Here is a 139,920-nt window from a genome sequence, read left to right on the forward strand (position 1 = left end):
CCATATCCTCCCTCTATGTCACCAAAGACGTTTTTAAAAAAAGATTCTGTCTTCCTAGTCAAAATCAAAACATCATTTTGAAATTCACAAGGAGGACTGAACAAGAATCCAGAGTTATAAGGCAGTGAGGAAGGAAGTGGTGTGATGACTACAGTAGATAGTTGGCAAATACAGCAGTGAAGCCAAAACAGACATGAAGGATGAAACAGGCAAGTGAAAGTGATGGAGTGACAACTGAAAGAGGATGAAGATGGAACTGCGGAAGACAATGGAACAAAAGGACAAAGGTTATCAACTTTAGAGATATCATACTGTCAAAATAAATTTACCATCCATAGTATCCCTGTAGTGCAAATGCAGTGGTGGAAGATCTTTACTGCATGTTACTGCAGTAGCTGGTTTAGGTGCACTGTTAAAGCGTAACTCTCGCCAAAATGCAACCTAGGGTCTTTTTGTGAATGTAGCCGAGTCAAACTTTCGTTTAAAAGCATAATTAGGACGGAAGCGCCACTTTTAAGATTGACTGTATTTTCGTTTTCGGTCAAATGGCCTTTTGAATGGGAGTGCTAGGGGCACTACTATGATCACATCAAAATCGCTATTTTGCTCGAAAGTATCACCAGGGGCTCTACACATGAACTCGAGCATTGAGAACATTGTTTGTGTACCCAGAGTTTACTAAAAAGAAAGGTTTTGAACAACTCACTTTAGCAGTTGGTTTTTCCACTCGCCGCCATCTTGCCAGTCAAAAAGTGGCAACGTAACAGGGAGGAGAGTAAAGATGGAAAGCTCCTAAAGCTTAGTTCCATATAAATGCACGGATAATTCGTTGTTCTGTCGTTAGTGAAAAACAATATTAACCTTGTAGTTGAAAAAGGAGCCTCATATAACAATGAGATTTCCTCCTATGGAGTCTGTTCATTCACATTCATTGGCAAAATCACAAGATAAATCTGGGGGGTCCGGATGTGATTAATGAGGTAGGTAAAAAAAAAAAAAAATACAAAGTTCTGCTAGACAAATCCTTTTTCATTTTTTGGATTTGTATCTTATCTTATCTTTGAAATGAACTATTGGATAATTCTACTTCTTTGGATGTTAAACAGTTATTTAAATTAAACAACATGAAAGGTTTAGTTGGGAAATTGCTTTTTGAGTGAACCTGCGAATATCTCAAAGATCTGAAATATGACAAGGGGCCCAAAGCACAGTTAGGGGACACAAGTCAGAAAGTTCGAACCACTAGTTTATTCTGTGTGTTTATATTGTGTTTTATATAAGATACAATCTTAAACTAAAAGTAATTGTAGTGGACTAAAAAGTAGACACTCTCTTAAATGTAGTAAAGAAGTATAAAGTAATATTAACTAGAAATACTCAAGTATTGTACTTAAGTATTGTACTTGAACAGTATTTGAGTAGATAAGTACTTTCCACAACTAAGCAAATTAACTGCAAGTGATAGGCCTATACTCCGAGAAAAACTATAGGCCACTATAAAAGCAATGTATTATAAACAAAGTAACATTGTAGGTGGATATAACAATAAAAATACATTGCAGCAATATTACAGACAGAGGATGTTGAGAAACTGGAACAATATGACGTTAGTTTATTCATTTATAAATATTTAAAAATCTGATATTTATATAGGCCTATATACTTTGCAAGTAGGACAAAGTTTGAGTCACACACGGGGGTCCACCTCACACACACATTCTCTAGGAGTAGCATTTTCTTCCACACAATTTCATCATTCCAGACAGTGTCCCGGTGTTTTTACTAGCATCACATTTCTGCTGTGATTATGAAGCCTCTGTTCATTGTCTTTTTTATTACAGTTATTATTAATAAATCAAGCAAGCCGTGAAGCCCAGGCAGATAAGTTAGGGGGTACGGAGGAGGGGGCGGGCTGGAGGTGGTAATTGCTGGTGTAACAGTGTGTGCTTCCCCGCGGTGGCCTCGTAAGCGACCCGCTTTATTAGATCGGCCGGTATCGATCCTCGCTGCGCGGCGTTGACTAATCTCCAGGCGGGGAGAGAGAGAGAGCGCGGATCGATGAGCGTGGATTCAATCATGTCTGGAAACAGAGAAGGTAATTTATTGTAATCACGTGTGCTAAATGCAAAAAAAGTGAGAACAACGCGCCCGTGAGGTGCTCAAAGAGAACTGCAGCATCAAGGTGGAGGCTTTCAGTTAGTTTTCAGTTACATAAGCTGCACTCTTCAAATATGGATATTCAGTGAGACGCAGATCTGTCAATATGAGCCGGTTGGTTGACCTTCAGTTCATGCTGCTGCACACCGCAAAACCTGATTTTCTCACGTTGACAGAAAACCATTTCACATTATTTACTAATACATTTTGATAGAGGCTGTCTTTCTTGTTCTTATTGGATTTAGACATGGATTCATGAATAAGATACATTAAGAGCAAAATTTAAAGTCCAGTACGCTGCAGTCTGTATGCGAGACTCTTAAAATAGTAACATGACAATGGAAAAGATGACACAGATTGATGTTTTATTCAACAGCAGAGAGCAATTACTTTAGCCTGAAACTCACGTGTAAACAAATCACACACACACACACACACACACACACACACACACACACACACACACACACACACACACACACACACACACACACACACACACACACACACACACACACACACACACACACACACACACACACACTCTTAGCAATCTTATTCTGCTGATATTCCACAAACCTTTTTTTTTTTTTAAATGTCTATGTTTCATTTTCAGTTGTATATGTGTGTAGGGGTTGACCCAAGATCTGAAATCCGGGCTCCGTCAGCAACAGGTCACACGTTGAGAAGTGAGACTACATTAGGCACGGGAGTTTCGCTCCTCTTCTTCGTTCTCCAGGAGGTAGGCCGGCTTGTATCGCGTCACCCCCCTCTCATCCACCATCTGGAGGGAAGTGTTTCGACAGGTGTTGTCCATACTGCCCAGTGAAGTGTATCTGCAGGTCGACAGAGACGTTTAGGACCACGAATTCTGCACTTCAGCTGTGATGTTGTGAATAATGGATGATACAGAAAGTGTTAAAGATTGCATATATTCTTACCCTTTATCATAGAGAATACAGTAGGGCACATGTAACATCCTCAAGAACGACCAGATGTCATGATATGTCCAGTCCTGTGGAGTGTTGGATGACATCGCATTTAATTAGTTTGTGATCGTTTCATGATTAGCTCAATCACTCATCCTCTGTGGATCCCTTTGAGATGCACTCATGTGATGAAGGGTTACATAAATGACCGTACAATGAGACAACTGGTGTGCTTGCTGTCACAGTATAACCGTTAAGTCATTTCAAAAGGACTTTTTTAAATACATTAGCAAATCTATTATACAGCAAAACATCTATTTCTCAGTAAGCCTGAGCAGATGAAAGAGCAGAAACATCAGAGGTAGCTGCCTACAAAAGATGGACTTTATGATAAAAAGATCATAAAAACCTGCACAATGTATTTCAATCCAGCACAACAGACCAGCAATAACTTCTATTAAGTGAAGCTTCTGATGTTAAATCTTTGTGTCACCGAGGTTTTTATTCACTGGATTACTGGATAGCATTATATTGTACAAGTGTACCTTGTATTCGTGTGTGTGTGTGTGTGTGTGTGTGTGTGTGTGTGTGTGTGTGTGTGTGTGTGTGTGTGTGTGTGGCAAAATCTTCATATCATCATTTAAAGCCTCACAAATGCAATAATACGCAGGGTTGTTGAATTGCATTACACTGTGCAGGTGCTGTGATATTTTGTTCACACCCTGTAGATCTGCACCCTGAAACTTCAGTCAAGATGAAAAATAACATTAAGTGTAACAACGGGAAATTGCCTGGCTGGACTAGTGAAAACAGATTTGTATTACCAGTCAAAAAGCAGTTTTTCCTGCAGCACTATGTACAGTGTAACTTAAAGGAACATGCTGACTTATTGGGACTTTAGCTTACTCACCGTATCCCCCAGAGTTAGATAAGTCCATACATACCCTTCTCATCTCTGTGCGTGTCGTAACTCTGTCTGACGGCCCCACCGCTAACCTAGCTTTGCACAGATGCTGGAGGTAACCGGCTCCATCTAGCCTACTGCTCCCAATAAGTAAAAAAATAACTCCAACTCTGAGCGAACTCTCTGCTCCTCACCATGGGGCTTCTCAGGTGCTGCGAGCAAATCACTCCGCCCAGGTAGCACTGCTTCGCCTTCTGAGAATATAGGTCCCAGTTTGTATACGGTTAGAAGAGGGCTGTGTCTCATGTGACCTTGTTATTTGTACACGCTGTGACTATACAAATCACAACATGTAAATAGGAAATTGTTGGCGTTATTTTGTCACTTATTACCTCCAGGATCTGTGCTAAGCTAGGTTAGCAGTGGGTGCGTCAGACAGAGTTACGACACGCACGGAGATGAGAAGGGTATGTATGGACTTATCTAACTCTGGGGGATACGGTGAATAAGCTAAAGTCCCAATAAGTCGGCGTGTTCCTTTAAGAAATGTTGGGATACTAAAGGACTGCTTGGCTTTTGTTTTTATAATTAAAGTCTGCAGGTGTTTTTAAGATAGATAGATAAATAAATAAATAAATGTATAACAGTTACTTAAAAGGTACAGTTCACCCTAAAATCAAAAGTAAATAATTTCCCTCGTACCTGTAGTGTTATTTATCAATCTAGATTGTTTTGGTGCGAGTTGCCCAGTGTTGGAGATATCGGCCGTTGAGATGTCTGCCTTCTCTTGAATATGATGGAACTAGATGGCACTCAGCTTGTGGTGCTCAAAGAACTATTTTCTTTCTACCAAACTACTTTTTTTGGCGCTTTGAGCACCACAAGCTGAGTGCCATTTAGTTCCATTATATTCAAGAGAAGGCAGGCATCTCTATGGCCAATATCTCCAACACTGGGCAACTTCCACCAAAACATCTGAATTGATAAATAACAATACAGGTAAGATGAAAAATATTTATTTTAGGGTTAAGTAACGGCTAGACATGAAGGTTTACCTCAGCTGATTTGTATTTATTTATCTTAAAGACACCTGCAGACATTAATCATAAAAAATAAAACCAAGTCCTTTATTGTCCCCACATTTTTAAAGTTACACTGTACATAGTGCTGCAGGATTTACCTTGTGTCAATGTTAGTGGATGATCCTAGACCTTCTTACATAATACCTCTTACATTGTACCACCATACAATGAGAGAGAAAAATGAGACAGTATATCTATATGTAATTTGTCCTTTGTGTGTACGTCTCACTAGTAATGGGTTGACTCTCATGTAGTCTGGCCAGCCGGGGTCAGTGGGACACATGCCCGTGAGAGTGTGTGAGTAGGGGTCACTCCTCCTGGTGCCCATCAGGACAGCTTTCAGCTCCGGTCTCTTCTCCTGCACCTCGCTCAGCGCCTGCCGTATACTGCCCTCCACAGAGAATATCTCCAAGTCATATCTATGGGAGACAGATCACCAAATAATGAGTTGCTGAACTGTAACATAGAGGATTAGAACACTTGTTGTGATAAGAGAACCTTAATACACAACTATTTGGACTGGCAATAGCTGTTATCCTGTTAAGTAGAATATATAATAAATGCATAAATCTGCAAAAAAAAACAACAATCAGCTGTGTATGCAATAGGATAGACTGCTGGCTCACCTTTTTATCGTGTCTTGAAGGAATCTCTCCATTTCTGGGAATGGAGAGACAATTCGGATATACAGGGCTTTCACCTTGTCTTTACCATCTGGATATCGCCTAAGAGATGCAGGCGGAGGAAAAAAAGATAAATAAAATGGTACACAGATTAGATGTTTACCCTTGTCACTATCTCCCACTATCTGTCCAACACAGGTCAATAAAAGTCCAAATAGTGGTCTGTCGTGTCCAAGACCTTTCTCAGTCTAGTTACTGCTAAACTCATTTTCTTCATCACTTACTTCTTACAGTGATATGTAGTATCATTTTGTTTTTAATTTGACTCTCTTTCATCTCTTCTCTCTCTCAGGTCATTTGTTTTTCCTGATTAAAACACCCCTTCCCCTTAATGTTCTAATAGTCTCACCAGTCCTCTCCCCTCCTGTTACCGTTTCAGTGCTGCATAGTAGAGATGGAGCAACGCTGTGCAGTCTTTGCCTCCATTGAAGCCGATGCAGACTTCCTCTGTCGAATACTGATCCAGTGCAGCCTCTATCGTTTTCAGCGCAGACATAACTTTCTCACCCAACGCTGTGCCTGTGGGGAACGAAATCCACAGCAAGAGGACGTTTTACAGTGAATGCAGTCACATTTTGTTAGTTATAATATAAATGATCCCTCAATTATTATGTCAAATTCAGTTTAAATATCTGCTTTTCCTTTGTCTTATTTATCTTATTGATGCATGAGTATATCTCTGTTCAGTCTCATGCCAGTTATATTCTTTTTTTATAACTCACTATGGTTTTACAACAATAATTACTTTAATAATCTTTTTGCTTTCTTTATTGGTCCCAATGCTCTTGTAAAGTATACGAGTGCTATGCAATATTCACTTTCTATTAAGCTGACTTAGTTTAACTATCACTTTCCACCACCCTCTGCCATCTTTCTCCCCCTCACCGCTGTTGGCCAGTGTGTACACCTCAGAAGTGGCGATGGACACCGGGTCAGTGACTAAGGGCACCACGCTTCCCTTGGGCAGCTTGTCCAGCAGCAGTGCCCGGGCTTTGTTCACCTCCTCCTGGCTATCTGAGTCCAGTACCAGCCTGACTCTGTGATAGTTGCTCAACCAGTCAGGGTAGGAGCCAAGAGCCACTTTCCGGCCCCAATCAGCCTGCAGTTTGGTCAGCACAGGGGCGATCTCTGCTTCGTCTGCATCCACAAACACCTAACGCAAAGATCTTTGGTTATCAAAACACAGCATTCAGGTGGTTTTGTAAATGATAAGGTATGGTCATGGTGTTACCTCACGGGTGTGAAAAGTGGTTCTTGAACCAGCAAAGAGGTGCTCCAGCCCATTGAAGGCCCTCTCCATCAGAGACGGGATCCCAGGAAAGATATACACATTACGCACACTGACCTGGGAGAAGAAGGTGGACACATCATATACTGAACGAATATGTGGGCCAAACAATCTGCGTTTTATTAAACCTACAGGTTCATTGATTCTGTGTTTATTTCCTGTTTCAGGTACATCGACCAACACTTCTAATGACATGTATTTTAAAAGGTAGTTAACATCTTGAAACTAATCTTAGTACCTTTTTTTGTTATTACACAGTTTTAAAGCCTGTCAAACAGTCTAGCTTCTATTTAATGCCTGTAAACATATATTGATATTAAATATGATTGTGCCAATGTATTATCTTTAAGTGAGCTGCTGTACTTGAAAGACAAGTTGTCAATTGTTTTCGGTCTGACCTAATTTCAGTTGTTCATGGAAGGCATGGCCTCTAGTGAATCATACGTTCTCAATGTGTTATGGTCCAATCAATGTAATGTTTAGTATATTTGCCTCATAACTTAATTTCATCATTGGCACTAATTACTCATTATTATTCACTTCCAGCGAAGTACATGTTGTTTTGTGCATGTCTAATTGAAACTGTTCAGTGTAAATATAATTATAAAGTTACTTCAGATGTTAACCATACAGAGTACTATAGTCTTCATTCAGGAAAAAACATGTATTGTTTGAATTTCAGCTAACTGCTTTCAGGCGTGTACTCCTTAAACTGCTGTTTTTTGTAAATATTCAGTATCATTTTGCCCTTTGTGAGAAGCCTCTTCACTCCTGCAGTCTCTGCTAAGCAGTTGATGTTACAATCTGTCTTCTGAAATAACCCCAGAACAGGATAGAACCGGCGGAACATTATTCTGGCATCTTCCTGAAAGTTGTGTCAGCTAAACAAATGTTGTTTGCCCCCAAAAGCCTACTGGAAAGATAATACACAGAACAATAGATATTTGGGCCAACAATTTTAACAAAAAGTTGCAGGTCAGTCAGCAGGTGGAGGGTAATGATCCTTTACATCCAACATAGTCTCGCATTGCCAGACCCTCCTCCGCAGGCGAGTCCACATAACATTCCAGGATGGGAGAAAAACGTGCTCTGGTTTATTGCCATTTCTTTAAACCAATCACAATCGTCTTGGGCGGTGCTAAGGCCCGGACACAATGACGGTGCCTCTGCAAAATAGCCTCAGTAAGGAACTTGTTTTGGTGGAATATGTGCAACAGAAAACTCAGATTCAACAGATAGTCTAACTAGCTGTCTGGATTTACCCTGCAGAGATCTGAGGAGCAGTTAACCATAGTCCTCATGAATCGACCAGAGTTTAAAATGCCAACGCAAAGAAAGCGGAAAGTGACGGACATCTGGCGGAATTTACGGTGGCACCTGAACAATTCCGGAAGTGGAACGTCGTCGATATAAACTATATCCAACATGATACAGCATCAGCAACAATTGCAGCTTGATGAAAAAGATAAGCTAATCTCCCAACATTTTGCCTTCACTCACCAGTGGGTAGCGGAGCAGTTGTCCAGTCTGAGGGTCAGTTCCATAGTTGAGTTTGGCTGAGCGAGGCACCATGGCGAGCTTCATAGCAGCACGGTTTTTATCCAACACCCCGAAGAATTCCTCAACCAGTTGGGTGAGCTCAGGGTGGGGATATAACTCCTCTTGGAATGCCATGGCAACGCTCTCAAAGGTGACATCATCATGGGTGGGGCCTATGCCCCCTGCGGTGATGAGGTGTGTAAACTGAGGGGAAAGGAGGGCCACCTCTTTGGCAATGACCTCCTGTACATCTGGTATGACTGTTATGCGCTGCACAGACACTCCGAGCTTTCTTAGTGCTCGTGTCAGAAAGGCACTGTTTGTGTCCAGTGTGTGACCCTGGGAGACGAAAGACGAGAAGAGACACTTGATTAGTTTCAATCCAGTGTTTTTCACCCTCACTTGAACATTACATTCAAAGACTTAAAAATGACTCCAAGGTCTTGCTTGAGGAAATTCAATGACTCGCAGTGAGCATGTTTTGAGGCTGACACATGACATTGAACAAAATGAAAGCCTTCATGTTTAAATCATGATCATATCAACTTGTCAAGTCAAGAACTAGTGGTGATCTTGTCATTCTAAAACCAAGCACTGCTGTCACATCAATTAACCATCACAGGGTTTTCCTTGGGTTATACAGTACGAATCCTGGACTGCATAGGGGTCCAAATAGCTGAGGTTTACTGATGAACTGGGGTGTCATGTTAGAATGTATACAATTATACTTTCAAGTTCACAGATTTGTTAGAAAAAAGTGAGGGTTTATTTAGATGTTCTCAAATTCACAAACTTACAAGGATTCTCAGTGGGATACTGTCAATCACACAAATACAGCTTAGTCGTACAGACAAGTATTTAGCAACACTAAATCACCTTGAGTATCTCATCTCCAATGATGAGAATGGCTGCAGTGGGAGCATCCCTGTTGGCTGCACAGGACGGACTGGAGCCCTGGAGGTTTGTAGACATGGTTGCTTTGGAGAGCTGAGCCGCCAGTCTCCTCACTCGCACCAATGTTCTACTCAGTTTGGGAAAAGCAAGGCTAAAAGACAAAGGAATAATCCTCTTAAACACCAAGATCATCAACATCAAGGCTTTGCATGTACATTTTGGTCTCTGAACAAAGCCACAGGTCTCCCTGGGCAATAGCAAATATATCCTGACATACAGTAAAATGCAATCTATCTTAAATTTAATTTAAATTTATATACTTTTTGTTGCTTTTGTGATGACCCATTATGCTATGAGTAAATTTCGAATTTTCAATCTTACGTCAGCATGAAGAATCCATATGGAGTATACCAAAATGTTTCATTACAGTTCAGGCCTTCTTCTTCTTCATAACCTGTCTCCTACCAGGGAGTACCCTGGAAGAGACACACAAAGGAGCAGATTAGAGAAAGAAAGAAAGAAAGAAAGAAAGGGGAAAGTGTGCACAATTTGTGCATTTCAGCAGCACAGACAATGCAACAACTAAAAATGAGTTCTTATCAGGTGTTTCTTGACATAATGTCAACAGGCTGAAGAAATGATGAGTAAGATATTACACTTGGCTTATTACAAATAATTTATCTCTGGGGGGAAATATTCAAATCTATGGAATGAGTCTGTTGACTGTACTTTCAATAGTATGTAGTTGGACCACAGTGGCCACATATGCATTAATGACACTGATACACCTTCATACTGGATAACCAAGCTATAAACTGGTGACATTGCAAGTTTAGTCTGTCTACAAGTTATCTGAAGTACATGTGAAGGATTGACAAATAATGCTAAAACATGCCAATAGGAGTGAAGACAAATTCGCTGACATGGAAATGCAGTGAAGAGGACTTCAATATATGCAAGGAACTGAGAGGAGGTGGCTCAAGGATCAAAGGACAGCTGCCAGCGGTCAAACGTTAACGTACAGACAGTCTCGGTGCGGGACCATACCGGTGGTTATAACTATCTCTCTGTATGTTAACGTTTAGCCTTTACGTTGTTTGTATTATATGGATACGAGTCATAGGACTAATAGGAGATGCTTCTACAGTATCTTCATTTGACTGCACTGCGATAACACCAGTCAACTTACCCGACGAAATATGAACTGAACCTCATGCAAATGTATAAAGAACCTAACGTTACCACAAAATGTTGCTTAACATCAATCAAAGAGTCAGGTACTTATATGACAAATCTTAGCTAAGTATCCTTGCTAGGTTACTTGACCCAGAGTTGGAGAGGCACTAGCAACAAGCAAGCACTAGCATTCAAGTACACATTTATAGGAGCTTATGTTCTGTCTAAACTGCCGATTTCTCTCCACTACCACATTCTGTGAAGAATACAATATATTGTTTCTATAACTTGGTAACCAAAGTCATTAAAGTCCGAAGAAACTTACCCCTGAGGTGCTTATGACCTCGTTACGTATCCAACCGTTTGTGGCTACATGTCACTGAAAACATAAGTCGTTAGCTGTCCAATCACAATTAAGAAACGGTTTCCCGAGAGGTCCGAGAGCCAATCAGGTTTACGGAGGGCTGTCTTAAGCGGTCAGCCTTTTTATGTACCCGGAAGTAACTGAAAGATGGTCATGTTGTGCTAGAATCAGTATAGACGATGCGGAGGAGTATCGTTTGGCCAAAGTAACGTCTTGGTCGGCTTTCCTCGCCTCCTCGCTACCTCCTCCTCTGAGACTTGGCATCCGTTACCCGGATGCACTCATGCCTACCCCGAACGTTCGCGCTTAGCGTTCTCTGCGGTTGCCAAGCAGTGCGCAACTCTCCCACTCCGATACATGTGGCATGTCGGCCTGCCGCTGTTGCCGCTCTGCTCCCGCTGCAGCTTTTCGCCGTCTTTGTGCCCCACCCCCCCGAGATCGGTTGTACCGTTCTGGCCTTGGGCGGCCGCGTGCGCAATCGTTGCTGAAGGCGCCTGGCGTATGATGCTGGCTGTCTGGCACCGCAGCGTCTGGCTCCTGCTTTGATCCTCTTCCACCTGTGGCAGGGCACTGCTCTTTCCCGTCGGTCTTGCTTGCGCATATCTTGACTACCTCTCTGCCCGCCTCGGTTACCCTCTTCGTTTGGCAAGGGTATTCGGTCCTGTTTGCCTCAGGCTAGAGTCTGGCTGTAGGGGAGTTATCCGGTACCTTATAGTACTCTTTCGCTGTCCGCAACTTGTTTCCTCTTAGTAGTATGTTTCACTCTGCGTTTAGACCTTTTCATCTTCTTTCGGCCCTCCTTTTTTACACGTTTGATGGGGGGCTGCCCCCCGTACACGGCGTAGCATTCTGCCCGCTCTTCCCCAAAGCCACCGTTCACGGCAGCTCCCTCTAGATCTCCAGCAGTATCACCTCTCGGTGATAATCCTGCTTACGGTGGACCATCCTGTCTTGGCTCTCCGTGCAGATTATTTCGTTTAATTTTATTCTAAACACGTTTATTATTTTTTTTGTACGATACTTTTGCGTTACGGCTCGATGCGGGTTGTGTTCGGCGTGTGTATGAGGAGTTAGATTGGTGTTTTAGGTTTCTTTTTAGGGGAGAGTAATTCAGGATGGGCACTTCTGTGTGGTCGGGGTGTGTTGTCGGTACGCCTGTACTTGCTCCCGACGTATCCGGTCTCCTGTGTACACCCCGGATGGTATTTGTTCTGTTTTTTTATGCATCATAGTCCCCGTACACAAAATTCTGCCCGGGACTGATCTGAGATCAGTCTTATGTACCACAGGCCAGCCCTCCACTTGCTGTATGTCCCAGTATTACCGATTGGAGTATAGGATACTATTGTATTTGTTCTAGTGGCATGACATCAGCCTTCTCTTTCTTGCAGATGAAACAACCATATTATAGTCTGTTCCGCGGGTGCTACGGACCCCTCTCTGTATAATGCAATACAGTTCAACAACACCACAAAACAACCGCCTCCAAAATGATCATACAGTTAACTCAACATCTCGCTATAACAGTTAACTAAAACTGAACGAACCTTCATGAAGGTGGGATTTATTGCAGAACTGTTATATTGGACTGCATTAGTTTAATGGTTTATCTAATAACCTGGCAACTGAGTGCAGGATATACAGTAGGCTGTAGGCCTACTGCATAATATTTAACAATGTAAATTTCTATGGCAAAAAAACAATATGTACCATAGCCAATAATAAAGGAATTATACAAGGCTGTTATAGGGGATAAAAACTGGTTGATAATTAAGATGATGATAATACAGTGATTTTTCTTATTTTTCAAATACAGGCAACTGTAGTCTTGTGGTGACTAAGAACCACAACGAAACTTTGCATATGGTAGCCTATTTTAACTGTGCTTTTGGTTTGCTATGGGTTTTCTACTTTTACGCAGTGTTTACTGAATGAGCCAGGTGCAAAACAGGGCCGCACGCACGCACGCACGCGCACACACACACACGCACACGCACACACACGCACGCACACGCACACGCACACGCACACACACACACACACACACACACACACACACACACACACACACACACAATCCGCTGCCAGATGACGTTGCCATTTGTTCGCGGAAGTGGCTTATGTCGTGACCGTGGAGGGGGAGGCAGGGGGAGGAGGAAGGGAAGCAAAGGAAGCAAAGGGAGAGGAAAGGAGAAGTTTAGAAAAGTCTGTTATGAAGTTTCTGAACACTTTTAGGCGCTTGGTGGACAAAATCATCGGCTTTTTGTCCTGTTAGATGAAATTAAGCGGAAGTTTGTGCAGCAACAGCTTGGTGAGCAGGGGGAGCAACTCGAGAGAAAGGGAGGAATAGAGCTGGTAAGTTTCTCGTTAAAGTTGACCACACTTTTTTTGGGTCATGGTTTGTAGCTACTCTTGCTGTGTGCTGTGCGTCAGTGTGCCGCAATAATTGTACATATCAAAAGTTTGCGGAAATAGGTACTGTCCGGAGGGAAGCATTGTTCTGCCTTGTGTTTTTATATATATATATATATATATATATATATATATATATATATATAACAGTGTAGTGTAGCCTGTCGGGTTACTGTAAAAAATGCTGCGCCTGATCAGACTGGACTGGTCACACATTAGCATGTATGTTAATTGTGTTCGTCCTCGAGCTGTCAGACGACTTTCCAGGTGTTATTTGAGCTTAACGTCTCAGTAGCTGCCAATTGAGAAACATTGTAGAAACACAGCACAGTCACTGTGAAATAATTGTAACGTTATTTAGTTTAAAATGGGCAATGATGAGAAGTCAACTGAGTGGCCTCAAGCTTCAGTAGGCTAAATGAATAGAGAATAGCTCACTAAAATGCTCCTTAGCTATCTAGTATACACAACCATATTCCCTAAATGAGTCAGAGCTGAAATCATGCATTGATTAGTCAATAGACATCAATTAACTGTTTAATGCAACAAAAAAAAAAAAAAGCCAAACAATTGCTGGGTTCATCTTCTTTAATGTAGCTTTTCTGCTTTTCATTGTTTTATATGATAATCAACTGAAAGTATGGGCATCTTGGACTGTTGGTCACATAAAACAATTCATTTGAATAAGTCACCTTTGAAAAAATCAGATTTTTCACTTTTTATAGACAAAAAGATATATATATATATATATATATATATATATATATATATATATATATATATGAATAATACAAATAATTGTTAGTTGGATCCTTGAAACTAAAGTCTATGAAAACAGTCCTGGTAGTGTCAGAGTCGAGCTAAATCTCTTCATGTTGTTGTAATATGTCAGTGAAATAATCTATATGTGTATATCAGTACACACACACACACACACACACATACACACACACACACAAATTTGTATACAGTCATGCAGCGAAATTACAGCTTTGCTCTGCTATTTCTACTGTGTCAAGCATATCTACAGAGACCGATCAGCAAAACACACCTCAGATGTGTTGAAAGTTCACTGTAAATGAGTGAAGGACAGACAGAATATTATGGACACGGACTCAAGGGTATGGGGGATGATTGAGGCGACTGAAAGCAGTGGGCTCAGTGCTCTTATCATGGTCAGCCACACCACTCAGACCAGCCGCCCCCTGACATGAAATTATATGATGGAAGTTATCTCCGCTGATGAAATGGAGCAGAAGAGAAGTTCCAACAGCTGATCCGAAAAAATGGTTGATTCAGACACATGCCAGGAGCCAGACAAACAAGACACTTGCACCTACACACACATAGCCTACACAAGCAAAAAACAACACAAATGGGAAAGACAGTCTGAGACACAATATGTCAGTCAAACTGAAGCATCTTGGCCATCTCTATCACAACATTGACAGAATCCAAAATCCACTTGATTAAAATTGGATCTGTCCAATTCTGCTCAAACCGTATCAGTCACTGGTTAAAGCTTTCGTCCTGATTGACGGTACAGTGTGACACTTGTGATTGTTGCAGCTTCACTTTGACAGGTGTGTGCGCACATAGCCATACACTCACCCACAGACATACACAAGTCATTTTTTGTTAGCACTGAATGTTAGCACTGCTGATATTAGCCTTGAATTAGTCTTGTGATAGTTGGCTATTGACAAAAACAGAGAGGCAAGGTACTAAGCTGCTTAAAAGTTGTCAAGGCTGTTGACAGGACGTAATGTGTGTGTGTCTGTCCATGTGAGGATGTGTTTGTCTTTGTCTGATGTGTGTACTATATCTGTCTGTCTGCCGGTGTGGGGGTATGTTGAGTTGTGTGCGAGTGTGTTCTGGAAACAAACTGGAGGAGTTTGTTTTTGAGGTCGTAGCATGTGGTTGTCCGTCTCTACCTCTACACAATGGGACAGAGCCTCAGCTGCATTTCCTCTTGCACTGCTCGCCGGAGTGCAACATGCTCAATGCTTGGTACATTATGTGAACCACAATCTGATTTAAAGTCCTGCCATTTACAATATTAAAAATGAGAAGAGAGTGTAGCTTGGGTTATTTACAAAAAGAACTTAACTCTCATATTTTTGGATTGGCTGGCTCTGATTGAAAAATCATTAATAGTATGGATATGTTGTGTCATTTACTTTATCGTGGTCAATCTCTTTTTATGCAGAAGATTGCATTTTTTGAAGTCACCATCTTTTTGCAGATCAGGGCCCCTCCACCCATGTCTAGCCTTAGGTAACGTGTTGGGTGTGAGATTGAAGTTGTACCTCTACCAAGAAAGGTCAATTAGGGTTAATATCAGGTCTGGAGCATACCTGTTTTTAGCTGTGATCACTGTTTTATGCTCTAGATTGTTCCTTAGACCGAATTCAGAGAATAATAAATCACTGATAATATTACGATAACACTCAAGACACTGACATATTTAACTGCCCTGCAAATGCTGAGTGACATAACAATGCAAAGTAGGTAAAATTGGACATAAAACTATAAAAAAAATAATTTTTTTTTGAGCAGCTGAAAAGCAGGGACTTGTAAACCTGTTCAAGATCTACTTAAATCTAAAAAGGTGTAAGCAGTATGTATGACTTAGACTTAGACTTCTCTTCATTTATTGATCCTTTTGGGATGAAATTAGATATCCAGCAGCAGATTTTAGCAGCTTGCAAAACACTCTTTAAATAAAGAGGTATAAAAAAAATACAGTATAGAAAAAAATGCAGTATAAGAATAACAATAACAATAAACTTTTAGCTAAATATTTTTTACAAAAAGTAAACAAACAGTAAACAACAATAAACTACAGATAAATAAAGATAAATATATAGATATATAGGACTGTGTATGGTATTGTGTTATTATACAGTTAATAAATAAATGACATTTAGCATAAATTAGCAGTTAAGAGCAGTTAGAGTGTCCAGGTATGTATGTGAGTAGATTATTAATTTATTGCAGTGAATGAGTGAGTGGCTACCACTCCTTCCCTTCCTTCCTGTTCTGTTCTGTCCTCTTTACCCTATTTATTCTATTTCCTCCTCCCCCAGAGTGAGGAGTTGTAGAGTAAATTATGGAATAAATGAATGAAACCGCCTCCATTCAGTTTTCTTTGAGTTGCGTTAATGTTCACGTCAACCTGGTAAAGGAAAGCCTGGGTAAGTAGAATAGGACTGGGTTTTAACGTAAGACATTTTTTTATACTGTTGCCAATACAATACATGTCCCGTGGAATATGGAACAGATGCTTCTCCTTGATCCACTGTGGCTTGGATTGCACCTCATTTGTATGTTGTACTCATTTGACAAAAGTGTTATCCACATGAATACATATCATGTAAAATGTATACAAAACTGTACTTTCTTAGATACCTTACTTTAAGTAATGTAAACTCCAACACTCTTTTTTTGTTCACAAAACAAGTCAAACTTCCTAAACACAGCTGCCTGTAATGTTTTAGCACAACCAGCTATACAGAAGGAAGACACTGCTGAAATTAAATAGTATAAAATTGGCAAAGTTATGACCTAAATCAAGAAATACCTGATCATATGTAAACAAGACCTGACAAAGCATTCCCTGCTAGCCTTTGGCACTTGACAGTCTTAATACTCAGTGCTACGGATGTGGTTTTATGACAAATAAACCGTTGAAGCAAGGGGGAAGTTGTAAGTGGAGGGAGGCAGAGAGTAGTAGCAGGAAGGGAATGATGGAAGGAGATAGAGATGTGGGAGTGTGGTTAGAGGGGGTGGTGAAGGAGGCGGGGGTTGGTGCGACCCAAAATAGCCAGCTCACATGTTTGCTGTGTGCGTGGTGAGCTATGAAACCAGCAGATAGGCCTCCTGCTGAATGCCTGTCTAATCTAATGTTCACCCTCACCCCTAATTTTTGAAAATTTGATTGCCATTTTGCTGTCTGTCTGTACGGGTGTGTGTACACGTCTTTTCCTATCAGAAAGGCTCTCCTTTGTCAGTTACACACCCACCCTCCCGCTGTTCCTTCTGTGCTCATTGTCTTCATCATTGTCTTTCTTGTCTCCGTAATGTGAACTGATGTTAGACAGCATCTCCGGCTGGCAGCAGTCCTGTAGGGAAAAGGTCAGTGACGAGGCTTGTCTACTCATCTACGCTCATTTTTTTGCCTAGTGTATACACACACACACACACACACACACACACACACACACACACACACACACATACACAGACAGTATAAGAGCAGACAGCAGATATGGCCCTGCAGCGTGTGCATTAGATCCAAACAGAGCTCTGTCTCGGCCCGTCTCTGACTGTATCATCTTGCATATACTGACCAGCTGCAGCTTCCACAGTTATTGATCTACTGCATAGAAACAAAACGCACACTCGCTGACTCGCGTTGAGCATGCCGAGACACAGACATCCTACACATGCGGCCCTTTCAGTTAATTCCTTTCATTCCACAGTGTGTTTCAACATGCACACTGGATTACTGCCCCTCTTTTCTTCTCTTACTTTCTGTCACTTTCTCCCACTCAGTCTCGCTCTATCTCCGTCTTATGCCAATGTTGTGCGTCTGTGTGCCTAACCAACTGGGCCATTTATATGAAGAAGGTCCCATGACCCTCTCCACAGCTGATCCTGGGAGCAAAGCATGCTGGGAGTCAAGTAGCTGCAAGGGTGGCATTGGAGCGCGCTGTGATTGGCTCCTTCAGTTTTGTGTGTATGTGTGTACAGTATGCTGATGTGCAGTTTGGTGTTTTTAGGGTTACAGATTCACAGGCAGCCTGTGTTGGCCAATGGAATATATGGTAAGACATTCAAATGATACAAGCAACTAATCAAAAACACAGCTTGACACACTGGCAAAGGGGTTGCGTTTTCTCACCACAATATAATGTCAAAAAGAAGAAAAAAAACTCATCTAATATGTAAATCAGTAGTTATAATAGTATTTAGAGATTGATGAGAGGTTTGAAAGATAGATAAAAGTAAGCAAACTTTCTTGGAAGTAATCATTTGGCCCTCTTATCCTTAAGAGGGTTAAATATTGGAGTTTTAGTCAATGAAGTGTACAATTAGGGCTGCATGATTACAGCCACAATGTTCTAAATTAGGTTTTTAGATATTGTGAACCTGACTGCAGTTTTTAGAAGGGGTGTAATAATTCACAAAATTCAGTCTGATTCATTTTTTAAATATATCGTGAATTAAAGTCTTCTTGATTTTCAATTCATCATAATTCAACTTTATTAAATTGTTTTGGTAAGTTTAAGACTGAAATGAAAAAGTGGAGCTTTGTGTGACACATTTAGATTGGTTTCTTAGCAGCAGCAAAAACAGGAGTATTATTCAACAGATTCTGAACAAAACACAGTATGTAATAAACTATATACAGTATGATATATTATATTGTTGCACCCTTACATATGATATGAGAAAACAGAACTATTTTTACTACACCTTTGGCATCTTATATGATTTAAAAGTTTCCCCCTGCAGCAGTCTAAAAGAACTATTTTAATATAGCTATGCCAGTATTCTACAATCATGTGAAACTGGAAACTAAAGCCTTGGTGTAATCATGCATGAGTAATTGTACAGCCCTGTGTATGTAAATGTATTGTGGTTTGAGTGAGTTATTGTTAACTACACTCAGTTGCCAGTTTTATTTATTAGGTATACCCAGTTAAAGCTAATGCAGTCTAATACAACAGTCCTGCAATAAATCCTCCCTTCATTAAGGTTGTTATGTTCAGTTTTTGTTTGAACTGTTTTAAAGAGGTGTTGATTAAACATAATGGTCATTTGTGGAGGCTGCAGTTTGTGGTGCTGTTGAAATTTATTTGTAATTGAAATGTATATCCTTCATGTTGGTAGAATTGTTTGCAGGATTGTTGCAGTAGACGGCATTAGTTTAAGTTGGATGTAACGTAATAAACAACCGAGTGAGTATTTTTAATATGAATTCCAGATAGCACATACATGATTCACTTACTAAAATATATAAAGTTCTCAAAGAATACAAAATTATCTTTTTGTCAACCCTCAAGTCACATTGTGTCATGTGTTTCACTGGTTACAGGCATGTTGTAGGCTACGGGTGGAGGGGGCTGTCTACACCAATCACCACCACTCACTGTGTGGTGTATGGTGATGGATAACACTACTTCTTTGCAGTTCTCTGATTTTGATCCTTCACACTCGACTACATGATGGCGTAGTGTGGTCAAACGTAGTACTGCAGGCACTGAATTTCGGGGTTTTATTTGAGGACTGCTTGCTATACACTCTGCTGTGTACCTTTTCCACTCCAAGGGTGATTTCTTCTGCTTTCTGCAACACCACCTTGCCTTCTCATCAGATACGCTTGAATGTCTGGACCTGATCTGTGGGATCTCTGCTTTCTGTTTTCCTCTATAGAATTACTCAATTGTTATTGTGTTCCCCTGGTAATAACCTAGTCCTTTTCTCCTAGAGAGCTCTAGTAACATATGCTTATCATGTGAATGAAAATCTTTTTGTTTACGTTTTTTAATTTGTCCACTTTCATCAAGGTTATATAGAGTGACCTCATATCACACTCTGCACAGCCAATAGAGGGCAGGTGAACCCTCTTCCTCTGTCTGTCTCTATCCTCCCTCTCTCTCTTTTTTCTCTCCCGCTTTCTCAGGTTACCAAACATGAATGAGGGAGGAGACTTGAATAGCCAACATGGACAACCCCCCCCCCCCCCTCCCCCCTCCCCCCACACACACACAAACGCATGCACACACAAACACCCCCACCCCCCACCCCCCTCCCCTTCTTCGACATCTCCATCTCCCCTTGGAGTGTGTGCATTAATGTGCAGGGGCGCAGCGTCTTGCACATGTACACTGTTAAACGAGTAAGGCTGCAGAGAGGTGGGGGGAAGGGAAGGAAACGGGAAGGAGGTAGGATGGGAGAAAGGGAGGTGGGGAGGGCAGTGGCAGCAGCCGTGAGTGTGTGTGTGTGTGTGTGCAAGAGAGAGAGACTGTCAGAGAGAAAATGGGAGGCAGCATCACCCACCCAGACTGGGAGGAGGGGAGGGGAGAACAGACAGCGTGCCCGTCCCTCTAACAGACAGAGGTGAAAGGAAAGTGGGAATGAGAGACAGGCGTGAGGGGAGAAGAGGAGCACAATGAAGGAGTGCCATTGTCCATCCTGGCAGCACTGCCATTTCACCATCTGCTGAAAGAGAGAGAGAGAGAGAGGAGGGAAGTAAAGGAAAGAGGAGGCTCAGGCAGCCAAACGGAGGAGAGAATAGATGGAGAGGAGCTGCCGGCAGTGACTTTGTGAATTAATCGAGCGGAAGAGTGGATCAGAGGAGAAGCACGTTTTTCAGGGAGTGGACGGACGGAGAGCCAGAAAGAGGAAGGAGAGGACGGATGACCGGACAGTCTGAGGCTGTTTAAACATTAATGTGGTTCTCATGTGAATATGGAGCCCAGCTTTAGATGATTACCATGGATTATCAACTGTATGCTTTTTAAACCAAAAAAGGAACTATCTATGCTTTGCCATTCATTAAAAAACTCTTAGGGAAATTGATTAGACTTTTGTTTTTTGTAAATATAGACTCTCTTTGTGACTTCTGATTTTCTATTCTCTATGAGCATACTCTGCAGGATGTTATACAATCATTATCTTTGTTAGCTGCTGCACAAGATATTCAGGTTTTAATGCAAGTTTTCTAAACACCAGTGTTGTGGTTAGTGTAGTTGTTGTTTATACTGTTATTAGGAAAGTGATTTTTGCTCTCTTGAAATAATATCAGACAGTTTTAAATGCCCTAGTTGGAGTCAGTGCATGCAGCCGACATGGGATGTCAACATTGATTGGGTTTTATGGCTGGCGCGACGCCGGTCAAACTTTGATCATTTCCTGAAACCTATTGATCTTTCTAGGAGTCTTTAGTTTTTCCTCCTGTTGGCTGAAAACAAAGCTCTAATGTGGAGCTTTTGATGCAGCAACTAATTGCTGTCATGTGATTTGACAGTTTTGTCTCTTTGTCTGAAGATTTCTGCGGTTGTCAGGACTTCTCGGTATATATCCTCCGCAGGCATCTCTTTTAATGTCTGTTGCCATAGCAACGGGCAGTAACTGCAGACAGAACCAGATGTAAAATTCTTTTTCCTTGTTTGATCTTTTCAAACTGGTGCTGTTCTATTAGGTAATTGTTAATTTAGTTTAGTAGGTAATTTAGTAGATAAGCAGCAGTAGACTTGATAAGTCTATGGTTGTTTGCAGTTTTTAGACTTTCTTTCTTTGTCTTTGCGGAGCGCGGCAGTCTCCGAGAATCAGGGTTGTTTCAGGTCACCTGTCTCCCTCTCCCCATTCTGTTTTACTCTAGTGCGAGTCGGTGCAGCCCCACTTGTCCTGATCCCACCTTTATCAACTACCATCTTCATCAGTCAGGCTGATGTGCCATTATCAGGAATGACTGGATAAATGAGATAATCATACTAGTTTCACTTGTACATATCACTCTGCAGGTGGTCGGCCTCAAGGCCATTACTCACTGATCATTAGGTGTGCTATGTTTGTGACAGTCACCTGACCTACACTGTGTTCTGTGCACTAAAACATCCTCGGACAGGACGAGGGTTAACTTTGCTCAAAGAGCATTTCAGCACCCTGGTGTATGAGAACACACCTGGATTTTTCTCTGTTGTGCCCATTACTGTTGGATCTTTTGCCTTTTTCAGTGCTAATATCCTCAAGACTAATTTCCGGTTTTATTAGGGGTGTGACGGACTGTTTTGTCTGTTCTGCATGCTCTTTGATTGTCCAAATACTGGGTGTCTTTTGTGACTTTTCCAGCCATAATTCTTTACAGCTTTCTGGAGATCATCCCAGCCTGTCTGGCAGTGCGAGAGTGTGACTGGATCCTCCATGGTGCTTTTTAGCCAAGACCAGATGGATGACTAGCTAGAATTGCTAGACAATCCCTCTGTGGTGCTAGACTGGTGTAGGCGACTGTTCCTTTGCGTGCGTCCAGCACCCACTACAAGCTGGTTCGCTGTACTTCAGACACAGTTTTAAGTTTTGAAATGTTAGCGTGTGGAAAAATCAACCCTCTCACTTGGCATCATTGAAACATCAGTGCCAAATTTACAACGTTGTGTAAGTGGTCCATGCAAGGTCTGTGTAAACCTTGCTTTCCTTTGAGGGAGTAAAGGTCAAGGGATTGTAAATATGACTAGTGCGTAAACAGCACTGAGGTGCAGGCCAGCCAGCTTGCCTCAAAACTGTAGGTGTAGCCTTGCCTCCTACTGAGGTTAAACTGCTGCAGACGGTTTTGTTTGTGAGACTTTGGTACTCTGGGGAAGACTGTTAACTGTAAACAGACTGTTGTTTGCCTTTTAGGTTGGTCTATGCAGAATATGAGCTGTTATGGCGTGTCTTTACAATAGTTTGTAATTGATTTGAGAGCTAACCTGCTGCTTGAGAAGCCCTGCCTTAGATAAGAAAGAAAGTGGTTCCAGAATATAACACTTGGCTTGTTCATATCATATGGGGCTGTGTTAACGCTCATGTCTCAGGTAACTGACTATAATCTGGGCTTGTTATTTGAACCAGGCAGTAATAAAGTAACCGGGTGAGAGGAGAGGTGCATAGAGAGATTAGCAACAATAGAGTTGCGGTTTTAAATGAGCATTTCCAGCTGGGTGAGTGAGTTCACGTTCAACTTTGATGAGCCTCCAGCACCATTCAGGGAACCCTGGGTTGGGAGTTCAAACCCAACAAATCAGGTCTCATTACCATCACAACAAGCCCACCGGTAGTCGTCATCAGCCAATGACCTACATTCTCTAGTGTTACATCACCACCGTGCTAGTGCAGTGTCTGTCACTGTACCAGACAAACATCATCTCATACTCAACCTACCACTATCTAATGGTGCTCCAGAAAAAAAACACATCCTAACCAAGGTGGCCAGTTTTAGAAAACACACTTGAACCAAGCCAGCCTCACTTGTTTTAGCCATATCAGGAACTTCAGTCAGGGACAGGCTCAACTCTGCCGGCCCAGTCTTAAGTACTTACTTTTTTTCTTTCTACTGGTGTCTAACTAGGTGACCATGCTTAGCCTTTAGCCATCCCTAATCTTAAAGTTAGAGAGGCAGAAAGTTAGAGCTTACCATTAATATATTAGACTTGGGTACTGTTAAACAGGACAGCCTGGAGAACGGGCGAGCATACGAGGGAGGGGGTGAGGGGGAACGAGAGATCATCTGGAAGAGGAGAGAGGAAGTGGTGGCACGGGAGAGGGCGGAGGCGTTGGAGAGACAGAGATTGGCAGAGTACATTGTGTGGAGGAAGAGAGAGGGCTTCCAGGAGAAGAGAGGAGACGGAGAGAAGGGTGGAAAGAGTGCAGAGAAAGGGAACAAGGCTGTGCCAGAAGTAATTTGGAAGAGGAGAGAAGAAGAGGAAGAAGGAGACGCAGGGAGGGAGAGAGCGAGGGCCATTCAGAGGGGACAAGAACAACCATTTGGAGGAAGAGAGAGAGGGAATAAAAGAGGAATCCTATGAGAGATTTGAGAATATGATGCACTTGAAAGTAGGCGTTAAAGAAAGTGTGCTGCGTTGGATACTAGCCATACATCAGTAAGCCTCCTCTCTCTTTTTTAGCAGTTCTGGGCTTCATTGAGCTCTGCAGGTGCTCACTGTGGTATCGACCAATAGGAGCCGTGCATTGCGTGTGTTGCTGCCGTGTTCGTGCGTGCAGCCCCCTTGTGATCCCCTCGTTGGCTGCTAATAGGATTTTTATGGGTCTGTGTCAAGCAGGATAGAGCTACCAAGGGGAGCTGCTTCACACATGCACGCCTGTGTGCACGACAACACACACATACACAGATAATCTAAGAAGCATTGTGGGCAGGGAAGGTTTATACTGCCTCACACGCATGTAAACGCATCACGTACAAGAGCGCACCCGTCAGTGCAGTAAGACACATGCGAGGGGGCGTTGAGAGACAATCACTTGTGTTGATTCTCCATGGTGCTGCCGACAGCTGGATAGCTGGCGCTCACTGAGAGGCTATTAAGTTTGGACAAGATACTCACAGATATTGTTTTACATTATGGCAAAAACACCAAGATGAACACTTTGTGGAGAGCTAAGACTGTGTCATCATCAGTCCCTGGGAACACAATGAACATTCATGCGGATTCATAAGTGAACTGCTGACAACATGATCTGCACTGGTGCACTACAAACTAACTTTTTCATCTGCATTCTGCCGTTAACTGGGACACCCCACTTTTCCTCTGCGACTTTTCTCATTCTGCTTTCATTGAGGGTAAAGCCGGTTTTAAAACAGTTTGGTTTTGGCTGCCTGGTAATGAGTGGAGGACAGACAACCAGACAGATGGATGCCGCACTTACGCTGAGGGAGACAGACAGATGGCTGTGTGTCCTTTTAGAGAAAAACTTTGAATGCTGAGACAAAGAGACTTTGATTGAATCCCTAGAGCCTGTGTGGACTTGTGCGGATATAAAAACACTGCAGATTCATTATGGAGCTTGTCCCAAAAACCAAGTACACCCACTTTCGGAGTGAATCGCTGAGCTCAACTGATGAAACAAACTCCAATCCGTCATCGTTCCCTCCTTCCAGTCCTGCCACCCCGCTCACTCCCTCCCCTGGTTTACCTTCTTCTCTATCCTCCTCGTCTCTCACTCCCATCTTGGCCCCCTCTTCTCCCCGCCCAGCTGAGAACAGCCCCACCACCCTCTGCTCCTTCTTCCCCAGGATGGGATCCCTTCGCCTGGGTGTCTCTGCCACTCTTCTCCCAGGACTCAAGGCCTCGAGTAGGCCGCAGCAGCCACATGCCCCTGTTGAGTCCTTCGGGGATGACCGGAGCAGCTCTAGCTCCTCCCCTCCATTTCATCACCCAATTCCCCCTTTAACCGCTCCTTCTCCCCCTCCTCGACCTCCTCTGCAGGATATGAACCGGCTGGGAGGGGCGTCCAGGAGGGCACGGGTGGAAGGTGGGCAGCTTGGCGGAGATGAGTGGACGCGCCATGGCTCCTTTGTCAACAAGCCCACCCGCGGCTGGCTGCACTCCGACAATGTGGTCAGCACTGCCGGTGTTTCCTACAGTGTACGGGTACGTGACTGGCACACTCTCACTAACCCCTAACTAAAATACATAATTACACATCCCTTTTTCCAGACAGTTTCTTTGCATATATACGGTACACACCTTCATTTACATTTTTAGAAACTGAAACAGAAATAAGGAAACCGCTGTTGCTTTCTTCATCTGTTGTGTTCCATCTGTCCAATGGGACTGAGATACAGGAAATGTCTGATGCTAATGTGTTGTCTTCCTGTTTCCTGGGCAGTACATGGGTTGCGTGGAGGTGCTACAGTCAATGCGAGCGCTGGACTTTAACACCAGAACTCAGGTCACGAGGTGAGATTACACACTGCTCATCGGTTACTGGCTTCTGCCATTCAATTTCTTGTTTGTGCATCTGGGGGGCGAGATGGTAAAAGTGTGGTCAGACTTAGAGACATACCACTCACCTCTCATATACTTCTGTCCACCTTCTGCTCCTTTTTCCTTGCTTGCCTGTTTCTCTCTCTCTGTGTGTGTGTGTGTGTGTGTGTGTGTGTGTGTGTGTGTGTGTGTGTGCGTGTGTGCGTGCGTGCGTGCGCGCAGCCTTCACATCCCCTAAATTAGAATGTTCTGGAATCCTGGTGGTTTCCTTTTGGTTTCCGTAGTAATGTTTGTCTCCATGGCAAAGACGAGCACAGTATAGGGGGGATAAATTCAATCACCCGCTGCCAGATCTCATTTAATCCAAATAATTGTGATTCTGGGGAAAGGTGTGGGTGTAAATGACATGCTATTGCAACACTTGCATGTTGTTGATGTTTCAGGGAGGCAATCTCTGTGGTGTGCGAGGCTGTGCCCGGAGCCAAAGGAGCCCAGCGCAGGAGAAAGGTACGCAGCATGTACACTAGCACACACCCTTACAGAGCATTATTTATTTATGCGGCTTAAGTGGGTGGCAGTGGGAAGGGTTTGTTGGATAAGAGCTAGATTTAGCTTGATTGTCCACTCTGTGGTCAGTTGGCTATTTAGTCACACACTCTCCCTTACAAACACACACACACACACACACACACACACACACACACACACACACATAGATCTTGATTTAGGATGACTGTACACTTCTGCGGTTAGGGTGCTACTCGCAGGTAATTACCAATCACTCTCTGGTCTCCTTTTTTCCCGCCCTCTTGTCACAAGGGAGGCTGGAGAGGTTGAGTAGTAACTTGCCAGTGTCAGGCCAAAGAAGCACTACAGATAAGCAGACACAGCCAACAGTCTGCTGTGTAAAGACTGTGCCTGTGTACAGTGAAGACTGCGTGTGCCTGTGCACAGTATTCCTGTAAAACTAAAAGCATCCACCCAAACAGTCCATAAAACAGGTGGCTAAATCCAGCGGCCTGTTGCCGTAGTAGGATTTGACCAAGGAATGTCTGGCACACCAGACAAAATACAGTTAAAGGATGTAAACTAGAATAGATTAAACTAGTCTAGTCGCTCTGATTTGGCTGGACTGAGGTTAATGTGGCTGAGCATGTGCATCCTGCCCTGATGCTGTTTTTCTCACAGCGTGAGCCAAATATTCTGGAACAGATATGGACGAAAGCCATAAGAACAGGAGGAGGATTGGGATAAACGGGCTGGCACATTAATGCTGTCGTGGTCTGCGTGATGATCTTGGCCCAGCCTTCAGTATGTGAACTGTTCTGTCTACTCCACATTGGTCACAGTTGGCCTTGGAGACAGGATCACTTTCACAATTGCAGCTGTTCTTCCACTCCCACACACTCACAGGCATTTCCACACGTACACCCACAGGCTCATGCACAGTCAGGGAAGACTCAATGGGCTATTCGGAATTGTTGAAGTAAAAAAAATAAGTATTGTTGTTTGTGCACCTTGTTTGTTTGTTTCTTAATGGACCGCATCCCTGTCCTTCGCAGCCTTCCTCTCGCTGTATGACATCCATCCTGGGGAAGAGTAACCTGCAGTTTGCCGGCATGACAATCAACCTCACCATCTCGACCAGCAGCCTCAATCTGCTTGCCTCAGACTGCAAACAGGTTAGACTGAAAACAGCCCACTCTTGTAGCTGCTTTTGTGTGTATTTTTGCTCAAAAACTGTCTGTGCTGGGTAGATTTGTCCTTGATCGGCAGAGATTTGACTGTGAGTCAGAGATGCATCTGATTGTTAGAGCTCTGTTGTAGCCAGAGGTATATTTGGTATCCAGAGAACAGTTATCCTGTGCAGTTTACTGAAGCAGAGTAAACCTGAGGATGTCAGGGGTTTCATGTGGATTTAAGGATTATACAGATTATACTTACTTTTTGAAGATGAACTATAGAATGGCAATTTGTTGTAAATTTTCTTATCTTATCATCCCCATTTTAAACATGTTATATTATTTGTCTTTGGAAGTTTGCTTCAGTATGTATTGTAAACTGCATTGTTATTGTCGATCATATTATCTACTAATCTGATTACCTGCCCACAGTTAGTTGTATGATCATTTCATTTTGTTTTAAAAGATGCATGGACATTAATCCCACTGCTTTCACGCTTTAATTAATAAATTAATGATGTAATCAGATTTTAGTTAACTGAAATTTTACAGACCTAAATGATGTAAAAAATATATTTTAAATTGACTTTGACATCAAGGAAATATCTTAATAAACCACAACCTAACTCAAGGTATTATTTCTGTGATTTGATCATCAGCGCACTGTATGTCGTGACTTTTTGGAGATGCCCAGATAATCTAGAGCTTCTCCACTTTGTTTGCCTCATTTATTCTGGATGCAGGCCCGACCCTACCTGAACCTGCAAAATTTCTGTCCAAGCCCGACCCGAACAACGGCAGCAGTTTTGGGTCCGAGCCCGATTAAAAAAAAAAAAACACAAATTTCTACGACTTTCTTTATCCATGTGTGTAAGTTGATTAGATATCCAGAAGATGGCGGTCACACACAGCGTTACACAGCCCATACATTATTCATGACATTACACAGACTATAAGGTCTGCATTTAATAAAATAAATAAATAAAAACAGGAAATTTGAGTGAATCTGACCCGATTCAAGCACAGGGGACTTTTGAGAAATTACAGCCCTGCCCCAATCGGGTATGGGCAGAGAATCCATGCACTAGATGTGATCCTCGCCTATGAGTTAATAGCTGCTGAGCAATGTTTCTTTGGCGAGATGGTATACAGCAGTGTGGTGCACACACAATAACAAGTAGCATAAAGACACATGCCATGCACGTATCTCCATTTACAAATAAAGCCTTGGATGTAGACCACATATTGTGCACTGAGCATTAGCAGGTGTTAATGTTCTTATTGATCCAACATGAGCGGTTGTTGCAGACAAAAGGTGTTCCATCCATTGTCCCACTTAGTTTGTATCTCTGCTGCAGTTGATGTCGCTCAATGAAGGGAAAAAGCACTTTTCTCAGTAATGATTCCACATTTGTCTCTCCATCCACATGCTTTCATCTCACTTCCCACATACTTCATGTCACCCACGTGCTCTCCTTCTGTCTCTCTCTCTCTTCCCTCTACCCTCTCTCTGTTTCTTTCTTTTTCTCCACAGATAATCGCCAATCATCACATGCAGTCCATCTCCTTCGCCTCTGGAGGAGACCCAGTGAGTCACTCTCTCTCTCAGCTCAAATCTCACTCTGGTCTTTTTCCATCTTTCTTCAGCCTGCATATCCTTCCTTCCTGTCTTTTGTCATTGTCTATTCCTATGAATGCCACTCACTCCATTGCTGCCTCGCTGGCTTGCAGTCATTCTCTTCCCAGCTTGATCTTGTTACTTCCTGTCATTTCTCTTTCAGTTCAATGTATGTTTTTAACTTCTGTTACGACTTAAAGACTGCATCTTTTGCTTCATCTTTTTCTACTTCTTTTCAACATTTCTACCCTAAACCTGCCCTTCACTTGTTCCTCCTTTCAATTTTTTTCTCCCCTTCCCTTCCTCCCCTAACTGTCTTACCCTGTCTCTCTCAGGATACGGCTGAGTACGTAGCATATGTGGCCAAAGACCCAGTCAACCAGAGAGGTGAGCAGAAACAGCAAAATGACACATTCGCTCAGGCAGCATCTGACAAAAATAGACACTTTAAAACAAAACCATATTAAATTGATGTTGAACTTCGCCAGGCCCTTGGTTTGAGCAGAACTCTGACCATAATCTTTCCGTACATGAGCTGCAAATGTTCTCTCTATATTCAGTCTCATTGGCTGGTAACATAGGTTTTTAAATTGCACGTTCTGCAAATACTGCAAATAAATGCCAACAAGCCATTTTACTAAAATATAAATGAATCCTATTAAATAAATGATATGGCTCTATTCATTTTTTACTCTCCTTTGAATTTGACACGCCGCCCACTGGAGCTGAGACATTACAGAACCAGACATGTATAAAGTACTAGGGACCCATACTTGAGTAAAAGTACAAATGCTCTATCAAAAAAGTGACTTGAGTAGAAGTTGAAGTGCTCTTTAAGCACCACACTTAAGTAGAAGTACTAAAGTATTCAACATTTTTTGTACTTAAGTATTGCAAGTAGTTTATTTTAAAATGTACTCACGTACTGAAAGTAAAAGGACAAATATTGTGTTATGTAGTTATTAAAGAAAGCAGTGAAAAGTTTGAATATCATATGGTTTATATTATGTGAAATATTTAGCCAAGGCTGTAGCCAAAGGAATTAACAAATATTAAATATATAGGCTAATATTATAATAAAAATAACAAATACTGAAATAAAATGTACAATTATCACACTGTGCAAGTAAATGAACATCCTCTCCAGCACGGTAACGCTTAAAGCCCCAAAAAACGTATCACACACTAGCTAGTAACATGTGATGAACAGGAAAGTTAGCAAGCTAGCAAAACACAGATAAACTAACAGCTTCACATCACAGGGTAAATAAACGGTTAACATTCAGTACTCATTGCAGACTGAAACAACTCAGAAATAGCTTAATCTGCTACAACAATAGCTAAATAGAAAGAGTACAAACTTACATTGTCTCTGACTTCTGAACAGGCGACCATAATTAAAAGAAACACAAAGCGATTCATGCTTATGTGCTATATGGGGCTTGATTTTTCATGTAATGATGGTGAATGGAGGAAAAAACACGATTCTTGGTTTTGCACTAACATGAGCAAGTAAAAAAATGTATATATATTGAAAATCGGATTACATCATGTACATTAAGGTTCTAACAACATTCAACACCACCACTGTAACTATTGTCCATGTTCTCTATGCAATTCTTCAATTTAAGATAAAACTAGAGAGGGTAAAGTGACATGACATATGACATGCACTCTTTCTTTGTCAGTAATTACTGCCCATGTGTCCTTGAGCAAGGCACATGTACATGAATGTACTGTTTCTGAAAGTGCACATGCGTACACAATATTAAACTTTGTCTGCAGGTCGATATATTTGTCTAGCTGAGTTCATATTTCATTCCAATACATGTTGCTGCAGCTTCCTTATTAGTCATTTGTGCCTCCTCTCCTTCAGCATGTCATATCCTGGAGTGTTCAGAGGGTTTAGCCCAGGAAGTCATCAGCACCATCGGCCAGGCTTTTGAGTTGCGTTTCAAACAGTACCTAAAGAACCCCCCCAAACTGGTCACACCTCATGACAGGTAAATGTGAAAAATTTCACTAACATGAGCCCAACAGTTGAGCTTCTGTTTGTATTTTGTCACCCATATTCTGTTCCTGTGTCTGCTTTTGTATCACCCCTTTTCTTAGAATGGCCCCGTTTGACGGCTCTGCATGGGAGGAAGAAGATGATGAGTCTGCTCCACCTCCTGACGTCCCTTACTATAATAATTTCCCTGGAAAACAGCCTCCCCCTGGTGGACTGATTGACATGAGGACCCGCCCAGGTGCCACGCTGGTGAGAAAAGTGCACGTAAACACAACAGGGGGATGAAATACTCATAGGCATGTTTCAACACACCCAAACAGTACTCATACTGCAGTTAAGAGATGATACACTTGTAAGGAATGTAATAACTGTACAGTACTGTATGTGTCACAATTGCCTGGTTCTCAGCCTAGAAAATGAAAAGGCAATAGTAGTAATTGCTCAGTGTGTGGTAGACAAATCATCATAAACCTTTTGTAACCATTTTAATAGTAATATATTTGTATTTCTTGTTGCACAAAAGTATGCCCACATGTGGCTATGACTCATTATTTGTTTATATGCGTCTGTGTTTACAGCCTTATGGACAGCCAGGCCAGAATGACATTCACAAGCAGCCTCTGCCTCCTCTACCAGGTGAGTGTCTGTCTGTCTGTCTGTCTGTCTGTCTGTCTGTCTGTCTGTCTGATGAGAAAACGGGAAGATATGCCAAGGTCACTGATGTCTATTTGTTTTCTAGTGGGTGCTAAAGAAGGGGGACGGGAACTGTTTGATGACCCTTCATATGTCAATGTGGACAAACCCCGCCTCCCAGCTGCAGCTAATGGAAATGCTCACAGAGATGCTTTTGACATGAGTAAGTGCCTTACCCAGTCTATCTATGCTGTGTTGGGAATATCATTTGGACTGCTGTCTAAAAACACTGAAGTAGTGCAGGGAAACTAAATAACTGGAAAAGGTGATAATGATGATGATGATTTCTTGGAAATGACAAGATGTGTGGGTTGTTATCAAAATGACCAGAATTACTGGTAACACAAATCCAACCATGTGGAAAGAATAAGTGTTAATTATTGACCGAGGGGATGAGCAGAGTATTGTGTACTGTTCATTCCTTATGCCAGGCTAATTGAAGACTAGAGTTGCCCACAGAAGGCAGTGTCGCAGCAAGATAAGGGAATTAGAGTGCCTTTGTCTATTACAGGGGCATTTAATGTAACATGATTGGTTGACTGTAAAGCTTTTCACATTAAAGACACAGTCCACTATCAGTGTATAGCATGCAATTGTCAAATAATGTTCACATAGACAAGGCAATGCAGAAGATATTTTTTTTCCTATATACACGTGCATGTGACAGATAAATACAATAATACAACTGTGTATTTATTTTTTAAGAGCCATTTGATGATGCCCTGGGGGTCTCTGGGCACGGTGGCCCAAGCTCAGTGACAACAGCGCCCCCTCTGGTGCAGCAGTTGCAGTGCGAGACCTGGTTCCATGGTAGTTTAAGTCGAAGGGAAGCAGAGAGGCTGCTGACCCGCGATGGAGACTTCCTGGTGCGAGAGTCTGGGACCACGCCCGGACAGTACGTCCTCACGGGACAGCAGGGGGGTCAGGCCAAACACCTGCTACTAGTTGACCCAGAAGGAGTGGTGAGTCAGGGAGGATATTATAGGGGCAGGAGAGATTATAAAGGGGAGGGGGAAGCATGGATGGGCAAGGGCCATTTTGTAATTAGTGTTTTCCTAACACATGTTTGTGCATGTATTTTTACTTGCCTTTAATACTTTTTTTTTGTCTTTTAGGTCCGTACAAAAGACCATCGGTTTGAAAGTGTGAGTCACCTGATCAGTTACCACATGGACAACAGACTCCCCATCGTATCAGCTGGTAGCGAAGTGTGTCTGCAACAGCCAGTGGAGCACAGGGCCTGATGTTACACACACCAATGAGATACTCCACCAAATATACACACACTCCTGCAGCAATTCAACACAAGACAAACACAACATGTCATATGCTATAATACACACACCAACACTACACTTAACACACACATAGATGTACAATAATACATATGCACACACCATTGCAAAGAAAACCAAAAAAAAAAAAAAAAATCACCAGTTCCTCTGTAAAATCACTCACTTGCTGCTGTTGCAACATATTCCTGTCCTTTCTGAAAGCCAAACTGTGACCTGCAGTCTTCGACCCCCAACAACTATCAGGCGCATGATCCCTCCACAACGGAGAAGCACTGCTGCAATTTCTCAACAGCCTACTGTGAACCAGGGAGGAGCCCTTTGCTAATTTCAGACAAGGGCAGAAAACGAATGCAATTTTTTTTAAGAAGAAAAAAAATATCTCAACATCCGATCATGAAAAAAACAACAGAACACTTAATGGAATCTTGTACAAAAAAAATAGTGAAACTGAAACATGAAGAAAGGAGATAAATGGGACATCTAATGAGATTTTCAGTGCTTTTGAGCATGTATTGTCACATTCAGGGAAATGATTTCCCTCCTCAGACTGTTGCTGGAGCATATTAGGCAAAACACAAACAACTTGATGGTCATGGTTCTTTGTTTCAGAGACAGACCCAGGCTTGAACATAAACTGTCACTGGAGCACTTCAGCAGCAAACCTGACTTTGAAAACATTCTGCGTGGTGAATATGCATTAACGAGTTTGCTTCCAATCTAATCAGGAGAGCCACACTACCCCCAACCACTCCCCTTTTAAGGACCTTTGAACTTTGACCCCTGAAATGATACCTGGTGATGAAGAAAGCCTGTATGCAAAACTGGGGGACTGCTATGCCAATGACACTTTTTTTCTTTTCTTTTTTCGTCTGTTATTTGAGACGCATTACTTGTTGGACATTCTGAGTTGAGCAGGATCTAAACAGCTGCATCTCCCTAATCCTCCGTAAACACAGATACACCTTTACACAACACACGGTCTGCACCACCTGTCATGCCAAAGAACATGAACTTGGTCGCTAACAGCAGAGAAAGCCATGACACTTATCAACAGTTATCTGTCTTGTGTGCTTAACAGCATTGGGAGCAAAAATAAATAAAATTACGGTCATTGTGCCTGAATACATCATCAAAAAGGAGATTTTTAAAGTAAGTGGTGCGTTGATGTCACCCACAAACACGACTGTTGCTTTTCATTGACTTCTTAGTATGTGTTTGCATTGACAATCTATGGGTTACGTATATCTTTACATAGGATTCTGACTGAAAGCAAAGGAGATTAGTTAAAAAAGACCCCTTTAAACTTTGGTCAATGAGAAATGTTGAACAGTCTAAGCAATGAATTTCCCTCAGCAAAAACGATTATCGTGATGTTGCTTTATTTTGTAATCACTTGAGGGAATAATGTCCTCTAAAACAAACAAAAAAAAACGTTTTGGGAGTAACTGAACATAAGGACATAAATGTTTTTTGAGCATTGCTAATGTTAAGCCAGTGTGCTGTTTTCACAAACTCTTTGAGGATCTGGGGGGCAGAAGTTCACACTATTGTTTCTCCTTTCCTCTTCCTCCTCCCTCAGTTCATGATGATGTTGTTGTTGTTTTTTGTATCTTTTTAATTGTGCCTTGTTTCTTCAATGCAGTCATGTCACTTCAATGCAGTCACCTTATGTACTTAATTCAAATGTAGTGAACTACAGGAGAATTACACACAAGCCTCTCAGTTAAACAAAGACTGCAAATATGACACTCCAAAAAACACACACAAACGGATCCAGTGATGGCAATCTCCCTGATGCACATTCTTGCATTCAGCTTATAGTCACAGATACTTGATGTCACCATTGGGGGGGGGGGGGAAGCTATTTCCTGACCATCTGTAAATAACATCGACTTTTGACTGGTCAGCTTAGTATTGGATTGTTGTTTTCATAGTTGTAACTTTAATGACTTATTTGATAAGTAACGCATGCACCACAGCACTGAGGTAGCTCTTCCTAAAGCCAATTGAACTTGTCAAAGAGATTGAGGTCTAACTCTTGAAACATGAGGAGGAATCTTTCAACCTAAACCTTAACTGTCAACTAGTCCTCAGACCCTGAAGTGGGCTCACATGTAATTTAACATGCACACGCACATACCAGGGTGACAGCTGGGTCAGTCAGACACTCACACTCTGCCTGTTCAGGTGCTTTTAGGTCAGCGATAGGAAAACCAGAGCTTTAAGATCTGCCATTACTGCGTGTGTGTGTGTGCTGAAACAGACCCACCTGCCCCTCTGCTTCATTAGTGATCCGGTGCTGTGTTATCGTTCATCAAGGATGCCTTTGTTGCATGAAAATACTTTCAAAAAAATGTGTTGTTTGTCGTTGGTGATGGTGATAGTGTTGACGATGCTGTTGTACTTTTTAATTTGTAAAAGCCAAAGGTTACTTTCAAATAGTGTGCACAGATATTGATTTTATATGTTTCTGTTTTAATACTTTTTGTTTTGTTTTTAGGGAAACATTTCTGTTTACACCTGTATCTGAAAATATAGATTGCATATATAAATACATATATCATTCATCTCTCTTTGTGAGTTTGGCTTTTGATATGATGCGCGTGTGTTAATCTTGAGTGTTTATCACTTTGTTGGATAGGCTTTTCAAAAATCTTTTTCATTTTTCTATCAAAGTACACCAAAAACATTGATGGAAAATGAAACAACAAAGCACACACTGCCAGAAGGTATGATTGCCTTTCCCATACTGTCCTAAACAAAGAGTGGGGTGTGTATTGGAGCTACTGGAACTCTCTTGTTTGTGAACAGATGAGCCTGTAACAGTAGGGGGCTGATTCAGGGATTATTAGAGCCTAGGGAGAGACTGTGTGTGGGGTACTACAGAGGGGAACAGTGCACAGCAAAGGTAAACAAGGTCTTTAATCAATCAGCAGATGTTTAAAAGCAGGGAACAGTCGAGAAAAAGCAGGTTGTGAATGGAGGCAGCCTGCAGTTTGTACAGGAGGTTATAAGTAGAGGAGCTAACTGTGCCAGAAATACGGAGCAGACCTCAGCTGTTGCACTAGCCCAGTCTGATCAGATTTGTCAAGCCTCACCTCCTATTTCTTCTCAGCGGCCCTGTTGTTGCCTCGTTTTCCTCTACGGAGCTATGCATCCCCAGCGTCCTCTTCCCCAGGCCATGCCCTCCTCCTCTCTGGGACAGCACCTGAGGGACATGGCCATGGGTCTGGGAAGAGGCAAGAACTTCCTTGGAGGAAACTTTGCCTACGGTTTCATCCAGTCGTTTAAGGAGTGCCTCTACTTCCTCCTCTGCTGCTGGTGCATCAAAGAGATCCTGGACTGACAGAGAGTAAATCAAGTGGTCAAACATTGATTTTCCATTTTTCTCCGTTGGCTCTTATAGTGTAATTTAAACCAGCTTTTATTTCATTGGGAATGGAGTGTTTGATCAGCGGTGCTGGCAAAGCATTGGCAAGTATGAGTCTTGTCTCATATGACAACAAACTACCACTTGAGCACCTAGTAAACTCTGTCTAATTTATATAAAGCAATTTATGTTTTGTACTGTTTAAAGGAAGGTTCTCAATTTTAGAAAGCTGCAATTTCAATGAGGTATAGGTGTACTAAATCATACAATGATTTAATGTTTTAAAATATTTTTATCTCTGTTTTTCAGTATCTATAGGATGCTCTTCTTGGGTTCCAGAAAACACATTTGCACATTTCCAGAAGCTAGAAATGTTCACTGCAAGACTGGGTCAGTTTCCTTAATTCAACCCTGCTGGTCTGAGATCCTGATGACTGGCAGCCCTGATGTTCACTGTTCACAACACAAACTGGTGTGCAATGAATAAAGGAACTTAGGAATAGAAAACATAATACCTTTATGTCTGCATTTTTGTTCATTTTGTTTTGGTTAATCGTATATTGTACTGCTAAAAAATAAAGATATACAAATAATTTGGTTTAAGTGTCAAACTAAGCTTTTATGTGACTTTAATGAGGTAAGGCTTGTATTTTTTTTTATTTCACAACGTTTGCAGTGTAGCATATTTTTTTGGGTTATGACTTGTATTGAACAAAAACAGGATGCATTTTACAAGCTGTCTAAAATGGTAAAGCAGGATATTGTGACCAAAAATATCAACCTGGAAGCAACCCCAGCCCGTGGACTACCAGCATTAAATGCCGAGGACTGCTCTGGTGGTGTTATCGTATGTAAGATGTATGTTTTACATACTCAACATCACCTGCGTATGCCAATCAACTTGGAACCTTTCCCAGTCAAGAATAGTGACTCCGCATTGCCATTGGTCGAACTGGAGGGCGAGGGGCGGGACCAGAGCCAACGCTGCCTATGATTGGACGAAAGGCGCGTGGATCATCCAACTTCAGGAGGAACTTTTAAGTTTTAAGCTGGATGGGGAGACTTGTCTGCTGTACTGTATCTGTGACAGGCAATAGGGACTCAAGTAAAGCGACGCACCACGGTAAGAATGACCTGAATTTGGATGTAACTTGTGTTTTTATCAGAAAGTAACTACGTCTGTTGTAGTTTGTTTTTCCATTAACGGTAGCTAGGTCTCCAACGTCGTTTCACTCACTTTTTCCTGGTTGCTCGATTGGCTATTGTAACGGTCGAATGTTTTGTTTTGAAAGGCCAATGTTGACGCTGTTCGTGTCATGTGAACCCTTTAATACTTGACTTTACTCACACTGGTCTATAACTGGAGTTTAACTCGGTGAAGTTTTATTTTTCTTTGAGCCCATGACATTTCCTGTCACAGGCTTCACACTGCTTCACTCAGAGCAGTATAAATAACTAAGCTACATAACAATGTAGCTAATGAACTGCCTGCTTTGTTGATGATGATGATGATGCTACTGTGTGTGCACTGCTGTGAACATGTTGGGTATGGTGCTTTTGCTGACAGCCTAACATTGCTGTCCCGGCCTGTCCTGTAGTTTATTCTCTTGACCTTTTTTGGTAATTTTTCCCAGCTGAGACCAAGATAATAAGATTAGGCCTACATCTGTAATAATACATGTGGCTGTGTTTTGCTCAAGAACAAATAAAGTGCCTAATGCAAAGTGACACATAAATTAAATTGAAGGCAGATTATTGTTTGCTTGAAATGGTATTAATGAACTGAGATCAAGCAGGAAGTCAAGTAGGCCCTATCTTATATGAAGATATGATGTAACCCAGCCTCAAAAAGCTAGAGCGTTATAGGTTAAATTAGATATTACTCATAAAGATCAGAGATTAAGAACAGACTACAAGTCAAGGAAAATATTTCTTTTCTCTGTTAAAAGCCATCGGCTTTGTGGTGCAGTTGAAATAATCCTTTTAACACTGTCCTCAGAATACATTTCTGCCTCTGTTGTTGTTCCCCATGGCCATCTTCTGCATGCTCCCTCGTTCTGTCTCTCATCAATCTCATGGCAGCTATATTTAGCCGGAATCTATTTAAGCCATTCCACTATATGCCCCACAATGCTCCTAGGACCCTAGGCTAGATTCAGTAGCCTTCTCTTGGGAGGCACTCGATTAGGAGACCTAAATTGCAGAGCTGGGAGAGAATTGAATTTGGGGAGTGAAGTGTGTCATTACCCAGACAGTGTTTTGTTAATGTAAGTGGTTAGCTCTTTCTGCATTCACTGAAGAAAGCCAGACTATGCCTGATAATATGCATCTCATGTTATGTCCTCCTCTGCTGTTTGAGAGGACATGCTTTATACAGCAGTAATACCTGACACTAACCTGTATCTTACCAGGAGGAGAAATTGAAATGTCAGTCTGTTTCCATTTGAGTGATCTTGGTCTGGAGTTGTGTTGGCAGCATACACTTAGCAGAAGTACATGAAGGAAAAACAGTTTCCCCATGTCTGTCTTACTGTAGACTTTGTAATTCCTTAGCAATGTACACATAATAATAGATATAAATTTGGTGGTTTGTAGACATATATTACCAGACCAGTACCTTTTGAAATGGACAGACCCATTCTGCTGTCTGTATCTCCAGAATGGTGCCGGCCTTAGTTACTGGTATCTCTGCCAAAACATGTTCCAGCTAGTCAAAAGCCAGGGTGACCAAAAGGCCCACAACACACACAAACTACTAATGACGAACTGAATGATCCCAGGGAACTGGACTTCCTACACACACACACACACACACACACACACACACACACACACACACACACAGCACCATGTGTTACAGTAGCTCCTTTATTGGCAGAATGGGTGAGGCTGAATAGCAAAGGCATGTATTCAAATCCTGAGCATGGGTAAACAGAAGATGTAAATTTCTTTAAACTGCAGTACTCACACAGTCACCCTAACACTAGCCTCAGTAACAAGTGCATTGTTAACCATCTGGAAATTCTATTTCTAAATCACACAGCCAGCTTTGATGCAGAGCATATACAGATACAAAGGAGGATTCATTTAATTTGATTTCTTCTTAGTGAACTCCTATTAATCATCTAATCTAGAGATCTTTGACAGGATTTCCGGGACCTCTAGGTGGTCCTCAGAGTGACTGCAGGGGGGCTACCAAATTATTAATTAACATAAAATGTAACATTTTTTCCAAATTTAAAATGTCTTAACATCAATCCAACATATTATTAGCAAATATAAATTAGCCTGTTTGTGAAAAAACAAACAAAAAAAACACTGATGATATGCTAACTGGCCTATAGGTAAGGTAGTCACTAAGGTTGCCATCCACAGATCCACATTTATGTTTAACATTAAAACATGATTTATAAAATCATACAAGTAGTTATTATTTTAACAGCTTAGTATTCTGTGCAAAAAAAAGTATGCATAAAGGCTTTAGGCTGACCTACACGTTATTGTAGGCCCAGTTTAATATGCCACTTAATTTTATACAATATGTAGTAGGGGGCCTCTGCTCCGGCTCTCTCTCAGATAAGGAGTCCTTGGCTTTAAAAACGTTGAAGACCCCCTGATCTAATCTGTGTTGTATGGTCCTCTTGTGTTGCAGGAGACAGGCAAAGCCTCTAGGGGGCCATGTCTGGCGGCAGCAGTGCTAACAACAGCTGGACACTCCTCACTCCTGAGGTATCACCACTCTATAAAGACCATAGGAACATGTGGAGTTGCTGTTCATGACCTCATTGAAAATGCATTATTTAAAAAAAAAAAAAAAAAAAAAACTCTTTGTCCCAATTTATTTTATTTTGGGTCACCTGGATATGAACTAGGTTTCTGTAATAAGGCTGTCTTTGTTTCTTTTCTTTTTTTATGATTTTAATTATTATTCAGAAAGGCAAACTGGTTTAAGAGGCACTGGCCTGATGGCTAGTTACACACACACACACACACACACACACACACTGTCTTGTTCAGAGGCACCTTGGCAGTCTAGGTAGCCTGGATAGCTCCAGCAATAATATCTAAATGGTAAGAATGTCCGGGCTTCTGTTTCTTGTGACTGTTTGTTGTTTGTCCTAGGAGTCTGTCGCTGAAACCCTAAGGCCTTTGGCAGAGGGTACAGAGCACCATGAAGAAAGCCTCACATGTGCAGGTGTTTGTCACACATAATTTGAGGATTGTGAGATAATTCATGGCAAAAGGAAAAACATATTTCTAACACACAAACCTAATATAATTTTTATTTTTTAATTTGCTAGTTTTTACTTTTGCCCATTTGCCTTCTCAGATAATTAATCAAACAAAACAACCTGAAACGTGAGAATATGTTAAACTATTATCTTCCTGCTTGCCTCCTGTGTCTGTGTTTTTTGAGCCAGCTTCTGTGGAGAACCAGCCTGCAAACAGTGCAGAGTCTGCAGAGAGGCTCCCTGTGGATGGCCACCTGGTAAGACAGCAGTACACATCATTTTCTATAATGTTATATTTGTTACACAGCTTAGCTGAATATGTAGTTGGCCAACAAAGGCATTCTTTGTTAGTCTTTTATTTTGTAACTATAACATCCTTTGTATACTCATTTCTGATTTGCCTGAGGATATGCATTTAAACTGTTTATACTATAGCCACCAGGAGTGCTTGATTCTGATTGGCCAGTGGGTGTGTAGCCACATTATTACCTTTCTACATAAGAATTTGTACCTAGAACATGATTAATTCCAGCTTTTACCAGGCTACAGGTTCTTGATGAAGTTATCAAATAATGTTCAATACAAAGTTTCTATTTAAAGAATTTATAAACCAGTTAACACATTTGATTTTAGTAATTAAAGGCATGTGCACAAATGCAGAAAGTCACAAACCTTTCACTTATACCTTTCCTTATATATTTTTAAATTAAAGGAATAGTTTGACATTTTGAAAAATTCTGAAACTTAGAGTTAGATGAGAAAATCAATACCATTCTCAGTCCATGAAGTATAAGGCTGCAGCCAACAGCCTATGGCTTAGTTGGAAGGCAACAATATCCTCCTTGACTATTATGGACTATTTCTTGGCTGCGACCAGTAACTCTGGCAGCTGTAACTGCATTACACAAGATATAAAGAGAGATATAACATTGTATTACCTCTGGATAGAGCCAGGCTAACTCCCTTACCTCCCTTCCCCCCTGTTTCCAGTCTTTGTGCTAAACTAAGCGCACTGGCTGTAGGTTTATATTTACCGTACAGTAGGGGTGTGCAAAAAAATCGATTCACATTCAAATCAAGCTCTACCGATTAAAAATCGATTAATTCACATCATCGATTTTTAATTGTATGTCTACTGCAATCACATGGGAAAAGTAACTATATTTACATACTGTGAATCGTTTTTTTAATCAAGAATTGTTTTTGAGCCTGAAAATCGATATTGAATCGAATCGTGACATTTTCTGAATTGTGCACCCATAATGTACAGATACAGAAGTGGTGTAGAACTTCTCATCTAACTCTCTGCCCAAAATTTCAAACTTTTGCTTTTGTATTAGACTCATTGCTTGTGTTTAAACCAAACACGCTAAAAGGGAGCTCTAAAACCTTTGACCGACTGTGTACCTTAAGGAATTTTAATGACCTGATTATTTTACCCAGGTACCGGAAGAAAAAACAGCAGAGCCAGGTGGAGACACAAGCACAGAGCAACACACCTCTGTGGCCACCGCTGTCATTGATGTCCCTGCTGCCTCCTCTTTGCAAGTCTCCGGCAGCTTCGACCCTGACAGTGATGCACTCAGCCAGTCAGAGGGCCTACCTGAAGCCCCGGCACAGTCCAGCCATGACCCAGATTCATTTTCTGACTCCTACACCCACATAACCCCCTCCCCTGATGAGCCCCAAACTTCACTGCTGAGCACAGAGACTCTGGGAGAGGTGGAGTTTACACAGGAAGAGGACAGGCTCGCACAGCAAGGAACACTGCATACGCTGAATGGGCAGGAGCTACAACATGAAGCGGAGGAGTCTGACCTGTTTCTGAGGAGGACTGATTTAGGGAAACAGGCAGGTATGAACAACAAGTCATTTAATTATGACATTAATAGTATAATAACCTCAGAATCAGTCTTTATTATGTTTATGTCATTAGATCATCACCTGGTATGCCTGTATCCTTTCATTTTATTTTTCGGAGACTAAGCTGTGTATACTATTTGTGTTTAAAGTGTACTTGGTGGACCAGCTGGTTATGGAATTGTTCAGAATCTGGGCCAGGCGCTTGTCTGGAGAGGCTGTGGTTGGTACGAGGCAGGGAGCATGATGTGACAGAGAAACTTTTAGTTGCATGACACCGTGCAGAAGTAAATTGGCTTCAGAGGGACTGGGACCTCGAAAGTTTTTTTGCAGTGTGGTGTTTTTGGCTTTTTCTCTCTCGCTACAGCATTAAAAATGAGTCTTCTTTTGCTCTGTTGTGCATTTCTTTCACACACTTTTTGTTTACCAACTGGAGTTCAGTGTCAGTGAGTTCTTCACACTTTTATAGTTCCACTGGTCTTTTACAATCAATTGTGATGTATATAGTTTGGAAACTTTGGTGCCAAAAGTTCCAAAATGAAGCATTTGAATCATTTTCCAGATGATCAGTCAAGATGTAGGCCTTATTTATGCAGTTTGAAGGAAAATAAGGCACGCATTGGAGGAAATTAACCAGCATGCCATGCATAGCAGAGCCAGTAAAGAAGCAAGTCTCAACTCCCATGAGGAGTATACTGCAGCATCAGATGGTTTACAGTGCCATATATCTGCTGTGCTATCTAACATCAACTTTGTGAGTGCAAGAGCACATTAGTGCCTAATAATGTGCAACAGCTTTATAATAACAAATATGGCAGACAGTAAAAAGGCTCTAATGGATACCTACTTATTACATTATTAGCTGTTTTAAACAACATACCTTAGGGGGTACCCGTAGAATAGATTCAACTTGGAAATTGCAATGTAATACTTTAACAACAGCTTTTCATACTCTTCCCTTCCTTGCTCCAGACTCCCCTGTGGATTCAGAGGTGGGTGAGGAGAGGACTGAGAAGACGGGAGAGGAGGCAGAGCCAGAGGTGAGGAGAAGGAGGTCCCTCTTAGCGGCTCTGGAGCGGATCGGAAGGACAGAGGAGGAAGAGGAAGGAGAGGAAGAGTTTCAGCTGCCACAGCGGGAGGAAGACAGCGGGTTCTCTGTGAACAAGTGCATCCTGGGTGCTGTCATTCTGTTAGGGCTTGGCACCATCTTTTTCTCAGGTAGGCATCTGCATATGACCAGTTGGGAAGGTAAACATCCCATTTTGTTTTGCCTGTGTTAATACATTTTTAAATGAATTGTTGATGATGAAGGTGTTAAACTTAGGTTGTTTAGAAGAAAATTATGAATTAATAGTAGCAAACTAGACAAAGGGTGCTCTGAGACTGTGGTGTATTATACATGCAGGTGTCTTCATGGACCTGGATGAGGGTAGGTTATGTGTGTACATTGTACATGCGTAGGAATGTGCTTTCTTGCCCACAGCATATATTTGTGTGTTTGAATGTGCAAGCAGGAATGTGCACTGTTTTGCATGACCCCTTTTTAAAAGCACTACACGCTTTTAAACAAGGCTTATTTGCTGTTGTTAAATGAACATTTTTTACTACATCACCACAATGTAAACCAATACTTTTGAGTGTGACCACCATATCTTTTCTAGTGTTACGCCCGATTTATAGGTTTTTATAAAATGTTCATAGCATGATCAAAAAGTTTAAAAGTTGCAAAATTGGAGATTCAAGGTTTCCATAAATAAATATATTACATAACCTTTCATTTTAGATATTATACAGTGTATAAATGCCCTTACTCAGCTAAGGAGTACACATTTAATTATAAAAGCTTGTTTGGGTATGTGCCATTTTTTTCCCTGCATATGCAAAGCTTTTGCTTCTGTTCTTTGACAGTGTATTTATTTACATTAACATTAAGCTCTGCATAATACATTTACAGAGAGTGACTATGGTACAATGGAGCTGAAAGATGCAGAGGTACCAGGAAAACAGGTCAGTCTGATGTCAGTTTGTCACTTCTTTTTTGTCCTTCTATTCTCTCTTAGTGTTCTTTCTAACTGTTAATCATTATAAATAAAATGTTTGCTCCAAGCTTAGAGTACAATGAGTACCACCACATTCATTTTTAGTGTAATATGTTCACCAGGAGACCACCCACAATCCTGGCAGCTTTACTGCTATTGTCTACCAACTGGGCTACTCTGGACTGTTGTTCTTTCCCACCTCATCAACACTTACTGTTCTCTCACTTTTTGACTACTCTGTCTGACAATAGTAATTCTGAAAAGCCATCTAAAATCTTGCCATTGGGTTGTACTCTGTGTACAATTTGTTGACAGGAGTGGCTTAATCCAGAGGTTCCTCCACCCCCAGTAGATGCTGACGGTACAGAGCTTCTAAATAAGTTAGCCGAAGGGAACCAGCAGATTTCTGTACTACAAGCCCAACTTCAGGTGTGTGTGTGTGTGTGTGTGTGTGTGTGTGTGTGTGTGTGTGTGTGTGTGTGTGTGTGTGTGTGTGTGTGTGTGTGTGTGTGTGTGTGTGTGTCACTGAGTTTGCAGTATTCTCACAGGACCCTCTTTTCCTGTTCTTTTTTTCTTTCTTCAAACAGGCACAGAAAGAAGAGCTAAAAGTAGCCAAGGGACAGGCAGCAGAGGGAGCAAAGGAGCGGCTGCGTTGGGAAGAGGTGGAGAAGGAAAACAGTAGGTTGAAGAAAGAGATGGCATCTCTCCCTGTCCTTCAGAAAGAGAACGAGAGGATGAAGAGAGAGCTGGAGTCTGTCCTGGCCCTACAGAGAGAACTAGAAACACTGAGATCCACTGTGACTGAATTAAAACTCCCCTCAGGTACAAAGGGACAGAGGGAGGAGGTAGGGAGGGAACATGGAGAAGATGTAGAAGGATGATAGTTATTAGACAGCTAGGGAAAGTGCAGTATGATTCTTCCTTTTTCTTCTTTGCTGTTATTCTCACTGGAATGCTCACTTCTCATCTTTGTAGTGTAGTTGTAATGACTTCTTGTGTTTCCTTCAGCAGCCAGTGAAGCAGCTCAAGCACCTGTGACGCCCACCACATCGCCCTCCAGTGGCCAGCCAGAGGACAGCACGCAGGGCACAGCCGGATCTGCAGAGAGACGGCCTAAGAAGACATTGGATGACCAGAGGGAGAAGAAGAAAGATGTGAAGAAGGATAAAATTGACATGGGCGAGAAAAAGGAGTGGAAAGAGAGAGATAAATCTGAATGGAAGGAAGGAGAGAAAAAGGAGCGTGAAGATGGAGTTAAAATGGAATTGAAAAAGGGAAAACATGAGCAAGGAAAGTTTGACAAGGAGAAAGATAAGGAAGGCAAACAAAAGAGGCACGGTGATGAGACAAAACAATGGAAGGAGAAAGACTGGAAGAAAGAAAAGGCCACCAGGGGTGATGAAGGAAAGCCTTGGAAGGACAGGGAAGGGAAGAAAGAGTGGATAGAGAAGAGTGAGAGAAAGGAGGAGAAAGACTGGAAAAAGGCAAAACATGAGAAAGTGAAGGCGGATAAACAATGGAGGGGTAAGGAGAAGGATTGGAAGGTAGGAAAAGACCATGGAGAGAAGCACAAGGGCAAGGAGGAATGGAAAGGAGAGAAGGAATGGAAGAAGGGGAAAGATGGCTACAAGGAAAGTGGCAAAGAGGAATGGGAGGAAAATGATTGGAAAGAGAAGGGAGAGAAGAAAGAGTGGAAGAAAGAAGATAGTGACTGGAAGAGTAAAAATGGCAAAGGTCATACTAAGGAAGGGAAAGGAAAGGGTGAAAGGAAACAGTGGGAAGAGAGAAAAAATCATGGTAAAGAAAGGAAGGGGAAGGATGAGAGGAAACAGTGGAACGAGAACGAGCGGAAGAGAAACAATGTTAAAGATGGAAAGGAGTGGAAGAAGAAGGATGAGAGGAAACAGTGGGAAAAGAAAGAAGAACCGTGGAAGAGAGGAGGAGAGAAAGACGGAAAACACAACGGTGATTGGAAAAAGGACGGATCAAGCTCCGAGAAACGCAAAGAGGAGCACAAATATAACGGTAATCACGGCCACAAGGCAGAGCACCTGTGGGGAGATGGGAAGCCTCCTCACACACACCGCCAACCCTCCGTGGGACAGCCCGAGTACTGGGTCCAGCAGAGAGACCGCCTCCAGCACAACCCCAAACCACCACAGCCATGTGACTCCCTGGAGACCTGTGCTCAGGCTGAGGGGCTGCTCCCTGTCCCCTTCCCCGAGTTTGAGGCCATCCTCCTGACTTACCTAGCCAAGGCACAGGAGGCGGGAGTGGATCATTCCAAAAGAGAAGAGCTCAGAAAGCTAGCCGCCGAATTCTTCAAGGATGGACTCTTTGTCCACAACCAGACGAGCTTTCAAGAGTTCGTCGAAGATTTGGGAGATATTTTGGAAGACATGGTGGAAGGAGATGACGACGCGGAGGAAGAGGACAGCGCCATAGAGGAAGAAATGGAGGGGTTTGAAATAGAAGTCATGAAAAAGTTTTCAGTGCCGGAAGTTGTAGAGAAAAAGGAGAGATCCAAAGGTGACCGGAGGAAGGAGAGCGGACGAGGACGTGGCTGATGCAGTCATAGAATTGATGGATCTGACAAAAGTATTCAAAAAGGGAACATTTTATATTGGACCACAAACGCTTACAAGTATACATTTATCATCCTGTCACCCTTTTTACAGGATCTTATTTCACACCTTACATCTGTTGTCCAGAAAGTTCAACTTATGATTTAATTTCACTGTTCTGGGTTGTTTTTGTATTTTACCTATGCACATGCACACACATTAGTTCTTAATAATGGAGAAAGTGCTTGCATCTACGTATGTTTTTTGTGATGGAATTAAGAGAGAAGAAGATACAGAGACTAGTGATGTATAATGCACACATTGCATAGCCTTTGTGTGCTCTTTATTCTAGTGTTCAATCCATAGAAAACCCCACATCTATTTTATTTGGGATTGAGCACCTGCAGCTAATGTTGAACATCCGTTGGTGTGAAGGTCATTCCTGCACACAGTGCTACTTTCTCCCTTTATATAGGGGAGATTACACCTGTTGGATTGATTTTGGTGTTACTCTGCTTTGACTCTCATGCAGGAACAGATACTGTATAGTCTTATTTACACACTGCACCTCTTCCTCTGCAAATCACACTGTGCACTGATGAAGTCTACCTATTCACTGATCCTACACTGTAACCGCAGAATGCCATCTTTATGTATTCATTGCTTTAACCTGGCCTTAAATGTCAGATTATCTTTAAATCATTAGTTTTTAGAAATAGTGGCATGAACTGCTGAAAAAAAAGTTTAGTTAATATTTTATGTGAAATTAGAGAAGTCTGAATTTATTTTGTTTTGGATGTTTGTACTTGTTGCATTAAATGTGTAAAAGTACTATGTTGAAATGCAGAAATCTATAATTACCTTATTTTACAGAGGTTGGCATAATATAGATACAAATATAATTGGTTGGCACATAAGATATCAACATGTTGAGCATGTATGTTTCTTTGCAGGTACAGAACTCATGTTGTGCACTAAAATTTCCTTAATTATTGTTTTATCATGAATGGAACATTTGTTTCTGTCGATTAGGTCGATCATAGCACTGAGGTCATGGCACGTAGTTTCCACAAAAAAAAACATGTTTTCCTTGCTATCTGTTTACAAATCTGTTTATCTACTAACTTATTAAATGTTGCTGGTTCAAGGGCCTACAGCCACATGGAGATTATAGGGTGTTGATGCAGAACAGCGTACTGCGTGGGCTTTGTTGCAGCATAGAGAACTTTGTATGTTAGGATGTTCGTATTTGGCCCTGTTACTGTCACAAGAGCAGGATAATAAATTTGGTACGTCCCTGTGTTGAAATAACTTGCTAGTGTCTTCTTTTGATTCACTCATTAAATGTTTATCTTCAAAGAATGCCACCTACAAACATCTACTCATTTTATTAGACACCGTTATTTCAAGCCTCCATCTGAATTTGATCCTGTTTGACTCACACATCCTGATGATTCTGCAAGGTAAGAAACAAGTTGAGATCTTTTGTTTTTTGTTGATAATAATACATTCATGGTTGTTTGAACAGTTGTCCTACCAATTTCTGTTGAAAGTCAGTGGAATCTGTAAGAAGCTGTACTTGCTGACAGATCAATACATGAGTGATGTTTTACTGTGTGCGCCACTGCAGATGAATCAACTCCTTTCTTCTTGCATTGTCTTTGCCAGACTGATGTTAACTTCTCCTCTGGGATACTTTTTCTGCTGTTTCTTCCTTTTATCTTTCCCTGTATCTGGATGGGTGGAGCACCTTGGCTGATGGTAGCAGAAAGGAAAGAGGAGAGGGTGAGATTGACTGATGACTTCACGTCTTTTAGTAACGGAGTGTTTTGTCAGTCGATCTTTGTGCCTGTTTGAGATTAGAAAATACTGGCCTGGTTAAATTTTGAAACTTTTTACATAAATACTGTATATCAGTAAAGATATGTTGTAGATGGGTAACTAAGGGAAATAACAGTGATTCTTTGTATGTGAGAAGTATTGATAATTAGTCCTTCACCACAAAGTGGGGTGCCATTTCTCCTCATAATGTTTTGAGACTGCTGTACTGTAGCTTCAGCAGTAATGTCACACACACAAAAACACATGCAATTTATACTGCTGCCTCTGTGGAAAAGCAATATTGAATGCAGGTTTACATTCCCTAACGCACTACTACTTAATAAAGTCTGTGAAAGGAGAAACTGTAAATCAACCCTGTAGCGCTGCTATATACGTGTATGACTTTAAGGACCTCTCAAGTTTTTCCCACACTTTATTTATTTAGTTGCATGAAATATTTAAAGCAGAACATGGATCTACTCTGAGTGCCAAATGATGGATGAGTGGGTACAGCAGGCAATCAAGGAATTCAAGAAGTATGGATTACGTTTTGAAATATAGACCAACAAATTCTAAGACACAAATACATTAATCATAAGACAAGTATCAGCATCACCCCACGGAAAACCCTGATGCTTTTATACCACTAGGTGATTTCTCATTGCTTTCCAGAAGTCATTTATTTTGTGGTAGTAGCTGCGCTCTGCTTTCTCAATGATGGCCAAGGGAATGTAAGGAGAAGAACTGAAGACTGCTGTTTCGTGTGTGTGAGTGTGTATGTGTGTGTTGCAGCTGTATATGTATATGATAATAAAGCCATTGTGCCTGTTAGCACTAACTGCCTTCCTAAAGTGCGAATTGTGCACATCCTGTCAGAGCTTTGGCTTAAATGATCAGGTCTTCTGAGGTAAAAACCCAAGTGCCTCATTCTCAGAAGGTTTTGCAACACAGACTGTGTAATTATATTTGATTTACTGCTTTCTTTTTGCTCTCTGCAGCTTTTTGCCCACAGTTTACCACTCATACAAAGCAAAGAAAAAATGTGAGACTGTTGTCTATGGCATGAACTGAGCGAAACTTTAAACTATTTGTAATATTTTTAACCCGTCCTAACTATGTTAGTCTGGGGTTTCCTGGATGATTCATCCAGGAAACCATATCCTGCCAGATACTGGTTACACACTGACATTGTATCTGAACATGCAATCACGTCATGGAAAAAGGTCAGTGGTGTTTAGGAAACATGGTTTACATTTTTACTGGTTGCAATGATTATTGTTCAGAAAACACAAGCTGTAAATATATAGCGAGAAATGAGTGAATGATAGATCTTCTTTACCAGGAGAGGTCGGCTAGAAAAAGACCAGGAAGACTTGTGTCCTCACGACTTACCCACACACATACCTGAGCTGGTGAGTCTCTCTGATTTGTGTTGCCAGTTTCTCTTCTATCCAAACTTGAACTTAATCTGTATCATATAATAACCATGTTTTGGAATGTATTATTAAATATGATCAACAGCAATTCTCATTTTTACTTTTCCTCAAAATATTGTCTGAAGTCCAAACCCTGTCTGCCTCTTGAAGTGTGATGGAGTCTGCCATAGGTGTGCTTGTGACCCAGTTCAAGGCATATGCTGGCAGCGATGGTTCCTCTGACACATTGAGCAGAGATGAGTTCCACAGACTGGTTACATCAGAGATCCATAACTTTATCAAGGTAAAGGACTGTAAGTTTAACGAACAACAATACTGCAGTAATGCACCAGTGTAGCATAGTCCGTATTTGTGTGATTTACCTATTGGTGTAATACATAACAGCAGGTGGAGGGTTTCACGCCAATATCTATTGCATACACTGAAATATTTAGCCAATTTTTGTTTGTTTGTCTGTACACTGCAAGCACCATTGTTACTCTAATTGAGTTACCTTTTTGTATAGTTTACTTGTTCACTTTTGAATATATTCTAGGGCAGTCAAAATAAAAAATTTCGATTAATTAATCTGAGAAAAAATAAAGCGTTAAAAAAAATAACGCAGATTAATCCATTCCATATTGACGTTTGACCCAGAGCCGTTCTAGCCACCATTGGACTGTAAAATGAAGGAGGTGGAACATTTACTTATACAAATCTTCTTCCTGAATAGGGTTGGGTACCGAAATCTGGTGCCACTGATATGTCTGCGCTTCTCTCTGATGCTCTGAAACAGACGATACAGACAACACAAACACCGCTGCACGTGACGCTAGTTAACACTATACTCAACAGCAGCTAACGTTAGCCTACCGCTAGCTAGTTAACACTTTACTCAACAGCAGCTAACGTTAGCTTACCGCTAGCTAGTAGCTGGATTAAAAACGGTTAAAATGCTGACAGCTAACGCTAAACGGTGTAAAGTTTGTCTGTATTTCACTGTTGAGGATTCAACACCGGGGTGCAACCAAGGGGGTAAGCTTCTCCTCGGACCGCGAACCTCCTATGGTGCCATTTTGATGCTACAAAGCGATCACCCCCCGTTAGCATCCCATTGACTGCCATTCATTTTGACGTCACTTTGACAGAGAATAACTTTACATCTGAAGCGTTTAAATACTCTATTTGTCCATTGTTTATTTCTAAAGAAACATGACAATGTAGAAAAGGCTCCATTACCTTGTATCTCACGTTATGGCTCCATAGCAGACGTTTTTGTAAAAATAGGTTAACGATTGTGTCATAACCACGCGACTTACTGTTGCATAGTAGAGGAATTACCGTATAGTACAGGAGAAGCGCGCAGGCAGTTTCGTCTCACATTAGCTGTTTAAGTGTAATTACTAATGTTAGTGATCAATAATTAGCCTGTGCCTATGTTATCTCCTTACATATACCTACGCTCTCCGTCTCTGCAAGATTGGGAATGATTGAGATTTCTCTTGGCACAGCTACCAGAAGACTTACAACTTTCAGACACGTTGCTCACGGCACATTTACGTCGTCTCTCTCAGTTGGAGGCTGCGCAGTAACGCTCAGCGCTCACCGGAAAAGTGCTTCTAACGGCCTTCACTTGCCTCCGTCCAGAGACACGGGATCTGTTGGTCCATTCTTATATACAGTCTATGGGTGCAACAATCTGCAGCTGCCGATGTCGGAAAAACACAGACGGTGCGTTCAATGAAACTGGTAATTTACAGCCTCGTGGTGCATTCGTAGTTATTGTTAAATGTCCTTTTCCCATCTGGTGATTGTTTTTGTCGTTCAACAGCAATTTACTAATGAAATAAGTTATTGTTATAGTTATTACATTATTATTAAATCATTTAATTTTGACCATATGGCCTTAGCAATAAACAAGTTCCTGTTGTTTAGTACCTTTCTTTTTTTTCTTTTTTTTTAACTTTATTAAAAAGTATCGGTTCAGGCACCGTTAATTATGTATGCGATTAATTAATCACAGAGTATGTAATTAATTCGATAAAAGAATTTTATCGATTGACAGCCCTAATATATTCTAAAACTTTTCTTATTTTCAACAAATTCCATGAATAAAACAAAAGCAACAATACATTGATTGTAGTGTTTCCTGCATATCCAAAGCCTGATGCAGCTTATTCCTCTGTGCCATAGAGCTCCATTGGTGTTTAATTAAAAACACATCAGCCAGCCACACACCAAATGCGTATTAATCTGCGCCTGAAAATAATCCCCAACAAATGCACTATTTACTGCTTTTTGAGCAACATTTGCTAAAAGCCACAGTGCCGAGCTGTTTAGGGAGTCAATTAGCCTGTTTTAAGAGTATAAGTATGCCTTCAGGGTTAACAATCCGTATCTTTAGAAGGAACAAATGGGTTTGTGGCTGAGTCACAGAAGGACATCCATTGTTTTTTTTTTGTTTTTTTTTTTACTTTTCATGGGATTAGTTGACACAAAAACATAGAATATCGCCAGCCCTATCTGTAGATGATTGTACTCAGCTACTTGTTTGAAAGACAAGAGCCACCTACAGATGGCCGATACAAAACAATTAGGAACATAAGTTTCCTTTACACCTCTTTGTTTGCTGGGCAAAAAAAGCTTCCTCATAAGGGCAGATTCATATTGAAAGGATTATCATCTGAATGCCACATTGGCGCTTTTTGATGTGACCATATAATTAACTGTTAGTCATACTTGTGTTCAGAAGGCTGCTTTTGTTCTTCCACGCAGGCAGTTTTAATGCATGTGGTCTTACTGTACTTCTGAGTCTTAATAATACTTTAAAAGAATATTTTAGAATATTTTACTCTTTCCACTCCTTCCGTGGATCCTTCCGTGATCTAGAGCAGTTCTATGTCATGTTAGGACAGAATACAACTCTACATCTGATGTGCGCCCGTTCCACAAAAACAAAGAGTTTGTCATAAAGAGTTGCCACCCTTCAGAGACTTAAATGTTTCTCTTTAACTTTAGAGAGTAGTCTAGTTGTGGTTGTGTTGTTATGTTCAACCAGAGCACAATGGCAGAAAGTACTAGTTCCTGAGGCCCAACACAAAATACAGGGGTGCCTTTTCCAAGTGTGGAAAATTCCATGTGTTTCTCCTTGCATTAACAGCTGAAGCAACCACTTTTGCCACTAGATGGTGACAGAGCCATAGATCCTTCTGCCAAACAACCTCTGCTGAGGTTGCATTCATTTTTTAATTGGTGTCCGTGCCAGTGGTGTCAGCTTTTTAGTTTTTAATGTATCTTCCTGTTTTCCTGCAGAATGCTGCCGACCCCGCTGCCACTGATCAACTCATGAGCTCATTGGACAAGAACAATGATGGAGAGCTCAACTTCCTGGAGTTCTGGCAGCTAATTGGGCATCTTGCAAGCCAATAGAGTGTCCTCAGTGACTCTGTTACAGTTTCATGTGTCACCGACTTGTCTGTGTGCCATACAGTTTGAAATAAATGGGAAAACAGCCAAATGGAAAACACCCTAAAGTTTGCTGCTCAGTCAATTTCAACTGCACATCGCCGTGTTTTTACCAGTAGTCTGCGTTTCTTCTAACACTGTCCTCTCACCAGCAACTGCCAAACTGGCACAGACTCTGTCACAGAATATTATTTCAGCAATATTAGAACCAGTACTAGCTTTTTTCCCAGCATACACACAAACACATGCTCACAGCTGCTTGTGCTTACAGGTCTATGAGGGAGTTTATCATCTCCCTCCTGGAAACAAACAGAGGTGTGGTGTTGGCAGAGCAGGATATTCTGTTTAAAGCTGGAATTAAAATGTCAACAAAAGTGTGTGTTTCTTGCTGCTCGGGCCTTCATATGACAGTTTGTTCAAAGGTTTCCTTTCTACTGAACACTATCTTTCTATTATTTGCACCAGTGAGTAACGTTTCAGGGTGTGGCCTGAGTACATCTGTTGGGAAAGCTTTGAACACACGCGCACCTAGACATGGGCGCGTGCTTGTTCCTACATGTTGAGATAAAGTGTGCCAGAAAAAAATGCAGATGAATGAGCAAGTATAAAAGAGACATATTAAACTGAAGATGTTTATTAAACTACATGAGAAATACTTTCTTAAAGAACGGAAATGTTTGTTACAAATTGTTGGTGAAAAGCTACTGTGGTACTCAAGCTGCGCCTCTTTCCACATTCCTTCTCTCCCAGGCACACGCCCTATGAGAAAGAAAAAAAGTTGGCTGGAGTGAGAAGTTAAATCACGGAAAAGATATGTGTTGCTGGTTACTCTAACGCAGGACTGAAGAGGAGGATCTTGAGAAAGAAGGAGCGCAGTTTCCGAAATAGTTTCTTGCCTTTTGTTGTCCTGTCCTAACGGTGAGTCTGCTTTATTCTGCTGACTATACTTTTGTGCTGTGTCGCTCTGTAGTTTATTGTGCTGTTTTCTTGGCAAACTGATTAGTTTATCTTATTTCCTCTGCTCTGCTCTGGTCATAAAGTTTGCATAATTAGGGAGCGTCTCTATTGCCAATAGCTTGGTGACCACATGGGATCAGGTTTTCTTGGTAATCTAACCCCAATCCCTTTACACTTCCAGAGAAACCGGAGTCTTGACGTTCACCTTTACTTATTTATTTGATGTGTGTCAGTCCTGCCTCTGGCTGCTTTACAATTTGTCAGGATTAGTTAGGGCTAAATGTAAATTTGGGACGCGGGCAAGCCCCTGACATCTCCGTTACGCACAGCGCTGACTAGTTTTGGCAAATGCGCCGAGGCCGTGTTCGCCCCGTTCAACAGTCATAGGTCTACTGTTGATCAGTGTACCGACGGTCAGATTTGGCTCTTATCAGTCTGAATTATTAACGTTATGATAAGACTCCGGTAGCGAGACTCAAATGGCGTCGGCCTGGTGTAGCTGATGACGCGCAGGAGAAATAGCTACCTGGGCGATGACAGGTAACGTGCTGATGGAGGAAGTGAGTCAGTCACACTTAGCGCAAACAACACGAGCAGGGTGGAGTTGATCACTCCCTGGAATTTATCAATGCTTATTAGCTCGTGAAATTTCAGGTGGCAACGCAGAATAATGGCCTTGGTGCTCTGTGGTCAGCCTGGTCCAAACGTACACTCAGATATGAACGTTACACCAACAATTTCTGGTAGCCCTGCTTTAGGTAGGAGGTGGTGAGGGGACTGGTTGGGTTGGGTGGCCCTACCTGACTAAGCTCTAAACTGGTTTGTACTTGTTAAGTCTTAAAGCCAGTTGCAACACTGACTGAACTCTCACCAAAGTCTGCATGTCCATTATGTTTTATTTGATTTATCTGGGAGGTACTGTGTCCACACACAATGATACATACTGTACATGTTACAGGCCCGCAGCCAGCCTAGTGAAAGAGGTGGGGAATCTTTTTATTTTTAAAGTGGACCTTTTTGCAGTTTTTCCCTATTTTTTTATTTAATTATGAGGTTCAATTACTTCATCTTTCAAACCACGAAGACCCCCCCCCCTGTCTATGGGCCTGTGTTAACCCATTTAAAACATGGAGACTACACAGTAAAATATGGTATAAGACATATTTTTGAATATGTATTTATTCTTTAAAACCAGGTAAGTCCTAGTGGGGTTGGAAGACCTGGCCAAGACTACAGCATAAAAAGTTGCAGACTAAACATAACAAAAGATATTCATCCTTGCTTTTTACTTGACAATTACTACATAGTAAAATATTTATAAAAAGAAGGGGAAAATATCCCTCTTTCATTAACCTGGTTAAAATCCATAGACGTATGCAACTGGACGGTGGGTCACAAGTAGACATTGCTTTATTTGAAATGTCTCAAGCCAAAAGGGTCGGTTCACTGAACTACCATGTGTGTCGGGCAAAATTCCAGTAAAAATGCCACCAAAAGAACCAGTAATGCAAATAAAACAATGCACTGGGCCTCACACAAACATTCATTACACTTGAGTCTTGGTAATCTCCAGGCTCTGAATCTGAATGGAGTACATGTGTTGAGAGGCTGCATTTGTACTCAGCACACACTCCTAGTCAGGCCACCTCTTGCTTTTATCTGCCAAACCCCACTACATGTTCCTTTCTACCCATTTGTAATTCAGTGGCCCCGATGTCTCCAGTTGTGACCGAAGCAAACTTGGTTTCATGTTCATCTCATTACACGTGGAAGTGACATTAATGGATAGTGGCCTGTCAGGCATTTTGATATATGGGCTGTACAGATACAAACACACACAACACTGGCGGTCTGCCTGCTCCTGTGCTGCTGTTGGTCTTGTAAAGGGTGTTTGACAATTATAGTAACCTATTAAATAATTATGAATAGCATGCTGATGACAGATGCACACTTGTATGTAGGAAAGAGTTGTGTGTGTGTGTGTGTGTGTGTGTGTGTGTGTGTGTGTGTGTGTGTGTGTGTGTGTGTGTGTGTGTGTGTGTTAGCATGGTAGGGAGACATGAAACAGAATCCAGGGTATGAGTGCCTGCTCTCACTCACCCATTAATTAGGTTAATGCAGACAAAGTCCTAATTGGTGTTGTCCTTCTTTAGATGTGTGTGCATGTGCGTGCGTGTGTGTGTGTGTGTGTGTGTGTGTGTGTGTGTGTGTGTGTGTGCATGTGCGTGTGCGTGTGTTTCTATCTTTCTGTATGTCTATCTCTATGTCTTTTTATGTAGGCCAGTGTGGTGGCATGGTGTGAGCATTGAGGTGTGACATATGTGTCAGATAGGAGATTTGCCAGCTTCTACAGTTACTCTAACAACATCACCACAGGCACCCATCCTGTGGGCACCGCTGCCTCCTGGTAGTTTCTGATAGACATTGGAAATCCTGCAGCAAGGCCTGGCACCGCACTGCTGCGATAATTATCAAGTCTACTCAAGTATCTGCAGCATTTTTTCAGGCCCTTTTATTGTCTGAGAGCAGTTGCCTTGAAAATGTTGTTTGTTGAGACAACAGAAAGCTAAATGAGAGCAGAAACGTCGAGAGATGGCTCTACTGGCTGAATTATGTCTCGATACATTAGGTTGCACATGTGCTGGCCTTAACACTGTCTATAGGTTTAACGTTATGTCCCGCTTTCATATGATAAAATAAAATAGTAATTTTCATTGTCTACTGTTTTTACAGTTATTATTGACAACATCACCACCACCACGCTACATACCAATAATATACAGTATGTAATAAATACTCATTGTCATAGTGTACTGTTTTTGCAGTTTTATATACAAGAAATCAACGTACTTTTGTACCAACAGGAAATTATGCTATATGTGCAATGATGGATGGTAAAACTGTAGCTGTGTCTCACAATTTAATATTACATAGTAATTGCACACAGCATACAAACAAATAAAACAGTATACGGATACATTCTCATAATATACTGTTTTTGCAGTTAGTATTCAGAAAATCAACATTAACCACAATTGCAGCTGTTCACGATCAGCTCCTCTGTTTGACTTTGCAGTGCATTGTGGGAGAATAGTGTACGTCGACAGCAAACTCAGATTTAAGTTCTTTTGATTATACTTCATTTTGTCACTTTTCCACTTCACAAGGCAGAAAGCAGAAAGATTTACTACTTATTTACTTTTGTTTTTTTAAGATCTTCCTGGAGCTCTCTTATGATCAGCCAGCATGCACAATACAAGGACCCTGAAACTGAAGCAGTTAAATGGAACTCAACCATCATTCATTATTATTTGCACCTGTGCTTTTTTACTGTGACCAAAATGTCTTCTGTGAAAAGTAAATAATGTTCATCAACAGCACACTAAGAACTTAAGTTAAGTGCACTTACAGTATATACAAACTGACTTTTTGTCACTTTTCCACTGTGTACACCTTCATCAAAATGTGTGTAGAATTAGCTTGTAACATGTAATTTGGACAAAATTTGTGAGGTCCAACTAGCAAAAAGCAGTGAGTTGGAAAGAGCCAAAACCTAATGTTTTAGGCAAATTTAATCTATTGGTGCGGTTGGATGTTTCTTTAGTTCTTGATACAGTATGCAGTGTAACGGTGTGAGGGAAGGTGTGCTGCAGCAGACGGGCAGCAGGCAGTAATCTGAACCTGTGGCCTCCCGCTGGCTTCTGAGGATCAGATGTCCACCATCAGAGATCATAGCTCCCATTGTGTTTACCTCAGAGACTCCCCTCCTCTTCAACCTTCCATCACTCCCTATCTCTCTCGCTCTGTTTACTTTGGAGAACCTCCAGGCTCTGCCCCTCCCCTCTCACCTCTCTTCTTCTATGCTGACATCACTTGTGTGTCTCACCTTTCTCACATGTTTATGTTCAGGGGACATATGCAAACATTTCAGCATGCACAAGGATTCCAAGGTTATAATGTACTCTCAGTAACTGATATGCCTTTTATCCACCCAAGACCCAATGTAAATATATCTTTATATTAATATAATTCATGGGAACTGTACCCAACGGCATCATGTCTGAGTGTCTAAGATATGGCCATATCTCCCCTTGCCACTTCCAACACTCAATGCTCCACTTCTTCTCTCTCTCTCTCTTTAGATATGGAGTCAGCCATTAAGACGGTGGTGACCACATTTCTTAATTCTTCCAGTGGGAAGGAGAACCTAAGCGGGGGTGGCTTCCAGAAACTGGTAAAGAATAAGCTTGGCGGCCTCATGCAGGTAAGGAACTAGAGAACCATTCACTGTTGTCTATCACTCTTTGCTGTACGCAAATATTCCATCAGTATATAAGATGTAATGTTTTTTTATTCATAAGGAGCTACCATATGCTGTCTACCCCTTTGTGTTCAGGATGCAGACCGCGCCTCTGCCGTTAAGGAGATGCAGCAGGGATTGGATGTGAACAACGATGGAAAGGTCAGCTTCCAGGAATACCTCACTCTGATTGGCTACCTGGCCAACTCCCTTAGTGAGAGCAAGACTGGATCCAGTGCAAATGCATCATAGATGCTGGTGTAGCTGGTGGATTGGCTAATTAACAGCCTTTTTTGTTTTGCGTGTTTTAAGTATCTTTTCTCATTTCCAAATGTTCTAGACATGACATTTTTTTTCACATCAATCCATAATCATTTTCATTCAATTAATCAGCCAGTTGTATAATGCTCTTAATGTCTGTCCAGATCAGCCTTTTTTTCAGTCACACCATATTGATCTCCACTGTCAAGGACACATTGAAGGACTCTAAACTGGGAGTGTCTTTTTCTTATGCCAATTCTACAAAAGATACTTACTGTATTTTCAAAATAAAAGCTTTATGTAATAAAACTATATTGTGTATAGTTTTTAATTGGCGTTCCAGCTTTCTTAAGTTGCATTAAAGTGTCTAATTGCTGTCGTTGCCCATTATCTTCCACAATAAACAAAAATTCTGCTGAGAAACCCAGGGAAATAGCCTACTGTATGCGTACAGTGGTTTCCCTGATATGGTTTGTCATTGTCCCACAGGCACCACTGCAATGATACCTGCTCCTTCCATAGCTACATGCAACACTTGCTAAATATAGTTGTGACATCCCTGAGTAGTCAAACTCAGCAGCCCTTACATGCATCAACTATTGCAACCAGATCCTGTTACACAGTATACGCTTCCTACTGTGCACCATCCTCCACTCTGCAACACTATACATATACGCATATGGTCCATACAAACGTGCACACACTGCTGCGCTACCCCACTCACTGACACAACATACTGCAACAAAGACACACAAACCAGATTATGCACTTACCAGGACGGTAGATCAAACGTGTTTTATGACATCTTGCCGTGCTTGTTTGATTAATTTATTTATATTTATAGCATTAATGTTGATGTTGTTTGCTTTCACAAGTATGATCTTCGAGATCCTTCAAGTATACATGATCATATGTGTTTCTATCATTTATTTTTACTCTTTATTTAATTTTTCATGTCCTTTCGCTCTCACTGTGTCCATTATACTGCTGGCATGTGCTGCATTTTGGAGCTTGAGGTGTAAATGCGTTTGTGAAAGTGCACATGTGTGTGTGCCCTTGCATAAGCATGTTTGCCTTTGTGTGTGTTTTGCAAAGTCTTTGTATGGGGATTTCTCTGCATGGCTGCCAGGTGTGATGGCTCCATTCATCGGTGCTACACTAATCCTTCGGATACTGTATCAGGCATGACCCCCCTCCCTTTCCTCCAGTAAACATCCTACCTCTACACACACCCCAACACTCTGCTGCTTTAAACCAGACACAATTGAAGAGTTATCAAGTTGTTGTTGATGTTGTTCTTGGTACTGTATTTATTTTAGCACTCCCTCTAAGTCTGTTCTTTGTTTTGACATGAAGTACAAAATGGTAGCATAACAGGGTAGCAGGATAATCCAATGTCACAATGGCGAGCTGTAACATAGTCAGTGATACATCATTGTCATGCCACAACAACTCGTCGTGCTCAAGGAATGCTGTTAGTCTGGTGTTAAGCTCATCAAAGTATGCAAACTACTACCATGTCACAAATTCACTATTTACACTTGGTATCTAAACTTCCATGCAGACTGATATCTAAGATTAAAAAGCCAACATTTACAGTAAAGTTTACAACAACAGCATTTGTGGTGTGGCTTGTGGTCACATTATGGGTAGGCCTACTTAAATTTACCTAATGCTTTAGTCACAGTACCATTAGTGTTTTTTGTCAATATGTCATCTCTGACAGAGCAGGTGGATCTTTTGTGTATCCTTTTAGGTGATAGCAGGTGTCTGATGCGTAAACAGAGGAGGAGAGGAGCAACAGGTGGAAGGAGGGAGAGGGGAGGAAGGATAAGTGGGATGGGTGGAGTGAGGGATGTATTTAAGACGTCCTCCTCATCCTCCTCATCAGTCGCTCCTGCCTTCTCTCTCTGCACCTGACCTGCAGGCCATCAATCGTCCTCCACTCAGGTAAAGAATTATATTGAGGACAGACTTCAACTCTGAAAGCTGTTCCTCCCTGTTTCTCTCTGAGGTTGTTTCTGACTATTTGTACTTTGAAAAGTAAGTTTTTAGCAGCTAATGCATGATGCTGTCTGTAGGTGGAATACCTGTTGAAAGTACTTGTGAAAATCAACGACAGTAAGAGCTTTCTGATAATTTACTGATAATGAAATTATGAAACCCTATTTTATCTTCTGCAGAAGATGCCAAAAAACGTCTTTCTGATAATTTCTTTATGCCACTGATTCATGAGAATTTGGAACATTGTGTCCACGAAGAGAGACAGATGTAAAATGTGATTGACAGTGAGGGAAAAGTCTTCACAGTTCAGAGGTGATGTAGGTTCAAGAAAGGCAAAGACTTACACCTGTCTCCGGTGTTTTCTGCCATCCGGTGGAGCTAAGTAAAAGCCAGATCAGGTTGCCTCTGCGTGTCCTGGTTACATCTCCTCCACTGGTTCGGCTGTTTTACCAGCTTAGAGTTTCACTCTTATCAGCTAGCTCACATTTCTGGCTGCTCTCTATGTCCTGACTCTTAGAGATCCTCTCGCTGGGGCAAGGCAATAAACAGATTGAGGATCAGTTTAATCTGTAGCAGAATCTTATCTGGACAACTGGCAGGGAGGAAACACTCCTGATGAGGAAACAGTTAGAGCAAACTTGACTCTAGGGCTAGACAGGGTATCTGATTCTGCCAAATATATCTCTCCTGTCACTAGATAGAGAGATGTCATTGAAGATCAAATTTGATCTTTTTAGAGAAAGAGTGTGTTTGCATGCATTTAAGTGTGTGACAGAGCAACCAAGAGAGGCTTTAAGGCTCCATGCTCCAGAGAGTTTGCAGGCAGGAGTACTGATATGGACTGCTCTTGCTTTCTCCTCCTCTCACCCTTCTCCTTATTCTTTCTTTTTCCAGAATGTCTTTACCCAACTCAGAGAACGCCTCCACCCTGGAGAACGCCATGCAGCTCATGATCCAGACCTTCCATAAGTACTCTGGAAACGAGGGAGACAAATATACACTGAGCAGGGCTGAGCTCAAAGAGATGCTAACCACTGAGCTCGGCAACTACTTGGGGGTAAGGAGACACTTAGGGATGCAGAGATGCACAGCTTCATGCGTATAAATTAGACCCAGCCTACATTTCTGTTTTCTATCCTCACACATGCAGAATGCCCAGGATAAGGAGGCAGTTGATAAGGTCATGGGAGACCTGGATTCCAACAACGACGGGGAGGTAGATTTCACTGAGTTCATCATACTGGTCGGAGCTCTTACTGTGGCCTGTAACGACTTCTTCCTGGAGTACAACGACAAGCCAGAGAAGAAAAAGTGAACATACCCTCTGCACAAAGATGTCTCTGCAGACCCATACTGTCCAGGGAGGGAACAGTTCAGACAGGAGAGAAGGACATCCTGTCATGGGCTTCACATTCACAAATACACACACACACACTCACACACACATCTAGTCACCTGAGCGGTAAATGTTGGGTGTTTGTGAATTTGTCTGCAATGTTCAAATAATCTATTACTAGCTGTATGTATTGTAATGTGAAATTCTGGAGAGTTTAAGTCAGTTTCAACACCTGTGCTATGCTAGGTTGCTTTTTTCTTTTCATGTATTTTGTAACACATTCAAGCAAATTAATTTCTCCCTGGAAAGAATAAATGTGACCTATACTTAAACAATACCATGTCTGTTGTACTTTATTACATGAAGATGAGAAAGTACACATGATGGGCACCAGGTGGCAGCAAGTGGCCCTCAATCGAATCCAGCAGAGGATTATTGCATTACTTTTAATTTGCTTTGCAAACGCTGGCACAGCACTTTATTCCAGCAGTGGATGGATGTAGATTGGAGATAGATTTATAAAACATAGCTAAAAGATATATTTGTCATATTAATTAACTATATACAGTATAAGAGGTTGTAGTTAAGTCTTCCATATGAGTGACCTCTGTTGTTGAGTTAATATGGTGTATATGAACAGGTACCGACTATACCTACATTCCTGTTTTTACAGCAGAATAATAATAACGAAGTGACCTTGGCCGGGCCCTACACCCATGATTGTTTAAAAGCCCTGTTTCCTAGAAGAAGAAAACAGCACTGCGGAGTGTGAAGGTATGTGTGTGTGTTTGTGAGTAGGCCTATATAAAAAGGAAGTTGCCAGCCTCAACATTAGAAAGCCAGGAAACGTTCCTTTCTTTCATTCTATCCTGTGGTGTAAGATTAATGGGAAGTTTGGGTAATACAGTAATTGACCATAGGTTGCGTGTGTGTGTGTGTGTGTGTGTGTGTGTGTGTGTGTGTGTGTGTGTGTGTGTGTGTGTGTGTGTGCGTGAGAGTAAAAACATGCCACACAGACGCATACTTTGATTAATCTGAACCTACAACCTTTATTGGACTGGTTAACGTGTGCTCAGGAGCAGATTTGAGAGTCGGGAAGGAGAAGGGTGAAAGATGGGGGGAGCATGATTAGAGAGGAAGTGAGAAGAAAGGAAGGATAAGGGAAAGGTCAAAGAGAGAGAAAAAGAGTGGACAGCAGCACTTTGTCTGTGTGGAGCCCTGTAACTACAGTTTTCACAGGTCTCTGATAGGCTTTTCACACTTGTCCGAGATCTGTTGGGGAACCCCCCCCCTTGGGTAATCCCAACCTCGAGAGACAGCTCCCAGTCCAGAACTGACCTGAGCTGAGACTTGATCTGTGACGAGGCCACATGACTGTGAAAAGCTGGGGAAACTCACAGCGAATGACAGTTTATAGTGGCTTTCCTATGGAGTAACAACACTAACAGTCTTTTGTCTCAGTCTAGCCTGCTTTATTCCTCCTCACTATCTGGATTGTGCTTGCTGTGGTCAGATTATCATGTTTTTATTCAGTCTGCAACATCATTATAAAGTCAATAATATTTGCACTATTACCTGTCTTTTCTTCTGTTTTTGCATCTGTGACTAATTGCCTGGTGTGACTGCTTCCGCGTTGGCCCTCTTGTCATTTCTCTCTTGTTTACTGAAAATTCACCCACCACTCCCTGTGTGCCTTTTGCTTCTAGCTTAGTTGTCAGGGAACCTGGGAAGATTGTTGACAAATCAGCCAGTCCATGATGAAAAGGAAAACTGCTGTGATAAATGAGAATGTATGAGAATGGACATGATCATTATTTAATCTGAACAAAATGTCAGAAATGTGTTTGTCCATGGAAGACCAGATAAAGGAGACAGAACTGGAGAGAGGTTGCCAGAGATTAATGGAAGGGAGGGGGAGACACACATGTATGCTCTTCTTAATATCGTATCTGACAGATGTGATAATGCATTGGGGTGTGGGGCGCACATTCCATACATACATACACACACACACACACACACACACACACACACACACACACACACACACACACACACATATATGTATGCTTTGAACATTACATACTGAAATATGAAATTACATATTAATACACATAATATCTTAATTTCCATGATAAAATTCCCTTCCCATCATCAATATAATTTGATTTACATGTTACTTTTTCTAATACTGATCTTTGCTACATCTCAACTGAGCTCTAGATACTCCATCTTGGGGAAATCATGTTCTACTGTCCATCATATAGGAGGTCCTATCCACCATCTTGGCTCAGATTCCTCAGTTTCTCTGGAGCTGAACTCCTCTCACTGCAGCTGTGCCCTCTGGCACAGCAGGCTGCTGCTGTCTATTTAATGTGCACAACTCTCGAAGTAAAACCCTGTCCATGCATCTATTACTTTATCCCTTTTATCGAATAATGCAACCCGTTTTTTTCTTCCCGCTCCGTGTATTTTCCTTCACAATTTGTTGCTTGTACACATATTGCGTTAGTGTGCGCGTCACAGGCTGTGTAGTACAGTTTATATCACATTCTTGTTTAATCTATACAATCATACAACATACCATAGCCTCTCTATCAGGAACAGACCCTCGCATGAGCTAACACATAGAGAAATCTTAATAATATATTCCTAATGCTATACTGTGGTAAGCTGCTATGCTATGATAAAACGTACTAAATCAGTTCACTGGCATAGTGGATTTCTGAAAAAATAAAATAAATGTATAAGAACCTTGATATGAACCTCCCTTCCCTTTCTGATTAGCTCCCTCTGACATCAGTCAATATTAAGAATGAGTAATGTCATAGTTGAAGGCGGGCATGTCATGTGTCAATTAGGCAGTCAGCGTCGATAGTGCGGAGCGGAAGTGTTCATAGGCTGGCGTAAGGTTCAACAAGGAATCAAAGCATCCTCGCTCCCTGACTGGCTGAAGAGGAGAGCAGGGAGGGACCTTTCCACCAGAAAGGGGAGGTCAGTCCATTAAACATCTGGACAAAAAACTGCAGGTACTGTAAGAGTATGATGGTGTTTACTTTTTTCTTCATTCAAGAAAAACAGTTGTTCGTTGCAAAAAACGTTACTATAAAGGTAATGGGCGAGATTGCTGTTCAGTTCCAGTTCTGGTTTCCAGTTCAGTAGACACAATAAAACCCAGACCTGCTCCCCCACCTCCGGCTCTTGTCCTGCTGTGCTGATTGGTCGGGGGAGCTGTCAGGTCAGCGTGTTCTCGGCCTGGCAATGGTCAGCCTGGTGAGCTGGTGATGGTCTTGACTGTGTAATTCTGGAAAAGCGGCTGCATGAACATGCCTAATGTGCCGGACACACACACAAACACAAAGATCCACAGGAAGAGGCGGTCGATCACCATGGCAACGTACTTCCAGTCCTCGCTCACCTGTGGACGGGGAGGGACAAAAGGGGTTTAAGATGGGGTGAAGAGACAGATTAGAGTGAGCAGAATCCCACCTCTCATTCTCATTCTCTAACTACCCCCTTGCCTTTGCCTATGCTGAGGGTTAATGGAGGTGAAGGGTTAATGTGAGCAGAGACTCGTTTTGCCACACAGCTCTGATGAGGTCTAACACGAGTCAAGGAGATGGAGAAGGACGTGAGAGACGAGAGAGAGTGATGGAGGGCAGAGAGACAGAGGGGTGTGCTGACACACTGTAACCCCTGCGATGATGACTGGGGGAGGAGGAGGGGGAGGGGAAGGGCTGACGCACCATGCACTGTGCCAGGAGACGGAGGATTTTAAAGCGGTTGGCATGGCAACGGGGTGATAACTATATCGATGATGGACAGAGTTACTGAGGATTGTTAATTCCTGTGTCTTTTTCTTTCATTCCAGGAGAGAAGGCTGGTCTGGCGATAAAAAATGCCACCCTCACTCCACTTTCTTGTTCCCTCTTTTCCAGTGCTTCTCCATTTGTACTCCTTCTCTATGCACACGTCATGCCGCTGCTATAATTACATGTCTGTGTTGAATATTCAGAGAGCTATGATTGCGTCACCAGATCTGTCTCCTTTGCTTATGCTCTGGTGTAATCCCCCATGCGTTTCAAATGGCAGAACTGAGCAGGACTCATGTGCCGCTCTATCGTCACTATAACTTGATATGGCACTGAAAGGACAGATCTGTGCTGTTCATGATGCTTTTTATGGTTAGTAACATGTGCACATAACATAAAATCATTTACACTATGATTTTATTCACACGGAGACAAGATAGTAATTCATTTTAATATGGAGGAGAGCCCAAGCGACACACCGGCAGGCTGGTATAAATCTGTTTATCCAAATATATAAATATTGAAGTGTGTGTTGGCAGGAAATTGCAAAGCATTAAACTGCAGCAATAACGGATTTATTGGCATCAGCATCACTTTGTGTTTTTGTGTTTAACGTAAAGAATCTAGTTAAACAATATAATTTGAATGTTTTACTTTTTTATTTGTTTTTACCACTTAGGCGCAGAGCAAAAAGCTGTAAACAAACATTGACATTATCACATTATAAGGTTGATATAATGAACAGTGGCCTATTTACACATCTAGCAGTCATGTGGCAACATTAGCACTTGTGTCTCTGCCTACCTAAGTCCAATATTTACTCTCAACTTTGTTTTGGTTTCTACCAAATCAGAAATATCTGTCTCTTTTTCTGCTAAATGCTCCAATGTGTTGACCAGCTAGTTGCTAACTGTGTCTGTCTGTTGTTTGGTGCTGGAAAGACAGCATACAGGTTAATCAGCATTTAAAAAAAAATGTATTTTGTTGCTGAAAATAGCTGCCTAGTGTCTCTGTAAACGACGATGATGAGAATGGCGAGAGTGAACCAAAACAGTAAAGCTGGAGAGTCCGGTGATAATTCCTTATGAGTTTGTGACTATGACCATTACACATAGTCACTTGATCTGTTCTTAATATAAAGATATTCACTAGAGCAGCTTTAAATACTTAAATTTAAATGTATATCTGCTGTTACTATCATCTCTGACTATACAGTTTATTGTTAAGCTGTATGTATAGTACTGTCTCTATACTCTTTATCACAAAATGCTTATTTATCTTTTATTTATCTTCGTTTATGTAAGAAAATAAATAACTGTTGATATATTGTTATCTAATTTTGTTTATTATTCTCAATATTACTATCACCCTAAAAAAAAAATCCAGTACTGGCCGAGCTCTGGTAAGGAACAACAGAGACTATTACTGTAATGGTGTAAATGGTCACATACAGATATTATAATACTCACACTTTGATCATCATCTTCACTCTTCATGTGGTTAGCGATGAAGCGTACTCCTTCCACAGCCTCCTCAAAGCCCGGACAGGCTTGAGCCAGCAGGGCCTGAGTCAGAGCAGGACCTCCTGCTGCTTGCTTCCCCCGCGGCAGGTTTCCAGAGCCCCCTTCCCGGCCCTCCCTCACCCTGTTTAGACCATCCATGGATCCCCCTCCTGCACCTCCCAGATCCCCTCCAAACTGTTTAACAGACGCCCGGTTCACATAGCAGGTACAAGGGTCATTGTCTTCCTTGCTGAACACCCCTGTGGAGGTTCCCCCTCCATTCCCGCCAGCGCTGCCCAGCCCGAGCCCCACCATCAAGGCCCCTGCTTCCCCGCTGCGCCCACCCTCCTTCTGCTCCTGGGCCCTCCTTCTTTGGCGCAGGCGCTGGCGCTCGCAGCTGTTCCTTGGCTGGCGCATGAAGAGCAAGGCAGGAAGCTTGTTGAGGAACACTAGTTTAACCCAAGGGGGCATGGTGTGTGTAGTGGGCGAGCGGTGGTGTACATTCAGCACACACACACTGGTGACGATAGAGAAAGTGACCAGGACCATGGTGAACATCAGGTACTTCCCCACGAGAGGGACGTCTAGTGAAGTGGGTGGGACGATCTTGGAGATCAGCAGCAGGAACACAGTGAGAGCCAGCAGCACGGAAATGCAGAGCGTCATCTTCTCTCCACAGTCAGAGGGCAGGTAGAAGACCAGGATTGCCAGCGAGGTGATGAGCACACACGGGATGATAAGGTTGATGGTGTAAAAAAGAGGCTTCCTGCGAATGATAAAGTCGTACGTGATGTCCACGTAGGTGGGGTCAGCTGGGTTCTCGTTTCGTCTGCCTGGCAGGGCGATGATGTCCCACTCACCGCTGGGCGTGAAGTCGTCCATGCTGGCCACGTCAGCGCGGAGCACCAGATCGATCTCGGTGCGGTCGTAGGTCCAGGAGCGGAAGCGCAGCGTGCAGTTCTGCTGGTCAAAGGGGAAGTGCTTGACTTCGATCTTACAGGCTGACTTGTAGATGGCTGGGGGCAACCAGAAGATACTGCCGTCGTAGGAGACCACCGCGTTAGAGTAGAATGACACCTCGTACACCCCATCAGCACTGAGTGTGAGAGAGATGAAAAGGGAGATGAAAGACAAAAAGAAGGTGTCAGACATAAACAGAAACCTTTGTGTGATTCATTAGTTTAAATAATAATAATTTTATAAACATAAAGTATAATGAGATGTTTCCCCTGAGTCTCATGAACTGTGGAACATGACGCATGTCATTATGCAATATGGCTTAATTAAAGAGCTCTATGACACACACAAACACACACACATGGATGTGGAGGTTGCAGGGCTGTAAGGCGTCTCAGGACAGCAGGGTCACACACAAACCTGCTTCTACAAACACAAGGAACAGGATGAGCATGCAGTCTAGACAGGAAACAGCTCACAGGTCAGACTGGGTCGAGTTAAACAGCTCAAATTAGAAACTTCGGTCAGAAGTCAGCTGACAACATTAAACTGTACATTGAATTTCCATTCAACGTAAGCTTTGAAGTAAGTAAGTATGTAATTCATTAATGATGGTTGATGCTGTGAGATGAGACATAATGAAAGATCGTAATTCATCATTTTTGACTGATTACACAATTGACCCACCTGCCGAAGTACACCTTCAGAAACAGCAACTTTCCTGCAGATTTAGTTACAAAATCTAATTCCAAATTAGCAGCTCTATAGTACTGCTGTTTCCAGGAGTTTGAATGGGAGGATAGTGTGTCGACCTAGGGTTCGTGGGATTAGCGGGATCATTTTAGTGTTGCGGGGCAGGGATCTTTTAATCTTTAGTAAAGTAAGGACTGAGGCCAGGAAAGAGGAGAAGGCCAGACAGATCACTGTACTCTGATGAGCTGATTTACATACTGTAGGCTGACACTCAGTTTCCATTACATTGAGACAAGTGGTCTCAGACATGCAAGCTAATTGTAATTAACTGAAGTTTCTGTTTCTTGAAGAGTGTGTTTGTGTTATATAATGCACTACACTTAATAGCATTGAACATAAAATTGGATTATTTTACATATGTGATTTTGCATACATTTGCCATATAGTTGATTTTAACATACCCTCAAGTCTGGGTTAACAATTGGAAATATGGGAAATTACCGCAATGTATTGTAACATCGGAGTACTAGTTGGTTTCTGTAGCAAGGTGCATTCACAATGCACAAAGGGTAGGGCTGTGGATGGGGGTCAATAGCGGCTCAACAGCAAACCTTTGCCCCTGGGGCTCCCTTATAAATTAATCCAGGCCTAAAAATGACTTTCTAAATTAAAATGCAAATACATAAATATATCTCAAGCATCTGTGCATGCAGATAAATAGATAAACATCACATTTTACAACAATCCAAAAAGAAAGAAGAGTTTGGATGTGTGTAAATATGTGCAAGTGCTTCTTTTCGGTTAACTGTATGCATCTGTTGTACATTATCTATCTGGGTATGTTGTGCAGATGACTCCATCTTTGAAGTGTTCTGTACTGTAAAGTAATGTAGCATGAGTGATGTGAACAGATTACAGTGGACATATTCAGTCATATGTGGCAGGCCTGCATGTATGTATTACACAGTGAAACCTCCGGCATTTAATTGATGTTCTTATCCAAAGTGACTTACAGTACAATGGTGGCAGCTGGATCAAATCATCAGTTCGATTTAAGAACTGTATGTGCTTTTGTTGTGCATATTTATGAGCGTGCATGCATCCATGAGCCTTCATGTGTCTTCAGATGTGAGGGTGGGAGGGTGAGTGAGTGACTCACTTGTTGTAGAGCACCACGTCAGGCAGCCATATGTGTTTTGAGGGTAGCCTGACCTTCAACATCCCATCAAACTCCTCAGGGACCCAAGTCAGACGATAGTCCTGCCACTCCTGTGGGCCAATAAAAACAAAATGCTTAATCACTCGTGCGCCAGTACAGCAGCAAGAAGATGTCTTGAGAGGAGCAGAGAGGAGGTCTGTCTGTCTGTCTGTCTGTCTATCTGTCTGTGATCATAATGACACATCACAAGCCTGGGGAACATCCTGTGCTGTATGTCCCTCTACGCTTACATCATACTTTTAACTATAAGCCAAAGAGAGAGAGAGAGTGAAGCGCTCATGCCAACCCTGACCCCTGTCTTTTAAACACCCAGCCACAGACCAATCAGCATGATTAGTGTGTGTGTGTGTGTGTGTGTGTGTGTGTGTGTGTGTGTGTGTGTGTGTGTGTGTGTGCTTGCTTCAGCAAACATCTTGGTAACCTTGTGTAAAAGACAGCATTATCTTGTTCTGTATGCTGTGGGTCAGTCATTGACACTGCCACACTGAAGCCTCCGTGACCTGCAACAGCAGTTCTGTCTGGCTCTTCTATGTTATGGCCATGTTGGAGCTGTAATGCTCATGCTAGGTCATCTGTAGTAACTGTGATGCATTGTGGTCATTACAGTTTGTCTTGGCTCAGGACAGCTGTCCTTGGCTCCCCTGCTTACCGATAGCAAAGGATCCATAAAGCATTGTTGGCCATTCTACGCTCCGTTACATGTCATAAATCCTAACTTGCTCAGGTGCAAGTGTAATTGCATGTGTCAACATAAGATAGAAAAATGCATGAAGCTATAAACAATCTAATTTAAAAAGTGCAGCATCCACAACGCTGACATTATACACAAAAGGCTGTTTGAGAAAAGTTTCACTTAGATCTAAATTTACGTCCAAATTAAGTTGGACGTAAATTTGTAATTTGTTCTGACACCTGCCTTCCACTCAAAAACAAGCATTTGTATACCGTGTGTGTGTGTGTGTGTGTGTGTGTGTGTGTGTGTGTGTGTGTGTGAGTGTGTAAATGTGTACACCCACATGTTTTACCATGTTATAGGCCTCAGCTGTAAGCATGCAAATAGCCAGTCATGTAGAAGAGGGTCACAGCTCAGTCCGGGTCACATTACTCACAGTGTGAGGTCTCATCCAAAACCCACAGACTGACAAAAAGAAATAGGGGTTCAGCATGTGTGCAAAGGGCTTCTGGTATGATTAGCTATCTGTGATTTGGGTATAACAAAATAATCTGTGTTTCCTGCTCATAAATTTCAACTCTCTTCAACTCATTTTTCACCTGTCAGATTTGGGGTTTTGGAAGATGTGCATTGTTTGATGTCTCTCTCACTTTCTGACAGTTCACCAGTCATGTCAGTTCTCAGGGCTGCTGCTCCACATGAGTGGAGGCCGGATTAGACTCTGCATGGCCACAACTAGTGAAACATATAGAACACAGGGATGCATCTGTCCCCTCCAATAACTGGACCACTGCTCATGTACTATGGTCTACTGGTTTAATAATACGGTGGCCCATGATTATATAATTTATACAGCATGTATACTGTAATGTATTGTAGAGTGATCATTATTCCGTGTCTGCATTTGTCACTACCATCCACGTCGCTTGTCGTACCTTCCACTTACCTGGCAGTTAAACCATCCAAAATCAAATAATTAATTCCTTTTTTCTACATTTTAATAATTATTCTGTCTTCATTTATTTTTCTCTGTGTGGCAGATTGTTTACTATGTTAAGGCAATAAGATTAGGAGAAGAGTGGGAAGTCTCACCTGTGTTAGCCAGACATTGGTGGTCATAACCTGCTCTCTTTCATGCTGCAGAAAAAGAAGACATATACATTATAAACTATGATTAAAGGGCTACCTCAATGATTAATTACAGCACTTCCATCAAGCTGAAGGACCTGTGTGACAGATTTCCTTCTAAAGAAAATGGCATGACATTGATGCAACAAGCCCAGATATCCTGAATTGTAGTCCAATTGAAGCTTGCAATATGCATCTTGAAAGCGTCTTTCATTGCTCAATAAATGCCAATGGATTTCAAACTTTACATCCCCAGTTATATAGTTATCTGCAAAACAAAATCCAAATCTTAAAGCCCAAGCTGAAATAACTTTGACAACAACATAGGGGTTCATTTCTAAGACTTTTTAAAAGCTCCTCCAGAACCACAGAAGGCTTTATACAACTGTAAAGTACTCAACATAATGAGTAAACTGATCTATATGTGTAAAACCAGTGGAGTGGCCCTTTAACTTACACAAAGCTAAACTAATATATGTCAGTGTAGCATTTTTAGATCATCGTCTTGACATTTACTCAAGTAAATACAATTCTGAGTTACTTGTACTTTACTCAAGTATTAAAATGTTATGCTACTTTAAAAAGTTACTTTGCAGATGACAATTTTAAAAACCTAAAATTAGTATATACACAGTGTATTGTTATACATGAAATGAAAACCACTCAAGAGTAAATAAAATGAGAACAATTAGCTAACAACATTCAAATGTGGCTTACATGTTACTGCATACATAATAATATAATAATAATAATAATATAATAATAATAATTCAATAGTTTCAATATATTAATTGAACACTTACAGAGTAAGTACTGTAACTTTAAGTGCATCTTCAGATAATACTTGCAAGTACGATTTCGAATGTAGGGCTTTATCTTGTAATAGAGTAGTTTCACTTTTCCTTAAGTACAAGATCTTAATACTTCCACTAAATGTTGGTCTGTCTTTAAAAAAAATCTCAACATGAGTTCCATGAAACAGATCAGGCCTTGGCCCAAGGATTAAATGATTATCAGATTGGCTTGAGATTACCTGGGATTTACATCATTAGACAACTTCATTTTCAGCTTTAACCATGGGAACTGAATACAGATCATTTTTGCAGAGTCAATAGATCAGGAGGAACAGCATTAGTCAGCATTAGTGCAGTTTTTGCACCTTGTGTGATTAATGCCATCTTTTAGAGTCCTTTTTTTTAATGTGTAATCAAAATAAAATGATGCGTAACATATTGGATTGTCCTCATGCTGTGAACGATGCACACAGATTCAAACACACAAGCCCAGACACGTGCACACTCACCACGCTGATGAGCTGGGCCAACGAAACCATCAGCTGCACGGTAACCAGCTCGGAGCCATTCGTCGCAGGACGGATCAGTTTGTTGTAGTGGGCAGGGTTCAAGAGATGCTCCACCAACCGCTCCTCTGTGTCTGCCCCGAGGCCGCCTGTAATGGGAACACATTATCATTATCATCATCTGCCTCTACCATGAGAAGAATATGGTGCAGCCATCTGTGTCTCTCTTAGATTTCTTTTATCATATAGTGTAATCATACAAGGGCAGGGAATCAGTGGTTTCTCTGTTTGGCCACTGCCCTCACTGCCAGCATTGACAGCTGGCTATCCATGTGTATCGAGAATGCAAAGCCTTTGAACTATGGCATTACTCATCACCGCTGACTGGAGCACGTCAGCACAGCTCGATGCACACTTCTTACAAGATCTGACATCATAATAATGTGTCAGCCAGTCTGAATGTCTCTATTGCTATCCTTTCTGTCTATATCACTCTATTTGTGCCTCTGCTCTGTCTCTATCTATTCTCCTCTGCTGTTTTGCACTTCTCTCCAACTGCCAGTCTTTTGTAGCTTTGGGTTATTTTCACTCCATCTCTCACGTCTCTTCCTGTCTTTCCCCATCTGTCCCTCCCTCTCTCTCTCTCTCTCACCTGTCCGCCATCCCTCCATCTGTAGCAGACTGCAGTCATATCTGTGTGAGTGGTCAAGTTTAGGTAGGGCTGTCACAATAGCACACACAGGAGGGGAGGTGTTGTACTGAGAGACACGATACATGGAGAAAAACAACTGTTCTGCACTTCCTCTTGGCTTCCTCTCTCTCCCGCTTCTCACTCCCTGCCACTCTGGCATCTGCTCACTTCTGCTGTACCCTATATATTCCCTCTCAAAATTCCCTCACACGTTCCTCCTGGAGATAAACACAGGCTGCTTACTGTGTGGTATTAACGTTGTCATATCTGAACCTGCTATTTTAGAGACTATTAACATTGCAGGATATTGTAAACAAACACGTAAAAGCTAGTGTGGGTTAAATTAACACAGATTTTTTTTATTTTTTATTTAAGGATACATGTGATGAACCCTTTCATTTTCAAGAGGGGTCTTTGCACTAAACAAAGATTATTAAAAAAAAAAAAATATATATATATATATATAAATTGGAAAAGAGAACAATCAAAAATAATATATGATTAAATACAAAGACCCAAACAGTCCTCTTTATTACATTCTTTTACATAAATCATCTGCATAAAACTAAAAACTAATCATTGACTGAAATTTGGTTAATAAAGCAGAAGTCAATTGACAGAAAATAAATATTTTATCAAAAACAAATGCAAAACTATTCCTAGCTCCAACTTCTTAAATGTGAGGACTTGCTGCCTTTTTTACATTATTGTAAATGAAATATATTTTATTTAATGAGGTTTGGTCTGTTGATTGGACAAAACAAGATATTTGAAGACATCATCTCTGGCTTCAAGAAATGTGATGATAAGCTGTGATGAGCATTTCATGGACCAAATGATTAATCGGTTAGTAAAACAATCACCCAATTAAGCAATGATAAAAAAAATAGTTAGTTGCAGCTCTATCAATTGTATTGAGATATTAAATACTGTATATAAGATACAAACGACAAAGATTAAAAAAAAAAAAAAAAGATTCATACATGAAGGGAAATACAATTTTAAAAAACGGGACGGAGATAAACACAATAAATGTTGGGATTAGTTCTACTAATAGAACTAATGATGTAAAAATATGGAAATGTAAATTAAAAACCTAGAGAAATGAACTAGGCCTAAATGTACTGAACTGATTTCCTGTTTTTCATCATTTCCCTCTGAATGTGTTTCTGAGCTCCTCTGACACTTAGTCCTCCCCCTGTATTTCCCCCCTGATCTCCACCTTCCGCCCCGTAGCACTGCTGTGTTCACTGAGCAGGAATGATAGCCTCTGTCTCTGGATCAATGAGGACTCTATTTATGCCCCTTAAACTAAACACGCAATTCATCGCTCCCCCTCCCTTTTTTTTTAATCTCCTGCTCTTTCCTGCGTCCCGTCTCTTCCGTCTCATCTTCTTTTACCGTCTTTCCATCATTTGAGCCAGCCCGTATTTTCTCCTCACTCCCCTGACTGTCTCCCTCGCTCTAATCCTTCCTGTTATCTCCATCTCCCCGTCGCTGACAGCCACTGTCCATTTATTGCCCCTTCTCTTGCTAATCCACCATCATCAATACACATCCTGTCAGCACTTGTGTGTATACATGTAACATTCTGGTTGTTTATTGTGCACAGGCGCCTGTGTTTTTTTTTTTTTGTATGTGTGTGTGTGTGTGTGTGTGTGTGTGTGTGTGTGTGTTTTGTGTGTGCACATATTCATGAGGGAAATAAACACTACTGTCTGTGCCTGAACCATATGAGTAATGTATATTATTCTCAGAAGCCCAAGGCAATAACACAGTCGTATAAGACAGAAAGCTAATACAGTTCACTTAAACAATGATGAAGCAGAAAAGGCCTACATTTCCATCAGCCATACTCATGATGGTAGATTCTTGCTCAAACTAACTAGATGCCATGTTAAATGTCTTGCTAAATTTTTCCGAATGACAGTTTGTGAGAAGGATTATATTTGCTTTATTTTTCTCACATTATATCAAACATCCTGAAGCATCTGGGCACTTAAATGGATGAAAAATAAGATTTTAATGTAATGTCTTTGCTCAAAAGACCAAAGCACCTAAAACAAACCTTATACCAGGTAAGAGCTGATTCCCCTCATCTTTGATTATATTGTTTGAGTAGGAGTAATTATGTGGGTTTACGGAAAAGCTCCTCAGTCAACGTCCACTTACTTTACAAGAATCCGAAACAAGCTCGATGGTGTTTTAAGCCCCCAACGTCTCCTTCCAGGCAGCGCTGTGACTGTTGACTTCAAGGCACCTAACCAACCTTAACCCTAACCATAACCATTGCCTAATCCTAGTGCCTTCCAGGCAGCGCTGCCTGGAAGGAGACATTGGGGGCTTAAAACACCGATAAACCCGAAACAAAGTCCAAGGCTAAATTGATTCAGTTTATTGGATGCAAAATAAGTGTACACAATTGCAATTCAAACATCATCTCTGTCAACTTTGGCCTGTTTCTTTCTTTGACATTAGGATTATATAACTTTCAACAGGCCAAGGAACAAGTCTGAAAACAGCTACATTTAATAATAATTAATAATTTATACTCTTTATAAAGTGTAAAATTACAATTTACACTCTGTTGTTATTACACACTACACACAGGCCTGAAATACACACACACACACACACACGCACACAAACACACACACACACACACACACACACATGCTCAGGTCCTTTTACATGCACTAATGGAGAGATGTCAGAGTGAGTGGGCTGCGACTGCTGAACAGGCGCCCTGAGCGGTTCGGTGCCTTGGCACCTTGGCAGTGCCCAGGAGGGGAACTGGCACCTCTCCAGCTACCAGTCCACCTCTGTATTTCGGTCCGTGCAGGAACTTGAACCAGCGACCCTCCAGTTCCCAACCCAACTCCCTACGGACTGAGCTACTGCCACACCCCCTACATATATATATATATATATATATATATATATATATATATATATATATATATATATATATATATATATATATATATATATATATATATATATATATTATATTTTCTGTCAGGATCTTAACATTGTGACATAGGCTGTTAAAATGTTTCAACAGTTTCAATATTTCCACATCAACTCACGCACTTACTAGAATAAAAAAGTGTGTATGAAGCAAATCTGACTTGAGATGCGGATTAAAAAGAAGAATGTGCAGTTTTCTCTTACATATCCACTCTCTGAGTCTTCATATTTTCTGCTTTTTTTCACTAAAATATTTGCATGCATGGGCTCAGAATGAAAGTATAGACTAATATTTTACAACACTGAGACAAATTAGAGACCAAAACAGAGAGATTTTCTGGTTTATTCTTATCTCAAGAACAAGTGATGAAAATATCCACACACACTCCAGGCTGATCACCGCACAAATATGTTCCTCCTCATCCTCAGCACCCAATGCTTCAAAACAAAAACTGAACTCTCTCTTCACACGACATGCTGTCATGCTAAAGGCCGAGCTGAGTGGTTGTAATGTTGCTGGTAGCTCAGGTTGTATTCTGGTTGTTCCAGTGCAAATATTGCAAACTTAATGTGACACTATGAATATTTCAGCAGGGCTCACCCATTAGACCCTGGAGCAAGGGAAGTTACACACCACCATGCACATGCATGCAAACACACACACACACACACACACACACACACACACACACACACACACACACACACACACACGTGTGACATCACAGGAAGAGACGAGATGGTAGCCATGTTCAGTGTTCGATTGCTTCATTACTAAATCCGTTTCTTTTTCCTTCTTTTAAACAGCCATTGATCTTAGTGTGCTGATTAACCTCACAGTGTGTCGGTCTTACGCGTGATTCTTGGAAAATCGTTGTAACTTGTTTGATCATATAAAACCATCAATCGTTACATTTAACAGCACATGTTGCAGTTTATAAAGCTACATAGGGGCCATTGTTTACACATGCTGTAAAGACAAATGTGGAGAAAATGAGGGCAAAGCGAGAGCTAAATTGAATTATCCCGCTTAGACTATTACAGCGATGATGATCTCTATTTATAAGCTCGCTCAAATGAGAAAAGGTTGGAGGGAAAGTAGGGTCGCTTTCTGCTCTGCGCTCTGCCAAAGTAGATTTTTGGCTGCATGCTGAAATATTCTTAAATCAATAATGGAGAGGTCCATTGATCTACTGGCAACACCCAATTGGCACCGTAGTACCCATGAATGAGAGATTAATATTGATCCTCCATCCAGCCGCAATATCACAGCACTCCAAAAACAAAGCCATCCCACTGTGGACTAACTGAGGGCAGAAGAAGCTTTATTGTCCCTGAATTCGACAATCTCCACAGTCAAGAAAAGTGTGGCCAGTTTAGTTTGTGCATTTTCCATTACTAATAATGATGAATGGTCAAACTTTCTGTATGCATTTACTACACTTCTGTACTTAATTCTGTTCTTATGAACAATACCATAATACTAATAATACTTATACTAACTTAATCACAAAGCCCTTATATAAAATCAGATTGTAGGTTGTTTTTGCAGAAAATAAATACACAGATGCATAAAAAGATGCACACAAATGAATATGATATGTTAGTGATAGATACACAACAGACACAAGATTAAAACTTGACAAGTTCTATACATCGACACATAAAAAAAGAGTTTAAGAGTGTGTTGTAAGATGTGAGTTAAAAGAAGCATTTGCAGATTCCTCCAGCACAGACCTTAGGCTAAAAGCCTGATGGTACAAAGGTACATGGTTCAAGCAAAAATCCACAACATTCACTGGTTCCAGCTTTATAAATGTGCTACTTCTGTCTTTTTTACATAATTGTAAATTGAATAACTTTGGGTTTTGGACCGTTGGCCACACAAAAAAAAAGACCATGTGGTCTGGGAAATTGTGATAAAGCATTCTTATGACATTTTATATAAATCAACCAATTGATCGATTAATCGAGAGAGTAATCGGTTGATTAATCATTAATGAAAACAATGTTATGCAGAGAAAAAAAATCAGTTAAAGAGACAGCAGTCTGTGGATCACTGCAGTAACTGCTTTGTTTCATATCTTAGATATCTTTGTAGTGTGAACGTTTTAGCAATAATGTATCATCAAAGTTTATTGTTACAAATTGGCCTCCCAAAACTCCACAGAGACTTTTATCAGGCCCGTTATTACAAATACATACAGTGGGGCCAAGCATTGATCCAAATATAGAAACACATCTACCTATAGCTTGAACCTACAAAGCTCTTTTTCTGATTCTAGTCAACATCTCAAAGTTTCCAATGATGATTTCTATTTAATGTTATATACCAGTCAAATATCTTTTTTTATATATTGTGGAATATCAAAGGTATAGTCAAACATTGTGGAAAGTGTTGAAGTGGTTTTAGACTATTAAAGAATCTACAGTTGAAAAGCACAGAAGCTATGAAATCCTCACAGTGGGGATATGCAGTATGGTTTGTACTATTTACAGCCCAAGGAGCTCAGCTGTTTGATGAAAGACGGTATGGCTTTCCAACTATTGTGGTGCATATTTCAGAGATTGCATGTTATGTTATTATACATCTTATCACTAGAGGAGGGTTTGTGTTATCTTGAATACACTTCTACACACCTGCATCTGAGCAACATAAGCACAACCTTGCCTCAATGTGAATCAAACTTTTTTTTTTTAAACACACTTGCATTAAAACGATTAAAAATCTCAACTTTCCAAATGTCTCTTATCTGCCACTTCTTCTCCACTGCTTAATGTTCTATTAAACCTCTGTTCTCTTCCTCTTCTTCCCCCTAATCTCCAGGGCCACATACTGCTGTGTGCTGCTACTACATTCACACACACACACACACACACACACACACACACACACACACACACACACACACACAATATCTTGCACAAACACACACGATCTTGCACAAATCCCACATGAGAGCATACGGTTTTACACACAGGATCACACACATTCTCACAATACAAATAGAGGCCTGTGTTGTGTGACTGTTGTGCATTTGTTATCACAGATGGAGCCCCCTATCCACTGATCAGATGCTGTTGCTGCTGTGTGTTGGGATTCAGTCCAAAAAGATAAAGACAGAGGAAATGAGAGAGCAAGATGAAGACAGAAGGTGAACGAGAGAGAGAGAGAGAGAGAGAGAGAGAGAGAGAGAGAGAGAGAGAGAGAGAGAGAGAGACAATAGGAAGGTGCTTGTAATGTGCAGGTTGAGATGCTGCAGAGATCAGTGGGCTGGAACAGTGCAGCAGAAAAGTGATGACAGGCTAAACTGACTGAGCAGAACTTTCTAGACTGTAGCGCTGCCAAGAAAAATGGTTAGTTGATATTCACTAAGTGCATTCATAAAGCAGAGGACAAAGATTATGGCGCGTGCAAACACTCACCCAGTCATACATGCAAAGAGGATGACTTGGCTGCGCGTCAAACACATCTGTTTTATAAGATGCCGCTGATAAAAGTGTTGCTGTAAAACAAATCCGAGCACACTAGACGTCCTTGGGTGATGAGACTGACGTACTCCGTGCTACATATCCAGTAACCCACGCATCAGGTCAACTCAGCACCACAGACCTGTTTATTATGCATGGCCTGCAGGGGAAATGACAAGAGACATCCTCCTCACACAACAGGACGGCCACATCGCGGCAGCGTCTGAGACAGGTGGTGAAATGTCCTTGAGCGCCCTAGCACAGCCACTGAATGTGAGACTCCTGTTGTGCTTGTCTGTGCATGTTAAAGTCTTATTTAAGAAAGTATTGTATGTCTGGAGGTGTACAGTTATGATTTTTCTCCCTCTAATTCCACACCAATGTAAACAAACCGACGCATACGAATAACTTAGTCAGAGTCGGAGCATGTGTTGTCCTTTATAAGTGCGTGTTTTACAATTATGTGTTTTTTGTAGGGAATCTCTAAAATGTGTTTATGTCCAGGTGTGCGCACGACCATGTGCTTGTTTCTTTAAACGTGTGATTGCATGTGGATTGAGTTTATAGTCTCTGAGGATGATGCTAATCAGCTTTTCTCCCTTAAGGGGAGATGAGTCATTAGTACTCCACTGTTTTTGAAGCTCCTTAAGTAATATTTCATGTTGGTAGCATTTTTCTAGTGCACAAATCTCTTGTTTAAACTCAGGGAATGATCAACAAAACGGAGTGCTCGAGGAACCGAATATTGTGCAGCAAGTTTAGAGCGGCTTCATAAACAGGACATATTCTTGTTACATTTTATATTCTATTAGTTGGTTCTTAGTTAGTTATATTTGTAGTTTTCATTGAGGTTTTATTTTTTACATTATTCTATTTTGTTTAATTTGTACAGTACTGCAAAGAGACCTAATTTTACTCCTGTACACTTTATATTTTTTATGAATGTTACATAAACATTAACTAACCCTACTTTTAAAATATGACTTAAGTTTTCTGTGCCCATGTTAGTGCTTGTTCCTTGCACGTAACCTGAAGATGGTTGAAATTGTATTACTTATATTTGTATGTATATCTATCTCTCTTATATCTGTAAAACACTTTATCAGTGTGTTTTTGAAGAGTGCAATATAATTCAAACGTTGTTATTATGACGAAAAACCAAAGTATTACAAACATTACAGCGGCAGCCGTAATTCAACAAATCAGCTGATGTGTTTTCCGCTCTGCTTCGAGCAATCCCTCCCTGAGGAGAAGTTAACACCAAATTGCCTTATTTACGGAGATAAAATATGTCCAAACACCCTAATGGCTTTCCACTTAACACATACCTAATTTGGTACGACTGCACTGCAACAAACCGCGTCGTAAATAAGACCTAGCCTAGCCTATGCATGTCCTACATGAAGACAAAAAGACCATTTATCTGTGTAGGATGTTAAAGTGTTCCTGTGCTGCTGAATGACACATCATTTGTCCTTTGATGACAGGATGCAGAAGTTGCTCAACGTGTCTCTCATTAACCTGCCCACTCAATGCAAGACCTCAGTGTTAATGGGAGAGAGAGAAGGGAGGGGAGTAAGTGGGTGATAACATAATTCCCCCCCCCCATGTATATATAGAGAGGAAAGCATAACTGATGCCACAATAGCCCAGGTTTTTTGGGGGGTTTTTTAGGTTAATGTTTTGTAGTTTGCCTGCTCATTCACAAATAGGCTATGTCTGCTGTGTGCACTTCATGCAACTAATTAATGCACAGCCTACTAGCAGCAAAAACAACGTGTGGGCAACATTTTAATGCCTTAAAATGTCTGCAAAATGTGTCATATTCTTCCAAATAAATAGGCTCACTAATAAGTCCATAACATTATTGTGATAGCAATACTAACAATACTAACCACATAGTGTTACTTTATAAAGTAAGGCCTCTAAACGCACTATATTGAGTTTAAAAGATACCCTAAATTAAAAAAAAAAATCGTTTAGGTTGTAAACGGATAATCATGTTAGCTATATTGTATTTGCTAGTGTTTCTACACTATGTGTGCGCATGTGATATATGGAGTGGGCAATATTTCTCCACTACATCATTCCGTCGCGCTCGCTGCTGTTATGAGAAAAATGGTGACACAGCAATGGAAGAGTCATTTTCTCCACGTCTGCTTCTCTTTAACATCTAACCACTCCTTTTGCTTCCACACTCACACCCACATTACTTTGAAGAAACCTATTCAGATCCTATGATTTCACGAACGCGTGATGGTTTTGGCCCTACAAAGGTGACAATGCACACAAAAGCGCATCGATGGAGCCATTAGACGGACACGTTACTCACCTCCCGCAATGGCGAGGAGAGCCAGCAGCAGCAGCGGCGGCCAGCCGCCCATCATCATACGTGCGTCCGAGTGCGCTCCGAGCCCGAAAGGTGTTCACCGCGATGGAGAGGCCACCCCAAGCACACCCGCAGTATTACTCCCCTGCCCCTCGCGATCCAAAGCTCCTTTCACTCTCTGCCTGGCATGGTGAGGTCAGGTCTCTTCGTCGGTCCGCACTTTTTTGCCCGAAAAGGGGAGAATAGAAATACCTCGGCGGGGCCAGGTAAGCTGTGCGCTGGGTCGTGCGGTGCTGGCTGTCCGTGCTGAACACCGCTCAGCGATGCGACGCGCTGGAGAGGCGCGGGCGGGGCGGGGGGCGCGCAGATGAGCAGGGGGAGGAGGCGGGAGGGGCGGATGTGGCATACCTCAGAGGCTCCACAGATCAGCTAGCGATGTCAGTGTCTTCCCCGCACAAAGTCACACATCATCACATATAATATTCAGTGCTACGTACAGTGTCTATGGTGCTCAATAGCGACCTTATCAAACGAAATGGCATATCTCAACTCTATCTGCTTATTAACATCAGGCCAAATATTTAGGCAGCAATGGTGTTGATTATCTTCTAATTTTAAATGTATTTATTTTTCTATCAAGCAGCCATAAGGAAATATATGATACGTCATCTGCATCAAGGCCTTTTTGCTCCACATGCAAAACAGTTTACTGAGAAAATAAAATCATTTAGTGTAACACAATCAAGATATGGACATGTAAACCTGTAAATATAGATCTGTGTTGAGGTGTGACTGGTCCAAAATTAGCACCATCTACTAGCCAAATGCTGGTAAAATATGCAAGTCGCTGCAAGATTTGCTTCAATAACCAGCCAAAAAACAATGGTAATGCTTTTACTAGCCATTTGGCTGGTGGAAAAAAAGTTAATTTTGGACCCTGGGTGTGAGGCTCTCTGCTCTTGTTTCTGACACACCTCACATCTGTGCCCATTAAAGTAACCTCACACCACCCTTTTTCCAGGACTTCCTGAGCCTAATTTAGTTATTATTCTGTGAATAATCTTCATCCTCTAGAAGCTTGAGGGGTATGTCTTGCCTTCTCCTATGTGACCTCTTCTTCTTTCTTTTCCCTTCCTGTCACTTATCTTTTATTAAATGTCCTTCTTTGTTTCTTCCCCTCTAGGCCACCAAAGTGACCTCTAATCCCCAATCACAAAGTCAAACATGCAGAATTCAAAAAGGCTGATAGGGAGGGAAGAAAGACTGGGCAGGTAGAGGGAAGGAGTTAAGAAGGAAGGTTTGCCAGGTAGACATAAATTGTGATGAACATAGAGAAGCTTGCAACTCTGTTCTGGATATTGCAACATGCTTTCTATATGGTCAGGATGAGAGTCTGATGCCTGATGATAACAAAAATATAACAACTGATTTGAATGATGAGGGGAGGAGGGAATGCAGCAAATTGAGAGGGGTATCAAAAGAGCGTGGGAGGCAGGGAGGGATGGATGGGGGAAGAGTAAACTAAGTAAATAGGAGTGCAGGATGGAGGGAGGAGGCGGTTGCCGTGGTGACTAAGAGAAACCAGAAAGCTCCAGGAGAAAACGACCTGTTTCTCCTTCATTTTGTCTATTTTCATCACCGACACACACAAAGAACAAACATGTGCAGCTGACACACACACACACACACACACACACACACACACACACACACACACACACACACACACACACTGCATACGCACACAAATGTAAATATGCATGCACACATGCAGGAAAACTCTTCTCATGCTAGCTTCATACACTCTGCCTCTCTCTGTGCAGTCCTCTGCAGTGAATGAGCTGACCTGACAGTGCTCCTCCTCTGCACTGAGTGCTGTGAGTCTCTCTAAATAATTTAAAAGCTGGGACCCCCACAAGTGCTTGTCTTCCCCTAACACCCCCTCACGCTCTCCCCATCTCTTTCCTCGTTCCTCTGTCCCTTCCTCTCTTGCTGTCATTCTGTATTCTGGTGCTGAAATTACTTCCTGCGGTTCTGTCATATATAGGCAACACTTTGATTAACAATGTAGAAATCTGATCTATGAATCACAGACTGATTCATAGTGTAACATGAAGACAAGTTTAAGAAATTATTACTTTCACATTAAATTACATTTCCATGAGCATAGTACTTAAGTACAATTGTAAGGTACTTGTACTGCATGTGACTTTATACTTCTTTAATACATTTCAAAGGCAAATATTGTACATTTTACTCAACTACATTTAAACTAGACAGTTGTAGTTAATTTTTTGCATGATCATCTTGATTTACTGCTATAGATTGAGCAATCCAATGGTAAAAAAAGTAGGCCTAATTAAAATTAGCTTAACCTCAATTAGATGCAATATCAAAATGCATAACAAAGCACACAGATAACAATGTCATTTTGCTGCAAAATGAGTACTTTAACTTTAGATACTGTTCTGTAAGTACATTTGCTGATAATACTTCTGTAATTATTCCTATGTAACATTTTGAAGGTAGCACTTTCATTTGTATTTTTATATTTTGGTATTTCAACTATTAAGTAAAGGATCTGAATACTTCTTTCACCACTAATGCTATGTATCTTCAAATTGTCCATTTTTGTGAGCTATGAAAAAAGGCTCTATGTGACGATGCAGTTTTCAGATACTCCAGTGAGTTAAATGGTTTATTTAGCTTAAGAAGTAAGATACATTTCTCATCCAACAAAGAAACACATAATCCTTAAGTTTATCTAAAAAATTAAAAAACACTTAAAGAAGAGATAGATGGTTTTCACTGAACGGTGATGATATGTAAGACCAAGAAAACTTAAAGAAGCATTTAAGATTGTAGGCTAGATGTTTACCGAACGCAACATTCGCAAAAACAGACTGACAAGTTCTGCAAAAATCATGTGTCCAGCACCCCGGGCCTTGTTGTTTGTTTTGACCTACTTTGTGATTTAATTAAGAACATGGAGGACTAACCACAACAGATCACACGGATGGAAGGAAGGGTGAAAGTTAGCGGTGTCTGCTGTTGTGTAACATTGCCATTTGTGACACACTGGGTATAGCAAGATGGCAGCTATTATAAGAGATGGCTCTTCAACCGGAAAGCCTGGGTTCAATATTTGTTCTGGAGTCGACCCTGTGACCCTTTGAGGATGTGTCTTATGATCAATAAAGTGCTACAAAATCAGTTTTGTGAGCTGACAGTGAGAGGAGTGTGTTACTTTTGACCTATTCATTTCAGTACATGTTGCTCTCCATTCACAAACTAAGCAGGGTATTCTGTGGGGGAGCTACATTGCTACTATGGCACTATGGCCACGGTTATTCATAGCTCTTATATTGCAGCCTGTCTCTCCTCCCTCTTTCTCTTCCACTCTCCTCCCTCTCCTCCCTCTCCTCGTTCCCTGTAGAGAAGGCCCTACCTTACTCTAACTAATCACCATGGCAACCTGGTAATCCCTGAACAGAAAAATTTTGAGTCCCTCTCTCTCTATCGCTCTCACGCACACACACACACACACCCACACACACACACACACACACACACATACACACACACACACACACACACACACACACACACACACACACACACACACACACATAACAGGAATGCATGCACACACACATTAATGCACACATGGGTGCACACATGGGCACATTCACACTTGCACACACACACACACACACACACACACATACACACACACACACACTCATGCAGACCAATACACTGGTGTTTACTGGTTAGACATATCTTACTGCAAACACACGCTTCCATGCATTATTTTGAGGATAAGGCTTCACTGTGTTTTGTGAGAAGCTTCATGTGTGTGTTGGCAAGGATTTAAATACACCACCTTTTGGGTTGTGTGAGTAAACGCCATTTGTGTGTACACTATTTATGTATTTGTATTGTATGTGTAGCTTATGTATGTGTGCATGTTTTTTGGCTACAAGTAGGTGAGGGTGTGCGCATGCATGAGGTTGCATGTGTGTAACTGTAATTGATTTCACACTCAGGTCAATGGTTTTACAGCTACAAGAGAAAAGCACACAGATTCACTCTGGTTAGCTTCTCATCTCCGTTTCAGTGCTTTTTCCCTCTTGAACTCTGCTTTGACTTTGCTGCCGGCATGTCTATTAATAACACTGTTTGTCTGCAGTTAATATGAATTTTATTTTATTTACTGAATAAAAGTCTTACAACAATAATATACAGCCCACAATATTGTGCGGTTGATGTAAAAAAAATCAGACAATGAAACAACAATCACTTACATACATCATTTATGCCGTTATACATTTTAGGGTACAGTTTTCAGTTTCATTCACAATAAAGTGAGATAGCTTTTAAATCACAACCTCATTTAGATTACAGTGAAGGCACGTGCATGGACATATTTATTGTGCACACTTACACACACTCAAACAATTTTGCTGACTGAGTACTGTAATGTTATAAGACCCCCTCCCACTACACTAGTTTTAATCATCTCATCAATAAAGCTCTTTCTCTTGACAGACAGAGTGGTCGGCAAATGAGCCTGATTTTCAGGACAGATCAATAGGCTGATTGACATGTCAGATGGATGAACGAATATATTGTATTATATTGTATTGTATTGTATTGACCTCACAGACCAAGCCTAAATTGGCATTACTCTTATTTATGATGTCAGCACATCTGCGTAAGGGGAGATTACAAACCTCTCCACTAACTTCAAATATCCAATTGCTTACAAGTTATAAGTACAGGGCTTCATATGCATTGTTTCCTGTATTATAGAAATGATATGGTCTGGCCAATGGACAAAACATTGGGGCAAATACACTAGGCTGTGGAAGAAGGGCTGGTTTCCTGAAATTATAAATACATTCAGTGGGGGTTTTAGATTGGAAACAATTACCACTATAACAATGTGATCAATGGTTATTGTAATGTTTTACTTTGACCACTAGGTGGCGCATGGATGAGACACAAACATATAAATGTATTAAGGTAGTACAAAGGATGATCCAAAGCAGCATATCTTCGAGTATGTGTGTGTACACATGTATTGACAAGATAATGTGTGTGGCTGTGTGCATGTCTCTGCGCATGTGCATTAATGTCCCAGTGTATTTGATCATCCTTTACTACGCATGTTCAGTGTGGCCTGGGCACAGGATGCTGCAGGGTCATGTGCTCTGCTCCAGTGAAAGGCAGTCTGTGTGTGCAGTAGTGATGGACCAGCTCAGGGATGCTGGAGAAGACGCAACTACTCTGATCCAGTGTGAAGCCCAAACCCTTAACGTTCTTTGTCTGGGCCACAATGATGTGCACACAACTCTGACTGGTCCTAATGGAACAAGACACACAAAAATAAAGATATACTGTCAGAAAAGATAAGCTTGCAAGTAAAAGACACATGGCAACAGTTACCGTTAAGAGTTATAAGATGCTGAACAATGCCATAGCAAAAAAGAAATTTGCTCTCTTATCTGTCTCTCCCAAAATGAAGCTGTGCATTTTCCAAGTTCAGTGGATGTGTAAATGGGGTTAATTATGTGGACTCTCAAATGAATGAGCAGCGTACAACAAATGTGCACTCAGGCGCATGCACACACACGCACACATACACACATAATTGCACCACAGGATTTCAGCCTTTATCCTAGACTAGAGAACCTGTTCCTGGCATGCTTATTGCTAGTGTCAGCTCTACAGTACAAATGACACACATTCATGCATTAACGTCTTAGAGGTTGCCACTGTAATGCCAGTTACTGCCAAACTCAGGGTCAATCACTGTTGAAGGCAAAGTCAGTGTGCACCAAGACCTAAATATATTTTGTACAGTTTTAAATACACTTTATAGCACAAGATAAATGTGCCATGCATGCCAATTTTTAAACAGGGCTGAAAGACACGTGTGGCATTATAAAATAAAATATTAAAATCAGAAAAACATATTTGTTTTTCAAGGACAATGTGCCACTGTCACTGTTGTAACTCAGCTGGAGAAAAATTAAGATTGTGATGAGGCAAAAGTGGATAAAAAATAATGCTATGAATAAATATGTAGATGCTGCATAATATAGCATGCCTGTACCGTGTTCAACAAACATTTAAATACACACATCTTCAAACTCACTTCAGAGCAATAGAGTACTTGCTGGTTCCTGATTCGCTGTCCCTCACCAGGAAGCTGGCTTCCCTGCAGCGCTGCAGCTGAGCCTCAGCCTGTTGCCGACTCACACTGCCATGGTACCAGCTTGGATGGGCAAGGAAAGGAGGGGGAGGGGGAGACACAGAGGGATAGAGACAGCAGATCACTGACATATAGCGCAGCAACATATGGAGATAAGTCAGATGTCAAGATAATGATAGGTGATGATGGTGAGAGAGAGGAAAAAAAGAGAAAGAGACTGACAGGAGGAACGAAACACACAGACACCAACAGAGATTTACAGTCTCCATAAATCAGACCGACATATATGGTGGACTGAATGAGTTAAAGATGCCAAAGTTGAACTTGAGAGGGCAAAGAGATAAATGAAATGGACAAACAAAACGTTTGTGGCTGTGCAGTGTCGAGAGAGGCCTATTAGGACACAAGGTGGTGCTGACAGTGGCTACAGGCTAGAGCCATATATAAACAACTGTATGTGGCCTTGATGCTTGGAGGCAAACACACTGACATTCAGCCACAACATGAGAGGAACAAATGCTAACATGCTCTGAGCATGTTCCCCACATGTTCCATCTGAAAAAAAGGCCATGCTTCTTACAGTTGAAAATGAGTCTCTCATCTATTCAAGTCTCACCTTGAGGGTGCACCTCCCTCCAGCAATTATGTTCAGCACATTAATATGAGGGTGTGCTCAAGTGCTGCTGCTGCTGGCTTATCCTCTCAATGCCAAATTTCACTTAAAGATTCCTCAAGTGCCAAGTGTAAAATATTTATATTGAGAACTGGTAGCCTCTGCTGTTTGGCATTGTGACATTGACTGCTTTAAAACTTTTACTAAGAGAAATCTCAGTTAAATCTGAGGAGGGCACTGTTCTTCCAGAGTTTCTCACAAACACAGATGGTAAGGTAAAGGCCAAAGGAAAAAAAAGAAAAGATTGCTTGTTATTTACTGTCCCAACAAATGCAAGCAGAGCAACACAGAAAGTAGACAGGAAGTGCCATTTACTCTGCATAGTTAGATGGGAAATGTGGAGTTAATTTAGATAAGAACTATTAATACATAGTACATACACATAAAGGCAAACAAATGTCTCAACCCTCATTTCATTTGTTGTTGTTTAATTCCTTCAATCCACTAATCCTGTTCAAGGTTGAACATGCAGTGAGTGAGGGGCAGATCAAGTCTATCAGACGACTATAATATAAACAGATTTAGACTCTTTAGATCTATGGGTATTTTCCAATTCACCTGACCTGGGGGAGCAGACCAGAGCACAAACTGTATACAGAGTCACATTGCCTCTCTCCTCAGGTTTAAATGTATTTATCCTCCTTTTATGCTTATAAAATATAACACTTTGTTTTAGTCAGTGGGGTCTTTTGAACATGTACACTGATGCCATATATTTAATATATTCAAATATTTGCTATGTCATTATTTGTGATTGCTACAACTGTTTTTCCAACTATTTGCTTCTTGACAATGCAATGTAGTTTGAGTTGCTTATTGACCAAGATGTCAGCATGATGTAATAAATTATGTGCATACCTTAGTTTGTCATGTTGCACAGGTCTGATGATGACTGGATAGGGTCGAAATGTTGCCTTGTTCAGTCCAATAAAGTTTATGCGCTACAATACAGTGTGTAAATGATTTCTTATTTTTCCCTTATTAACATTTATAAATATCATATGCAACGTTTCCCTCCTCCTTACTATGGATAAGTGTGCCTTCTCCCTCCTTACCTCTGCTTCTCCAGGGGCGGGCTGGGGTCCACTTTGGCTGCCTCCCCCTCCAGTGGGGCACTGGGGGAGGTAGGAGACGGAGGGGAAAGTTTGTTTGGACTAGAAGAGGGTGAGAGTTTGAGGGTGGGGAAAGAGGGAGATGGGGGCGTGAGAGGGGAGAGTTTCAGAATAGGAGAGGAGGGAAAGGAGGGAGAAGAGGAGGAGGACGGAGAAGATGGTACAAGTATTTTGTGGTTCCAGTTCTTCTGCCTCAGGGTGTGCTGTTGCTGCTGCTGCTGTTGTTGCTGCTGTTGCTGCTGTTGTTGCTGCTGCTGCTGCTGGCGGGCAGAGGTTGAACTGTTCTCTTTCGTGGGAGAACAATCCACTGCCTCAAACTGAGCTAAAGGAAGCAGGAGAGACAATATCAACCTTTCATAATAAAGTTCTATTAAAGAATGCCAGAGCTACCAAAGTAAACACATCTCTGGAAATTGATTCAGCGTGATTGTTTTGTTTCCTCTCTAAAGCAAACACAAAATTGTTGTGGCATTACTGTACAAATAAAACTCATGGCATCCTTCCTCCACACCCTAAACCCCCACCCTTCCCATCATCCCTCTCTCTTTTTCTGTACCTGACAGTGCTCTAACAATGTCCTCCTTTCTCCACTCCCAGGGCAGTTCGTACTCTCCAGCGGGACGGACGTCAGACTCTGGCCGTGTGACAGGGATCCACACCCCCCCACTGTCGCCTTCCAGCCCGCCCTCATACGGTGTGTCATAGATGTTTGGGGGAGTGGGTTTTCCCTCTTGTCCCTTCCCCTCTCTCTTGCCGCGGTCCAGCAGAACACACACTTTCAGTAGGTCTTTGGAGCCGCGTCTACGGACCTCTGCAGCACAATGGTCATGCAATTTGTTAATGGTTTTAAGATGAAGGATTTTCTCTTACTGTATGCCATAATAGACAAAGCATCTGTCAGCTGCTCTTTTTAAAATGTATTCTTTTTTTCTTTTAGAAATGTTTTGAGCCCAAATTGGCTCCTCTGTTATGATACTTTTTTTTTAATAACCATATACTTGACAAAGAGCCGATTTGGCCTCAAAACATCATAAAGAAGAACTTTTAAATGGAGCAGGGGACAGGGTTCTTAAGGAGGTATAATTCAATTTTCTTTTTGGTTGTTTATTCAGCACAACGGTTGTCTGTTGTCTGTTGACTCAGCACTTGGACAAGATTATGTATGTGTATTTTTACACAGATCATAGACAAAGCAGTCATCGGCACAACGTTGTGTCACTGTTTTAGTAGATGAGCTGCTTTCTGCTCACAGTTTTGGAGTCTCGCCTTCTGTTTAAATTACTACACATCAACCAATATCAAACAAATTCAAATACATAATATGGCAAAATGACTTTTCAATCTGCTTATAAAATATCCAGCTACATTCACAATACAATATACTCATTCTGTTAAAAACGAACATGCATTGAGATAGTTAGATCAACAATGTAATAGCGAGTTCTCCCCTTCTAGTGTAACCTTAGATAAGGTTTGCCTTGAAGTTATACACTGAGCTGCCAGTCTATTATGTACACCTAGCAAAAACTAATGCAGTCTAATACAACCATCCTGCAATATATCCTGCCTTTATGAAGGTTATAAGGTTTAGTTTTTGTAGAAACAGTTCAAGAGACGTGGTGATTCAACTTAATGATCATTTAGGAGACTGTAGCTTGTGGTGCTGTTGGTCTGCCTTTGGTTATACTGAGAGGTGTCTCCAATAATTTGTCTACCCTTATTGATATAAGTGGGATGGACAAAATATTAAGGACGCCTCTCAATATAGCACAACAATGCAACAATTCAACAGCAGCAGACAGCGTTCAAAATGACCATAAAGATGAATTAACATCTCTCTAAAACAGTATAAATTCAAATGGAACATTTGCATTAGCTTTGGTTATGCACCTAATAAACTGGCAACTGAATGTATTTTACAATGGAAAAAAAAGATGACCTTAATTGCTTTTCACCTAAATTAGCCTGTAGTCAGGCATGCACTTTCTGCAAGCTTCCCAGTATTTATTTGCACGTTTTTGTTCCATATCCACAGAGATGAGTGATATTTGATGTAAATGTATATGTATGGGAAACCTTACAACAGAAAAGGAAGGATCTTATAACAGACACTATGCAAAAGATAAGTATGATTAAAATACAATTCCTTAAAGCACATTTGTATTACTTTATTACACTGTTAAGTGTGTCCATCAACTCAAACTAAGTGGTGTGCTTATTTGAAATTTGTATGGTTTTTTTTTTGTTTTTTTTTTAGATTTCAGTAATAGTGAAACATAATGCATTGTATCCTTACTAGTTTCAAACAAAGTTTTTAGGCTTACATTTGTGTTAATTGGGCTGGATTAACCCACAAATCTGTTTGTCATGACATGTTAAATTTTAGGGGAATTTTACTTGTTGTGTTTCTTTACCGACTGACAGGTAGCCTGTGTGTCTGCACTATTGTGTGACCAAACAATGGAGCTACAGGAAGAAAAGGTCAACACAGCTGCTGATTTGCTGGCTGACCAGGCCACTTCCTGGCTGCTGGGAAGTGATTGGGCGAGACCACAGGGGGGGGGGGACCTGTAGGTTCTGGGGAGGGGCGAGGGTCTTTTTATTCTTTTTACACGTAAGGGACCATAAAGTATTGTGTGTATGTGTGTGTCTATGTGTGTGTGTGTGTGGGGGGGGGGGGGGCACTGAGGCCAACTTCCTATCAAGAGAATGGGGCAAAGGAAACAGAGGTAGGAGACAGGAAGTTGGAAGAGGAAGCTGCACCCATTATCCCTGCACAACACTGTTCCTACGGCAACCGCCAGCGGGGAAGGGAAGTCAGCAGAGAGACTGAGGGTCTAGTTTGGCCCAAAGTCCCTTTAAAATGGCCCTTTAGCAGGAATGTGACTGTGAGTGCAGAGAAATTAAGCTGAGTATTCCTTGGCTTGGATAAAATGTACATAGCTTATTAAATATGACATACAAAGATAGCTACAGTAAGATGTAAATAAATGTAGTTATGTTTTCTGTAGACAAACTGCAGTCTAGATAATGCCACTTTGGCCTTTCCATAATGTAACTGTAATTGCTGAGATAGATGGTGAGTTTAAACTCACCTGTGATGATGACCTGGGCATCATATGGCTCCATGTACCCATCATTCACTCCTGCTCTCTCAGCCTCCCTTTGCTCCTTGGTTTTCTCTGCATCAAAAGGATCTGCGTAGTCCTCCAGGATAATGAGCTGTGAACAGGAAAAGACATGTCAGAAGAAACAATGCTGAGCTGCTCTAAGTATACAGGTGGTACATTTACCTGGAGACGACAGAGCAGGCAGGGGGAGAGGGATCTGATAGTGTGGTGTGTGGTATGACAAGTGATAGAGGAACAAGCAGAAAGAGTGCAAAGAGGTCAGCACATTATGTTTGCCTGTTTGATGTGACACAATGTAGTGGAACTGCATTGTATTCTTTTGAGAGCGATGGAAACTGAATACATATTTATGCACTGAGGTGGGGAGGGAAAACACAAAGGGAAGCAGTGACCTCAAGCCCACAATGAAATTAGTTTTGCACTGTACAGTAGCCTATATTGACATTTAATCTGCATGCAGCTGTAACCTTCTGCAGACTGGGTTTGTTTGATTTTAAATAGCAGATGATATGTGAAGATCAAAAATGGTCGCATGGGGTTTGCATTAGCTGTGATTCAATCGGTAAGCCTATAAGTTACTCACCGTTGTTTTAATGTCAGACCTTCCCTTTTCGTTCTCGGGCTGCTTCTGTTCACTTATCCCGTTGAGTCTGGGGGTCTTGTCTTGTTTGTCCACTTTGATCATCCTGCTGATGTACGCTTGCGCCAAACTAGAGGTCCTGACCTGGCGGATCTCATCTGATGTCCCAGTCTCGAACTTGGAGTTCTTGCGACCTTTTCCAGTTGTGAGACTATCCCAGACTGTCCCAGCAGAACCAGCGTTGTTACGACCCAATTCTGTAGCCGAATTTTTCCTATTTCTCCCTGCCAATAGCCCCCCCACTCCCCCATCTTTGCGCTGATTTCCTTTCAGACTGTCACGAGAAAACGAGGGTTTGGGTCGAGTTTGCGGACCAGATTCAGAGGCCGAGCGAACCCTTTCATTTCCAGTCTTCAGGTTGATGGGGAAATCTCTGAACCATCTTGCCATGGCTGTGAAGGTATAACAATTCTCACAGATTTAAAAGTTGACAAACCTGTTGTATTTTACGTTCTTGCATTAGCTGCCACACTATAACACAATTTTAACCGTGCGCAAAAGCTCCAACTTTACGCACAAATATTTTATGCACGCCTCGATTAAAGTAGGCTAACTGTGGTCTGAAATGACTAGAATCTCCTAATCATCAAATTCAGGCCGTTCACTTAGTGGTGTTCAACTTATTTCTAGCGTCTAAAACTCCCTGACAACTTCTCGTGCGTCTTGGATGTCATTGGCTGGTGGCTCTTGGTTCTGTCACCCTGCACCTGCAGTAACAACTATCCCTGCAGTTTGAAAAGTAGCTTCTGTAGAGCGTAAATTCGAAAGAACTCGAAGTTTTTCTTTGAACCCAGTAAAGATCCCATTCCCGGAGAGTGAGATGATGCGTCTAGTCTTTCGAGGTGATGAGATGGAGAGGAAAGTTGTGTGCGCAGACTGGGATGCCACTGAGGTTTGGGGAGGGGCTGTGTGTACGGGGCGGGGAAGGAGTTTTACTGTAATAACTTCAATGGATACACAACTGAAATCTACAAACTTGATCAGTAGTTGGCCCAATCACAATAGACGTGCGGCAACAAGCATTACCAACACGTTAAAATGAATGTTAATACAAGTGACTGATCACTAAGTAGCCTGCTGAAGAGTTACCCTTTGCACATATTTTGTGATTTGTAATGGAATAAAACTCTCCACATAAATGAATCTTAATATGAGTACTTTTTAAATAAGCTATGGTAGATATGTGAACTGTTTTTTTATTACATAGCCTATAATTTATTTAACCAGGAAAACGTCATTGAGATAAAAAAAAAAAATCTCTTTTTCAAAATTGTGTCCTGGCCAAGATGGGTAGCAATAATAATGGATTACAGACAACAAAATCGGAATTAGAAATTAACTTATACAATCAGACATTTCCAAGACAAATCAACCCAACAACTGCTTACTTGAACAAAATATTTGTAAAGTAACAGTAGAACATTGCATGTACTCTTTCAACTGCATTTCCATATTATAGAGGGTCATTCACTTGCAGCAGGTTAGAGCTTTTTGCCAAGGGCTCTGATGCTGCTGAGCCACCAGCTGGTAGATAGTTGCGCCATCTACTGGTAAATTGGAGAGAAACAAACACATGGAGGCACCAGTCTGTCTTCACCTTCGTCTATCACTGATCCTGAAAAATGTTTGTTTATCTGGGACATACCAGTAGTTTTTTGTTTATTGCATCTAAAGCAACAACACGGGTTTTCGTTTTAAAGTGAAAAGGTCAAAAAGTGGTCCAGCACAATGAATGACTGACGTAGATATTTCACCAATAGCAAACGTAGCCAATATCTATGACCCCGCCTTCGGCAGGTCACTGGTCCAATCACAGCGCTCCCTCCGGAGAAGCTGGGCGGGACGGTTACATCCCTGACAAAGGTAACAGGTTGCAGTCGCCGCATAATGAACTTGTTGCTGTGTTAATTTGCGTAGCTAGGAGTTGGTTTTTCACACACTTTTCTTTGTGGACTTTGATGGAAAACATTTGAATTGTCATCGACACAAGGAAAGTGAAGTGTAAAAGAGGAGCAAAGGAATAACTTTAGAAAAAGAGGTAACTTTACGCTTGTTGTTGGACTTGTCATAGCCAGACAGCTAAACCAGACAGACACGACCTGTCAGACAGTTAACGTTATGCTCCTTGTGGGATGTTTTTCGTTTGCTATGTGGCGCTAATTACTTCGTTTAAGTTAGTTCTGTAATCATGTTTTACAGTATTGTATCACTGAGTTTTTTTCTGTTAGCCAGTTTAACGTTAGCTTGGTAGCTAACGTTAGTTTGATGGTAACCTTAGGGCTCCAAGCTAACGTTACTTCAGAATAACTTGCCTGTTAATGTTATATGAAATACATGATGTGAGGGATGTCTGCAAATGTTTCTGTTCAATGTATAAGTACTCCCAGGGTGACTACACCTTTCTGAAAGTAAAATGTAAGACTTAAAATACTAAACTAAATATGGTGTAATGCCAAAGGAATTCATACTTAAAGGTTTCACTCCAAAGCAGGTCTAGCCTATAGTTACCTCCTACCAGGAGGATTTATTATAGATAACGTTCGTGTTTAAGACACAAGAGGCTACATGTAACCACATTTCAAATCCATCTAGGCCTTGACTATATGCAATATAATAATAAAATAGCTTGACATGTAAATTATTCTCTGTAATCTACAGAGAATATACAGGGATGCTCTTTAAGATTGAGCTTGAGTCAGATGAAACTGATGATGCAAGCAGGAGTGTGGGGAAAGGCTCATGATTTTGCCACGAAATTAAATAATTATCGCATTTGACTTGCTAAGCCACAGGTCATGTTGACACAGTTTAATTTTACGTGGTAATAAAGTTTAACCTGGTAGCAATTCTTAAATCTGGTCAGAGTTATAACGGTTCGTAAAAGGTTACAGGTACAAATATTCTAGTCTGCAGATAAAATCCCAAATCCCATAAATCAATAACACACACACACACACACACACACACACACACACACACACACACAACTCTATCTCTCTCTCTCTCCTCTCCCTCCCTCCCTCCCTCCCTCTCTCTCTCTCTCTCTTTTTCTCTCTCTCAGCCTGTGTAAGTGGAAAGGACAGAGAGAAACAAGTGTCTGGAATGTGGGGTAAGGGAGGGGCGTATTTATGTGCTCCTAATATGGTGTCATTTGTGTACTATTTGGTAACACTGAAGTATCTCTTTGTTATGCCAATGAACTTATTTGGATTTGAAAAGAGGAATAAATGGCTGTTTGTTTGAGCGTGAAAGGCGAGCAGTGGCAAGTTTGGAGAGAGGTTGACCGCTTGAGAGAGGAAGAGGGCCTGGTTTTATGTCAAGAATGTAATGGAGAAGGAGAATACCCTGAGGACTGAGTGGCTGCCTGTCCTTAAAGGACACAGGAGGCATGAGCTACTGTCCATCGCTCTTACTTACACCTTCATGTTTCTATTTTTTAGGTTATGTCTGTAAAACGTAATGATTTACCTGAAAGAAAAGGGACAAACTACTGTTTTACAGCTTTCCCGTGTTGGCTTAATAGTATGCTGTATATATATATATAGTGTTTAAACAGTCAGTTAATTGATTAGTCAGTCGACTACAATGCTTTGACAACAATTTTGGTGATCGATTTAATTATTTACAGTAATTTATCAAGTAAAGAATTAATTATTCTTAAATGTGTGTATTTGCTGCTTTTCTCTATTATATCATTGACAAATGATCATTATTCACTATGAAACCAGTAGTTTGACATAAAAACCTTAACTCTAGGCCCATCTACTCTTTTACTGTCGCTTTTAACCTCATCTCACTCATGTCTCATGTCAGCTTGGACAATTGTAATGAACGATTTACACTATTTTATAGACTAAACTATTAATCAATTTATTGAAAAAATAATCAACAGGCTAATGATAGACAATAATCAGCCATTGTCCATGTCCAAATTGTCAATACATTCTACATACTAAAAGCACAGAAGCACATACAAAAGTTAAGACTTAAATAACCTTGATCCATTGCTGCTCTCTCCAGCTGAATCCATTTTAGGCCAGATATGATCTGATCACATTAACCATGCTGACACTTTCATGACTCCACACATTGCTGTTGTTTCATTTCTCTCCACACTCGCTCTAATCTCCTAATTGTATTTTCCATTCCATCTCAGATCTTAACAGGGAAGCAGCTCCAATTCAATTAACTGTGCAGAATTAAATTTGAGGCCAGAGGCAGAGAGTCCGTCAGCATAACTGCAGGGTAACGTGACTGGCAGAGTCAAGAGAAAGGAGGCAAGAAAGCCTCAAAAAGCTTGTTGGTATACACATCGTATTAATAGAACGGGTGTGGTTTAGAGACCATAATTGCTTGAGTGCCTGTAGCTTAGTAAAAGAATACTAGGGCCGAAACTGACAGTTTTTGAAATTATCAATAAATCTTCCCATTATTTACTTGATTATTTGTTTGATCTAATAAATGCCCGAACATAACGAAAAATCTCATGTATCACATAAGGGGGAAACAATTTCTTACTATCACATAAGATTAAAAAAGCAGCACATTTGCACAATTAAGAAGCTGGAACTAAAGAACAATCATTTAATTTCTAATTGATTAATCGACTATCGTTTCATATCTAAAGGATACAGAGTCACACAGTGTTTCTTTCAAATAGGAAAAGCAAGAACATTGGGTGTGACTGACACCCAATGATTTCCTTAATTAATTTCCTTAGTTAATTTCACAGCACAGGCACTGTATAACCAAACAAATTATAGAATAACTTCTTTAATATCCTACTTTCAATATGGAAAAGGATGCTTATTTTAGAGAGGTGTGGAAAGAAATTAGCTTTGGGGAGAAACCTAAAAGTGGGAGTGTATAGGGACAAAAAATGTCTGTGTTAAAACCAACTTGTAATCACATAAACAATGTAAGAGAGGGACTGAAAGACCATAGGGATCATTTTGGCATTCTCAGAATTGCTGCCCTCATTTTCCGCCCCACATCAGCCGGACAATAGGATGGGTTCCCCCTCACCCCTGTCTCTCTTGGAGCTGGGACTGCGTTCCTCCTCACTGACATACAGACATGAAACTGATCAAGAGATGCAGATGAACAGATGGTAAAAGAGAAAGATATTGTAATTACCTTACATTCACTTATCTGTAACTCAGTTTGGCACACTTAGACTCTACAGATCACCATGGTTCAGATTCACATGAATTCAGTGGACATTGCCCGCATATGGCACATTTGTCCGTGCATGACATGCTTCACCTTGCTGTGATGACTGGCTGATGCTCGACTGCACAAATGTGTTGTGACACGGTGCTTCCTCTGTGGTTCCCAAAGGGTGGGGAACAAAATGGACTTACTGCACGTCTGATGAGCAGGTCTGTCTGCGGACGATGCTTATTGCTTAAGCACCACAAGCAAACAGATACCTTCCAAGGTCAATCCTGTCGCGTTGCTTAGCTCACTGCCAGCCCAGACACTTTCCATCACCTATTCCTGCTCCAAAGTTGTTTTACGTATTAGTTTTTGCTTTCACAGCAGGCACATATAAGATAATCATCCGTCTGGGCTCACTTTGCTGACTGTATCTCATTCTTTGCTTGGTCTGTGCTGCGTCATACAGCTTGCAAAATCTGTATGGAAATATGAAAATGTGTGTGTAGGCGTTCAATATATGTAATATGTATGGGTGCATGTGTCAGAGTTAGCTATTTGGTGGTTACTTTTTGAGTCAGTCCTTTGTGTGTATGAGGGGGAGGGTTGTGCACAGGCCAGCTTGACTTTGGATTTTATCACACAAGGCACTGATAAGAGAAGAAAAGCTGAGTGTTTTTTTTCTCTCTCACTTCACCATCCCTGTTTCACTCTCCCAGCCCACTTTCTGTCTCTCACCTTGGAAAGCTGTGGAGAGGAAGGAAAATGTGCAGAGGTCAGGGAGGGAGTGTTGTAATAGGTTTGGTGTGAGTTTAATGAACCATACCCATGTACGTAATAGACATGTGGATGAGATCTCACAATGTGACCTAACACAAAGCATGGTCAGTCTGTCAATGTAATATCAGGAATCTTCAGTTCAGTACTTTTGTTGCCAGTGACGAATAAGGCTGACAGTGACTTATCACTAACCCTTGACATAGGTGTGATCAGTTGAAATAGTCTAGAAATAGTTTCAGAATTACTCATCAAGGGCTATCAAAGGGAGGCTTAGGGAGTCAAGAAAAACATAAAAGTGGAGAAATTACAGTGTGAAAGAATGAAAAGGTCCTTACTAGTTGCCCTCTCTCTATTCAAGCTGTCAATGTTTTGAAGAGGGAAATAGGTTTAGTATCTGGCTGGGAAAAGCTTTGTTGGTCCTTACAAGGGGAAAGTGATATGTGGGTGTGTGCTTTCAGGTTAATGACTAATGGAGTGCACTGAGAACAAAGTCCACACAAGCAGTCAAGAGCCAGAAACTATGTGTTACTGCCGATAAATCTGTGTCCCTGTGTGTTAGACAAGACGCTTTGACAACGTTTTGAAATTCCAGGGTTGTATCTTAATGAGTGTCTAGGTATTCTTCCTGAATTTCCTAACTTGAGGGAAGTTTTAAACTGGCTTTTGATTGCATTGTAGCGGTCTTTTTTTTTTCTCTCTGCGACCCTCAACCTGCCATTGTGAGTACAACCCGAACCGATACTGGATTTATTAGGCCAATACTGAAATCAATATTTGTAAATTAAAAAAAATCTGATAACGATATAAATTGGCCAATAGTAAGACTTAAAATAAAACTGTACCGATCCCCTAGATTTATATTTTTAAAGAATTGTGACCAAGATACTAAGCAGGACATTTTCAGTGGACAAAGTAAACTTGTCAGTGCTGTCTGGTGGATAAACTGTGTAATAGTGACACTGTTAAATCATCTCAAACCTTGTTTGACATTTCTGTACTGCAAGATTGTGTTCCTTATAGGCTGGTATGCTTGCTCTTGGGGGAATTACTAGAATTGTTGGGACTTTATAAATTATAGAGTGTGGTCTAGACCTACTCTATCTGTAAAGTGTCTCGAGATAACTCTTGTTATGATTTGATACTATAAATAAAATTGAATTGAATTGAATTGGTATATACACCGATATATCTGCAATAAACTGGACGATTTATTTTTAAATTGTGAGCTTTTCAGTTTTAATCAGGTTTCTGAACACCTGCGGTACACATACCTCAGCCAAATCCTAAACACACAAAAAACTTTTTTTTGGGCTCAATGACCGGTGCAGAAATTACTTTCTTAATTATACTTATAATTGTTTTCATGTTGAAGTGTGCAGAACACTGAACCTTAAATTGTGTGTATGTGTAGGGCGGAAAAAGTCGATGCGGACAAAAGCATCTGCCAAACAAATGTACTGTAGTGTAATGTAATATACAATAATGCATAAAGAGCAAACATTTGGGGTATGAAAATACTAGACCAAAGCAACTATTTAGCCTGTTGGTTGAATGCAGAAAACTAGCCAAAAGCTCTGTTTTTTATGTGATCATCCTTCTTCTTCTGCTGTGTTAACAGCATGAGCACACCATCTTCAGGTCGGATGACCCCAGTGGACTATGGTGTCCAGATCCGCTTCATCAATGAACTCAACGACACTGGCGGGGGGCAGCCAGGGCCCCAGCCCAAGACCAAGTCCCAGACCACCTCCAAGTACGGTGTGGCGGTCAGGGTGCAAGGTATTGCTGGCCAGCCATACGTCGTCCTGAAGGACGGAGAGAAAGGAGACTCGTATGGTGTCCAGCTCAGGACATCCTCTGGTTACAATAGCCTTCCCCGGAGGAGAGAGAAGGCAGAGCCCGGAACACAAGGGGCAGATGTAGATGGCGGGCAGGGAGGGGCACTACGCCGGGCCCAGTCCCATGGATCGCTGCTGGATAGGGACGGAGAGGGAGGGCCAGGCGATGAGGATTTTCAGCTGTCTAGGCCACCAGGGGATGGAAAGTCTGGTAGTTATGGGAATCTGGATGGAGGAATTGGGGTAAGTAGGGAGAGAGAGCAGGTTCGGCATATCGGTGGTAGAGAGGGTGGCGTGGAAAGGAATATGTGGGATGGTTCGTACAAAGCAGGGCTCAACCGGTCAATGGGGTCAGTGAGAAGCAGTGAGTCCTACCCTGACCCTCCCCAACAAACAACTCAGAGACATACTCCTGTCAACAGACTCATAAACAGGTTTGATGCTGGTAACACTGGTGGCCAACAGAGAGGACTCCCTCCTGAACAACAAGATCCCAGAGCTACAGCTCCTCTCCTCACCCCCAACCCCTACACCTCACCTCCGTCCTCAACTCACAGCAGCCTGGGACGCAGCCAGGCCGCTGTCACCAAATTTCCCGCACACTCCACTAACCAGTGGACTTCCCCAGGGAGATATGCCGCTGCAGAGACACCACACGCCAGTCTGACTGAGGCACAAGTAAGAATACAATGTTTTTTGGCTGGGCATCACAGCTGATTTCTAGTGAGCCACAAACGCCACATAGCATGCAACATTGCAAGAGTAGTTTTCTGATCTATGTCTTAAGGTGACTCCTGACCTTTTGCTGGACCAGGGTCAGAGTGCAGAGACGACCATTGAGGAGGAGCAGATCATGCAGACTATACACAACATCCTGAGACAAGGGTATGAACCTACATGTTATCTTGGCAAAATACGTACAGGCTTTATTCACTTGACATAATGCAATGGTAATAAATAATTACATATGCACGTGTTATACATTGGGCCATTGTCACCTTTACTCAGGACCAACGAAAGTGATGTTGTCATCAAGCACAAAGCCAAGGTCATCTTTCAGAAGGTTCAGAATCTAAAGGTTTGTCCTGTTTGAGAATATGTCATTCTGTCTGGGTTCTTGCACTAGTTTGTAAATTGGATAAAGAACTATTTTGAGCAAACTGTTAACATGTATGTCCACATATATTTGTTTCTTCAACAGCCCAAAGAGAGACCTCAGGAAGAGTGGATGAGAGAAAAGTGGGAGCTTGAAAGTAGGATTGCTGAACTACAAACTGCCCTGCAGGCAGAAAGAAGGGTAAGTAAAGTAGAAATAAAGATGCAAGGGCATTTATATTGATAACTGCACCAATAGGTACGAGATTATTAATAGTGCTGAATTGTTTCTCTATACTTTGCTCTGGTGGATAAGACACAATTTACACAAAGACAAGACATGTAGAGAATGTATGCAAGAGTTTGTGGTTGTTACTGTAGTTTCAGGGCCTTGGATGACCCACCAAGCCTCCCTAAATTCACTTGGCTGATTGGAACTGGCTGCCACCAGAGGATGTTAACATTCAGAGAGTAACCTGCCACTTTGAATCAGCTCTGATTACACGGTGCACATCCAGTGCCACACATAAACACTCATCCAAGTCTCTTCGAAATGAGAGCACCAACTATCAAGTGAAAAAAAAGCTGTTGGTTGAGAGTACTGTCCTCAGAGTTTTTATGTCTTTAACTAATCTTACCAGGAGGGCTGGGGGTTCATTGAAGTGTGCTTCAGATTAATCCCCACATTAATCCTTAAAGCCCTCTGGCCTGGTCAAAGGTGCACACACACAATAATCTAACTTCAATAATGACTCATTATATGTTGGCTTAAGGAAGGTGGACAGGTCTTAATCTCTAATAGCTCCTAAGAACTTAATCCCTTGTGCATATTGATCAGTGGGCAAATGCAAGCCAGCTTTAACATTTCCTAAAGCCAATTGTTAATGCCACCAGAGCTACCTTATGTCTTATGTTTCACTGCACTCATTTATTCATCATGTCTGCTTGTGCGTAGAACTCTGTTAGCAATTCTGATCCTGCTCTGAAAGCTGAGCTGGAGTCCTGTCTGGATGAAAATCTGCAGCTCCGGGAGATGCTGGACCGGAAGAAGAAAGAATTAAATGAAACACAATCAGAGTGAGGACACGGCAGCATACAACACACACACACACACACACACACACACACACACACACACACACACACACACACACACACACAGGAAAAGCAGAAAGGGGCATGGTACCATTGTCTGTGGGTCTTGGATGGAGAGGGGTGCATGACAAGCCCACTTTGTTTTCAGCACCCACTCCTCACAATTTCATTAACAAACAGTTACTGTAACTTATTCACAAGACAATCAAGTATGTGATTTGAATTCAAAGAATCTTTCAGAAGTGCGTATGTCCTCTTTTCCTCGCAGGCTGACTCAGCTGCGTATGGACAGGGAGAACGCAGAGGCTCGGGTCAGAGGAATGGAGGACCAGGTGGCTGAGCTTCAGGATGAACTGAGAAGAGAGAATGGCAACAAGACGGTAACACACAAACCCACACAGATGCACAGGGAGAAACTATCTCACCCCCTATTGGATTTAAAAAAAAATAAAAAATAGGCTGAGGCTAAAAAAATCAAGACTAAATTGCTACTCAAGTCACAATTTGTATCATGTAGCAACATATTTACAGGTTGATAAATTGAAAAATCTTTTGCAATCAAAAGCTAGATTAACTTTAATTCCTGCTAAGAAGCATAAGGGTTTGTGTAAACAAACACATGAGCAATACTGAGACTGAGGGCGTTTTCACATCTACCTCATTTGGTCCAGACTTTTGGACTTTTCAGTTTGATCCGAACCAAAATTACAGGTGTGAAACCTCCCCCGGACCACGGTCCGGATCAAAAGACCACATTTTGGTCCGATAAAAAGAGGTGGTCTCGGTCCGGACCAAACTGAACCATGGTCCGGTTCGTTTATAGTGTGAAAGCATTTTTTGGATGGTTCAGACTTTCGGACCAAATACAGGAAGCTCTGGCAGGCTCTCCTTGTGTTACAAGACCGGGGAGCTCCTTTAAGGAATAGCTCGGTGCTTAGTGTGTAGGCTACATGAGAGAGTGAGTGACAGTGAATGCACTCAGAGCAGCTGTTGGCTATCGGAGCAGAAAATACATCAGCAGTTTATTTGTTAAGTGGTAGTAAACGTTCAGTGTAGGTTTCCGTTTGTCTCTGAATAAATGCTTCAGAAAGAAAGTTCCAGTGTCTTGCTTCTTAACATCACAACAAAACAAAAAGAGCCGCAGCAGTAGGGGAGAGCAGCAGTCAGCTGAAAAAACTCTGACACAGAGAGAGGATACGAGAGGACGGGGAAGCCCGTCTACAAACCAATCAATTATACGTATCTGGAGACGCAGCTCACATATGTGATGACGGCAGGACGTAGTTTTGTCACGTTTAGATCTTTAGTGCACTTGCATAACTGCAGTGTGAAACCAAAACTTACCGGATCAAATGTATACAATGTAACAAAAACATGAACCTTGGTCCGGACTTTCAGGTGTTGGGCAAGTTACTTTTAAAAAGTAATTAGTTACAGTTACTAGTTACTTCTTCCAAAAAGTAACTAAATTAGTTATTCAGTTACAAATTATGAAAGTTACTAGTTACTTCAGAAAGTAACTATTGCGTTACTTTTAAGTACATTTTTAAATGCTTAAATGTGACCCCACCTCCACCCCTCTTTAATGGAACTTAAAATACATGTTCATGTTCAATTATTTACTTATTTAATGCGGGTGAATTTTGCAATTGGCGGGTAACACTGTCAATCTACCTCAGAAGTGAGTGATTCAGACGCGTGACTATCGGTAAACAGGGTACACAGTAGCTTACGGGCCTGGTCCAATCAGGGGCCCGCATCACTGGAAGACATTGATTGACAGCCGGAGCCCCCTATCGCATTTTCATTACTCGCGAAAATCCCAGCAGTCCCACGTGCAGCCACTGACCAAGCGGGAGTGAGAACGGGTTGATCATTTCCTAGTTTCTGATATGAAGACGAGATGTGTGTGTGACTCGAACATCTCACATTTACCAACAAAACATACAGTGAAAGACCGTGCAAAACATTTCAGACCGTCCTGCCAACCTGTATACATTTTAACATCAATGTACGCTGTAACGTTTCACTCTAAAGTCAGCTGCTGCTGTTTCAATCTGTCGGCTGTCTGCAGCGAGCGCGGCTGCTCCGTTTTCCCCGCGACTGAAGCGCACACACAAACACACGCACAGACACACACACAAACGCACACGGTGGATGCAGGAAAAAGCGCAGATGAGACGTACATGATGACCTAAATTGAGGACAGCTAAACTCGTTATTATAAGTGCAATGATAAGTTAAAGTCCAATAAGTACTTTATCAAACCGTATGAATGTGTGTCCCAGGCCAGGATAGGAAATTAACTAACAATGTAAAGATCAACAAGCCACTGACAATGACAGATATGTTCATATTTGATTCATTCAATAAATTATTATTTTGTGTCTTAAATCCACCAGCCTTTTTCATATTTTACCAACATTTGCAGCATCCTGAGCCTTTTTGGTAAGGTTCCTAATCTCAGCCCAGAGTAATTAATTAATAGTAATAAGTATTATTCTCCCCAAAACAAGTTTCCTTTTTATTTATTTTTTTATTTTTAAGAACTATACAAAACAATTCGTGTGTTATGGTGCGCATTCACCAGTGTTTTGTTGTTGTTGTGGTGCGTGTAGGCTACTCCTGATTTTGTCAGTCATCTCATCTCATATATGCAGTGGCGAGCCAACACCGGGCCCCTATGCAGGATTATCAAGGTGGGCCCCCCTACTGCAGCACGTGATGACGCCGCAGTGTCCACGAGTAGGCTACCATCAATAGGACAGGATAGAATCATAGAGACACAGCAATTCCTGTTTTTCACCTTTATGACGCAAAAAAAAAAAAACTGGCTGGTAAAAAGTCCCTGTGGCTGGTGGTCAAAAAAGTTAACTTCATGCCCTGATTATTTACGATAAATCTGAATATTATAAGGAAATGGACACTTGATACAATACATTATTAACAGAAACAATGTACACAAATCTAAACTATTTTAATGTTGCTGTGGGACAAAGTGAGACTAACCTCCAATCAAATGCCATGTATGTAGATATTATGTTTATATAGTGGATCGATACAAATAACACAACACCTCAACAGGCCACAACTGGGCAAAATTAAATTATGCTTGTTAAGCACTATACCAAAAATAAATAACAAATATATACACTCTTTGTAGTGCAAATAACGTAAGTGGCCTGATGTTTATATTTGTGTGTGTGTGTGTGTGTGTGTGTGTGTGTGTGTGTGTGTGTGTGTGTGTGTGTGTGTGTGTGTGTGTGTGTGTGGGGAGTAGGTGATAGAGCGAGGGAGAAGTGAGAGAGTGACGGCGATTAGCTTTCGAGCGAGTAGCGACTCTAGAGTCATGTAGTAAGAGAAACAAAGTGTCTCCCCTGTTCTTTCTGACCACGGTGGAAAATCTGTAGCAGGAATAGTTAACCATCTCCTTGATTTCATAACGCCACACCTGTCTCTCTCTCGTTGACTGACTCGCTTGTGTTGTTTGTTGTGTGTCTGACTATGCGTGCTTTCGAACACTCGCCCAACTCTACCTCTGATTGGCCTACAATGACATTTTACTCAACCTCAGCCAATCGTCAGCATTTATGCGCTTGCGTCGTGCACTGCCCACTAACCAAGGAACAACAGTAAAAAAAAAGTCTTTGCTCGGCTCAGACTCAGAGATCTAGTAGGTCTGATGAAAAAAAAAAACAGCTTCAAATATAGTAACGCGCCGCATTTTTTGGCAGTAACGGTAACAGCGTTATTAAGATGGGAAGAGTAATCAATTAGATTACTCGTTACAGAAAAAAAGTTACGCCGTTAGTAACGCCGTTATTCCCATCACTGGAAAACGCCCTGAGAGATCAAAAGAGTATCAAGTTAATATCGTGCATTCCTTGTCTGCAGGACCTGATGTCTTGTCAGGCACAGCTGATGGAGGTGTGCCAGCTGAAACAGAAGCTGGAGGAGACACTGAGACAGAGAGAACGGGAGCTAACAGCTCTCAAAGGAGCTCTGAAGGAAGAGGTGGCCACACATGACAAAGAGATCGAGGTGCTCCGAGAGCAGTACAGCGCTGACATGGAGAAGCTCCGCAGTAGCATGGAGCAGGTGTCTCAGGTGTGTAGTAGCCAGCTCATCATCACTTTCATTTGCCATGAAAATGTGTTGAAGTTGGAGATAAAAATTGGGCAAACCAGTCCCTCAACAACAGACCCTATCAGCAAAACTCTGAGAAACCACTTCAACTTGTTTGTAAGTTTTTGTGACAATCTTTTAATATTGTCTTATAATAGATTTTCTTATTGAGAATGATTTACAAGAGTCATCTTGTGGAGAAGAAGCTGCATGCACCAGTGCATTGAGCATGCTTAGCGTAGGTGCACTATCTAGCATCAAGAAACATTTTAAACTTGATCTCTTTAATTAAAACAAAGTGGAGTGGTCTATCTATCTACATAGGTATTCATGTCTATGAAATAAATGGTAGGTATATAAACAAACGTGCCTTTAATTCTTCTGTCTTCTTTTTTTAGTCTCACGCAGGGATCGAGACAGAGCGCTTGCGTGTGAATGCGTCAGTTCGCTCCCTGCAGCAGCAGTTGGAAGACTGTAGAGACGAGAGCAGCCACTGGATGGAGCAGTTTCACGCCACCAGAGACGAACTTCGAACAACCAAACAAGAGTGAGTTTATTCTAACACATCATTGTTCACAAAGGGTATTCATTATTACCTACCTGCATTTGGGCTTTCCGATGCTCTCTTGGACATAGATTTTGTCACTGTCTTTTCATGGTTTCTCTGTGCACCTGCTGTACTACTAATGTGTGTCCATCTCATGTCATCTGGTCAATGTTTCTCCCCCTCTCTGTCAGAGAGCCACCCAGCAGTCCTGAAACACCGTGAGAGTCACTAATTGAACAGTATTTGTGTTTAGATGTGCAGACCTGTAGATGTGCCTAGCTGTGCTAACAACTGTCTGGCTGTAGTTCCAAGGCCATCCACACTTACAGCCCTAATTCACGACTGTGTACATGATCCAAGTTTAAATATGTACCATGAAGCGTCAAGTACCATAGGTTTCAATGGGAATATGGACCATATTTAGTACTGTGGTTGAGCAGTGGTGCTGAACACCAGTAACAATCTGGACATTTTTACATTTGGCTGTTTACGTCTTCATTGTGTCTATACAGCGTAACGCTGCATAAACTGTTGGGGTGGTGTGGATGATCTTACATTTTTGTTTAGCAAAAAAACATTTTCTAGACTTGTTTTCTGTGAATATGTCTGACTGTTGTGGTAACAGGGAATGCTGATTTATTTCCTGTTTGAAGATTATATACTGTAATGAGTTATTTGCTTGTTGAGTACATCAAAGTAAATTAAATTCACATACCATTATTCACCTATACAATCTAACTGCTGCGGATCACATAATCAAGCAGTACTTACAATATGTTTATATGGTACAACTTGTTCAGATCAGCTGTATTTGATCTACATTTTTTAGACTCCTGCAAACCCGTCTGGAAAAAGAGGAGTCTGAGGAGGAGCTAAAGGAGCTCCAGGAGAAAGTAAGCACCATGAAACAACAGATACCAGACCCTGGCCACACACAGACTCTCCAGCAGGTGAACATGCACTCAGCTTCACATGATCTCTGACGCCTGTGTCTTTGACAGAAATGAAGCAGTTCAACCATCATTTGCCCATATTTCTGTTCAGGAACTTCAGCGGTGCAGTACTGAGCTCCAGAAGGCCAAGTCTGAGGTGGAAAAGCAGATGGCAATGTGTGACAAGAAGGTCATGGAGGTCATCTCCATCAAGAAATCTCACCAGGACCAGGAGGCAGAACTCAAGTATGAGATTGACAGGCTGAAGGACCAATTACAGAGGGCCAGAGAGGATGTTGCCAAGGCACAGGAGAAAAACAAACGGGTTGGTTAAATCTTACTGAGGTTACAAGAAAATAAATAAAATGAATCACCTGGCTAGCACAACTAATTTGGGTGTCTAGTTGGTTAGAAATTCTCATCTTTAATCTCCATCATCTCTTGTATTTTTTTGTCAATATCATTCCCTCGCCTTCCTGCCAATAGCTCCCAGACCCAGCCATCATCTCAGCTCTGGAGGAGAAGCTTGGAGAGACACAGGATGAAGCTAACCAGCTCAAAGAGAAACTCTCATTAGCTGAGGAGGAAGTGGAGGCCAGTAAAACACGCCTCAGTAGCGCTCAGATGGACGTTAAATCGCTCCAAGATGCCCAGCAGGAGCAGGAGGAGGCCAACACACGTCTCAAAGAGAAACTCTCACGGTTAGAGGTAGGTCACATCCTCTCACACACTACAGTGTGGCATAGACCATTAGTGTGTTAGATACCCTGACAGCAGCAGACGTATTTAACGGGACATCCTCTGTGGTTTCCTCAGGCTCAGCTGCAGGTCAACGCCACAGAGAGCTCCGAGGCAGAGATCGCCCTCCACACTGAGGTGAGAAGGTTGAGATCTGAGCTCGATGAGGCCAAGAGAAAAGCCTCCAGACTGAGCCAGGAGCAACGTGAACTTATCCTGCGGGTGGAGGATACGGAGAAAGACAAGGAGACACTCAAACAGACCTTCAACCAGCTGGAGGAGACCAAACAACAGCAGGAAAGAGCTCTGGAGAAACTCAACAAAGAGGTAATAAGGCGAGATTCATCGAAATAAATGGACATTCCTATTTAAATCAACGTAGCAGGATGGTCCGAGAGGTAGGTATTTTTGTGTGTACCGTTGCCATTTGCTATTTCTATGGGGATATCCTTTTTTTATACCTTTGCAAACAAATGAAAGCTTCTTCAACATGGATCATCCAACTGCTCATTAGAGGATTCACAGATAAAGAATTCACCCTCTTTGTTTTTTCTCCTTGTCAGTATGAGTCTCTGACCATGGCCTCAAGAGAGGAGGCGCAGACTCTCCGAGTTCAGCTGGAGGAACAGAGAGAGAGGGCACGCAAGGAAATGCAGGAGGCGCAACGTCACGGAAACGACGCTCAGGGTGAACTCGAAAAAAGCCATATAAATCTAAGGAGACTGGAGGAAGAGGTGTGTGTTTGTGTTGGGAGTGTTTGTGTGCAATGCTCACTCGCTTGCTTGGCCGGGTCGTTTTTATTATGAATGTCTGGTCTGAATGTTTTCAGTAGTTTTGACACATAATATTCATGGTGCATGATTGGCTGATTGTTATTCATGTGTCTGTGTGATATAAACATGCAAAACCACATATTTATTTCTTGATGAAAATTCAGTCTGGCATTGCTGTTTCTAATATTATTATAAATCTAACTAGATGTCACGACAGAAGAAGGAGCTCCTGCTTGTATGTGAGGAGAGAGACAACCACCAGCTGGATAAAGAGCTTCTGACCAACAGACTGCGCCACCTTGAGGGAGAGATAGAGGCCAACAAAAACGGCCACAATGAGAAAACCAGGGAAATTCGCATCCTGGAGGTAAGATACAGTACGTGCATCTGCTCGCCTCAAAGGTTTGGGAGAATAAACCATGACAATAATAATAATGCTATAAAAATTATTTGTTCAAGTGCAATACTGTCAGGAGTGCAATAGAGGGTCTGTGCAATATGTGGCCATGTTTAATGTTGGCAACTGACTAGTAGTAATATGTTTTTTATTTTTTTATATTTATTAAATGTGATCTTGTATTTATTATTTGCTGCCATTGCACCAGCTATATTTATTGATCGACAGTTTTCTATTTACTGGCCGGTATCTTTTAATCTGATTGTAGATTACTATTTAGTGTTTGTAATGTATGCAGCTTCATTGTGCCCAAAATGAATTTCCCCCCCGGGGACAATAAAGTGTATTGTATTGTACTACATGGCTCTCTGCTGGTAATAGTTCCGCTCTGCATACAATGTCAGTATACTGTAGCTGTCTGTGCACATTTCTGGACATGTTTCTGCACATTTCTATTTGTAAATAGAAAAAACAAAAACAAATATGGGTAATAGATACATGTTATCAGGAAGTACAACAGATCAAGAGTATTTATACGCTTACATTTCCAAACTCTGCACCATCAAATCTCTCATTGGGGCTAATCCAGTGCACACTGTCTCTTTTCTGAGCATCTAATAAAGTTGATCTCATCTTGTCTCTGTCAGGACAAGCTGAAGCGCGTGGAGTTGGAGCTGGAGGAGGAGAGAAGCAGCGTGGAGATGCTGACCGACCGCGTGGCCAGGAGCAGAGACCAGATCGATCAGCTCCGCTCTGAGCTCATGCAGGAGCGATCCTCCAAACAGGACCTGGAGCTGGACAAGAACGCCATGGAGAGACATGTATGTAACACGTACACAACATCTCGCTTTGCTGACGTTTGTGATCATCAGTTACTGAAATCCTCAATCTGCTCAACACATACCCACCCTGACCCCATTCAAGTATATTTTGGGTATGTTGACCTGCTGTTTGTCCATGTCTGTCCCTGCAGCTGAAGGAGCTGAGGAGTCGTGTGGCCGATATGGAGGGCCAGTCTCGCTCCTCAGCAGGAGTCTCCCAGCTGGAGAACAAGATCCAGGAGCTGGAAGAACGCCTACGGACTGAGGAAAGGTACAGTGCAACAGACGGAAAACATGCTGCAGTCCAGTAGATCTTCATTCTGGATCACTTTTTTTTACAACTGACAACTGAATATCTCAAATGTTTTAACAGCTGGCTACAGAGCATCTTCATGAGAGCAATGAGGTGGCAAATGTCTTGCTTAAGGGCATTTTGGCAATAGGCAAAATGGGGAGAATATTACTCATTAACATGCTCACACGTCTTGTGCTATGTTCTTCTCTTATATATCTAAAGGGAGAAGAACTCTGTGTTTGCGTCTCAACGACGTCTGGAGAGGAAACTAAAAGATCTCAACATGACGCTGGATGAGGAGAAACAAACACACACTGAACAGAGAGACCAGGTAAACCCATTCACCTCCTGAATGTGTGTCAATATTTGAATTTACTCTTGAGACATGGGAATACATAAATAGTAAAACTACACTTCAACCTCATCCTGTGTTGCAGCTCGCTCTGAGAGTCAAAGCTCTAAAGAGGCAGGTGGATGAAGGAGAGACCGAGCTGGAAAGGATAGATGGGCTGAGGAGAAAGGCCCAGAGAGACATGGAGGAACAGATGGAGCTCAAAGAGGCCTTGCAGACCAGAGTCACAGCACTGGAAACTGAGCTCAAGTAAGCATTTCCTTTAATTTGTATCCAATTTTTTCTCTCATCCAATTTGTTACTCACTGTGCGCTTATGCAAGACACCTCCTGGCGGCGCGTGCGTGCGTACACGCATGCGTGCGTGCATGCCTGTGTGTTTGTGTGCGTCTCCTTCTTATGTCACAGAATGAATAAAACTGCATGTAATGACGTTATTAGCAGCGAACCCAGATTCCTTGTCTGTTACACACAATTTGAGACACCTGGTAGAGATTCACCCAGAGGTGCAGTATTTCACAAAGTGATGTGTGTGTAAAACAAATCAGCAATCACCCATGTGTGAAAAGGTATTTCATTAAACTAAAAAGGCACATTACTAATGCACCACAGGGGAAATTAAATTCCAGACATGCTCCCACTACTAACAAGGAGATGCATGTTGTTCCCTTGTATTGCCAGCAGAGGGAGAGCTATGATCACCTAGCAGCACTAACGGTTGCGAATGAAGCAACTGATAAATAAAGTGTGTGTCAACAGTTAATAATGGTCTTAATAATATCACTGATGATTATGTGTCACAGGAGAAAAACGCAGGCAGCAATGCGCCCAGCTTTGGATGCATCAGCCCTCAGTTCAGATGACGACGACGACAGCCTGTATGACTCCTCCACCATCACCTCTATCCTCACTGAGAGCAACCTCCAGACCAGCTCCTGTTAAAACAGCACTTCAGGGACAGGGTTAGGGGTGGGGTGGGGGGGACGTAGTACTGTTAAGGGAAAGAAAATGGAGGAAAGTGTAGGTTAGATGCTTTGTAGACTAGGAGTAAAGTAAAGTCAAAAGGTAGAATTGTATTATACCACAGACAATGAGGGAGGGGTGCAAGGACCTGGGAGTTAAATTACATATTGTAGAGGTTAGTAGGGGAAGGATTTTCCTCACCAGAGTGAATTGAAGGAAACAAAACATCCTCTGCATTTCAGGGTATTTCTACACAGATGTACCCCAAGGTACAGTTGGAAGTGCAAAAGCTCACTACCCCACAAAACCAGTATCTGGATTGTGAGAAGATAAATGAGACTAGAAGCACATAGAAATATAATTTAAAAAACATGTCAGTATTCAGTATGTCAAACCATTTCAGGGTTGAGATTCTGGGTCGAGCACTTAACGGTACCAAGTCTGGCTTTGACTGAAAAAATCAGATATCTTCTCATCATCTCTTATAGTAGACAGTTTACCTTGGTTGACTTCAGTTTTCTCTGTAGCACAGCTGTCAACTGACTGAACTCATAAATTCGGTATCCCAGCATGCACAAATATTGAGTAGAACTACTGGCAAACATGGACCAAACACTGACGTTGAGTGCATTCATGGTTGCCAAAAGAGTAACTATATGCAATATAACACTATAATTCTCATGCTGGTTTTCTGAAAGTTGATTTTCCTAACCAAATGGTTTACCTAACGCAAATTATTCGTATTGAATGAAATCTGAAATTTGTTTACATAAAAAAATATATTTTCACGTGTTTTTGGAATATAAATATATGTCACTTCTGTGTTTATGTTACCGTCCAGTCTTTAATGTCACACGGTACACATTCTAGGAATTCAGAATTATAAAATATGACACTACTTGCATCTGAAATGGATTCTCTTGTACAGGGATACAATATTAAATATGTGATGGTAACCTCATGTTGGTGTGAAGGTTTAGATTAGTTTTGTCTTTATTCACTGTATCTGAAGCTGTTGCCTGGTAGATGTGCAACACAATTGTTGTGGTTTATAACTGTCAGAATATCACATATTCTCATACTGTATACAAGTGGTTTTCCACTTAATGGCCAAAATATCTTTCTGTCCAATAAAAACTTTACAAGTGTGAACCTGCACAATTTCTATGCATTGCCTTCTAGTAAGTCACTTAAATATATTCTTGTCATTTCATTAAAATGCCTTAAATTGTTACAAAATAATTTTGTAATTGTAATTCTTATCAGAATGTTTTTGTAAAATGTTTGTATTGTAGATTTTTTTTGTGTCGTAAGTTGATTTTTGTATACAGTTTAAACAATCAGTTGGAGCAATAATAACTACATTTTGCTGCAATGTTTCTCTCTATCTTTTCAGTGAAACTGGAAAATGGTACTTAATATGATTTGTTAGACAGCTGAGTATAAAGCTGTTGAACTAAAAGATGCTGGTTTATACATTACTGTAACTGTTGACTGGAAAACATTCGCACTGTGACTGTACTTCACGTGATTGAGAATTTTTCTATTGCATATACATTTATCAACAATAAAAGTTAAACAATTTAAGTAAAATTGATCTATGTTTATTTTCCTTGTAATAATTACAGAATGCACATTTCAGGATGTTCCATTTCCTCATAGTTTTTGTGAATGTTTAACAGAAGGAGTCAGATATGACTGGCTTTCTGCCCACTTAAGTGTAAGATTACACTGAACAGCTCACCCATTCCAGAGAATGAAAGTCATGTGGCTTCACTGGAAAAGTATACTGCTGGAGGAAGTCAACACATCTTTTACCCAGAAAAAAAAGTTAATGCGCAATAACACACCAATTCTACTTTGGTAAAATATATTTCAGAACGCAAGTCAACTTCAAACGTGATGGTATGTCAATGTTGTGTTCACAACCTGTTTCTGCTGGCCCCAAAAAGTGGCAATTTTTTATTTTTTTATTAAAGGTTTAATACCATGTAACTTATGAGGAAAGACACATACACACTAGCCTTTATCAGCTCTATTCTAAATAAAAGCGTGAAATGTAAAACATGTACAATGTGCAACAAGTATGAACAATATGTGTGATAGACAAAAAATACAAGCTAACTTTTAGAATTGTGATAAGGACTTTAACAGAATCACATTTGATAGTGCATGTTGCCATGTTTAAAGGAGCACATGACAAGATAATGGAGATGGATCATGTTTCTGTTTCGGTTGCAGGGCAGTGCTTCTCTGGAATTTGAGGTTTGTTACTTAGTGTTTCACGGAGGCGTGTTGCTGAATGAGTTATTTAATAACACCTGCAGGAGCTCGCTAAGCGTATAATAGTTATTGTCGATGTGAGGTCCTGTACCCTGCTTAACTCACATTCACAGTCTGATTACAGCTTTGTCTTTTCACATCTCAAACACTGGTTTTGAGCAGACAAATTGCTGTAGCCAAGCAGATATTTTACCATGTTGTGGCAGGAAAAGCACAGGTGTAACTAATAACATTAATTACAAAAAAAATTAAAAATTGCATTAATTACTACTACTGGGAGCACTTAAATGGAATGGTGCCATCATTAATGTTACTAATCATGCCTGTGCTGCTATGTCCAAATGTCCTGCTATGAAAAAAGTTTTAGATTTAGATGTATCCCTTATTTCCTTAGATGTATATATTTAATTTGTTGGGACAGTAAAACATCTAAACTGCACAAACCTTCCTTCCATAGTGTGTGGAGTGGAAATACTGTACAGTATCCGATAAATCCATCTCTCTTGTAGCTGTATTGTCATTCCCTGAACATGCTGCAGCCACAACCTAGTGCCAGTGTTGTTGGTTTGACCTCTTATCTCTTGTTGCAAAATTGTTTTTGTTCATCTGAGATAAGCACCGTGCAGGGCAGAAATCATCTCGGCTGATGTGTTGATACAGGAGGGACACATTTCCGTGTGTGGACACACTCACACATTCATGTGATTATTGTGTTCACACAAACCTGGACAAATAGTTCAGGCTTCTACTTTACCTGCTAGACTTTAGCTTTCCCTGTAGCACAGCTGTCAACTAACAAAATGTACAATAACACATACATCTGTAAATCACTATGCATAACACATACCTACCTGCTAAAAAAACTCAACTAAATCTAACATTAAGCAACAAGTGTTTGAAAGAGAAGCCACACAACGCTGTAATCGTAATGCTGTTTTTTGAGAGTTCATTTGCTCTATAGTGCAATGATTTACAGAATGAAATCTGGATTTTGATTAAACTGTAATAAGCATTGTGCAGGGCATAAATTGACTGAGTTGGTATAGCGGAGGCCCTGCATTTCCAATTGTGGACATATTCACAGATTTACACCATCATTCTGTTCACACCCACACACTGAATAATTTGGGCCTCCATTTCTACATATTATCATAAATGCAGAAATATATCAGCCTCCTTCTTCACTGACCTTAGAGGGGTGGGAAATAGTAATCAGCCCACCTGCCACACCCTATCATGATAGATTTCAGACAAATGAATAATGTGTGTTTGTTGAAGGTTGAATGATGATCGATGAAAATCGGGATTAGGGTGTGAGATGCAGGCCGCTACAAGCAGCAGAGGCCTGCCTCTTGTGGTTGGTTGGTACCGTAGGTAGTGATGGATGGTGTGTTGCTGCCAGGAGCACCTCAGGGTGAGACACGTCAGGAATGTGTGAAAACAGGTTGAAGGAAACTTCTACAGAACTACAAAAGATTTATAAAGTAACTGCTGATCCAACTCATCTCTTTCTATCTCAGAAAAAAATCAGTTTATGGTAACAGAAATAAATCCATGCTTTTATGCTTCATGGCAAAAACATTTCTATGACTCAGGCATGTTTTCTACATTTGAAAGAGAGATGAAAGTCAGCACCCTGGAGCGAGACTTCACCAACTCCTCTGGTTATTTATGTGTTTACATCCTATTTGGCACACATAAAAAGATCGTGTTTGAATATTTTGAGACACCACAGTGGCGTCAGAAGTGTACAGGTCTCTTGCTGATTTTGACAGACTTACTGTACCTCCCGTTGTGCTATTGTTGAGCTACAAAAGACCTGAAAAGCCCTTTTTCCTCTCCTGGTTACTGGGAATTGAACTTGAAAATATTTACTTGGAACAAATACTATGGCATGAAGTCACGCCTTCAATATTTGCTGTAGAACCAGATGCAGCGTCCATGATACCAGTGCTACACCTACCATCCACTGTGTCCAAATCTGTACAATGCCAACAAGTTGTGTACAGTACCTGTTTTGCTAGACTATAAGTTATGAGTGAGCATACTTTTCCTGGGTGGGATTGGGTTTCCATATTATTTCAGCTTTATAGCACAAGTTTAAACCCGAGAGCTGATTTGCCAAGAACTGGGTGTGTTATGTTTTGAAATCTTGTTGTGTTTACTATTCCATACTGTATGGTCGTTGAGACAGAACACACCCCTAACATACACATATTTCCATCTCCCTCCAGGTGTTCCCCATGTGGGAATACAAGTCTTCCAGGCTCGGATGCAGTAGGTCAAAAACAATGACAAATGCGTCATAATTGTTCTGCATTAACATTCAAAAAGATAACAAATAAAAAATCTGATAAAAAGATAAGGAGTGGTCGGTGATGTACATAGCCATCGTGTTCAACAAATAGGGCCATAAATACTGAGGTCATGACAACACAAAAAAGGTCTCTAAAATGTTTGAATATTTGTAATATTACATCTAATTATTAAATCATATTTTGTGCAAATGTACTTCTACTCATTCCAGGAAAGAAGAAAATATAAGGACATTACGACCTGTAAAATACAGTGTCACCATTTTATTCCCATATATGAATTTCTAAATGGTCTATTCTGCCAGGAATTATGTTGTCATGACCTCAGTATAGTTGGGTGGGAAATTAAGAAAATTTAAATTGACACATAAAAAATACAGAGAACATGACCTCAGTGTCTTCAATGGTACTGTAGGGCTCTGATGATAATTATAAAGGAGTCAAAGATGACTGTTCCCTATAAGGTTCACTTTGCTAAACTAGAGTATATGACTAGAGTTACAGTGTCATCACTGTTTTTGAGAAAGCAGCATCGTTGTATCACCACACACTGACTCTGTGTCATCCTGTAGTGCACTTTTAACCCTTGACCACAAGTGGCATCTTATTCACACTTAACCAAAACATGAGCTTTTTCTGTCTCTTCCTGTTTATTAGTCATTGGTCATACAAAAAGCAATGGAAACATTGTTTTTATTATAATTTAATTTATTTAAAGTAATATTTAATTCAGCTTTTATTTGTTCCCACAGACAACAACAAAACTTGACTGACCACACAATTTTTTAATTATGAGGCTCTACTACCAGGAGATTAGTAGAATGTATTTTCCATTTACAATATAAGGGCAGCATTCAACAATTGGCACAATTAAGTGTATTTTCTCCGTTGAAGTGACAATGAACACAATGTTTCCTATATACACTATTTTGATTATTCTGAAACCTGCAGTGGACCCTGGAAATTTGTTCATGCACGCTTCACAGAGTGCTGTAGATGGCTCATTCAGATTAGGAACAACTCATTTTTCAACAAGACATTAGAACTCAAACTGTGTCTCTGTACCAAAACTGTTGTGTGAACACAGGATTCTGACTCACGCCATAGTCTCAGACGTGGATGGACAGTAATGTAAACACATAACTGTCTGATCTGTGGATCAGTCTGTCTGAGAGTGGTCGACTGTGTGATGTAAACACATAGTTATGACTCATATTATTGCTTAGTAGCTGGGACACTTGATAACATACTGTAGTACTAAGGTTGAGGTGTGTTTGTTGCCTGTTGGGGGATAACCTCATTCCAAATGCTAAATCAACCATTAAAAACAACAGCCACTCTCACATTAAAGTTAACTACATTCTTGGCAAGTTATCTAATGCAGGCAAGCGTTATCTGGAAACATTTACTCATTAACATGCACTTTTTATAATTGTTTTTATTAATGAATTTAGCAAAATTTCTTCATTTGTGAAATGTTTCTGTTGTGTAGTGTGAGTGGTTTCTGGGTCCTGGTTCAAATTCATTTAGCCTCATGCCACCGCGAGCTGTTGTTTGCTCCTCAACAGCCATTAATGCCATTAAAGTCTTTATCCAATTTGAGGTCTGTGCCGTCTTGGATCAGCTGCTGCTGGAATCAGCTGAACGCCAGCAGGGAAACTTGTTCTGTTATTTGTGCTTTGTCAGCTTGTTACTTATGTGTGACCTCAGTCAACTTTAGAAAATATGCTGTTCATGTTTAACATGAATACTGTATAAACACTTGACATTAATAGACAAAACATTCATATCCCTGATTCATTTTGCATTGGTCTTCATACTTTATATTTCATTGCTGTTTCATTTCATACACTACAAAGTTTTATTTTTCTGAATGTGTCTCAACTGGTTTCCATTAATGTTCCTATGGTATAAAAAAAAAACGTGTGTCCTATGCTGTACAGATTGACTTGACTTCACTTTAGGTCACAGTGAGCAAGTCTACATTATTTTTGTTAAAGTTGCATTGTCTTTTTTGTGGCTATATTATATTTACAAGTACAGACTAAAGTGAAAAGCCTGTGCTGCACTAACCAAACAACCATAAGGAAACATATTAAGACAGAACAGTAGCATGATGTTCGCTGTGGTATGTGACTTATCTTAAGCAATGTCTCTGCAAATATATGGTATTGGAATTAATGAAAGAAACACACACACACACACAAACATGTATAGGCCTATGTTTTAGGAAATGGTGAGCAGGGGTTTAAAGTACAATATTTATTTATCTGCTAGGGAATGCAGATGAAAATTAGCCTGTATGGCTAAATCTTGTACTCATGTTGACTAATGTGCGTTGTCCCTTTTAAATAAAGAAATCTAAATATATATATATATATATATATATATATATATATATATATATATATATATATATATATATATTTATTAAAAAATAAATAAAATAAAATAAAATATTGGCTATATACATCTGTAACTGTAAATTCTGTTTGAAAGGAAAGTGAAAGAAATGCTCTATAAAACACCTTTAGACGTGTCCTAAATCACTGAATTTAATACCTTGTTTTCCATTGCATTGTAAACTAATAGGAGACACTTAAACAGGTTCAGTCAGGGGTTAAACCTCATGAATTAATAATTCAGTCTGGTAAACTGATCAGTGCTGTGCGCAACATTTAGCAGTAGTTGACAATCTATAGTCCAACTATGGTCAACTTCAGTATCTCACAACTTCAAAGTATTTCACATGTCAGCTCTGTCATAGGCCTACACTCATGTGATCATCATGATGTAAAGCATTGATCAGAAGCATAACTCCACTATAGACAGTAAAAGACTCCACCAGCCCTCTGCCCCTCCCCTCTCAGATATTCCCTGTTTCCCTGTTTGGCTGTTTCGGTCAGTGTGTGGGCGGTTTGGGTTTTTGTCGTTCACTCCCACAATGACGTGATGAGAAAAGTTATCACAATGTGCTGAGAAGGAGGGATCAGGCACAAGAACACACCGGTCTGAAGACTGATAACAGTAGCAGCTACTGTGGACGAGCAGCTAACGGGAAGTTCTTCTAACGGAGGGAGCTTTATATAGTTTACTTTTATTTATTTATTTATTTATTTATTTGTGTGAGGAGTATTTATTTATATCAAAGATGAACGGAGGGTCGAGAAGTCTGTGCACATTTGAGGACATAAGAAATCATGAAGATGGGGTAAGCTACTCGGTTTGTCGGATTCCTTAATTTTCGTCTTTTTAATATATAATAATAAAGCGGATTTCTGTGTGTTTACTTCCTGTATGAGTCCATTATGGTCAAATAAGCAATTTATGAATCAACTAAAAAACCAAAGGTAAGGCAGTTTTTATTGTTGCCCACTCTGACGTTTGGATCTGTTGGCTCCTAATTTTACTATAAATATTTTTCAGTTTCAGTTTTCTTTTCTTGACGTGACTCTGCTCAGTTGTGTGGAGTGGATCAGAGTCTGTGTGATTTTGTGGTTCTGGATCCTCAGGCTTTGTCTCCTCTAAGTGGTGTAGCCTACTATTAAGTCTGGCCTTGTTGTAATTAAAGTATTAGCCCATAAACCCCTCAAGTCCCAACACACACATAAAGGCAGAAGTTCAGAATTAACCCAAATAACATCTGTGCCTGTCACAGGTGCCTTCTGTCCACATCATTTAAGGGCTTACAGTTGCAGTTGTGACAGACAGTGACAGCAGATCAGGAGACAAACCTGTAAACACTATGCTTGTGCAGAATGCCCACCACCTGTGCACGTGAAGTTTTCTTAAACATGATTAAACATCACACTTCTTGATTTGCTGCACAGACTTTTCCAGATAGCCTACTTGTACTGTAAATGAGTGATCACGTACAGTAGATGGGCTTTTGTCTGTGGCCGCAGAGGTTTAATCATTTACCTCGCCTGAAAGAGCAAACAGTAAACCTGCACTGAGGTTTATGAGGTTGCGGAGCAACATGACACTTTCACCTTATCAGCAACCTCCTGCTAAGTTTATCTGTTAGCAGGGACAGAGCCACTGAGCTCATATCAGATGATATTCTCTAAAGAAGGCCATTGCAGAGAACAGTAATCTCTCACCATGATTATGTTGAATTAGATCTAACTAAGTATGATTAGAGCAGAATTTGAGAACCAGATTCAACATTTGTGTCAATAATCTAGACAGTTAAGTACAGTAAATATCAGTTACTGTTGTGTAACTGTAAACAAAGGTCAGAGTGTACAAAGGGCAGCTCCACTCACACACCTAATAAACTGATTATATGTGTTGAGGAATGTCTGCTGAAGCATTATGTGAAACTTCTGTTTAATCTATCTTACATTGCATTTTAACATGCAAATGATTGCACATTTGCATGAGTGTCATACAGAAAACAAATTAATCTCTATCACAGTCAAATCCAGCAATCAAACAGTCTCCCACCTGTACAGTTATTTACATATCTGATATGGTTATTCAGGTCAGACTAAATAGAACAACAGAGGTATTTTACCTCTACTGTACATGTAACCTTTCATAGTGACTTATTAACACAAAATATCAGGGAGAGGTCAGTCCATGAGGATACATGAGGAGAGATAGTGTGCATGATGTAGCAGTGAAAGGCCTTCAGTGGGTTTTTTATTAAAAAGTGTCTTTCCTGGAGTGGATATGATCTGAAATAAAACAGGAGGAACAACCAGGCCTGGCTTTGACACAAAATGTTACTGTAAAGTTTATAATAGCGACCAAAATCAAGCTAGTATTTGTAAATCATTTGAAACTTGTGGCACAATTTCTCCTCCCTAAAAACCTAGTGTATTGAGAAGATTTTTTTCTTTGAGGGCACTTTTAAAAAAAATAATGCCCCAATAATCCCTCCACAGTTTCCCTGAGATGTGTAATTTAACACATTCCTTCTGTCTTTCCTCATCCTCAGACATCATCTCAGTCAGGAGTGTGTGACGTTACTGGCTGGGAATGAGCCAAACATGACAGACAGATCCATCAATGTAGAGGAAAGACAGGAGCAATATGCCAGATCACACCTGGTTCGCATGCCACACAGAGCAGCAAAAAAGATGACATGTTGAAATGATAGTGGGAGTCTGTCCTGATGGCAGCTCTCAACTTCATGACTCAGATCCTGGACTAGCTGTTTACCATCAGTGTTCACCAGTTCACATTCTCACATGATGGTAACACACAAGCAAATAAACCTCCTGAAATGCTTCACTTCACATCTCAGCTTGTCTCGGCCCTTTACACTTTACTTAAATTGCTCATATTATGCTTTTTTGGCTTTTTCCCTTTCCTTTATTGTGTTATATATCTTTTTTGTGCATGTTATAGGTTTACAAAGCCCAAAGTCCACCCCAAAGGGACTTACCATCTCCAACAGAAAACACTGTTCACAAACTGCTCCAAACTGCTCTATTGTAGTCCAGCCTTTACTTCCGTGACGAACGTGCGTCACTTTGTAACACACGTTATAATGCTCGCCTAGCTGCTAGCGTGACGCACTCATCCTCATATTTAAGAGGCTGGAACTTGCAGGAGTTTGGCATTGATGCTTAAAAATGACTAAAATGAGAAATAGATTATCAAAATAGTTGGCAATACATTTTCTTTCAGTCAACCAATCAATTAATCGACTGATCGTTGCAGTTCTTGTTGAGCAGTGGTCAAAATGTGTCTGCACAATTTGAGTATCAGTAGTCAGTATCAGTTAAGTATGGAAAGTTGGCATTGAATGCTTACATTGTTAGTCTTGTTTGCTTATTCTTTACTCAAATATTTCCTGATCTTAGTCATCATTTTGAAGTTCATTTCAGCAAAGTTTAGCTGCTTACTGTATGTTGTATAAGTAAGGTAACTAAATTCGGGTATGTATGGGCAGTGGTTTTAAAACATTTAATACCTGCAACCCGAGCATTAGCCCTAGTCAGCTCACACCTGTCGCCTCAGAGGCCGAGGTTTAGCTGTAATGTACCTGGACAGAAGACAGTGACAGGTGACAAGTGACATCCGTGCAGCAGGTGTGGGAAAGCAGTTCATGAGAGGGATAATGTGATTTAATGTATGTTGAAATTCACACACTTGTGGAATGCAGGTACTGTACAACACCTGCAGGCACACAATGTTTTACAGTGTAGGGCCATGATACCTGCTGCTGCCTGAGGTTAGGAATCTGAACATCATGATCTTTTTTAAAGTGCCACAGAGCTCTAAAGTATATTTAGTTTTTATGCCCCAAATTCAGCAACTCTGTCTGTTTATCAGCAACATTCCCAGGTTGGCAGTCACTTCTCAGCTAATTTAACCTACATGATTTACAGGCCTCCTGATGCCAAAGTCCAAAACAAAAAGCGTCTTCATACTACATACATAAGCCTTTCAGCCCGTCCATACCCCGTGATCTTTTGTGCTCATTGTTGGTGCACCCAGCAGTGCGGATGCTGTGTGCTTAGTTTCAGGTTGCGCTGTTAGTGTGTACTTTGAGTTGTGTGTATGTGTGTCTATTTTCCTGTGTGTGTGTGTGTGTGTGTGTGTGTGTGTGTGTGTGTGTGTGTGTGTGTGTGTTGTCTTTGTACGGGTGCATACGTCACTGTCCATGAGCACATCCAACTGGTCCCTTTCTCTGTGTTCCCAGGAGGTCTAGTATTACAGGTTGTCTTTTGAAGGTGGTATAGATGGCATTTTAGTGTGTGTGTGTGTGTGTGTGTGTGTGTATTGGATATAAAAAAGAAACGTACGCAGAGAGACTAGTGTGTAAATAGTCGATGGTAGAGCTAGGATTAGCGAGTCTTTGTTTGGTCGTCTATGAAGAGCCAGAGAAGTTGTATAATGATGGATTCCTTGTTAACAACACTCTCACTGTTCCCCCCTTTTCTCCCCCTCCTCTCTTTTCCCTCCCCTAATCGCTGTGCCTTAAAGAGCTTCCAGGTGCCTGTAATCTGAGAGGAAAGCATGTTGAACCATAGGGGAATTTTTGGCTTTCATTTCCCTGAGTTTTGTTTGTCGTAGTTGGACCCCTCACCCACCAACTATTGGGCTACTTCCCCTGCCTTTTTTTATTGTTCCTGTTGCCAGTTTACTTGCGTTTTAGTCCCATCTGACCCTCACTGCTTTCTCTCCATTACTGTTTTCCTGAACAGAAACCCAGCTACTCATCAAGGCCTTCTGTTGTTTGTACAACACATTGCCTTTTATTTAACTCTTTCTTTATCACAGCATTACACAACACAACCCAGTTCATTTCCCCTGTCTGGCTCACATCAAGGCCAGGTCGTATCAGACATGGTTTCAATGCAGAGGGAGAGATACACTCTTACGGTAAACTGCAAAAACAATTGATTTTAAAATAGGGCTGCAACTAACAATTATGTTTATTATTGATTTATCGTTTGCTCCATGAAATGTCAGGAAAAAATAATAATGAAAAAAGTAAATTATAGTTTCCTAAAGACCAACATAATGTCATCAAATGTCTCAACCAATATTCAAAAACTTTAAGATACTCAATTTATTATCACATAAGTCAAAGAAAAGCAGTAAATCCTCACAACTGGAATCTAGAAATGTTTGGCACTGTTTTGCTTGAAAAATGACTAAAAGAATGAATCAATTATTAAAGTATTCGCCGATTGTTTTTTTTGTCTAATCAACTAATCATTTCAGCTCTAGTTCAAAAAAACATTCTTGATGTTGGAATGAGCAGTTGGCGAAACATTTCCATTTTTCTTCCAGAGCACTTAAAGTACGTTTTGTACATGTTGCCATTAAAGTTAAGCTTCTTTTTCAAGCATAAAAAAAGCTCAGAATAAAAATTTAAATTTGAACATTTCACGACAACTGGGCAACTCCATAGACCTTGAGGTAAGGTTATGTCAGTGTCTTTTTGTAACGTACAGTAGCTGGGCCTTTTGTGCTGCAGGTTATGGAATAAAAGAAAATGAAAGTAATAAAAGTATCACTGTACATGTTAAATTGACACACACACACACACACAAGCCTCTGTTATCTTCTACCAGACACTCTTCTATGTAATTGGTTGTGTGTGTTTTTGTTTGTGTTTACAGTATTTAACCACAGAACATTGCAGCCATTTCTTCTTTGCCTGTTCCGATCTCTCAGACTTGACATGACACCAGGACACAGTAAATACACGCGGGAAGATAAACAGAACAAGATGTGTTTGGCTGGAATGAGTTATATAATGTCGCTGACCTCCTCCCTCACATCCGCATATTTATACTTGCACACACACTCACTGGGTGTCACTTATAAGGGGGTTCCCTATGCTGGAGGACACACACCCAGTCACATCCCGCTCGAGACTTTTCCTGTTAAAGCGACTTCTCTCCTGCGACTAAAAGAAATAACTGGGAAGGGTTATGTGTTTCACTTTATAAAGCGTTCAGAACATTGTTTTCTCTCTGACTTACTACTCCCTCTGATATTGCTAGTGTGCCAGATAGTTTATGGCTACTGTGAGGATTGTGTTGTCATGGAAATGTTCTGTCTTGCTTGAAATTACATTTTCAGCCCACTTTCCCAGAAATCCAGCCATTGCTTTCAGTTGGCTGTGAGCGCCTGGAGAGTTTCCGCCTAACGTCCCTCTGACGTCCATAGCACACACATTTAATTCAAACAATCTGTCTCTGTGCAGCTGTGAAAAAAACTTTAGCTTTATCTCTGACGCTTGTACCCCTCTCTCTCTCTCTTACTGGTTACTCTCTCCCTCTTGTTTGTTTCAGTGAGTATGACTCAGTCTCTCCTCCTCTTTTCTTCCCCTCTCCTCCTCAAAATAGTCCTCAGTCAATCTCTCCATCACATAACGGTCTCTTTGTGGATTCACCCAACGTCTCATTTCTTCATTGCCTTTTTCAGGAGGGGTGCAGGCGTCTACGACTCACACTGCACGACCAGAGCCAGGCAGCTCGGAGCACGGAGCAGCACAGGGACAAGGTAAGAAGAACTTCCTGCACATTATTATAACTAAGGTTATAACCTTGACTGTAACACCAGTTGCGGTGGGATAACATTTATCACTGCTTTAGATTACATGGTTTGGATACTTGAGGGTTTAAGATATGCTTTTACTGTGCAATTAAATTGACTTTTCATCTTGAATGGATGCAATGTGTCAGATTTGTTGTACGTCATGAGGGAGAATAGTCTTTCTCTTTTCTCTCTGATAGTATGTGATAGTATGCAATTTCTTTGAATGAGAAAAAAAGCCAGTAGCACTATTGTGTGCTACTGGGTGAAAGTGCTATGATTTAGGCCATAGTTGGATTAAAAAGTTCCCAATGATCCTCCTGAGTAATTAGCTCAGAGCTATTGTGCATTTACACATGTATTGCGGCACATTGCTACACACAAAGTGTACAGAGACACAAATTGCTTGTAAACATGCCACAGCTGCGATCAGCTTTTCATTACGTGGTTCCCACACAAGGCCACTCAGAACGTCTCAAGACAACCATAATTCTCCCAAAACCAGTGCCAAAGTTAGATTTTAAAAAACGAGACCACCAGAGCAGCAGAGTTACTTAACCTCTCCCTACCTTCTTCTATGTGTGTCTGCTTATGGTGTTGTCCAAGTCTGAATACCACTTCCAAAGAAGCACCAGATGTTTATGGGTTAGTCTCCATAGTGATTACGGCTATGATTCTGCCTCCTGATTATAGAGTCTCAGTCAATCACACACACACACACACACACACACACACACACACACACACACACACACAGAAATAATTTGCTCAGGACGAGACTGAGAATGTATTCAGTAGTTCTATTAAATAGTTTAATAACATAATTTATAATTATTAAACGAAAGTACTCCTGGCTGTTCTTCGTGTGTCGTGTTGCAGTACTCATGAGAAACATGCTTCAACTCCACCTCCAGCGTCAGTAAAACACAGTGACGATGTTTGGAAATGCATCACACCCATCCACGCGTCCTCACGCAACACAGTGCCTGACACATTGTTAACTCCTCTGCTCTCTAATCTTCAGCCAATTGGACGAGCGTTTGCGCTGGTGCAGCCGCCCACTGACAGGACATCATTGAGTCCTGAACCGGTCAAATCGACAGAGGAGCAGGTTGAGGTTATCAAGGTGGGTGTGGCCCACTGGCTGTTGTTTTTGTAGAAATAAATGGTGTATGTTTGTTTCGTGGTCGCGCTGGTGTTTAACATCCGTGTCTCCCCCTGTTCCAGGTTTATCTAGAGGCCCGCAGACAGGAGCAGCAGAAACACCAGCAGAGCCTGAAGATGTTGTCAGATGAAGTTTCCCAGATACAGGAGGTCAGTCTCTGGACAGGATTGATTCTAGCTCTGACACACATTTTAAACACTGTCTCCTGGATTATGTAACAATTTGCATGTTTGCATCATGTAAATTCCTTCCCGCTTCCAGACTTCTTGTCTCTCTGTTCACAATAACATATTGTGTTTATCGCTTCATAGAACCTGGAACACACACATGGTAAAACATTATAAATGATAGTATTTCAGTATCTCACGATATGTCTGTATTTCACACAGGTGAGGTATTGCCTGAAGACGCTGAGGGAGCAGATGGCAGCCAAAAACAAGGTAGATCTTTTATGAGCTGCTTTGTTGCGCCCTTACCATTGTTCACCCTACATCCTGTGTGCTTAATGCAATTTCCTCCACCTCTCTCATCTCCGTCTTTCACTCTTTCCTTGCTGACTTCCTTCGTTTCTCTCTCCAGCCGGGGACAAACGGGTGGAAAGTTGGTCTGCCCTTCAGAAAGAGCGCTGCGCCTGCCCCCAGCGCAGGAGCGAAAGCTGACGCACAGGTGAACATTCATAGTTGTAAATATAGAGTATGTGTGTGAGCAATGCACATATAAAATTTTGCATGCAAATCATAGCCACAGTCCACTGTCTGTGTTTTCCTCTGGACAATGTTTGCCAGTGTGTTTTGTGTGATGCCTGTAAAGTGATCCCCTCTGAGAGGCACACAGGAAGGAGGAGGTATAAAGTTTAAGAGATAGACAAACAGGCATGGGATATACTGTAGGAGAAAAAGAGAGGATTTAAAATGGCAGCGAGTGTGTATGCTCATAGCACCCAGGGGTGTATGAAAATGTGTGAGAGAGCCGTTCCAGAACACACTGTTCCGCTCCCTACAAGTGTTATTGTGTTCAGGCCCTCCTCATTGTTCCCAGCATTCCACAGATGCCTCTCCTTAAATAGATTTGTTGCTGTCTTTGAGCCACACACATTTAGCAACCACTACTGACTGCGTGTGTGTCAGTGATGTTTTGTACAAATACAAACAGAGCTGACAACACTGTTTGGTTGAATAGTTATTGTGCCAATTATAGCATTTATCTGTGACTCATGCTACAGTTCACTCACAGAAGTGTTGCAGAAATTAGGAGGGAAACACTGGTCGCCATCCAACTGCTCCAGTGACGCACACTGACACGCTTTTTTACATTATGTCATCATGAAAGTATCTATCTATCTATCTATTGTAACGTTGTTGTTTTTAAGCCATTCATTTGTACAATAAACTATAAAAAAAAAAATAACACTTTACATTAAATCACAGTTTGTGTGTTTTTTTTTTACACTGATTAACAGAAAATGGCATTACAGTCAGTATTTAAAGTTTTTTTTAAATTTCACTTTATGAGGTGTTTTAACATTAATATGAGCCTGTCTATGGTCCCCCAGTGGCTAGAAATGGCGATGGATGTAAACCAAACTCTGGGTATCCTGCTCTGCCTTTTAATTAAAAATAAAATTAAAAAAAAAATTTAAATTAAAGCTCAGATGGGCTGATCTGGAATCTCCTCCTTATGACCTCATGAGGAGGAAGGTTACCTCCCCTTTCTCTGCTTTGCTCGCCCAGAGAATTTGGCCCGCCCATGAGAAAGAGAGAGACATCATGGCTTGAAAACAAGCAAAGTGGCAGTTGGTCAAGGCCACACCCCCACCCTCCACCTTGCCCCCCCTCTCTCCTCCTCAATAGCATTTAAAGATACAGACACAGAAATGGCACATCCTAAGGAAAGCTCATTGTGGGACTGGCTCTAGCGGCTGTAATTCTGCACCAAGGCTGAATTTCGGGAAAGAGACTTCAGATACAGTATTAGGGGACCACTAAGGTCTATATAAAAGCATCCAAAAAGCAGCATGTCATAGGACCTTTAACTGACCATCTATTGGATTAAGATCTAGACTCTGACTTGGTCACTCCAGGACATTACGGTATCTATCTACTAATCTAAAACTTGATTCTTTCTCTACTAGGAGGCAGATGAAGAAGCGGAAAGAGTCAAGCTGAGGGAGGTCAGTAAGCGCTTGTATGCACAGCTACAGGAAGCAGAAAAGAAACACCAAGAGGAAAAAGAGAGGCTGCAGGTAACACACATATACAGAGCTTCTTTTTACATTCATTATGCATCATTACAAATAATGTAAATTACATTTTGGTTGCACTGAAACCACTTTTTTTTTCTCTGTGTCTCTTCCAGGCTGAAGGCAGCAGGCTGAGACAGCATCTGAGCGACGAGGAGGAGAAGTTGAAGATCACAGAGGAAGCCAGCGAGAGGAAAGACAAGCGCATCGACGAGCTCCAGAGGTTGCTGGGAGGGATGGAGCAGGAGAGCGCCAGCCTGCGGGAGGCAATCCGCAACCGCGAGGAGGAACTGCGTGAACTGCGCAAGATCAGAGAGGAGGGCCAGAAAGGGGATCAGAGGTCAGCTAACACAAACACATTAACAGAAGAAAAGATGCTTTGTCAATCAGTGACAATCAAATCACGAGTTGCGTGTGTTCTAACTCTCTGTGTGTATTTTTAGGGCTGAGCAATTGGAAAAGGAGGTGGCTATTCTCAAAGAAAAGATCCACCATCTGGATGACATGCTAAAAAGCCAGCAAAGGAAAGTCAGACACATGATTGAACAGGTGAGGCGCACATGTGTGAGACTCTGTAAAGCAAACACATTGTCTCCGTGTTCATATTTGTGCAGGATTTACTGACTGTTTGACTGTATGTTTGCTCGTCTTTAGCTCCAGAACTCTCGCATGGTGATCCAAGAGAGGGACCGTGTGATCAAAGAGCTGGAGGAGAAAGTGGCTTTCTTGGAGGCTGAGGTAAGTGCTGCTTATTGTCTTCTCCTATAAAAAATAATGTTATGGCTTTTCAATGGAATTGAGAATAAAGGGTCTGGGTTAAGTGGAAGTGAGGGACAGGAGAAAGGAATACTCAGCCTGATCTCTGCAGAGAGAGAGGAGATACGAAAGGGAAGGAGATGCAACCGCTGTCTGCTTTGTGGTCACATTACTTATTTTTATTGGTACTATTTGAACTGACCCCTGACCTCCTGTGTGTGCAGAACCGAGAGATGCATGACCAGATGGACTACTTCCTGGGAGGGCAAAGGTCAAATTCCTACCTTTCATCAGAGCGCAACTCCCAGATCGTCTATAGGTAACTTATTTTCCCTTCCTCTTAATATTTTTTCAGCTGCAAACTTTGCAAAAGTCCTACAGGGCCTTTTCTTACCCATGCATTAGCTACAAGCATGGCATTTATTTTAATTTAGCTAATTTGGTGAAACGGCCCGAAAATACAGTACATGCAAACAAAAATATTCATCTATTCTAGTCATACATTTGCATAAGATTCATACTGATTACTTTTGTGCTTGTTTTATGCTGTTTCAATTTACAAATAACTACTTTCTCTTCCTCTTGTCCCCTCAGTAAACCAATCAAGCCGTCCAACTCGTCCAGCAAACCACTGCCTTTCATCAAAGTCATCGAGATCAGGTCATAAAGACACTGTGCAGAAGAAAGACACGAGGAGGGCTCAGAACCACCACATCTTTTCAATGCAGACTGAAACCAAACAGCAGCTCTACGACCACATCTGATCGCATTAATAGTTGGGATGTCAGAGTTGAGCTTTCTGGACTGTAACTACATACACTTCCACATAAACCACAAACACTTTTGAAGGATACTGTGTGGTGTTTGGCGGCACACACACACATCAGGGCTTGCAGTGTGTCTGTGCTTAATGAATGAGTGTGTATGTCAGCTTTAATGTAGATACATGAATGTAGATACAGTAGGCATACTGATTCCGCTGATGTGCATTTGAAGTTTTACGTGTAATGCTGCATACTGTATGCAAGCGTTTCCTTGTGCTGCCCTGTTTTAATTGCTATTTTAACCGTTGAGCAAATGTGATGGCAGTCCACATACAGTAATGTAGCAAACATAGCTAACTAAGCTAAAGGTTTCATGTAAAAATCATTAAGCAGATGATCCTTTGTCCGTGTACTCATCCATGACTCTGTTCACTTTTCTGAGTGAATGGTATGCTTTAAATCTGTAAATATTGATATAGTTTATAAGGTCATCACCCTGTGATTTATTTATTTTTTTTTTAAATAAAAATGTTTTTTTAAACAACAATATGGCACTTCATGAAACTGAGACAGCAGAAGGAAAAATGATGTCGGTGTTGGATGAAGATATTTGATGTTACTGCTACATAGAAGTGTCATTATTCTACATATTTCCTGTAAACCATTTCAGTTTCCTGTCAGTGTAAACAGTCACCTTGTTTTGTAGATATTAATGGGATTTGATGTTTGTGATTTGATGTTTAAATTTCTACCTAACAACTTTCTCCTTTGTATTTATTTATATTAAATAAAACCTCAAGACAAATTGTGTAATAGGGTTTTTTTATGAAGTACATTCTAATCTATTATACTTAATTGTGGTTCTCAAAATAAATAACTGAAAATTAATACAATGCTTGTTTTGACTTCTTACTAGATTATTACTATGGAGGGAGTGCCCTCTGCTGGACCCTACGCACACTAGAAATTAGAACATTGTAAAACATTTTGACAGTACGTCACAGTTTTATTTGGATGGCAACTTGTACAATAAGCACCACAGAAAATAAAATTATTCAAGCATGGACATCACTTGCTTCACTGGGAACCCTGAATACTAGGTCCCTGTCTAAAAAAGACAAAAAAAAGTCCAGAAAGAGACTTCCCCTGATGCAACATTCAGAATGCATTAATGCACTGGAATACTGTTACTGTTACATTGCACTGAGAGAACGATTAAATCAAAAGAGCACTTAATCATAAAAATTCATTAAATCAAGTATGGCTTCTGTAAGACAAACATTTAAGGCTTAAAAAAAGACATATATAGATGTAAACATAAGTGACATAAACAGTGTGTGTTTTTCCACCATTAATATTGGTTTTCTCTACAATCTTTGTTAACTATTAACGTGTTTAAATACAGTCGGTTAATTCTAACAAGTCTGCATAGGTACACTGTGCAATAAATATGATTGTCTTGTCATTGCATAGCCACATGACTGTTTTTGTTTTGGTCAAATCAACCCTACTTATTATAGTCACTTTCCTACCTAATTATAGCACTCAAACATGCATTAATACAGGATATATGCATAAGCTACACTTAGGTAAAGAGCACTGAGTCTGATATGCATTATACTGTAAACCAGGCAATATGTGTTAATACATGAAGGCAGTGTTTTTCATTTCACTCGTAACTATCTGGCGACAGTGACCCGTTGTCCGTAGGCACTTTAATTACTGGCAGCACTACCTTGTCTTTGAACTTTCTTTTGGATGGGGGTCACAAGTTTTCAGAAGGAGCTGTCCAGAGTGTTGTAGTTGTCTTTGAAGTTCTTCATCTCCAGGAAGTGTCCAGGCCGCTTGCTACGCTGCTGCACTGAAGATGTGAGGTAGGTGGTTTGGGTGGGGGAGGAGGAGAAGCTTGCAAGCTCTGTGGTGCTGCTCAGGTCTTTGGCTGCGGACTGGTGGTACTGGCTCGGAGTGCTGCTGCTGTGAGACTTGACACTGAAACAGGGAAGAGAGAAACATTGTTCCTGGGGCATAATTAACATTCCACGACAGGATTAGCAACAAAGGAAAGCTGTAAGGGACCACTGTGAGAAAAGGTTGTGTTAACTCACACAGACGCCAGTTCAGTTAGAGCTTCCTGGTATTTCAAAAATTCTGCTTCGCCAAAAGCCTACAGACAAAAGCAAGAGCCAAAGACAGGACATCAGTACATTTACACAGTATATAGTACACACCAGGATGGGCAATACGGTAAAAAAGGAAAAACATGCTAATCATAAGGATATTATATAAATAAGTAACAATTTACAACAGTGTAATGTACAGTAAACCACAGAACATGCATTATAATGTAAACCATTACATATGTGCAATCATGTGTGCCATATGTAAATGGATGTTCATGGTACTGAACTACAAGGCACGTTTTAAACTCAATGTTCTTGTTATTAATTTAGACAAGAACTGTGTGACACAATATCGTCAAGTTAAGTCAACTTCGTTTGAGTTTAACTTTGTGTTTAACACATCATGACGATGTTGTTTAAAGAGATGTTACATCTCTGGCACACAAATGCACACAGAGACGCTGACCTCAGCCCCGTGACGTGCTTTGCTGTACCCATCCAGCACTTTGTCGATGAGCGAGCTCAGACTGTCTCGGAACACACAGTGGGAGTTTCGTAGATGTAGAAGCCAGGTCCGAAGTCTTTTACCCGTCACAGCGGTGGATGTGCCACCCAGTTCACGGAAAGGAAGATCTGTTGACAGAAAGTGCAGGTGGTATTGCAACAGTCTGTCACGACAACAAAACCAAACTGTGACTAACATCAGTGACAGCAAAGCTTACCAGTGTCTCTGATGGCATCCAGTGCTCTCATCCTGTACAGGTAGTCATGGGAACCTGCAAGAGACACACAGATTCCTCTGTACAACTGCATAAAAACTACTCACGTAGATAGTTTCAGGACTGGGGTGTATTAGTGTGTGTGTGTGTGTGTGTGTGTGTGTGTGTGTGTGTGTGTGTGTGTGTGTGTGTGTCTGTGTTTCTCTCTGACCAGAATGTTCTTTGTGTTTTAGCCGGTCATCATCTGGGGAGAGCAGACGAGGCTCAAAGTGGATTTTCTGGACCTGGCACAGTTTGGCTTCAATTACTTGTCTCAACTCCTACAGCACACACACAAGAAACTGCTATAGTTAACAAGCTAAACACTGCACAGCATCACACTTCTGGTTCATTATGGTGCGTGTGTTACCTTAGGAGCATTGTGGCCAAGGGGAACATGTGGTCCTCTCCGAGACTTCATGGCAAATCGCATAATTTGTCTTTTGACAAAGATAAACAGCAAAACAAACACCTACCATAGGGGAAAGTCAAGAGTTACTAGATTCTTTTATAACCCTTTTTAAGCGTAGTGAACATAATGCCAGTGGATCATAAACAGAACCAAACAAACAAATACACAATAAATGTGTGAATATGTAAATAATTAAATATATTAATTAAAATACAAAACATTATATTAAACTTAATGCATACTGTTGTAGCCAATTTATACGTGTGTGTGTGTGTGTGTGTGTGTGTGTGTGTGTGTGTGTGTGTGTGTGTGTGTGTGTGTGTGTGTGTGTGTGTGTGTGTGTGTGTGTTTTGTTGAACACTACGTCACCGGCGCACCTGTGTATGTGTGCTAATTACCGCAATCAGAGGTTAGAAAGAGGAACTCACAGGTGAGCGGCGCGAGGGTATTAGGATCTGGGAGGCCACACAGTTTCTCAACTGTAGCTGTGTGCGTGTTTTTGGTCTAGTATGATTGTTTTTGTAGGTGTTTCAAACGCACTCATAAATAAAGTGTTAAACTCAGATTTCATGGCGGACCTTATGTTTAGTTGGGATTTAGTTTTTTGCATTTTGTATGCAAGGACGGCATGTTGTGTTTATTGGTAAGAATTAAGCCAGTTTGGCTCTGAGATAATGATGTTTGTAAAGGCTACATACACTGTTGTGAAAATTAAGCCAGTAAAATACGACATTAAGATTGTTGTCATCTTGAGATTTAACTTAAACACTTGATACAACAGTTACAAAGTGAAACACTCACCAGACTACCGAAGGCCATTACAAGCACCACGTTAACGCTCGAGAGAAGAGAATCACTCCGCATTTTGAAATGGTTAAACTTAACCAAACGTTAGCTAAACAAAGCTAAATGACGGAAAGTATGTCCAACACTTGGCCTTTGAAAGGCATACTGTTTCATTGAATTTCTCGTTTTTAAAACACATTAAGATAACGTTAAACGAAAGACAGACAACAGGGAAGTAAAAGAAGGTAAAGTACTCTCCGTGGTTGTTACATTTCGCTAACCGCCCGGTTTGTTGTTTTCCGGGGTGGTCACGTGACTGGTACAGGCAGGGTGATGTTTATGTTTGACGTTACTCTGGTGTCTTCTGCCATCTGCTGTTGAAAATGACTTCACAACAAACTAACACACCCCAATGACAGAAAATAAAGGCCAGTGAATTATGTAGTTTCCAGCTCCAGCAGTCACACAAACACAAAGATATAGACCATTAAATCACTTAGTTCACAAATTTTCACATTATTGCCGTTTATCCTTGTTTGACACTGAATTGCGTTCTATATCCACTGTGACCTAATGATTATGGCCCTCTGAGTTATTCACCCTAAAGAGTGAATTTACATAACCAGTGTGTCTGAGTAAGCGGGACAGTGATTTGCATCAATCCTGCAGAGACACTGGGTGCCATTCTTCTGTCAGGAACAAGGGGTTGGTGTCTGTGGAGTTGCACTGGAGCAATTTACCCCTACACACAGACTTATCTCTGTCCTAAGACGACCATGCAACCTACCAGCCCTCTGTCTGTATTGCTGTATGATCATTAAGGTCCTAAGACTTGGCCTATACAATCAACGTGTCTGACTCAGACTGTTTTCACTTTTGACAGGAACACAGAGATGTTACGAAGTCCCTTATTTAGTGTTGCAGCATGCTGAAGTAACCACAGTTTCCTCTGTCTCAACGGAAGACAGGAGCAGGTGCATGCAAAAAAGCAGCAGTAGCCTAAGAACGTGAGCCTCTAAATGACAACCAAAACTGTAAGTACTGGTGTTTAGTTTTTAAATGTTATATATCTATGTATGCTTGCTCCTTATGCATCTGTGACTCAAAGGCTGTTTATTCACCATCCCACTCTGCAGAATCCAGTTTTTGCTTCAACAATGCTTCTTTTTCTTCTTTTGTGTGGAAAAAGCTTATCAACAATATCAGGTTTTGTTTCTCCTTCAGTCATTCAGACATTACAGTCCCACAGATTCTCAACAAGTGTGTCTGCAATTGAGTTCTGTTTTGTTGAACATACAGTATGTCATACGAGTGTACTTTTAACAATATTACATAATCCCTGCTGGTATTTCTGGCTCAACATTAGCTCCTTGTGGTCTCTGGTCCCAATTAAAGGTGCTCTGTTATTATGTATTTTGATACCTGCTCAGTCCAGATGATTAAACTTAGGTTTGCCTTGAGGTGGGGTAATATTGTAAGCTTGTGTTGGGAAATGTCATTCTTGTTCCGTTACACACAATTATCTGAACTGTATCTCCTCTCCCTTGAGCTATGAAATGTTGACGTGAGAGGGAGTTTGAAGTTTGAAGTGTCATTGTGTGTGTGTGTGTGTGTGTGTGTGTGTGTGTGTGTGTGTGTGTGTGTGTGTGTGTGTGTGTGTGTGTGTGTGTGTGTGTGTGTGTGCGCACACTCCCTGTTGAGCCATTTAGTGGGTGACACATTGAGCTGCAGTCAGGAATGCTACCCTGTGAGAAGAGGAAAAGAGGGAGAAACAACAATGAGAGGGGGAGGAGAGAGAGAAACAGACAGAGAAAGAGAGAGAAAGAAGAGAGATAAACCAGTGTGGCAGGTTTGTGTCACTGTATACACTCCATCATGCAAAGCTGATGGAAAGAGAAGACAGAGAGAGAGAGGAGTTAGTAGCTGATGTCATTACATAGCGCTGCCTTCATTATAAACCTGTGTCAACACGGTGGTTCTTCACTCCTAGATAAGGTAAGGCACATGTGTTTGTGAATGTTTGATTCATAAGCTAATTTGTAT

General features: G+C 41.2%; 13 protein-coding genes across 33 annotated transcripts in view; 9 read left to right on the top strand and 4 right to left on the bottom strand.

Annotated features, from left to right (window-relative positions):
• Positions 1-2,505: 2,505 nt before the first annotated feature.
• flad1 (flavin adenine dinucleotide synthetase 1) lies at positions 2,506-29,016 on the bottom strand. 4 transcript variants are annotated; one of them, XM_036006430.1, is made up of 12 exons: positions 29,011-29,016; positions 25,408-25,412; positions 9,858-9,930; positions 9,459-9,627; positions 8,544-8,921; positions 6,987-7,100; positions 6,641-6,908; positions 6,127-6,274; positions 5,699-5,797; positions 5,302-5,491; positions 3,099-3,172; positions 2,506-2,993 (listed from the first exon to the last, which is right to left on the bottom strand). In XM_036006430.1, exons 3-12 carry the CDS (start codon positions 9,863-9,865, stop codon positions 2,858-2,860), a joined length of 1,584 nt encoding a protein of 527 aa, XP_035862323.1. In that variant the 5' UTR covers positions 9,866-9,930; positions 25,408-25,412; positions 29,011-29,016; the 3' UTR covers positions 2,506-2,857. The 4 variants fall into 4 exon arrangements, with proteins under 4 accessions (XP_035862323.1, XP_035862322.1, XP_031155170.1 ...); XM_036006429.1 differs by lacking the exons at positions 25,408-25,412; positions 29,011-29,016 and adding an exon at positions 10,978-11,222 and having other exon boundaries at positions 9,858-9,937; XM_031299310.2 differs by lacking the exons at positions 25,408-25,412; positions 29,011-29,016 and adding an exon at positions 10,978-11,222 and having other exon boundaries at positions 9,858-9,952.
• Positions 13,101-35,786, top strand: shc1 (SHC (Src homology 2 domain containing) transforming protein 1). 4 transcript variants are annotated; one of them, XM_031299305.2, is made up of 14 exons: positions 13,140-13,371; positions 18,213-18,257; positions 25,419-25,583; positions 25,822-25,892; positions 26,363-26,426; positions 27,482-27,601; positions 29,136-29,189; positions 29,555-29,606; positions 31,096-31,222; positions 31,332-31,479; positions 31,809-31,866; positions 31,970-32,086; positions 32,629-32,885; positions 33,039-35,786. In XM_031299305.2, the coding sequence occupies exons 2-14, from the start codon at positions 18,246-18,248 to the stop codon at positions 33,165-33,167; spliced, it is 1,374 nt and encodes a 457-aa protein (XP_031155165.1). In that variant the 5' UTR covers positions 13,140-13,371; positions 18,213-18,245; the 3' UTR covers positions 33,168-35,786. The 4 variants fall into 4 exon arrangements, with proteins under 4 accessions (XP_031155166.1, XP_031155165.1, XP_035862321.1 ...); XM_031299306.2 differs by lacking the exon at positions 18,213-18,257 and having other exon boundaries at positions 13,101-13,371; XM_031299303.2 differs by lacking the exons at positions 13,140-13,371; positions 18,213-18,257 and having other exon boundaries at positions 20,455-25,583.
• Positions 35,787-36,080: 294 nt separating this feature from the next.
• LOC116049547 (lens epithelial protein) lies at positions 36,081-37,100 on the top strand. Of its 2 annotated transcripts, none has more exons than XM_036006432.1 (2): positions 36,081-36,696; positions 36,898-37,100. In XM_036006432.1, exon 1 carries the CDS (start codon positions 36,370-36,372, stop codon positions 36,562-36,564), a length of 195 nt encoding a protein of 64 aa, XP_035862325.1. In that variant the 5' UTR covers positions 36,081-36,369; the 3' UTR covers positions 36,565-36,696; positions 36,898-37,100. The 2 variants fall into 2 exon arrangements, with proteins under 2 accessions (XP_035862325.1, XP_031155169.1); XM_031299309.2 differs by having other exon boundaries at positions 36,087-36,692.
• A 234-nt stretch (positions 37,101-37,334) lies between these two features.
• Positions 37,335-48,353, top strand: pbxip1b (pre-B-cell leukemia homeobox interacting protein 1b). Of its 5 annotated transcripts, none has more exons than XM_031299297.2 (11): positions 37,335-37,711; positions 40,241-40,317; positions 40,711-40,783; positions 41,010-41,077; positions 42,264-42,675; positions 43,653-43,898; positions 44,086-44,109; positions 44,635-44,687; positions 45,035-45,148; positions 45,307-45,541; positions 45,728-48,353. In XM_031299297.2, exons 2-11 carry the CDS (start codon positions 40,267-40,269, stop codon positions 47,284-47,286), a joined length of 2,835 nt encoding a protein of 944 aa, XP_031155157.1. In that variant the 5' UTR covers positions 37,335-37,711; positions 40,241-40,266; the 3' UTR covers positions 47,287-48,353. The 5 variants fall into 5 exon arrangements, with proteins under 5 accessions (XP_031155157.1, XP_031155158.1, XP_031155160.1 ...); XM_031299298.2 differs by having other exon boundaries at positions 45,731-48,353; XM_031299300.2 differs by having other exon boundaries at positions 45,307-45,397.
• A 339-nt stretch (positions 48,354-48,692) lies between these two features.
• Positions 48,693-54,368, top strand: LOC116049546 (protein S100-A11-like). 2 transcript variants are annotated; one of them, XM_031299308.2, is made up of 3 exons: positions 48,693-50,516; positions 50,666-50,823; positions 53,832-54,368. In XM_031299308.2, exons 2-3 carry the CDS (start codon positions 50,695-50,697, stop codon positions 53,946-53,948), a joined length of 246 nt encoding a protein of 81 aa, XP_031155168.1. In that variant the 5' UTR covers positions 48,693-50,516; positions 50,666-50,694; the 3' UTR covers positions 53,949-54,368. The 2 variants fall into 2 exon arrangements, with proteins under 2 accessions (XP_031155168.1, XP_035862324.1); XM_036006431.1 differs by having other exon boundaries at positions 48,693-50,823.
• Positions 54,369-54,716: 348 nt separating this feature from the next.
• On the top strand, positions 54,717-59,814 carry si:ch211-105c13.3 (uncharacterized protein LOC325758 homolog). Its single transcript, XM_031299307.2, has 3 exons — positions 54,717-54,902; positions 59,084-59,205; positions 59,338-59,814. The coding sequence occupies exons 2-3, from the start codon at positions 59,086-59,088 to the stop codon at positions 59,491-59,493; spliced, it is 276 nt and encodes a 91-aa protein (XP_031155167.1). The 5' UTR covers positions 54,717-54,902; positions 59,084-59,085; the 3' UTR covers positions 59,494-59,814.
• A 913-nt stretch (positions 59,815-60,727) lies between these two features.
• Positions 60,728-63,174, top strand: s100t (S100 calcium binding protein T). The gene is made up of 3 exons (XM_031299296.2): positions 60,728-61,452; positions 62,401-62,563; positions 62,657-63,174. The coding sequence occupies exons 1-3, from the start codon at positions 61,358-61,360 to the stop codon at positions 62,819-62,821; spliced, it is 423 nt and encodes a 140-aa protein (XP_031155156.1). The 5' UTR covers positions 60,728-61,357; the 3' UTR covers positions 62,822-63,174.
• Positions 63,175-63,866: 692 nt separating this feature from the next.
• chrnb2 (cholinergic receptor, nicotinic, beta 2) lies at positions 63,867-83,942 on the bottom strand. Of its 2 annotated transcripts, none has more exons than XM_031299295.2 (6): positions 83,591-83,942; positions 74,130-74,275; positions 72,791-72,835; positions 70,966-71,075; positions 68,124-69,252; positions 63,867-66,260 (listed from the first exon to the last, which is right to left on the bottom strand). In XM_031299295.2, the coding sequence occupies exons 1-6, from the start codon at positions 83,646-83,648 to the stop codon at positions 66,108-66,110; spliced, it is 1,641 nt and encodes a 546-aa protein (XP_031155155.1). In that variant the 5' UTR covers positions 83,649-83,942; the 3' UTR covers positions 63,867-66,107. The 2 variants fall into 2 exon arrangements, with proteins under 2 accessions (XP_031155155.1, XP_035862328.1); XM_036006435.1 differs by lacking the exon at positions 83,591-83,942 and adding an exon at positions 74,779-74,865.
• Positions 83,943-87,886: 3,944 nt separating this feature from the next.
• On the bottom strand, positions 87,887-96,233 carry she (Src homology 2 domain containing E). Its single transcript, XM_031299294.2, has 6 exons — positions 95,307-96,233; positions 94,688-94,814; positions 92,149-92,403; positions 91,536-91,914; positions 89,751-89,870; positions 87,887-88,955 (listed from the first exon to the last, which is right to left on the bottom strand). The coding sequence occupies exons 1-6, from the start codon at positions 95,751-95,753 to the stop codon at positions 88,763-88,765; spliced, it is 1,521 nt and encodes a 506-aa protein (XP_031155154.1). The 5' UTR covers positions 95,754-96,233; the 3' UTR covers positions 87,887-88,762.
• A 968-nt stretch (positions 96,234-97,201) lies between these two features.
• LOC116049538 (cingulin) lies at positions 97,202-116,855 on the top strand. Of its 4 annotated transcripts, none has more exons than XM_031299291.2 (21): positions 97,202-97,401; positions 102,919-103,816; positions 103,926-104,023; positions 104,147-104,216; positions 104,340-104,435; positions 105,189-105,310; positions 105,597-105,708; positions 109,223-109,435; positions 109,852-110,000; positions 110,192-110,218; positions 110,830-110,950; positions 111,045-111,257; positions 111,419-111,640; positions 111,749-111,997; positions 112,234-112,404; positions 112,649-112,810; positions 113,488-113,661; positions 113,814-113,932; positions 114,179-114,287; positions 114,394-114,557; positions 115,111-116,855. In XM_031299291.2, the coding sequence occupies exons 2-21, from the start codon at positions 102,920-102,922 to the stop codon at positions 115,247-115,249; spliced, it is 3,627 nt and encodes a 1,208-aa protein (XP_031155151.1). In that variant the 5' UTR covers positions 97,202-97,401; position 102,919; the 3' UTR covers positions 115,250-116,855. The 4 variants fall into 4 exon arrangements, with proteins under 4 accessions (XP_031155151.1, XP_031155153.1, XP_031155152.1 ...); XM_031299293.2 differs by having other exon boundaries at positions 103,953-104,023; XM_036006214.1 differs by lacking the exon at positions 97,202-97,401 and adding an exon at positions 100,626-102,019.
• Positions 116,856-122,797: 5,942 nt separating this feature from the next.
• On the top strand, positions 122,798-134,176 carry tuft1a (tuftelin 1a). The gene is made up of 12 exons (XM_031299286.2): positions 122,798-123,079; positions 128,767-128,844; positions 129,902-130,003; positions 130,105-130,191; positions 130,432-130,482; positions 130,622-130,708; positions 132,174-132,284; positions 132,398-132,621; positions 132,725-132,830; positions 132,936-133,019; positions 133,262-133,356; positions 133,632-134,176. The coding sequence occupies exons 1-12, from the start codon at positions 123,020-123,022 to the stop codon at positions 133,702-133,704; spliced, it is 1,158 nt and encodes a 385-aa protein (XP_031155146.1). The 5' UTR covers positions 122,798-123,019; the 3' UTR covers positions 133,705-134,176.
• A 606-nt stretch (positions 134,177-134,782) lies between these two features.
• Positions 134,783-138,191, bottom strand: c10h1orf43 (chromosome 10 C1orf43 homolog). Of its 2 annotated transcripts, none has more exons than XM_031299289.2 (7): positions 137,893-138,191; positions 137,050-137,151; positions 136,826-136,960; positions 136,748-136,767; positions 136,388-136,589; positions 135,907-135,965; positions 134,783-135,790 (listed from the first exon to the last, which is right to left on the bottom strand). In XM_031299289.2, the coding sequence occupies exons 1-7, from the start codon at positions 137,953-137,955 to the stop codon at positions 135,577-135,579; spliced, it is 795 nt and encodes a 264-aa protein (XP_031155149.1). In that variant the 5' UTR covers positions 137,956-138,191; the 3' UTR covers positions 134,783-135,576. The 2 variants fall into 2 exon arrangements, with proteins under 2 accessions (XP_031155149.1, XP_031155150.1); XM_031299290.2 differs by lacking the exon at positions 136,748-136,767 and adding an exon at positions 136,644-136,697 and having other exon boundaries at positions 136,388-136,554; positions 136,852-136,960; positions 137,893-138,189.
• si:dkey-92i15.4 overlaps positions 137,444-139,920 on the top strand; it is a 9,072-nt gene continuing 6,595 nt past the window's right edge. Inside the window, exons 1-2 of one of the 4 annotated variants that reach the window (XM_031299285.1) lie at positions 137,444-137,521; positions 138,761-138,911. The gene's annotated coding sequence lies outside the window, so the exon portion shown is untranslated. Of the gene's footprint in view, positions 137,522-137,549; positions 137,735-138,634; positions 138,912-139,562; positions 139,873-139,920 lie in introns of those variants that run through there. The other 3 variants (XM_031299282.2, XM_036005914.1, XM_031299284.2) reach the window with 3 other exon arrangements.

The sequence above is a fragment of the Sander lucioperca genome, chromosome 10, assembly GCF_008315115.2.
Source record: "Sander lucioperca isolate FBNREF2018 chromosome 10, SLUC_FBN_1.2, whole genome shotgun sequence".
In the NCBI taxonomy this organism is placed as follows: Eukaryota; Metazoa; Chordata; class Actinopteri; order Perciformes; family Percidae; genus Sander; species Sander lucioperca.

What these genes read in the sequence shown, in the direction of transcription:
- pbxip1b (XM_031299297.2), top strand. Translation starts at nt 40,267, where the DNA reads ATGTCTGGCGGCAGCAGTGCTAACAACAGCTGGACACTCCTCACTCCT. An exon ending in AGAAAGCCTCACATGTGCAG is followed by an intron (nt 40,784 to 41,009) that starts GTGTTTGTCACA and finishes TTTTTGAGCCAG; the next exon opens with CTTCTGTGGAGAACCAGCCT. An exon ending in TGAATTAAAACTCCCCTCAG is followed by an intron (nt 45,542 to 45,727) that starts GTACAAAGGGAC and finishes TGTTTCCTTCAG; the next exon opens with CAGCCAGTGAAGCAGCTCAA.
- LOC116049546 (XM_036006431.1), top strand. Translation starts at nt 50,695, where the DNA reads ATGGAGTCTGCCATAGGTGTGCTTGTGACCCAGTTCAAGGCATATGCT. An exon ending in AGATCCATAACTTTATCAAG is followed by an intron (nt 50,824 to 53,831) that starts GTAAAGGACTGT and finishes GTTTTCCTGCAG; the next exon opens with AATGCTGCCGACCCCGCTGC.
- tuft1a (XM_031299286.2), top strand. Translation starts at nt 123,020, where the DNA reads ATGAACGGAGGGTCGAGAAGTCTGTGCACATTTGAGGACATAAGAAAT. An exon ending in AGATGGCAGCCAAAAACAAG is followed by an intron (nt 130,483 to 130,621) that starts GTAGATCTTTTA and finishes TTCTCTCTCCAG; the next exon opens with CCGGGGACAAACGGGTGGAA. An exon ending in TGGCTTTCTTGGAGGCTGAG is followed by an intron (nt 133,020 to 133,261) that starts GTAAGTGCTGCT and finishes CTGTGTGTGCAG; the next exon opens with AACCGAGAGATGCATGACCA.
- chrnb2 (XM_031299295.2), bottom strand. Translation starts at nt 83,648, where the DNA reads ATGATGATGGGCGGCTGGCCGCCGCTGCTGCTGCTGGCTCTCCTCGCC. An exon ending in TCTCCTCGCCATTGCGGGAG is followed by an intron (nt 74,276 to 83,590) that starts GTGAGTAACGTG and finishes TTCCCATTACAG; the next exon opens with GCGGCCTCGGGGCAGACACA. An exon ending in TGGCCCAGCTCATCAGCGTG is followed by an intron (nt 72,836 to 74,129) that starts GTGAGTGTGCAC and finishes CTTTTTCTGCAG; the next exon opens with CATGAAAGAGAGCAGGTTAT.
- si:ch211-105c13.3 (XM_031299307.2), top strand. Translation starts at nt 59,086, where the DNA reads ATGGAGTCAGCCATTAAGACGGTGGTGACCACATTTCTTAATTCTTCC. An exon ending in AGCTTGGCGGCCTCATGCAG is followed by an intron (nt 59,206 to 59,337) that starts GTAAGGAACTAG and finishes CTTTGTGTTCAG; the next exon opens with GATGCAGACCGCGCCTCTGC.
- she (XM_031299294.2), bottom strand. Translation starts at nt 95,753, where the DNA reads ATGGCAAGATGGTTCAGAGATTTCCCCATCAACCTGAAGACTGGAAAT. An exon ending in CATTGTTAGAGCACTGTCAG is followed by an intron (nt 91,915 to 92,148) that starts GTACAGAAAAAG and finishes TGCTTCCTTTAG; the next exon opens with CTCAGTTTGAGGCAGTGGAT. An exon ending in CCGCCCCTGGAGAAGCAGAG is followed by an intron (nt 89,871 to 91,535) that starts GTAAGGAGGGAG and finishes TGCCCATCCAAG; the next exon opens with CTGGTACCATGGCAGTGTGA.
- s100t (XM_031299296.2), top strand. Translation starts at nt 61,358, where the DNA reads ATGTATTTAAGACGTCCTCCTCATCCTCCTCATCAGTCGCTCCTGCCT. An exon ending in ATCAATCGTCCTCCACTCAG is followed by an intron (nt 61,453 to 62,400) that starts GTAAAGAATTAT and finishes TTCTTTTTCCAG; the next exon opens with AATGTCTTTACCCAACTCAG. An exon ending in AGCTCGGCAACTACTTGGGG is followed by an intron (nt 62,564 to 62,656) that starts GTAAGGAGACAC and finishes TCACACATGCAG; the next exon opens with AATGCCCAGGATAAGGAGGC.
- shc1 (XM_031299303.2), top strand. Translation starts at nt 24,990, where the DNA reads ATGGAGCTTGTCCCAAAAACCAAGTACACCCACTTTCGGAGTGAATCG. An exon ending in GCCTCTGCCTCCTCTACCAG is followed by an intron (nt 31,867 to 31,969) that starts GTGAGTGTCTGT and finishes TTTGTTTTCTAG; the next exon opens with TGGGTGCTAAAGAAGGGGGA. An exon ending in CAGAGATGCTTTTGACATGA is followed by an intron (nt 32,087 to 32,628) that starts GTAAGTGCCTTA and finishes TTATTTTTTAAG; the next exon opens with AGCCATTTGATGATGCCCTG.
- c10h1orf43 (XM_031299289.2), bottom strand. Translation starts at nt 137,955, where the DNA reads ATGCGGAGTGATTCTCTTCTCTCGAGCGTTAACGTGGTGCTTGTAATG. An exon ending in TAATGGCCTTCGGTAGTCTG is followed by an intron (nt 137,152 to 137,892) that starts GTGAGTGTTTCA and finishes CCCCTATGGTAG; the next exon opens with GTGTTTGTTTTGCTGTTTAT. An exon ending in CCAGTCCTGAAACTATCTAC is followed by an intron (nt 136,590 to 136,747) that starts GTGAGTAGTTTT and finishes TTGTCGTGACAG; the next exon opens with ACTGTTGCAATACCACCTGC.
- LOC116049538 (XM_031299291.2), top strand. Translation starts at nt 102,920, where the DNA reads ATGAGCACACCATCTTCAGGTCGGATGACCCCAGTGGACTATGGTGTC. An exon ending in CCCAGCAGTCCTGAAACACC is followed by an intron (nt 110,219 to 110,829) that starts GTGAGAGTCACT and finishes TACATTTTTTAG; the next exon opens with ACTCCTGCAAACCCGTCTGG. An exon ending in AGAACGCCATGGAGAGACAT is followed by an intron (nt 113,662 to 113,813) that starts GTATGTAACACG and finishes CTGTCCCTGCAG; the next exon opens with CTGAAGGAGCTGAGGAGTCG.
- LOC116049547 (XM_036006432.1), top strand. Translation starts at nt 36,370, where the DNA reads ATGCATCCCCAGCGTCCTCTTCCCCAGGCCATGCCCTCCTCCTCTCTG.
- flad1 (XM_036006430.1), bottom strand. An exon ending in AACTGCTCCGCTACCCACTG is followed by an intron (nt 7,101 to 8,543) that starts GTGAGTGAAGGC and finishes TTCTTCTCCCAG; the next exon opens with GTCAGTGTGCGTAATGTGTA. An exon ending in TGAGAGTCAACCCATTACTA is followed by an intron (nt 3,173 to 5,301) that starts GTGAGACGTACA and finishes AACACTCCACAG; the next exon opens with GACTGGACATATCATGACAT.